At 46.0% G+C, this 144,179-nt stretch overlaps 1 protein-coding gene across 2 annotated transcripts; it reads left to right on the forward strand.

Moving 5' to 3' along the window:
* Positions 1–7,962: 7,962 nt before the first annotated feature.
* PTX4 (pentraxin 4) lies at positions 7,963–110,448 on the forward strand. 2 transcript variants are annotated; one of them, XR_015300695.1, is made up of 4 exons: positions 7,963–8,518; positions 79,474–80,500; positions 106,012–108,895; positions 108,934–110,448. XR_015300695.1 is itself a non-coding variant. In XM_086941379.1 (3 exons), exons 1-3 carry the CDS (start codon positions 8,381–8,383, stop codon positions 106,650–106,652), a joined length of 1,806 nt encoding a protein of 601 aa, XP_086797505.1. In that variant the 5' UTR covers positions 7,963–8,380; the 3' UTR covers positions 106,653–110,448. The 2 variants fall into 2 exon arrangements, 1 of the variants encoding a protein (XP_086797505.1); XM_086941379.1 differs by having other exon boundaries at positions 106,012–110,448.
* The last annotated feature ends 33,731 nt before the right edge of the window (positions 110,449–144,179 follow it).

The following is a 144,179-nucleotide window of genomic DNA, read 5'->3' on the forward strand; positions in this document are numbered from 1 at the left end:
CCTCCAGTCGGGAAGCCTCGCGGTGGGGGCAGGCACCGGCAATGTGCCTCGCGCCCCCTCCGCTCGTGTCTGCAGGCCGCTCCTCTCGCTGCAGGGCTCCCTCCGCTCACGGGAGCCCTGCCGACCAGCCGCCATCACTCGTCCTTCTTCTCTCCCCCGGGCAGCTTCTCTCCTCACGGGCTGCGGGGGCGGGACTTCCGGCCGGCCGCGCTGGGATTGGCCGGCCGGCCATCCACTTCCGGGTCGCTGCGGGCAGCGCAGCGGCCCTTCTCCTTTAGGCAGGCAGGCGGGGAGGCATTTTAAAATATCGGTAATACCGGCGTGGGCAGCCGAAGTTAGATAACAAGTAAGAATAAGCGAGGTGGGCACTCGCCAGGCTGGCAAAGCGCTCCTCAGCGCTAGAATCAAAAATAAAGCGCTCAAAAGCGCTATGGGCAATAAAGCGCTCCCAAAGCGCTAGAACAAAAAGTACAAAGGGTCCTTCCAGAAATGCAGCTCCACCATGCTGCACAAAGGTCCAGAGAGTCCCAGGGGGCAAAGCAAAGTCCCCCCCATCAGCCCAGCAAGGCAGAGGGGTCCCCCAGGAGTCCAGGAAAGTCCATCAGGTGCCCAGGGCTGGGCAGAGCCAGGGATTCCCCTGAGCTCAAGCAGCAGCAGCCCCTGGCAGATTCAAGTTGAAAACAAGAACATTTTGGAAGGGGATACAACCCCTTCTTATACAGTGCAAAACCTTTGAAGTTCTTTGAAGTCCTTTGAAGCAGGCAGTGTGAGAACCAGCTGGACTGGTTTAGAGGGAAGTCCCCTTCAGTATCAGGGACAGAGGTGTCAGTCGCCCAGCGGGAGGTGGAGCCAGCTTTGTAGTTACACAGGAACAGCCCTTCACTATCAGGTGCCATCTCCTCCCACTTCCCTGGCAGCAGATGCTGCCTTTCATCCATGGGCTGACTCAGACAACCTCCTGGGCTCTCCAGCCCCTGTCATCCTCAAACCAGACAGTCAATCCACAAGCAGGCCCATGCACTCTGGGCCAGGCTCACCAGCCAATCACACGCTAGCACAAACGTGCACAAATATGCCAACTTCCAAAAGTAGGACTTCTAGACTAGACACAGCCATGCTGCATACATCATTTTGCAGCATTCATTCTCACGAGTTCTCTCATACCAAACTCGCCCTTGCACTCCCCACGCATCAGGAACTACCATGGGCATACAGATTCCCCATTCATTCCTATGGGAGGGCAGGTCACTCACCATTCATTCACAGAGAGCTCAAGCACTTTACACTGTACCACAGTGAAAAAGTGCGCAGAGGCCTAAAATCACCAATCCCAGGTTCCATAAATAGGCTAGGAAAACGCAAAAAGTCTAGGGGTGAACCTGCCTAATGGGCCGGGTCCAACAACATCTAATCAAGTATACACAACGACATCATTAATTCATAAAAAAAGTGGCGGACAATAGTAGTCCTCTTCTCGACGCGCGTTTCGGCGTTTTCACAAGAACGCCTTCTTCAGGAGCCACATGTACAATCTGGAACATGCAGGGGAAGGATTGTCCTCTGTGGAGATAACTGCGAATGCTTGAGTTCTTCTGATAGAAATCTATCGACGGCTCAGAGTACTAATAATCTGTTTAACGACGAGTGCGATTTATTCTCTTGTGGGCACCGTCATGTATTGTCCAGGTGCTGATGTGTTTTAACCCGGTAGTTAATGGTCCACGTATTTTATTACTGCTTTTTGAAATGTAGCGCTCGTTATTCCTGATGTTTAAGCTGCGCAAGATTAAAAAGGTAGAATGCTCCTAAGCCGAATTCGATGGAACTGATCAATTTCGAGCGGCGAAGGGGTCACGGATGTATCTCTATACCGATTAGAGCATCCGCGGTAACATCAACCTGCGGGCGTCCCGACCGATGTGTCAGATGGCGTCCCGCAGCCGTTGGAAAGGATAGTCGATCCTTTCCAACGGCTGCGGGACGCCATCTGACACATCGGTCGGGACGCCCGCAGGTTGATGTTACCGCGGATGCTCTAATCGGTATAGAGATACATCCGTGACCCCTTCGCCGCTCGAAATTGATCAGTTCCATCGAATTCGGCTTAGGAGCATTCTACCTTTTTAATCTTGCGCAGCTTAAACATCAGGAATAACGAGCGCTACTTTTCAAAAAGCAGTAATAAAATACGTGGACCATTAACTACCGGGTTAAAACACATCAGCACCTGGATAATACATGACGGTGCCCACAAGAGAATAAATCGCACTCGTCGTTAAACAGATTATTAGTACTCTGAGCCGTCGATAGATTTCTATCAGAAGAACTCAAGCATTCGCAGTTATCTCCACAGAGGACAATCCTTCCCCTGCATGTTCCAGATTGTACATGTGGCTCCTGAAGAAGGCGTTCTTGTGAAAACGCCGAAACGCGCATCGAGAAGAGGACTACTATTGTCCGCCACTTTTTTTATGAATTAATGATGTCGTTGTGTATACTTGATTAGATGTTGTATTTTCTTTCATTTTATGTTATGAATGTTAATGTTTTTAACTTGAGTATATATACATAATAAATATAACATTTTGTTAACTTTTTTAAAAAAAAAATTTTGTGTGCTTCATAATTACCGTTGTCTCCCTAGCGATATTATATTTGAATGAAAAGTATATTTTTTTCACACTGTATCATTAGTCAATACTAAAGGTTTTGGGTCAAATAAACAAAGCGGAAATGCGGGCACAGCATCGCAAGTGGGCGCCAAAGTAGGGACATCGGGGGGACCTCCCAGTAAACCAACAAAGGATGTTCCTTCTAAACCCAAACCAGCCCCAGCCAATTTAGTGCCAACTACGCAACATCCGACCTATACTGGGAAGAAAGCTTTGAATGCTGTCTCAAATTCTACTACCTCTTCTACCCCGCAGCCTCAGCAGGCTACTAGCATAAGCAAATCTCCCAAACAAGGAGGCAAGGATGAACAAAGTACTAGGAAACACACTACACCAGTCTCCATACCTACTACAAACAAAGAGGCAACGCCCAAACCAACTCGCTTTAGGACACTCAATCTACCACCGGAAGCATCACCCTTTGTGGTGGTATTGATGGGTGTACCACCGCTGAAGGAAGGGAGAAGAGAATCCTTTGTTGAGCTTAGAAATAAATGTGCTCAATGGCTACAGATACACCGACCTCTACCCCCACATATGACTGGTGAAATACTAGCAGTCAGAAGAGGAGAGTGGATAGGTAGGAACATCAAAACAATAGCAGGGGATGTTATAACTATTAATTTCAAGAACCCAGTAGTAGCGAATTATATCTGTAGTGCACACAACAATGGAGGCAGCACCAAAATCCACCCACTCCCCCTCTCCTTCTTCTATCCATTGGCTCCTAGACAACATATTCCGAGGCTAGATTTACCTATCAATAGAGCATACTCACAAGTTCCACACCACAGTTTCCACCAATGGCAATCACCCTGGCAGGGCCCTCCTGTAGCTGACCCCTTCTTATCCCAGTTTGCACACTGGAATAGGTTCTGTGCCCTTGAAGATGTAGACTGACTCACTCCTGAAGCAACCAACACTCCATCCTTGGACCGGAAAAGGGGGGAGGCGACATCCACGATAGATAGTACACAGACTAAGTGCTCTAATCCTATAACTTTCATAGCTCCCAGTAATACCCAGCCAATTTCCCATAATCACAAAAATAACGGACTAAGACCTCTATCTAATATTAATATCAAAAATAATTATAACTTTGATAAGAACCCTATAAAAATCCTTAGCTGGAACCTTGCAGGGATTCATAGGAAACTGGGTCTGCCAGAATGGAATGACTTGGTCGATGCGCACAAAATTTGCCTGTTTCAGGAGACTTGGAGCGTCAAACCACTCCATAGGGTAGGTTTTGTAACTTACTTTATACCCGCAGAGAAAGCAATACGGGGGAGGGGTAGACCGTCGGGGGGTCTCCTTATCTGGGTAAGCACTTCTCTCAACTGCTGCATATCTCCCAAGCAGGTCAATAGCCCAGATATACTTGGAATCACATTGAGAAACCCCAGTAGGGGCTTAACCTTTATCCTGTATAATGTTTATGCCAGAGGCACCAAAAATGGGGCCCCATCACTAGTAATACCTAACCTAGAGGCACAACTTAGAGACCATGCTGAAGGTGACCATACCCTAGTAGCGGGCGATTTTAATTGTACCTATGAGCCTCTCCCTATGGTCGATATTCCAGACCTAGATGAGGATGACAGCAAATGGGGTATTCCACCACTAACCATCCCTCCGATAAAAAGATGGTCTAGAAATGCTATTCAGCTAAATGCAATGACCTTAGAGTTTGGCCTAAGAGCTACCAATTGCTGCACTTTGTCAGATCGCCTGGGTGCTCCCACATTCAACCGAGTTAACCAAACCTCTAGGATTGACTATATCCTATTGGATCTAAAACTGTGGGGACTGCTGCAAGACATGATAGTTATACCTACAGTCGAAAGCGACCATAACTCACTATCCCTAACTCCAACTAATCCCTGGTCAACCAAAACAACGGTGGCCCCATCCAAATGTGCACATAGCACAACGGTTTCCTCCTGCGGTAGACGCCTAAAGTGGTGCAAAATCTCTGCTGACGCATTTAAACTCTCTACTATAAAAGATTTACTAAAGGCCTCACAAATAGAACTAGACACCACCAACTCGGATTTGTTAGCTGAAAAAGCCACACCCATTTTTGAGGCGGACGTAAAATCCATTGGGGAGGTATTTTTGGTAAAAGGCTCCGCAGGGAGGAACCTGCCCAACCACAAACCTAGGGGAAAGCACGACTGGTACACGTCTTCATATAGGCGGGCAAAGTCTCTTTTAATAGAGGCTATTAAAAGTAAATCTCAACCCCTGATCCAGACGGCTAGAAAAGATCATAAGAGAATATTGACACTTGCAAAAAGAGAATGGGAAGAAGAGTATTGGTGTGTACTTAAAGAGGCCAGCTCTAAAAAAGATCCAAAATGTTTCTGGGACACAATCAGAGCCAGAAATAGACCAGACAGCTATCTTATAACCTGTAGCATCCCGAGCCAGGCATGGGTTAGCCACTTTTCAAAATTATACACTCGTCCAGCTGACCCCACTGTCACTCTTGTCCCTCACGCTGCTGAATGGAAGGAATGGGCTCCAAGTAGGTGCCAACTGGAAGGGGAGCCTCAATCGGAAAAACTCGAATTCACTTTAAAAGAAGTCGAGTATGCCATAAGCACCATCATTCCCCAAAAAGCTGCTGGCCCGGATGGGATTCCTGGGGATCTTTTGAGATCAGACATCCCGAGGTGGGGCAAACTTATACGCTGCTTACTTAATGCTATTTGCAGGGGAGCTCCGATTCCTTCATCCTGGAGGGGGGCGGAGGTTGTTCCCATTTATAAAAAAGGTGCCAGGGAAGACCCGTCTAACTACAGACCTATCAGCCTACTTGATATTACCCAAAAAGTAGTTGGTAAGGTTCTACTGATTAGAATCTTAGACTGGATAGACGAAAACAAAATCCTTTCAGACTACAAGGCAGGATTCAGAGTGGGAACAGGCACAATTGAGCAAGCCTTCAGGTTGATGATGGTGTATTGGAAGGTTGTGGTCATAGGCAAGGGCAGCCTTTACCTCGCGTTTATCGATCTAAAGACTGCCTTTGACCTAGTACCGAGGGAAACTCTATGGAGAGTCCTTGATGACATGGGGATGCCATCCAATATTCTCTCATTACTCGTTAGGCTACACGAGAAAAGCTTTGCCCAGATAAGGTGGGGACCAGAAGGCGAAAAAACCAGCAGTATCCCGGTTGAGAGAGGGGTCCGCCAGGGATGTGTTCTAGCTCCCACCCTTTTTTCCCTTTACATCAATGGGGTGGTCGACCACCTTCCGAAACATCCCTCAGACAAACCATTCCTGGCTGGAGAGCGCATACCGACCCTCCTCTTTGCGGATGATACGCTGTTAATATCTAAAACTCCAATAGGATTACAAAGATTACTAAACAACTTCCAATCCTTCTGTTCCAAGCGAGGCCAGGTAATCAACACTGATAAGACTAAATACCTTGTGTTGAACCCACCATCGAAAACAGTACACCCGCCTACCCTGAATGCCGAACCTCTGGGGAGGGTAGAAGTTTTCGACTACTTGGGCATTCGTTTGTCACACAAAATGCATTGGGGCCCACACCTCGACAAGATGTTGCTGAACCACAAGAGAATAACGGGAGCCCTGCTGAAAGAACAACGATCTTGTGTCATTAGACCGATAGCTGCGGTCCTCGAAATCTACGCAGCTAAAGGGGTGAGCTCTGCTCTCTACGGGGCGGAGCTATGGGGTTCTTCTATCACCAATGAATTGCCAAAGTCTGAGAGGAAATTCTGCAGGGCGATTATGTCACTCCCGCAAGGCACTCCCATGGTCCCACTAATGTTGGATCTAGGCTCTCGCCCCATTGACGACCTAGCAAAATTACGTCCACTTTTGTTATGGGCACGCCTCTGGAGAGTCCAGGAACTTGGTAAATATGCGGAGGGCCTCGCAGAAATCATGTCTCTACCAGGGTGGCACAAAATGAAATGGCTGAGAGACATGAAGACTGCTATTTAATTTGGGCCTGAAGGAAGCCTGGACAGATAGATCCTCTCCCCCAAAAGCAACCCTCAAAACTCTTTACTGGAATTGGGTTACAGCACAAAGGAACTCCAATGAAACCCTGGGCAGACTTACCGCGGACTTTTTGAAATTTAAGGACCTACCGAAACGGGAACTGTATTTGGACATTATCGAAAAACCTTTTGATAGGGCCCTTTATTTTAAATTTAGAGCTGGAACTCTCCCCTTGCATGCCTTTTCATCACGGTGGAAATCACCTGCGCAAACCACTGAATTTTGCCCAGTATGTACAAATAGACCAGAGACAGTGGCGCACTTCATGTTTGAGTGTGGAGAGTATGCCCTGCCTAGGAAGAAATGGCTCAAACACTTGTGTCGCTAGTTGGGCACTAGACGTCATGTGGAGGCCTTACGTATACTGATGTCTGATACCCGCACCTTGTATGCTTGTGTTCTAGCCAAGTTTTTAGCATGGGCCTGGTCCATCAGAGCCAAAAGGCTTAAATCAACTGTTTAATTCTTTTTTAAATAATTTATGGAAAGCCCTTTTTAAGTGAATGACAATATTTTTTAAAGTATCTGGACACAAACTTTTTTGCACATTTGTTCTTTCGTGTTGTTTTTATTGTAAAGCTTTTATGATGAATTTTATCGAAATAAAGCCTTTTTGACTTTTTGACTTGACTTGAAATTGAAATTGAATTGATCTTCCCTTTGTGGTTTTTTGCACACTTAATTCTATTTTTTTAACACCCCTCTTCAGCCAGGCTAGCTTGAATCCAGTGGCAAAGTGAGCAAGTAGACATCACAAGCTCAAATCTTCAACCCACCAGAGCCACTGTTTATTAACTGGTCAAGGGCATTGCTAGTGCAGAACTCAAGGGGGTGGTGGCGGAATTGGTGATTGATATTGCAGCTGTTGGCCTAGCACAGGCGGAACGATTCAGAATCATAACACTTTTCAGACCGCACGAGCTGTGTGGTGACCAAAGCGCCATCCTAAGAGCAGGTAGTGGTCCAGCCGCACGCCCCCAGTCTGCTGTCCCAGGGAGAGGGAGGAGGCCGCCGCTGTGCGCTGGAGGCCAGCTCCGTCTGACTGACCCACCCCGGGGGCGCCTGGACAGCTCCGCTGTCAAGTTCCCATGGCTATAATTGGCGGCGGGTGAAGGAATGCGTCGGAAGCCTGCAAATCTCATCTATTTAGGGGAGAGGGTGTGCCTCCTGTTACTGAGGGGGGAGGTACCGGGGCTTCTCGTCTTAAGAAAGAGGGGTGGCAATCAATCAGAAGTGAGGTGGCAGAGACGGGAGAGTTTACAGAGCGGAGACGGGGGGCGACAGAGCGAGCAAAGACAGACAGAGGGGGCAGCAGTGAGCTGGGGGGGTCCAGAGAAGCAGCTAGGGGCACCTGCTGAACGGAGAGGGGCAATTAATCAGACAGAGCGAGGCAGGGCGTCTGGCGAGAGGGGGGACGTCATGCTCTGAGCTGACAGACACGAAGAGACCGACCACAGGGCAGTTCAGCTGAACTGGCAAAGAGCTCCAATAGAGAGGCCAGGAAAGGTTAGGGACAGTCAAGAGTGACAGAGAGGCATTGCAGGACCGGACACGGGGAGGTAGGTGGAGGAATGTGACAGCCCCCCCACACTGCAGACGCGCACAGAGCTGTCCACAGACCGTCCAGGCCGCCTCAGTCCCACCTGTGGAGCCCGCTAAAGATGAGACCCGGCAGGAATGGAGCGGGGGCGGCGGCCCTGGCCCTGCTGGCCATGGCCGTGCAGAGCAGCCTCCAGCAGGACGCCGGCCCGAAGCAGGGGAAACCTTTCTTCGAGAGGTTCAGGAGACTGGAGGAGCAGGTAAGGCCACAGGGCTGTGTGAGGAGAGTGTCCCGTTGTGCGCATGCCTTGGCGGTGCAATGCAGTAGTAAGTGTCATGGGAACTAAAATAGGCCAGTGGCCCCCGGCTGTGCTGTAGTGGGCCCCGCAGACGCACGGGCCACGGGCCCAGGTGCACCAACGATGGTTATGATCCCGGCAGCACGACTGACTGGACCTAAATATTCCAAAGCACGTGGTTTCGAAATGGCGGCGCAGTTAAACGGGACTTCTTGTTTAATGGGTGCAGCGGAGTGTTGCTTTGGCTATTTTTCAATTGACAAGATATATTGTTCTGTTAGTGGCGGCTGGGTGGCGGTAAAACCAATCGGTGGTGCTCCACGCCTTTTATTATTCTAGATTGTAGTTCAGGCCAGTGGCTCTCAGGTAGATGGAACTGCTTTGGGAGTCATTTGTGCCACAAGTCCTAAGGTGCAAGGGCCGTTTTTTTCGCACGGGTTGGTTACTGTAGGAATGCGCGGGAGTTGGAGTGAAGGTTCATTTTAGATTGGTGCCCCAGTGAAGGTGAATTTATGAGGTTACACCTCCTCTTTTATAAAAATGCCCCACTGCAACGAGTGCCAATCACCTGCACACTGGCATGAGCTGAACACACTGAACTATTGCCAGTTTAAGCTCTTTTTACACCCAGAGACCCGAAAGCATGATCGGAAGTGACTGTGTCCCTTTGAATACAGTGATTTATAAAATCTCTCGGGGTGCCCCCGGCGAAACGGCGCTGGTGCAGTAAACTACATTGCAGCCATTAAGAACGGGCTATCACTGCTGTGTCTAATGGTACTTAGTTTGTTAAGTGCGGATGGATGAAAAGCCAAAGGTGAGTCTGCTTTTCCAGGACTGACAGGGTGAACCTGCAGTCGGTGCAGGAGACACCTTAACCCTCTGAGCTAACTTACTGGAACGCGAGACTTGCTCTAGTTCCCACCTGGAATGCATTGTTCCAAACTGATAAATAAGGCCGCTGCCGACTGTTGTACTGGGATTCCAGCAGTTGCTGTCAGTCCGAACAGAGGTGCACTGTGAGAGCTCTGTGCATGTCTCAGTACTGGGATGTGCATGCACTGTGAGAGTTCTGTGCATGTCTCAGTACTGGGTTGTGCATGCACTGTGAGCAGGGTCGGATTGGGATTGAAAATCGGCCCGGGCACACACAAAAAAAATCGGCCCACATTTGCATAATGCCATTCCTCAAATCACTGCTTCTGCGTAATTGCATTAAAAAGAAGGAGGGGGGGGGGGGGCTTAAAAAAATGCACGCATTAGTTTATACTAATGAAACACACCTGAAAACAAGTGAGGCTACTTCTACTGAGGCCCCCTGCCCCGCTCAGTATGTGCATACATTAATGGGCCGGCTAGCGAGACAAAGGGAGTGATACCTCTGCCTGTTGCTAAACCGGAGGTGGGGGACCGGCGGTGTTGGTGGGGGGAAGTGGTAATGAGCGCCCTTCTGCCTGGAGAGAGGCCACGCAGCCACCCACTGGGCCGATGGCTGTATTCCAAAAATAGAGACACTGCCCAAATCGGCCCCAGACTGCTCAAAAAAGCGGCACACAGCAGGAACTCAGACAAGTGCCCGCGTTACCAATCCGAGGCTGACTGTGAGAGTTCTGTGCATGTCCCAGTACTGGGTTGAGCGCGCATTGTATGAGTTCTGTGCATGTCCCAGTACTGGGATGAGCGCGCATTGTATGAGTTCTGTGCATGTCTTAGTACTTGGATGAGCGTGCATTGTAGGAGTTCTGTGTATGTCTCAGTACTGGGACGTGCATGCACTGTGAGAGTTCTGTGCATGTCTCAGTACTGGGATGCTTGTGCACTGTGAGAGTTCTGTGCATGTCTCAGTACAGGGATGCTCGTGCACTGTGAGAGTTCTGTGCATGTCTCAGTACTGGGATGCTCGTGCACTGTGAGAGTTCTGTGCATGTCTCAGTACTGGGATGCTCGTGCACTGTGAGAGTTCTGTGCATGTCTCAGTGCTGGGATGCTCGTGCATTGTATGAGTTATGTGCATGTCTCAGTACAAGGGTGAGCATGCACTGTGAGAGCTCTGTGCGTCTCAGTACTGGGATGTGTGTGCATTATTTGAGTTCTGTGCTGGTCTCAGTACTGGGATGGGCGTGCCCTGTGACAGATCTGTGCATGTCTCAGTACTGGGATGAGTTCGCCTTGTTACAGTACTCTCAGTTTGTCTCAGTATTTCGATGTGCGTGACCTGTTGGAGTTCTGTGGATGTCTCAAAACTAGGATAAGCCTGCTTTGTATGAGTTCTCTGGATGTCTTAGTATTGGAATGCGCGTGCATAGTACATTTTCTGCACAAGTCTCAGTACTGGATGCGTATTCATTGTCAGGGTTCTGTGGAAGTCTCAGTACTGGGATGCGCGTCTGTGGATGTCTCAGTACCGGGATGTGACTGCATTGTTAGGGTTCTGTGGATGTCTCAGTACTTGGATGCGTATATTCATTGTTAACGTTCTGTGGATGTCTCAGTACTTGGATGCGTATATTCATTGTTAACGTTCTGTGGATGTCTCAGTACTTCGACCCTAGGGTGCACAGCAGGTCAGAGTGTAAGCACACTGTGCTTGCTCTCGGGTGCCCTAGTACTGGAATACACATAGATATTGTGAGCAAGGAGTAGTGTGCTACGTAGTCCAAAGCTTCTCAGCACGTCATAGGGGTTAGGAAGCGCTATACAACTGCAATTACAACACAACGCAAGGCTTTGTACAACTCTTCAGGTGCTGAAGCTAATGGAAGTGAGTGCCCGATGCAACCCAGAGAGCTCCTTTGCCATAGGTTGGACCGCACTCTGCTCCGTGCTGTGCCCGCTCGATGCAGGGTGAGGGGTGGGTTGGCATTGTATCTGCTGGGCAGGCCTTCCTGCAAGAGGCGGCTGCTCGTGAGGAGATGAGCACTGCGGCTGCCATTGATGACTGGGGTGACCTCACACCCAAGGCAGCAGGGCCACCCTCGAGTGTGATAAAATAAGGGCCTCAGTATATTTATATTCACAGCTTGCTTGAAGAGGGCATCCCTCCCTGCCTGGTATTTATTTCAAATGTAAATAGACTGGACTCGATTCATACTGTGCCCTGCCTAGTATTAGTTTCAAGCGTAAATAGACTCGGCTTCATTTATATTCTGCCTCTGGCAATCAAGCCTACATCCAGGGACTAAAATGTGTGCTGGTGCCCATAAGGGCTAAACTGTAACTCCAATATTCTAAAGTCACACATTGTCACCCAGAACCTAGAAATCAGGCTTGTTTTCAAGTGTGGTGGTTGATGGCTGAGCTTCTGTGATTCGCAGAAGACTGAATGTGTAATAACAGATGAGCAGCAAGTGTTGGAGACGCGTGTATAACTCATCTGTATGGGCAAGGGTATACAGCGTGGACACAAAGCAGACAGCGTTGTAGTAGAGCACGTGCCTGCCATGTTAGGAAGACTGGACTGCCACAGGTGACAGGCACGAGGAGGTAACCATGAGTCCATACTATTCTCTCTTATGAAAAAGAGAGTATATTTGTTATTGAGCGAGCCTTGAAAGAGTTAAATGGATGGGAGTACGCGATGAAATATGATCGGGGTGTATCTAACCTTTGTCTAGCTGAATTGTTATAATACTTATAGTTGTTTTAATAAAGGTGTTTTGAAGAGGAGTAATAAATAATGACAGAGTGTAAAGTACCAATTATTAAGTGTGTTTACTAATTTAAGGGGTGGGGAGGGCTTCTCTGTACCACCCACAGAGGAGAGACTCCCCCTCAGTTTTCCCTCGATTTCCAGCGGTCTTTTCTAAATGATCATAATCCAGTTCGAGGGGATAAAGAAGCACCTGCCAGGGTTCCTCTTCTCTGAAAAGGCTTCAAATGTCCTTTTGATGCTCAGGAAATCTACCGGATGCGACTCCAATAATTTGGAGGTAACTCAACAAGGGTGAAAGGAGGGATGAAAAAGAACCCTCCTAAATATGGGTTCCGAGTGACATCATAGACAACTCGAGCTGTATATCTGATGCCGCACAGAACCCCTCAGTGAAAAACATCCCCATTATTCACAGTTGTTGTCTAGACTTGTATATGTCATTGGTAGAATTGGCATGGTTTTGTATGGTGGAGTTGGAACATATTGTGTATTTGTGAAGCGCCGGTTGACCCTTTGAGGTACTCTGGCATCGAAGAACAGGTGTTTACTGTTCCCGACCTCAAGGTTCTCCTTTTATCAATCTGGGAACATGACAAGCTTTGTGCGCCTGTGACCAGGAGGTCGAACACAGATACCTGGAGTGCAGCCATTATTCCACAGAACCGACAGACCTGGATAAGTAACCCAATGTCCAAAGCATTATATGTTTAAACTGAATGCAGAGGACCCTCGTGTAAGTAGAATGCAGCAGACCTTCATAGCAGATGGTCTGCTCATATGCATACGCCGCTTTCCCTCTGGCTCAAGCCTGTTCACGAGGAGGCTGGCACAGTAAACTTTGATAACTTATTCAGAGAGCGCAAATCCTGTTAATACATTCAAGGAGTGTACAAATATGGGCTCTATGCGGATTCGAGCAATTATTAGGGCATTGCCTAAGCTCCTGCCCAGAACTAACATACTTGGCAGCTGTGCTTTTTGTTTCCCCACTGGATGAAGCTTAGTTTCCTTCTCATTTCTGATGAATATTTGTTTCCCTAGAACCTGGCCAAATGTAGTTTGCAGATTTCCTCTCTGCCTTGCAATTCGATCACCTCAATCACGCCTCCGTCTTTGTCCTCGGCGATCCCTCACTCCCTCCTAATTCTCCCCCTCCGTTACATTTTTTTAAAACCAGTCTTACTTTCTCTTATTTTTCTTCCACCTTCTATATTTTTCCTTTCCTTGTCCTTTGTTTCTGTCCGTTCTTCCTCTACTCATTCTTCTCACTGCTACTTTTCTCTAGCAATAATCTTCCTGTCTGCATTCCCTCTTTATTCTCTTTCACTTCGGCCTTTAATTTCTCCCTTCACTCTTTTATTCCTTTCTGTGCTCTTCCTCTCATTTCTCTCTTCTTCCACGCATTCCTTCTTTTCTTCCCTCGTGTCTTTCTCTAATGCATGTTGTCTTTTTTCCTTCCTCTGTCCCCCCACGAATTCCTCCCCAGTGCCTGCCTCTTTCTCTCTGATCCCTCATCTCAGCTCCCCTCCTCTCTCTTCCACTTACCACTACCCTTCATCGTGTCTCCTTTCACTCTTCCTCACATCCTTCCTTTTCTCCTATTATTTCCTCACTCATTCTCAGTGTATCACTCTTTAATGGCAGCTTATTCTATTATTCCTATCTAGTCAGTTTCTCACGTCTTGAACCGAGACATCCACTTCGTCACCCACTCTTTCTCCGTTGTTGCTAAAGTTCTTCCTCTATATATTTAATGATTTTACTTTAGATCGCATTTTACATTCGCAGTAGTTTATCAGCAGAAAGAAGATTTGGGGTAATTTAATTATTCTCGGGAAGATTCTGATTGGTTTTTGACTTAAATATTTAGTGGAACCTCAAAGACTATTTTTTTTAAAGTAAAGAATCCCTAAAGCACGTGGGAAATTCCTCTGCAAATATAATGTTTTAATTTTAGATCATATTTCACATTCTCAGTAGTTTATCAGTTGAAAGAAATCTGGGTAATTTAATTATTGCCATCTGGTCTTCTAATTGAGTAAGCAACTAGCTGAAGAAATTACATTTTCATGCCAGCTTAAATAGGAAAATTCAGATTTATATTAGCGAGAATTAAACCCTTCAGAAGAGCTGCTAGACTCCAATCTGGTGGCCACGGTGCAAACAGGAACTACTGGTCTTCCTTTCCCTGCTTAATTTTAGCCGGTGGTTTCCAGTGCTTGGCACAGCAGTTAATTGTTGACACCAGCGCTTGTGACAGTCTGCCACAAGGGGGCGCTGGCCCAGATGACCACAACAACAGACAATTATTAAAAAACACTATTACCTGCCTCCCAGGCCCTTTTTTTTTTACAGCTTTAGAGGCCCAGAAAAGTCTGAATTGTCACACTTGTAGGAGCGTGATGGTTATTAATTTTGTTGTTACTATCACTGGCTGCATGGCAGGGGCAATGTGTGGTGCAAGCTGCAGTGGTCTCCTGACGAGAGCCCTGGCACTTATTTATTTACAAATTAAGCATTGGATTTGAGGCCATTAGCCACTGATGAACCGCGTTCTGTGCAGGTAACAGCGGTGGGGCAATGGGGCCGGGTAAGGGGGGATTTCGAGGGACGATGCAGAGGGAAAATAAAATAAATAATTCATTTTTCCTCAGCACCATCCCTCAAATTCCCCCATACCTGTCATAATCAATTTACCGAGATCAGGCCCTTTGCAGGCATACCTGTACCCTGATGCTTACGTAGGTAGGTGCTTGGTCACTCTCTCTCTGATTTTCTGTTCCACGCCAAATGAGGTCACGACTGACGGCGGCAGTCACAGTGACAATCAGTGAGAGAGGGACCAAGCACATACTCACATAAGCATGAGGGTACAGGTATGCCTGCAAAGGGCCTGATCTCGGTAAATTGATTATGACAATCTGCTGGGGGATTTTTTAACACATTGCCAGTTAAAGAAAATTAGTGTCTACTGATGGTCTTGCGCTGATTTCCACTTATGTCTTCTGCAGGAACACTAACAAAATAAGATTATCGGTGCAGGGTGGAGTGACAGACCCACGCCCTGAAGAAATTGCCGTGAGTCACCCGTGGGCAATGAAACATGTTGGCTTTTATATGAGCAGACACACAGTACTGAATAAAGGTCCATTAGCCAGTGGGGTCTAGCTCGGTTTTAAATTAGGAAAGATGCATCAAAGAATTTGGTGTACTAAGTCCTTTCTCTGGGTCTAGACCTGCGGTACACCAGACTTGTCTTGATGTACAGGCAGGCTTTGACATTCTAGCACCTTTGTCCAGTTTTCTTTTTCTTCTTTTGTGCACTATCACAATTTCTGTTTGGTGTGGTGGACGCTGATGATGAGAACCTAGGTAGCAGGCGAGTACCATCCTGCTGGCCTCCATGGTGTTACTCCCGTGAGGCTCCACCATCCCTTTTCACACATTTTTTCTCCTTCTTTCCTCTTCACTCACTTGAAGAAGTTCATCATAGGAGGGGAGGGTTGAGAGGAGGGAGGGTGACAGTGGGGAACACAGGGCAACTTTTTAAACCAGTTTTTATTCTTTGAAAGTGGTGACCCAGATCTACTAGGCACAGACGGCATTTTGGTAGTCGCTGCCCCAACAAATATTTTCATGGTTGGCAAAGATTTTGAGGATTAGGCTCACCGTGTGAACAGGTCCCAGTTTGTACAAGAGCCAAGTAATTCTCCTTCAGCACGTGTGACTGAGAAGGCACAGACTTCTCAGGGTGGTGGTGTGAGGATGCCCAAGCTCAGAGCTTAACAACCACACGAAAGCGCAATAAATGAATGAATGTCCAAACCAGTGCTTATCTTTCATGAAAAAAGTACTTTATTGCATGATAGAATGTCATACTACACATTTGTACAATCAAAATATAATCAGGGCCACTAGAATCATGCAGCAGGAGAGGGCCAAATTATGCTGCAGGTTTGACTAAATTATGCGGCAAGAAAAGGCAAATCATGCAGCATAACGCGGCAGATTGTGTAATAGTACTGCTTCATTATTAAGACATTTTTAAACTTGGTAACACTGTCTGGGCATTGGTTCCACCTCATTAGTACCAGTTTAATGCCCAAATATAGCAATAATCAACAAAGGTGACCAGCCCAGTTTTGCAAAGTACCTTCCAGCACACTACAACACTTTTCACTCAATTTTTAGTAACTTTTGAACCCGTTTGACCTGGAAACAATTTTTTTGTTAAAATCTGCAGCAGATTATGCGTCATAGGATAGATTATGTGGGAATTGCGTCAAATCTATAATTATGAGAAAATTGCTGCACAAGCGCATAATTCCAGTGGCCCTGAATATAATTATGTGTCCATGGCCGTTGTCAGGCAGTGCTGTGTCTCTATCTGCTATCTCCACCAGTCCCCCAATGACCTAGGTGGTCCGCCCGCTCAGGGTAATAGATATTAATATGATTAGAGCTCAGCTGCCGTTTTCACTACTTGCCAGAATTGTACTGAGCCTTTTAATCGCTCAATCTTGCATTTCTTACCACATGCTGTGGATAAGTCCTTGGGGCAGCAGCACAGCTTTTTTTTCAGCACACTCGCCACTTCCTCTCTGAGAGACCAGCACCAGCTAGCAGCAGTGGCGTAATGAAGCGTGAGACCCCCCTGCAGAGTACATGCAAGGGTACCCTCATGCTGCTCGCCTTATCCTTTCCCTTCCCAAATCCTCTCACATTACTCCTGTTCTTAAATCCCTTCACTGGCTCCCTATCCGCTTCAGATCTCTCTTCAAATTAGCCTGCTTTGCCTTTCGAGCTCAATACCGCTCTGCCCCTGTTTATATCTCCTCCCTAATCTCATCTCATGCCCCCAGCCGTACCCTTCGCTCTTCTTCTCTCTCTCTTTTGCACATCCCCCGTTTCCGCAAATCCAGAACTGGTGGCACTCGTCTCTCTGTTTTGGCCCCCAATTCTGGAACAGTCTTCCACTTCACATTCGTTCCATCCCCATCTACACCCATTTCCGAAAGGCCCTCAAAACCTTCCTTTTCACCCAGGCTTTTCCTTCTTAGGTTCCCCTGATCCCCTCTGTGAGCCCTGACCAGGTCCCCAGCGCCAGGAAGCCACTTGGCCGCAGTGCGCTTTATTAAATACCTTTTTCATTTAATTTCATTTAATTTCATGCTCCGGACCAAGTCCAAAGCTCTCAGGCCAGGGGCCTGCCAGTGCCAGAAGGGGCCCCCAGAGCCCCTCCCACAATGTGCAGGTTATGAGGGGCTTTTGTTGCACCACTGGCTAGCAGAACTACAGATGTGTTTTGGAATTACTTCTGGCTCCTTGCAGTTTTCAGACCTGGTGCGTTGCCGACAGTTGAGACCCTGCACGGGCTGACAACTGAAGTCCTACACAGGCTGATTCTAATGGTTTTGCTGCGGTCTTTGGTGACAACATGACCATGAACAGGCTGATAAACTGTTGATGGTGCAGCCACACACAGGCCGATATGCTGATGACGATGCATCCATGCATAGGCCTATATGCTGGTGATGAAGCGACTACGCACAGGTCAATACTCAGATAATGCTGTAGCCATACATAGCCCAATACTACGGTGAAGATGGGACATTGAACAGGCCAATATTCACATGATAAATTGGCCACATACAGCCGGTTCACTTGACTCACGATCACAGTCTCAACAGGCCTTGGCAATCACAGTCTCAATCTTTATGTTTCCCGCCACTGTAGAGAGACTACAGACCCAAGGACAACCAGGTCCACAGATTGCTCACCTCAGTGTAATTCTTCTATGTGCCATTCAGACACTAGGGACATACCACACCTCACTCCTACTCCTTCTAAACAGTCATGCAGGGTTGGTAGGCTCTTTCTCTCCCTCAATAAGGAATCAACCTTCTTGGTGCTTCAGGGCAGGTGTACAACTCTTCCAGCAAGAGGTCAAACTCAGGTGATGTCCCCTCACCTCTGGGATGCTGGCAGTCAGGCCGGCACCAAGGGACTGTTTTACTAAAGTTCCCGGTATTGCAGAAGGTGCTGCAGAAGCTTGTGCATCCCCTTCTGTAATACTGATATCGCTGGTGCACATAAAGCACCAGCGATATTATCTGAGGGCATTCCCTCATTTGCATGGGAGCATGACCCTATGCAAATGAGGGAATCCCTTTGCCTCTGCACCCTCGCTGTATTACAGACAGAGGCACAGAGGCAAAGAAGCTGTCAGGAGGTGCACTGACAGTGCTGATGGCAGCCCTCTGGTGGGGGTGGGGGGGGTGGGGAGGGTCCTATGAACCCCCAGACATCCCCTTGCAGGCTGGTGCAATCACTCACTGCACCCGCCTGCAAGGGAATCTCTAATCCCCCCCTAAAAGTGCAGGCAGGTTGCCACCTGCACAGTGAAAGACAGACCAGCTTCAAAGCGGCCGCTCCGCCCCGTGAGTTCGCGGCTGCCCTGGGGGCAGTGCATTCAGGCTAATATGGTGCATTTTCTTTGTTTGTGGTGGCCACTCCTTTTAAACCTCTGTCTTGTCTTCATTTAGTTGTAAACTGTTGCGAGTCATCCAGGCTGCGACCTTCTTCATAAAGTCAATAAACCTGATTTTAGCTGTCTCCGGATCTTGACCAAAGGAGATAATTAATTGGATGTCATCTGCATGAGATATTTTATCAAAGCCACAGGAACTAACAATCTGATCAAGAGGGGCCTTATGGGTATTAAAGAAGGTAGGGCTTAAAGAGGATCCTAGAGGGACCCCTTTATTCATGGTTCGAGATTTGAAAGGGTATTGTGAGATCGCTTGGGTTCTATCTCCTAGAAAATCTTTAAACCAGTATAAGGCCTTTCCATATGTACCTATCTCATAAAGTCTCTGATGAAAGGTGGAGTGGGAGACAGTATTGAATGCGGCTGACAGATCGAGTAGTACCAGCATAGCCAGAGTGCCAGCATCAAACAACAGTCGGTGACAGGGACAATAGTTCACTGTCTATCAATCACAGCACGTCTTGTATGCCCCTCTAGGTCACAGGACAAGTCCAGGACCTCAGTCTTATAAAGGGGCAGGCCAAGACATCTGTGCACACACTAGATTAGTGTGACGCTAGGTACAAATTCAAAAGTCAGGATACCAGATACACAAAGCCTGGTACTCAGGGTATGGGAACACAACTGCACACCATGCAGTGGACATTCCCATCCCAACAAGAGCCAAAGCCAGAATTTTCAGCCAGTCACAGTATAATCAACGGTAAATGCGCACATTCATGTTTTATACAGTGCTTTATACCACATCTGCTATTTCTCAATATTGTAACCAATATATGCTATTTTTACCCACTTTCTGGACCTGAGATGCATGGACAGATGCGCCCCCTTACCAGAAAATAACACTGTGCCCTTTAGATCACTGCATTTTGCAGCAGAGAGCATTAAATGCGCTGAGCTACCCTGTCATCTTGAAGAAATAACCAGAAAAACCCACACAAAGATGGTAAGAAGGAAACTTGTGTGTCTTAGTTAAAGAAATGTACTGCCAGACACAATGGCGTTTGAACATAAGTAGCATGAAGACAGACTGTTTCAAAGATAAGCAAGAAGTGAAACACTGTAGTCATGAAACCTCTAACTCCCTTGGATTAACCCTGAGAGATATAAAACTTAGTAGATTTTTTTATGCCAATGACTTGGTCCATTCACCAGATCTGTCAGAAAGGTTTGTGGGGCTTGGGTCTAAAACCTCATCCAAGGCGCATTATTGGCATTCTTACGTTTATGCCACATGGCATGTGCTATTGCTTCTAATTGTAAAAAGTATGTAGGAAAAAGAAAAAAACAGCAGTTCCATAATGGTATCACTTGGCATTGCAAGTTCTGAATTGCAATTGTATGCAAAACTAGTCCAACTCCAATAAATCCAACTTGTCAATAGTTCAATAGTAACATGCATCGTAAGCACCTTCTTAGTGGGGATCATACATGATCAGTTGCTTAGTGACCTCAGGCACTCCTCCTCCCAGTCCAAGGTGAACGTGAGTGGTTATGACCTAAGATATTCTTACATCCAACTATGAGGTTGTTTGTAGGAAAGAATTGTAGTTTTTTGTCCATATATTTATGGTCATTTTACCATTGGCTTCACACTGTCATAGTCTTTTCCTTGATATAGAATAAGAGCTTGATTTGATACTGGATTGTGAGTATTTACATGATTGACTTACTTTTGGAGCATTGACTTATTGGACATATTCTTATACTGTTGTTCTAAACTGCATGTCTTTCAATTTGGTTTCTTATAATGAGTTTGTACACCGGTACTTGTTAAACGATTATGCACTTTCCGTATCTGGCTACTAGCTTTAGTCTTATGACACCATTCATGATGGTTTCTCATGGTTCACCCATGGTGCTGTTAGTTGGTTGTTGTTAGGTTATGTTATGTTAGGTTAGGTTAGGTTAGGTTAGATTATGTGCAGACTTGTAAAGTACAACATCAACCAGGAGGGTATTATGGCACTGAGCAAGTGCCAATCTAGGCATACCTAGAGCCTAGTGCGACTACTCGAAAAGCCAGATCTTCAGTTTCTTTTGGAATTCAAGAAGTGAGGAGGAGGCAGATCATTCCACACTTTAGGAGCAATGTAAGAGAAGGCTCGACAGTCAGATCTCGTTTCCGTACGTGTGAGATTTGTGCATGTCCGGGTGAGCTGAGGTGTCTGGAAGGTTTATGAAAGCAGATGTAATTGTTGAGGTAATGAATGCATGGTTAGTGTTGGCAGGCAGTTTGTTAGTGATTGATTAACATTGTGTAACCACTGGTGTCTTACTTCTGTCTATGTATCTTTTTTGAGTTATTTTTTGTGTCACATATGCTAGCACTTTGTATATATTTTTTACATTAGGTCTTATTAAGGGTTTGCAAGTGTTGTTCATCTCAACACTCTGTACGGAAGGGTGTTTAGACAAAATATTGAGTTGTAAATATGGAGAGAATCAAATATCGGGAAAAAACATATTGGGACACACAAATATTGTGATGCAAAAATATCGTTGCAAGAATGTTTTTTTTAGGTAAGTAATAACGTTGTTAAGAATATTGTTGTTTTTAATATAATTTTCAATAATATATTTGTAAAACATATTACTTTTTAATTATGTTAATGTGTTTTAATTCATACAATGATTTTGAGTTACTATTGTTTGTGTCATTGTTATGATTTGTTACAAAGATATTTAGAAATTGTAAGTGATTTAGTACTTTTGGTGTTATTGTTAATAGAAATTTATAGTGTCCTAGAGGTTTGTTGGGTTAGTAGGGGCATAGGGTGGGAAGTTAACTAAGCAAAAACTAATGGTTAATTAACTAATAATGTGTAACTAATTATGTGATTGGTATTAATTATGCAAATTATGTAAAACTGGTTTATTTTAGTTATATTTTGGTTGTGGGTTGCTAGGTTATTAGGGGTATATGTTGGGGAATTAATTGTGTAATAATTAATAATAATTAATGATCATTTTATGAATAATTATTTGAATGTTAAATATGTAAATCATGTCATAATTATATGGCTTTGTTATGTTTTAGCTGTGGGCTGCTGGGTTTGTAGGGGTATAGAGTGGGAATTTAATGAAATAATAATTAAGTAACAATTATTGATTACTTGTTGATTATTCAATTGATTATCAATTACCTGAATTGTGCTATACCTATTTATTTGAGTTACATTTTAGTTGCAGGATGCTGTGTTTGTAGGGGTAAAGGGTAGGAAGTTGTTGGACAGGCCACATGAAGGGCTCGCTCCCTCCCCGCACGACCAGGCCCGAGCCCGGCTCCTCAAGTGTTACACGCCACTACTCCCCGTTTTCCGTCCCCTCTGGGACCCCTGCCTCTGAACATCTCGACCTCATGGGCCCGATGCCCTACCGGCCCACTCGCCCGACCTGGGCGCCATCTTGGACACAGCACCACGAGGCCGCGTGGCCTCCGATCGACCCTAACCCTGGGCCTGGCCAGGCCCGACATCCCGGCACCACCATCCACCCAGGAGGTGAGCGGACTACTTGGCAGGTCAATGGGAGAAAGAGGTGTCGATGGCTCTCCCCCGCCAGGTGCCGATCGCCCCCAACCTCCCCGGGCGCTGGCTCCACCCCCCTGCTGGGTGTCTGGACTCCCTCATCCCGGACCTCCCGACCTCCAAGTGCGAGGGTCCGGACATCAAAGGGCGCCAGACCTATAACTGGGGCAGCTCCAGGGCAGGAAGGCAGTTGTATCCTGGAGTCGAGAGACGCAGAGAAGAACTCATCCTTGACGGACTACTGGCGCTGCCGTAGCCCTGCCTTGCGAACTATCGTCCTACCTGCTGGCGCTGCCGCAACCTTCTGAAACCTTCATCGTCGTCGGGACCTGCTGGCGTGGCCGCGGACCGTTTGTAATCACCACCTTCATCGGGACCTGCTGGCTTCGCCGCGGACCGTCGCTACCTTCAACCATCTCGGGACCTGCTGGCTCCGCCGCGGCCCGATCATCTAGAACGCCGAGCTCGAGGATTGAGAGCTATTTCATCTATCCGATTGGTAACAAGACTGTCCCACTACCCCTTTCCCAATCCAGAGACCAGAACCGAGGGGACCCCGGAGTCCAGACCTCCTTGTACCATTTTACCGTACTTAAAGAATTGCTTATAAAGTCTCGTTGAACCTTATCCTTGTGTGGTGTACGTCTGTGGGGGGGAAGTTACTTGTCTGTACGATCGCTGGAGACGGCTCTCCCCGGAGACCTCTCCCCCTATCCTCGGCCGACCCTCCCGGTCCGTCTAACATTGGTGGCCAGCGGCGCGATCCGAATCACCGCATAATCGTACAGAGAGTAGCTCACCCCACGACGAAATCACAATGACAACCAAAGAAAGCGGATCCACCGAGAAATTCCAGATGGAGAAATTGGAAGAATACAGCCATCGTGAGTTGAAACAATTCTGCATTGAACTAGGTATCGCTACCACCGGTCTAAGTACTAAAGACGATTTCAAGCACGCCCTTGAGTCCTGGGCAGAAACCGGGGCCGTCAGACCCCCGGACCAAAATGTCGCAGCAGCAGAAAAAGACACCACGGCTCCCGAGGAGCGAAGACCGGGTCTCTCGCAAGACGAGATCCAAGAACGAGAAAGAACCCGACTACATGAACTAGAAATGGCCCGGCTCAAAATGGATGGTGAACTCAAGTTAGCCGAACAGAAACTGAACCTAGAACATCTGCGGCTCCGAGAAGAACGGGAAGAGAAACAGAGACAAAGAGAGCTCGAGGAAAAGAGACTGGCATATGAACATGAGCGCAAATTAGCTGAGATAGACTTACGCAAACAGAACAAAGAATTAGGGGTGCCCGAGCAACCTCGCACCCCAGGGGCAACAGAGAAAAAGGTACACATCCCCAAGGATGTCGTTCGAGAATATTTCCGAGAGGACGACATCCAGCAATGGTTCAAGGCCTACGAGATCGCTATGACTTCCCACCGGATCGATCGAAGCGACTGGGGAGCCGGTCTATGGGGGAGGTTCCTCAATGAGGGCCGCGATGCCCTGCTACAGCTCCCAGACCATCTGATGACCTCCTATGACCACATGAAAGCTGCCCTCCTCACCCGCTATGGGCTCACACCCGAAATGTACCGCCAGAGGTTCCGAGACTGCACCCGAATCCCGGGTACGACTTGGGTGGAATACGTGAACTATTTCAGCCGGGCCTTCGAGGGTTGGATCAAAGGAAGCAACGTCACAACTTACGAACAACTCTTCAATCTCATGGTATGGGAGCATCTATCAAACAACTGCTTCATCGAGCTCAGGCAACACCTCCTCGACAGCAAATTGACTGATCCACGGCAGCTCGCCGCCGAGGCTGACCGGTGGGAAATCACCCGAGTGGGCCGAAATGGGTCCTATGAACAGATCCGGAACCACCACGGTCAGCACCGTCCCCGAGGAGGAGGAGGGGGCCAAGGACGAGGAAAGGACAACGCTCCGGCCGCCCCCGCTACCAGCACCCCACCCCCGGCCAACCGGGGCAACACCCCGGCGCGGCCGGGATACAGAGCCAATGTCACGTGTCATCGATGCCAGCGAGTCGGCCACTACGCCAACGACCCAAATTGTCCACAGAGCCAGACTCCGAGACCCCGCCAGATGGCTGCCGCCGCCCTGGGGGAAGAACAAATCTCCGAGGAACATGAAGAATATGAGCAAGAGCACCAAGAATGGGAGCCAGCCGCCATGGCTCTAGCATGCTTAGGGGGAAGAGACATGGTCCCGCGGGTCCCCCTACCCGCCAACACCCGGAAGTACAGTCAATGGGTGAGCATTAATGGACGCCGGGCCGAAGCCCTACGTGACACCGGGGCCAGTGTAACAGCCGTCCGCTGTCACCTGGTAACCCCAGAACAGATCCTGCCGAACATTCTCTGCCCTGTCCGTTCAGCCGACAATTCGGAGAGTCTATGTCGGATGGCTTGCGTCCCCTTCGAGTGGGGAGGAGTCTCCGGCATGTTGAAAGTGACGGTCCGAGATGACGCCCCCGTAGACTGCCTCCTGGGGAATGACCTTGAAAGCTCCCCGTGGGCCGCCGTAGAAAGGAGAGAGCACCTGGGGATGTTGGGCATCCCGGACTGGGCGTGCGTCACCACCCGGTCCATGGCCGCCCGTGCCATCCCCCGACCCGAAGAACCTGAATGGCCGGCACCTCCTCCCCCGGTCGCTCCAGTAGAAGACACCGACCGTGCCGTCCCCCCAGAATAAACTCCCGAGGGGCCCGTTCAGCCTCAGGACCTTTCCGGCCTGGATCAGTGGCATCAAGAGGGGGGGCCCACCCAGGAACAGTTTCGCCAAGAACAGAAGACCTGTCCCTCCCTCGAGGGACTCCGCCAACAAGCCCTCGCTCAGAGCGCAGGGGATACGTCCGGAACACATTGGGTCTATTGGGACAATGACCTGTTGTACAGCGAACAGAGAATCGCGTAGTTAGGGGCCAGTCGAGTGGTAGTGGTGCCCCTCCGCTTTAGAGACTTCTTGCTAAACCTGGCCCACGATGTCCCCCTGGCTGGCCACCTGGGTCAGGATAAAACCTACAGTCGCCTGGTGACCCACTTTTTCTGGCCTAAGATGAGGAACGATGTACTCCAGCACTGCCGATCTTGCCCCACGTGCCAAGCCAGTGGGAAGAGCGGCCGCAAGTTGAAAGCCCCCCTGCAACCATTTCCAGTGGTCACCACCCCGTTCGAGAGGGTGGGGATAGACATTGTGGGGCCCCTCGACCCCCGTACAGCACAAGGACATCGGTTCATCCTGGTACTGGTGGACCACGCCACCCGCTACCCTGAGGCTGTTCCCCTGCGAACTGTGACAGCCCCGGTAGTCGGCCGGGCCCTGATGGGGATCTTCTCCCGTGTGGGCTTCCCCCGAGAAGTCGTCAGTGACCGGGGCACAAACTTATTTCAAAATACATGAAGTCCCTCTGGCAACAGTGTGGGGTCACCTACCGATTCACGACCCCCTATCACCCTCAAGGAAACGGACTCGTTGAGCGGTTCAACCGCACGCTCAAAGGGATGATTGGGGGGTTGGAAGAGCCCCTCCGTCGCCAGTGGGATGTGCTACTACCGTGCCTTCTCTTTGCCTACCGAGAAGTCCCCCAGAAGTCCCTCGGCTTCAGCCCGTTTGAACTCTTGTATGGACACCCGGTACGAGGGCCGCTCAGCCTAGTCAAAGAAGGCTGGGAAATGCCCCCTCTAAAGAACCCTCCAGATGTTTTCAAGTACCTCCTAACCCTCCGCAACCAGACCCGACGATTCAGAGAGATGGCAAAAGCAAACTTGGAGGCCAGTCAGGAGGACATGAAAAGGTGGTACGACCAGATTGCCTCCTCCATCGAATTTGAACCCGGCCAACAAGTATGGGTAATGTCCCCCACCGAACCATGCGCCCTGCAAGACAAATGGACGGGGCCCTTCAAAGTAATCGAACGCAAGGGCCCTGTCACCTATCTCATCGATATGGAATCTTCACGGAACCCTCTCCGGGTTCTCCACGCTAATAGACTGAAACCCCATTTTGTGCGTTCAGAACTCAGCCTCCTGATGGCAACAGACAATGGAGCCGAGGAGGACTCCGAACCCCTCCCTGACCTCCTACGGACTCGGGAGAAAGACGGCTCCGTGGACGGGGTCCGACTCTCGGAGACCCTCACACTGGAACAGCGCCAAGGATGCCGAGATCTCCTGCTGCAGTTCGCCAGCCTGTTCTCCCTCACCCCAGGGGTCACCCCCTGGTGCGTACACGACGTGGACACTGGGGACAGTCCCCCTATCCGCCACCGGGCCTACCGCGTACCAGATCGGGTACGGGCCTGCATCCAAGAGGAGGTGGCCAAGATGCTCACGCTCGGGGTCATCGAGCCCTCCGACAGACCCTGGGCCAGCCCAGTAGTACTGGTCCCCAAAGCGGCCGCCCCCGGCGCCACACCGGAACTCCGGTTCTGCGTCGACTACCGGGGCTTGAATGCGGTCACCAGAACAGACGCACATCCCATTCCCCGGGCAGATGAACTAATCGACCGCATGGGAGCTGCCCGCTACCTCAGTATCTTCGACCTGACGGCGGGCTACTGGCAGATCGGCCTCACACCCCGGGCCCAAGAACGATCTGCATTTTCCACTCCTGATGGCCACTATCACTTCAAGGTCATGCCATTCGGCATGAAGAATGCCCCAGCAACGTTTCAGCGGCTAGTTAATCAGGTCCTGGCGGGGCTTGAAGGATTCAGCGCCGCCTACCTGGACGATATCGCTGTATACAGCCACCACTGGTCCGACCACCTCCACCACCTCCGAGAGGTGCTACAGGCCCTTCAACGAGCTGGCCTCACGATCAAGGCCAGCAAATGCCAAATTGGCCAGGGGTCCGTGACCTATCTCGGACACCAGGTGGGAAGCGGTCTGGTGGCCCCTCTGCAACTCAAGATCGCTGCCATCCAGTCTTGGCAGCCCCCCATCACCCAGACCGAGGTACGTGCCTTTTTGGGACTCACAGGCTACTACCGGCGGTTCGTGAGAGACTATGGCAGTATTGTGGGGCCCCTCACGGAACTCACATCCAAAAACCAACCAAAGAAGGTCAACTGGACCCCAGACTGTCAAGCGGCCTTCGAGAAGCTGAAGGCCGCCATGTGCTCCGCCCCTGTGCTCCAGGCCCCCGACTACAGTCGGGAATTTATCGTCCAGACGGATGCCTCCGACCATGGCATTGGGGCAGTCCTTTCCCAGTTGAACCCCGAAGGACTTGACCAGCCAGTGGCTTTCATCAGCAGGCGACTCCTGGCCCGAGAACAACGCTGGAGCACCATCGAGAGGGAGGCCTTCGCCGTGGTATGGGCCCTCAAAAAGCTCCGGCCCTATCTCTTCGGCACCCACTTCCGGGTACAGACCGACCATCGACCCCTGCAGTGGCTAATGCAGATGCGGGGGGAAAACCCGAAACTACTACGTTGGTCCATCTCCCTGCAGGGGATGGACTTCACTGTGGAACATCGACCTGGGCAAGACCACGCCAACGCCGATGGCCTGTCACGCTTTTTCCGCCTCGACGAGGAGAGTCCCCAAGAGGATGGGTGACTCTCCCCGCCTTCAGCTGGGGGGGACGCATGTTGGACAGGCCACATGAAGGGCTCGCTCCCTCCCCGCACGACCAGGCCCGAGCCCGGCTCCTCAAGTGTTACACGCCACTACTCCCCGTTTTCCGTCCCCTCTGGGAACCCTGCCTCTGAACATCTCGACCTCATGGGCCCGATCCCCTACCGGCCCACTCGCCCGACCTGGGCGCCATCTTGGACACAGCACCACGAGGCCGCGTGGCCTCCGATCGACCCTAACCCTGGGCCTGGCCAGGCCCCGACATCCCGGCACCACCATCCACCCAGGAGGTGAGCGGACTACTTGGCAGGTCAATGGGAGAAAGAGGTGTCGATGGCTCTCCCCCGCCAGGTGCCGATCGCCCCCAACCTCCCCGGGCGCTGGCTCCACCCCCCTGCTGGGTGTCTGGACTTCCTCATCCCGGACCTCCCGACCTCCAAGTGCGAGGGTCCGGACATCAAAGGGCGCCAGACCTATAACTGGGGCAGCTCCAGGGCAGGAAGGCAGTTGTATCCTGGAGTCGAGAGACGCAGAGAAGAACTCATCCTTGACGGACTACTGGCGCTGCCGTAGCCCTGCCTAGCGAACTATCGTCCTACCTGCTGGCGCTGCCGCAACCTTCTGAAACCTTCATCGTCGTCGGGACCTGCTGGCGTGGCCGCGGACCGTTTGTAATCACTACCTTCATCGGGACCTGCTGGCTTCGCCGCGGACCGTCGCTACCTTCAACCATCTCGGACCTGCTGGCTCCGCCGCGGCCCGATCATCTAGAACGCCGAGCTCGAGGATTGAGAGCTATTTCATCTATCCGATTGGTAACAAGACTGTCCCGCTACCCCTTTCCCAATCCAGAGACCAGAACCGAGGGGACCCCGGAGTCCAGACCTCCTTGTACCATTTTACCGTACTTAAAGAATTGCTTATAAAGTCTCGTTGAACCTTATCCTTGTGTGGTGTACGTCTGTGGGGGGGAAGTTACTTGTCTGTACGATCGCTGGAGACGGCTCTCCCCGGAGACCTCTCCCCCTATCCTCGGCCGACCCTCCCGGTCCGTCTAACAGAAGTTAATTAACTAATAATTAACATTTAAATATTGTTAGACGGACCGGGAGGGTCGGCCGAGGTACGGGGAGAGGTCTCCAGGGAGAGCCGTCTCCAACGACTGTACAGATGAATAACTTCCCCCCCACAGACGGACACCACACAAGACTGAAGGTTAACGAGACTTTATATGCAATTCTTAGGTTACGATGATATGGTACAAGGAGGTCTGGACGCAGGGGTCCCCTCTAGCTTAGTCTTTGGTTGAGGAAAAGGGTAGCGGGACAGTCTTTAGTTACCGGTGAGTCCAAAAATAGCTCTCAATCCTTGAGCTCGGCGTTCTTGATGATCGGGCCGTGGAGGAGCCAAGCAGGTCCCGAGATGGTCGGATGAAAGATGACGGTCCGCGGCGGAGCCTGCAGGTCCCGATGAAGATGACGGTTACAACGGTCCGCGGCCACGCCAGCAGATCCGGACGACGATGAAGGGTGAAGGTTACGACGGCTGTGGCAGCGCCAACAGGCAGGATGATGGTGCACAGGACAGAGCTACGGCAGCGCCAGTAGTCTGTTCAGGATGAGTTCCTCTTTACGTCTCTCGACTCCAAGATACAACTGCCTTCCTGCTCTGGAGCTGCCCCAGTTATAGGGCTGGCGTGCTTTGATGTCCGGACCCTCGCACTTGGAGGTCGGGGGTCCGGGATGCGGGATTCCAGACACCCAGCAGGGGGGTGGAGCCAGCGCTCGGGGAGGCGATGGGCGAGCGGCACTTGGCGGGGGGAGCCATCGACACCTCTTTCTCCCATTGACTTGCCAAGTAGCCCGCTCACCTCCTGGGTGGATGGTGGTGCCGAGATGTCTGAGGCCGGGCCAGGCCCAGGGTCGGGGTTGATCGGAGGCCAGGCGACCTCGTGGTGAAGTGTCCAAGATGGCGGTTCAGGTTGGCCGCGTGGGCCGGCAGGGGATCGGGCCCACGAGGTTAGCTTGCCTCGCAGGCAGGGGCCCTGAGAGGGCAGCAGGTGTACAATGATGATGCGTGGTACTGTCGTGGCGGCTCTCGGGCCTGGTTGGGCTGGGGGAGAGCGGCCCTTCATGTGGCCTGTCCAACATGCGTCCCCCCCAGCTGAAGGCGGGGAGAGTTACCCATCTTCCTGGGGACTCTCGTCGTCGAGGCGGAAAAACCGGGACAGGCCGTCTGCGTTGGCGTGGTCTGGTCCTGGCCGGTGTTCGACTGTGAAGTCCATACCTTGCAGGGAGATGGACCAGCGCAGCAATTTTGGGTTTTCCCCCCGCATATGCATCAGCCACTGCAGGGGTCGGTGGTCGGTCTGCACCCGGAAGTGGGTGCCAAAAAGGTAGGGCCGGAGCTTTTTGAGGGCCCATACCACTGCGAATGCTTCTCTCTCTATGGTGCTCCAGCGTTGCTCCCGGGGTAGGAGCCTCCGGCTGATGAAGGCCACGGGTTGATCAAGGCCTTCGGTGTTTACTTGGGACAGGACCGCCCCAATGCCCTGGTCGGAGGCGTCCGTCTGGACGAGGAACTCCCGGCTGTAGTCGGGGGCCTGGAGCACAGGAGCGAAACACATGGCGGCCTTCAATTGTTCGAATGCCGTTTGACACTCTGGGGTCCAGTTCACTTTCTTTGGTTGAGTCTTTGACGTGAGTTCCGTGAGAGGCCCCACTATGGTTCCATAGTCTTTTACAAACCTTCGGTAATAGCCTGTGAGGCCCAGGAATGCTCGTACCTCGGTTTGGGTGATAGGGGGCTGCCAGTCCTGGATGGCAGCAATTTTTAGCTGTAGAGGGGCCACTAGGCCGCTTCCCACCTGGTGCCCGAGGTAGGTCACAGACCCTTGTCCAATTTGACATTTGCTGGCCTTGATCGTGAGGCCAGCTCGTTGAAGGGCTTGCAGCACTGCTCGGAGGTGGTGGAGGTGGTCGGTCCAGTGGTGGCTGTACACAGCGATGTCGTCTAGGTAGGCGGCGCTGAACCCTTCGAGCCCCGCCAGGACTTTATTGACGAGCCGTTGGAAAGTCGCTGGTGCATTTTTCATGCCGAAAGGCATGACCGTAAAATGATAGTGGCCATCGGGGGTGGAGAAGGCAGAACGTTCCTGTGCTCGGGGTGTGAGGCCGATCTGCCAATAACCTGCTGTCAGGTCGAAGATGCTGAGGTAGCGGGCAGCTCCCATTCGGTCGACCAGTTCATCTGCCCGGGGGATGGGATGTGCGTCCGTCCGGGTGACCTCATTCAGGCCCCGGTAGTCGACACAGAACCGGAGTTCTGGGGTGGTTCCGGGGGCGGCTGCTTTGGGGACCAGCACGACCGGGCTGGCCCATGGACTGTCTGAGGGCTCGATGACCCCGAGCGTGAGCATCTTGGCCACTTCCGCCTGGATGCAGGCCCGTACCCGATCAGGTACGCGGTAGGCCCGGTGGCGGATAGGAGGGCTATCTCCGGTGTCCACATCGTGCACACACCAGGACGTGACACCTGGGGTGAGGGAGAACAGGCTGGCGAACTGTGACAGGAGGGCTTGGCACTCTTGGCGTTGTTCTCTGGTGAGGGTCTCCGAGAGGCGGACCCCATCTACGGAGCCGTCTTGCTCCTGGGTCCGCAGGAGGTCAGGGAGAGGCTCGGAGTCGTCTTCAGCCCCGTTGTCTGTGGCCATCAGTAGGCTGAGTTCGGTTCGTGCAAAGTGAGGTTTCAGCCTGTTGGTGTGGAGGACCCGGAGTGGGTTCCGGGAGGACCCCATATCGATCAGATAGGTGGCAGGGCCCTTGCGCTCGATCACCTTGAAGGGCCCCGTCCATTTGTCTTGGAGAGCGCAAGGTTCTGTGGGGGACATTACCCATACTTGTTGCCCCGGCTCGAATTCAATGGATGAGGCGTTCTGGTCATACAATTTTTTCATATCCTCTTGACTGGCCTCTAGGTTGACTTTTGCTAGGTCTCTGAACCGCTGTGACTGGTTGCGGAGGGTGAGGAGGTACCGGAAGACGTCTGGAGGGTTCTTGGCCGGAGGCATCTCCCAGCCTTCTTTGATCAGGCTGAGCGGCCCCCGCACTGGGTGCCCGTATAGCAGTTCAAATGGGCTGAAGCCTAGTGATTTTTGTGGGACCTCTCGGTAGGCGAAGAGGAGGCACGGCAGCAGTACATCCCACTGGCGACGGAGGGGCTCTTCCAATCCCCCGATCATCCCTTTTAGTGTGCGGTTGAACCGCTCAACCAGTCCGTTCCCTTGGGGGTGATAGGGGGTCGTGAATCGGTAGGTGACCCCACACTGTTGCCAGAGTGATTTCATGTATTTAGAAATAAAGTTCGTGCCTCTGTCGCTGACGACTTCTCGGGGGAACCCCACACGGGAGAAGATCCCCATCAGGGCCCGGCCGACCACTGGGGCTGTCACGGTTCGGAGAGGTATAGCCTCAGGGTAGTGGGTGGCGTGGTCCACCAGCACCAGAATAAAGCGATGGCCTTGTTTTGTACGTGGGTCTAGGGGTCCCACAATGTCTATTCCGACCCTCTCAAATGGGGTCGTGACTACTGGAAAGGGTTGCAAGGGGGCCTTTAGTTTGCGGCCGCTCTTCCCACTGGCTTGGCACGTGGGGCAAGATCGGCAATGCTGGTGCACATCGTTTCTCATTTTGGGCCAGAAGAAGTGGGTCACTAGGCGGCTGTAAGTTTTATCTTGTCCGAGGTGCCCTGCCAGGGGGACATCGTGGGCCAAGTTTAACAGGAAGTCTCTGAAACGGAGGGGTACCGCTAGTACTCTGTTGGCCCCCAGCTCGGCGATTCTTTGCTCGCTGTACAGTAGATCATTGTCCCAGTAGACCCAATGAGTTCCGGAAGTATCCCCTGCGCCTTGGGCGAGCGCTTGTTGGCGGAGTCCCTCTAGGGAGGGACAGGTCTTCTGCTCCCGGCGAAATTGTTCTTGGGTGGGTCCCCCCTCTTGGGCCCACTGGTCAAGGTTAGCGATGTCGGAAGGTTGAGCAGGTTCGAGGGGGGTGTCAGGGTCGGTGGTCTCGGCTGGGGCGACCGGAGGCGGCGGCGCCGGCCATTCTGGTTCTTCTGGGTGAGGGTTGGCCCGGGCGGCCATGGACCGGGTGGTGACGCACGCCCAGTCCGGGACGCCTAACATCCCCAAGTGTTCTTTTCGCTCCACGGCTGCCCACGGGGAGCTCTCCAGGTCATTTCCGAGTAGGCAGTCCACGGGGGAGTCGTCTCGGACCGTCACCTTCAGCATGCCGGAGACCCCCCCCCACTCAAAGGGGACGCAGGCCATCCGACACAGACTTTCCGAGTTGTCGGCTGATCGCACAGGGCAGAGGGTGTTCGGTAGATATTGTTCTGGGGTCACCAGGTGACAGCGGACGGCTGTCACACTGGCCCCGGTGTCTCGAAGGGCTTCGGCCCGTTGTCCATTGATGCTTACCCATTGGCTGTACTTCTGGGTGTTAGCGGGTAGGGGGACCCGCGGGACCATGTCTCTTCCCCCTAAGCACGCGAGAGTCATGGCGGCTGGCTCCCACTCTTGATACTCTTGCTGGTCTGTTTCTTGTTCCTCGGGGATCTGTTCTTCCCCTAGTGCCGCGGCGGCCATTTGGCGGGGTTTTGGACTCTGATACTGCGGGCAGCTCGGGTCATTTGCATAGTGGCCGACTCGCTGGCATCGGTGACATGTGACATTGGCTCTGTACCCCGGTCGCGCCGGGGTGCTGCCCCGGTTGGCCGGGGGGGTGGTGCTGGCAGCGGGGGCGGCCGGAGTGTTGTCTCTCCCTCGTCCTTGGCCCCCTCCCCCTCCTCTCGGTCGGTGGTGTCCATTGTTGTTCCTGTTTTGCTCGTAGGACCCATTCCGGCCCACTCTGGTTATCTCCCACCGGTCAGCTTCGGCTGCGAGCTGCCGGGGATCGGTCAACTTGCTGTCGAGGAGGTGTTGGCGTAGTTCGATGAAGCAATTGTTGGACAGATGCTCCCATACCATCAGATTGAACAGCTGCTCGTATGTCGTGACGTTGTTTCCTTTGATCCAGCCTTCGAAAGCTCTGCTAAAGTACGTTACATAGTCCACCCAAGTTGTACCCGGGATGCGTGTGCAGTCTCGGAACCTCTGGCGGTACATCTCGGGCGTGAGACCATAGCGGGTGAGGAGGGCCGCTTTCATATGGTCGTAGGAGGTCATCTGGTGGTCTGGGAGCTGTAACAGGGTATCGCGGCCCTCATTGAGGAATCTGCCCCATAGGCCGGCACCCCAGTCGGTTCTATCGATCCGGTGCGCAGTCATAGCGATTTCATAGGCCTTAAACCATTGTTGGATGTCGTCCTCTCGGAAATATTCTCGGACCACATCCTTGGGGATGTGTACTTTTTTCTCCGCGGTCCCCGGGGTGTGTGGTCTCTCGGGCACCCCTAACTCTTTATTCTGTTTGCGCAGGTTGATCTCGGCTATGTTCCGTTCGTGCTCGTACGCCAGTTTCTTTTCCTCGAGCTCCCTTTGTCTCTGTTTCTCTTCTCTTTCTTCTCGGAGACGTAGGTGCTCTAAGTTGATTTTTTGTTCGGCCAACTTGAGTTCTATTTCCATCTTGAGTCGGGCCATTTCTAGCTCGTGTAGTCGGATTTTTTCTCTTTCTTGGATCTCGTCTTGCGGGAGACCGGTTCTTTGCCCTTCAGGGGCTGTGGTGGTTTGCTCAGGGGCTTCGGTATCCCCGGTCTCTGCCCAAGATTGTAGGGCATGTTTAAAATCGTCCTTGGTGCTTAGTCCGGTGGTAGCGATACCTAGTTCGATGCAGAACTGCTTTAGTTCACGGTGGCTGTAGTCCTCTAGTTTTTCCATTTGGAACTTCTCGGTTGATCCGCTTTCTTTAGTTGTCATTATGGTTCGTTGTGGGGTGAGCTATTTTCTGTACGTTATGCGGTGATTCGAATCGCGCCGCTGGCCACCAATGTTAGACGGACCGGGAGGGTCGGCCGAGGTACGGGGAGAGGTCTCCAGGGAGAGCCGTCTCCAACGACTGTACAGATGAATAACTTCCCCCCCACAGACGGACACCACACAAGACTGAAGGTTAACGAGACTTTATATGCAATTCTTAGGTTACGATGATATGGTACAAGGAGGTCTGGACGCAGGGGTCCCCTCTAGCTTAGTCTTTGGTTGAGGAAAAGGGTAGCGGGACAGTCTTTAGTTACCGGTGAGTCCAAAAATAGCTCTCAATCCTTGAGCTCGGCGTTCTTGATGATCGGGCCGTGGAGGAGCCAAGCAGGTCCCGAGATGGTCGGATGAAAGATGACGGTCCGCGGCGGAGCCTGCAGGTCCCGATGAAGATGACGGTTACAACGGTCCGCGGCCACGCCAGCAGATCCGGACGACGATGAAGGGTGAAGGTTACGACGGCTGTGGCAGCGCCAACAGGCAGGATGATGGTGCACAGGACAGAGCTACGGCAGCGCCAGTAGTCTGTTCAGGATGAGTTCCTCTTTACGTCTCTCGACTCCAAGATACAACTGCCTTCCTGCTCTGGAGCTGCCCCAGTTATAGGGCTGGCGTGCTTTGATGTCCGGACCCTCGCACTTGGAGGTCGGGGGTCCGGGATGCGGGATTCCAGACACCCAGCAGGGGGGTGGAGCCAGCGCTCGGGGAGGCGATGGGCGAGCGGCACTTGGCGGGGGGAGCCATCGACACCTCTTTCTCCCATTGACTTGCCAAGTAGCCCGCTCACCTCCTGGGTGGATGGTGGTGCCGAGATGTCTGAGGCCGGGCCAGGCCCAGGGTCGGGGTTGATCGGAGGCCAGGCGACCTCGTGGTGAAGTGTCCAAGATGGCGGTTCAGGTTGGCCGCGTGGGCCGGCAGGGGATCGGGCCCACGAGGTTAGCTTGCCTCGCAGGCAGGGGCCCTGAGAGGGCAGCAGGTGTACAATGATGATGCGTGGTACTGTCGTGGCGGCTCTCGGGCCTGGTTGGGCTGGGGGAGAGCGGCCCTTCATGTGGCCTGTCCAACAAATATTTAATTGTTACATAACCTTTTAATAGAGTATTGGTTTTGTAAACTGTGCTACACTTATTTGAGTTACATTTTAGTTGTGAGATAATGGGTTGGTCGAGGTCTAGGGTGAGACGTTAATTAAGTTATCATTAAAAATGTAGTATTACATGTTAATTAATTATTTAATTTATTTTAAATATTTAAGCTATGGAATTGTTTTTAAAATAATAATTTTTAGGGCTCGGGCCTACGTCACACTGCATAGCCCAAGAGTCCTTTTGATAGCGTCTCCGAAAATCTACCTAACAAATTCCTGGCTGCTCGTGATTTTTCGTCTTTGTTTTTGGTAGCTGCATTTCGATTGGCCTTCTTGTGTGTGTGTTTTCAGAAGTAAGCACGCAATAGGCCATAGGCGGTAGAGTAGCTCCGCCTAGTGCATATTCCGTGCGGACACACGCACCAGAAAGCCATATTTCTTCAATTATCGAGGCTTGACGGCCGCGATAATTCAAAAGATATGTTAGCAGTGGCGTGCGGGCGCGCACCACTGCTCGTTTCAGAAGGACTGGTTTCTGCTTCCTTTCATGTGTCAGTGCGACGGCCGCGGTATCGTCTATGCTCTGCTTGTTTAAACAACAGTCCGACCCTGAAAGTTTTCCAAATATGTGTCTCCGGTCATTATTTCATTCCTTCTAGACCCATCCATGCTGTATATATGTTACTAAACGTTGTGAGGCACATCGACAGTGCACTCAGCGCTACGGCGTCCAAAGAGCACGCACGGAATCTGTTTATCGGGCACGTTTCTATCAGACTGCAGCTCAAAGCACATTTCCTGACGAGGAATCCATTCTACTGCAATTCTATGACCATTTCCTTTGCGTCCTTTAAAAACGCCTTCCCAGTCCTCCCCTTTGAAAACAAATACAGCTGTGAGAGAGGAAATGGCCGCATAGATATGGAAAGCACGCGCACAGTGCATTTTCTCATCTAAATGCTTAAACATCTTGTGCTGTTCTTCGCAACAATTGAGCTGAAGATCGATGCCCTGGCGGATAATGCAGCGAGGAACTGCGTTTGAAAAATACCAGTTCCTCTTCAGTCGCCTCTCTGCATGTGCCAGGATACGGGCGAGAAAAGTGCCAACCCAGTGAGTTAATGTTCAACCCGCTACAGTCATAGGTGTATGGGACGGGGAAAGAGATGGATCGCGCCGACATTCCCTGCACTCCAGACTATTTAGCCATGCATGTAGTTTCTTGTAAGTTTCCTTGTCTAATTAGCTGCAGAGCTGCTCCGTCTTCATCCCGTGATGCCTCGCCATCATAGGGAAGAGGAGGCCCGGCCTGTCGCCGACCATGATGGAGCAGCACTTGATTGTGCTACAAGATGTCCCGTGGACTCATTCCAGACTGTTTTGAGTAATCATCAACTTTGGGCCGCATACACATCTCATGCTGCCTGTCGCTCTACACTCGAGGAGGGACCGCAAGCAATTTGAGTGCCGACCTGAAGGGCCTACGCGTCTGTTACAGTAGGAAGCTGCCAGATGACTTTGTGAGTGCAGAGTGTGTGTGAGTGCAGAGTGTGTGTGAGTGCAGAGTGTGAGTGCAGAGTGTGAGTGCAGAGTGTGAGTGCAGAGTGTGAGTGCAGAGTGTGAGAGAGTGCTGAGTGTGAGAGAGTGCAGAGTGTGAGAGAGTGCAGTGTGAGAGAGTGCAGAGTGTGAGTGCAGAGTGTGAGTGCAGAGTGTGAGAGAGTGCTGAGTGTGAGAGAGTGCAGAGTGTGAGAGAGTGCAGTGTGAGAGAGTGCAGAGTGTGAGTGAGTGCAGAGTGTGAGTGAGTGCAGAGTGTGAGTGAGTGCAGAGTGTGAGTGAGTGCAAAGTGTGAGTGAGTGTGAGAGTGCAGAGTGTGAGAGTGCAGAATGTGAGAGTGCAGAGTCAGAGTGCAGATTCAGAGTGCAGAGTGCAGATTCAGAGTGCAGTTTCAGAGTGCAGATTCAGAGTGCAGTTTCAGAGTGCAGTTTCAGAGTGCAGTTTCAGAGTACAGATTCAGAGTGCAGTTTCAGAGTGCAGATTAAGAGTGCAGATTAAGAGTGCAGATTCAGAGTGCAGATTCAGAGTGCAGATTCAGAGTGCAGATTCAGTGTGCAGATTCAGTGTGCAGAATCAGAGTGCAGAATCAGAGTGCAGATTCAGAGTGCAGTTTCAGAGTGCAGATTCAGAGTGCAGATTCAGAGTGCAGTTTCAGAGTGCAGTTTCAGAGTGCAGATTCAGAGTGCAGATTCAGAGTGCAGAGTGCAGATTCAGAGTGCAGAGTGCAGATTCAGAGTGCAGATTCAGAGTGCATATTCAGAGTGCAGATTCAGAGTGTAGATTCAGAGTGCAGATTCAGTGTGCAGATTCAGTGTGCAGAATCAGAGTGCAGAATCAGAGTGCAGATTCAGAGTGCAGTTTCAGAGTGCAGATTCAGAGTGCAGAGTGCAGATTCAGAGTGCAGTTTCAGAGTGCAGATTCAGAGTGCAGATTCAGAGTGCAGAGTTATGTTATGTTATGTTATGTTATAGAGCTTTTATATAGCGTGCAGCTACTCACAGGGAGTGTCCCGACGCTTTCCACCCTCAACTCATATTGAAATAACACAACACAGCTAAAAACAAGCAACAGAACGGAACAGAAAAGACGATGGGCAGTAAAAACAGACTAAGAGTTAAAAAGCCAGGTCTTCAGGCCCCTCCTAAACTGGAGTAAATTAACAGTACTCCGCAGAGAAAATGGAAGCTGATTCCAAAGCTGGGGGGCTCTGCAGCCAAAAGACCGCCCTCCCGCACGGGCCTTCCTCACCCGTGGAACCACTGCTCTGCAAAGAGCTTCCGAACGGAGGGAACGAGCTGGACGATAAAAAGTCAGTCTCCTCTGCAGATATCCCGCTCCAGAACCATGCAGAGCTTTGTGCATCAGGGTCAAAGATTTGAACTGGATCCTCTTCCTAATGGGGAGCCAATGGAGCGACTGGAGCAACCCAGACGCTCGAGCTCGTCTCCCTAGACCAAAGATCGCCCGGGCAGCAGAGTTCTGCACCACCTGAAGGCGCTGGACCAGATAATCGGGTGCAGATTCAGAGTGCAGAGTGTAGATTCAGAGTGCAGAGTGCAGATTCAGAATTCAGATTGCAGAATCAGAGTGCAGATTCAGAATTCAGAGTGCAGATTCAGAGTGCAGATTCAGAGTGCAGAGTGCAGATTCAGAGTGCAGAGTGCAGATTCAGAGTGCAGAGTGTAGATTCAGAGTGCAGATTCAGCGTGCAGATTCAGATTGCAGAGTGAAGATTCAGAGTGCAGAGTGCAGCTTCAGAGTGCAGAGTGCAGTATCAGAGTGCAGATTCAGAGTGCAGATTCAGAGTGCAGATTCAGAGAGCAGATTCAGAGTGCAGAGTGCAGATTCAGAGTGCAGAGTGCAGATTCAGAGTGCAGATTCAGAGTGCAGATTCAGAGTGCAGAGTGCAGTTTCAGAGTGCAGATTCGGAGTGCAGATTCAGAGTGCAGAGTGCAGATTAAGAGTGCAGAGTGCAGATTCAGAATTCAGATTGCAGATTCAGAGTGCAGATTCAGAATTCAGAGTGCAGATTCAGAGTGCAGAGTGCAGATTCAGAGTGCAAAGTGCAGATTCAGAGTGCAGAGTGTAGATTCAGAGTGCAGATTCAGCGTGCAGATTCAGATTGCAGAGTGAAGATTCAGAGTGCAGAGTGCAGATTCAGAGTGCAGAGTGCAGATTCAGAGTGCAGATTCAGAGTGTAGATTCAGAGTGCAGATGCAGAGTGCAGATTCAGAGTGCAGAGTGCAGATTCAGAGTGCAGATTCAGAGTGCAGTATCAGAGTGCAGATTCAGAGTGCAGATTCAGAGAGCAGTTTCAGAGTGCAGAGTGCAGATTCAGAGTGCAGAGTGCAGATTCAGAGTGCAGAGTGCAGATTCAGAATTCAGATTCAGAGTGCAGATTCAGAATTCAGAGAGCAGATTCAGAGTGCAGATTCAGAGTGCAGAGTGCAGATTCAGAGTGCAGAGTGCAGATTCAGAGTGCAGAGTGCAGAGTGCAGATTCAGAGTGCAGAGTGCAGATTCAGAGTGCAGATTCAGCGTGCAGATTCAGAGTGCAGAGTGAAGATTCAGAGTGCAGATTGCAGATTCAGAGTGCAGAGTGCAGAATCAGAGTGCAGATGCAGAGTGCAGATTCAGAGTGCAGAATCAGAGTGCAGAATCAGAGTGCAGAATCAGAGTGCAGATTCAGAGTGCAGATTCAGAGTGCAGATTCAGAGTGCAGAGTGCAGATTCAGAGTGCAGATTCAGAGTGCAGATTCATAGTGGAGAATCAGAGTGCAGTTTTAGAGTGCAGTTTCAGAGTGCAGTTTCAGAGTGAAGATTCAGAGTGCAGATTCAGAGTGCAGAGTGCAGATTCAGAGTGCAGAGTGCAGATTCAGAGTGCAGATTCAGAGTGCAGATTCAGAGTGCAGATTCAGAGTGCAGATTCAGAATGCAGAGTGCAGATTCAGAGTGCAGAGTGCAGATTCAGAGTACAGATTCAGAGTGCAGAGTGCAGATTCAGAGTGCAGATTCAGAGTGCAGTTTCAGAGTGCAGTTTCAGAGTGCAGATTCGGAGTGCAGATTCAGAGTGCAGAGTGAAGATTCAGAGTGCAGAGTGCAGATTCAGAATTCAGAGTGCAGATTCAGAATTCAGAGTGCAGATTCAGAGTGCAGAGTGCAGATTCAGAGTGCAGATTCAGAGTGCAGATTTAGAGTGCAGAGTGCAGATTCAGAGTGCAGATTCAGAGTGCAGAGTGCAGATTCAGAATTCAGAGTGCAGATTCAGAGTGCAGAGTGCAGATTCAGAGGGCAGATTCAGAGTGCAGATTCAGAGTGCAGAGTGCAGATTCCGAGTGCAGAGTGCAGATTCAGAGTGCAGAGTGCAGATTCAGAGTGTAGATTCATAGTGCAGATTCAGTGTGCAGAGTGCATATTCAGAGTGCAGAGTGCAGATTCAGAGGGCAGATTCAGAGTGCAGATTCAGAGTGCAGAGTGCAGATTCCGAGAGCAGAGTGCAGATTCAGAGTGCAGAGTGCAGATTCAGTGTGCAGAGTCAGAGTGCAGATTCAGAGTGCAGATTCAGAGTGCAGAGTGCAGATTCAGTGTGCAGAGTCAGAGTGCAGATTCAGAGTGCAGATTCAGAGTGCAGAGTGCAGATTCAGAGTGCAGATTCAGAGTGCAGAGTGCAGATTCAGAGTGCAGTTTCAGAGTGCAAATTCAGAGTGCAAAGTGTAGATTCATAGTGCAGATTCAGTGTGCAGAGTGCATATTCAGAGTGCAGAGTGCAGATTCAGAGTGCAGATTCAGAGTGCAGATTCAGAGTGCAGAGTGCAGATTCAGAGTGCAGATTCAGAGTGCAGATTCAGAGTGCAGAGTCAGAGTGCAGAGTGCAGATTGAGAGTGCAGAGTGCAGATTCAGAGTGCAGAGTGCAGTTTCAGAGTGCAGTTTCAGAGTGCAGATTCGGAGTGCAGATTCGGAGTGCAGATTCAGAGTTCAGATTCAGAGTGCAGAGTGCAGATTCAGAGTGCAGAGTGCAGATTCAGAATTCAGAGTGCAGATTCAGAGTGCAGAGTGCAGATTCAGAGTGCAGATTCAGAGTGCAGAGTGCAGATTCAGAGTGCAGAGTGCCGATTCAGAGTGCAGATTCAGTGTGCAGATTCAAAGTGCAGATTCAGAGTGCAGAGTGCATATTCAGAGTGCAGATTCAGAGTGCAAATTCAGAGTGCAAAGTGTAGATTCATAGTGCAGATTCAGTGTGCAGAGTGCAGATTTAGAGTGCAGAGTGCAGATTCAGAGTGCAGAGTGCAGATTCATAGTGCAGATTCAGAGTGCAGATTCATGGTGCAGATTCATGGTGCAGATTCAGAGTGCAGAATCAGAGTGCAGAATCAGAGTGCAGTTTCAGAGTGCAGATTCAGAGTGCAGTTTCAGAGTGCAGTTTCAGAGTGCAGTTTCAGAGTACAGATTCAGAGTGCAGTTTCAGAGTGCAGATTAAGAGTGCAGATTCAGAGTGCAGATTCAGAGTGCAGATTCAGAGTGCAGATTCAGTGTGCAGAGTGCAGATTCAGAGTGCAGTTTCAGAGTGCAGATTCAGAGTGCAGTTTCAGAGTGCAGTTTCAGAGTGCAGTTTCAGAGTACAGATTCAGAGTGCAGTTTCAGAGTGCAGATTCAGAGTGCAGATTCAGAGTGCAGATTCAGAGTGCAGATTCAGTGTGCAGATTCAGTGTGCAGAATCAGAGTGCAGAATCAGAGTGCAGATTCAGAGTGCAGTTTCAGAGTGCAGATTCAGAGTGCAGATTCAGAGTGCAGTTTCAGAGTGCAGTTTCAGAGTGCAGATTCAGAGTGCAGATTCAGAGTGCAGAGTGCAGATTCAGAGTGCAGAGTGCAGATTCAGAGTGCAGATTCAGAGTGCAGATTCAGAGTGCAGATTCAGAGTGTAGATTCAGAGTGCAGATTCAGTGTGCAGATTCAGTGTGCAGAATCAGAGTGCAGAATCAGAGTGCAGATTCAGAGTGCAGTTTCAGAGTGCAGATTCAGAGTGCAGAGTGCAGATTCAGAGTGCAGTTTCAGAGTGCAGATTCAGAGTGCAGATTCAGAGTGCAGAGTGCAGATTCAGAGTGCAGAGTGTAGATTCAGAGTGCAGAGTGCAGATTCAGAATTCAGATTGCAGATTCAGAGTGCAGATTCAGAATTCAGAGTGCAGATTCAGAGTGCAGATTCAGAGTGCAGATTCAGAGTGCAGAGTGCAGATTCAGAGTGCAGAGTGCAGATTCAGAGTGCAGAGTGTAGATTCAGAGTGCAGATTCAGCGTGCAGATTCAGATTGCAGAGTGAAGATTCAGAGTGCAGAGTGCAGCTTCAGAGTGCAGAGTGCAGTATCAGAGTGCAGATTCAGAGTGCAGATTCAGAGTGCAGATTCAGAGAGCAGATTCAGAGTGCAGAGTGCAGATTCAGAGTGCAGAGTGCAGATTCAGAGTGCAGAGTGCAGATTCAGAGTGCAGATTCAGAGTGCAGATTCAGAGTGCAGAGTGCAGTTTCAGAGTGCAGATTCGGAGTGCAGATTCAGAGTGCAGATTCAGAGTGCAGAGTGCAGATTAAGAGTGCAGAGTGCAGATTCAGAATTCAGATTGCAGATTCAGAGTGCAGATTCAGAATTCAGAGTGCAGATTCAGAGTGCAGAGTGCAGATTCAGAGTGCAAAGTGCAGATTCAGAGTGCAGAGTGTAGATTCAGAGTGCAGATTCAGCGTGCAGATTCAGATTGCAGAGTGAAGATTCAGAGTGCAGAGTGCAGATTCAGAGTGCAGAGTGCAGATTCAGAGTGCAGATTCAGAGTGTAGATTCAGAGTGCAGATGCAGAGTGCAGATTCAGAGTGCAGAGTGCAGATTCAGAGTGCAGATTCAGAGTGCAGTATCAGAGTGCAGATTCAGAGTGCAGATTCAGAGAGCAGTTTCAGAGTGCAGAGTGCAGATTCAGAGTGCAGAGTGCAGATTCAGAATTCAGATTCAGAGTGCAGATTCAGAATTCAGAGAGCAGATTCAGAGTGCAGATTCAGAGTGCAGAGTGCAGATTCAGAGTGCAGAGTGCAGATTCAGAGTGCAGAGTGCAGAGTGCAGATTCAGAGTGCAGAGTGCAGATTCAGAGTGCAGATTCAGCGTGCAGATTCAGAGTGCAGAGTGAAGATTCAGAGTGCAGATTGCAGATTCAGAGTGCAGAGTGCAGAATCAGAGTGCAGATGCAGAGTGCAGATTCAGAGTGCAGAATCAGAGTGCAGAATCAGAGTGCAGTTTTAGAGTGCAGTTTCAGAGTGCAGTTTCAGAGTGAAGATTCAGAGTGCAGATTCAGAGTGCAGAGTGCAGATTCAGAGTGCAGAGTGCAGATTCAGAGTGCAGATTCAGAGTGCAGATTCAGAGTGCAGATTCAGAATGCAGAGTGCAGATTCAGAGTGCAGAGTGCAGATTCAGAGTACAGATTCAGAGTGCAGAGTGCAGATTCAGAGTGCAGGTTCAGAGTGCAGTTTCAGAGTGCAGTTTCAGAGTGCAGATTCGGAGTGCAGATTCAGAGTGCAGAGTGAAGATTCAGAGTGCAGAGTGCAGATTCAGAATTCAGAGTGCAGATTCAGAATTCAGAGTGCAGATTCAGAGTGCAGATTCAGAGTGCAGATTCAGAGTGCAGATTCAGAGTGCAGATTTAGAGTGCAGAGTGCAGATTCAGAGTGCAGATTCAGAGTGCAGATTCAGAGTGCAGAGTGCAGATTCAGAATTCAGAGTGCAGATTCAGAGTGCAGAGTGCAGATTCAGAGGGCAGATTCAGAGTGCAGATTCAGAGTGCAGAGTGCAGATTCCGAGTGCAGAGTGCAGATTCAGAGTGCAGAGTGCAGAGTGCAGATTCAGAGTGTAGATTCATAGTGCAGATTCAGTGTGCAGAGTGCATATTCAGAGTGCAGAGTGCAGATTCAGAGGGCAGATTCAGAGTGCAGATTCAGAGTGCAGAGTGCAGATTCCGAGTGCAGAGTGCAGATTCAGAGTGCAGAGTGCAGATTCAGAGTGCAGAGTGCAGATTCAGTGTGCAGAGTCAGAGTGCAGATTCAGAGTGCAGATTCAGAGTGCAGAGTGCAGATTCAGAGTGCAGATTCAGAGTGCAGAGTGCAGATTCAGAGTGCAGTTTCAGAGTGCAAATTCAGAGTGCAAAGTGTAGATTCATAGTGCAGATTCAGTGTGCAGAGTGCATATTCAGAGTGCAGAGTGCATATTCAGAGTGCAGAGTGCAGATTCAGAGTGCAGATTCAGAGTGCAGAGTGCAGATTCAGAGTGCAGATTCAGAGTGCAGAGTCAGAGTGCAGAGTGCAGATTCAGAGTGCAGAGTGCAGATTCAGAGTGCAGAGTGCAGTTTCAGAGTGCAGTTTCAGAGTGCAGATTCGGAGTGCAGACTCGGAGTGCAGATTCAGAGTTCAGATTCAGAGTGCAGAGTGCAGATTCAGAGTGCAGAGTGCAGATTCAGAATTCAGAGTGCAGATTCAGAGTGCAGATTCAGAGTGCAGAGTGCAGATTCAGAGTGCAGATTCAGAGTGCAGAGTGCAGATTCAGAGTGCAGAGTGCCGATTCAGAGTGCAGATTCAGTGTGCAGATTCAAAGTGCAGATTCAGAGTGCAGAGTGCATATTCAGAGTGCAGATTCAGAGTGCAAATTCAGAGTGCAAAGTGTAGATTCATAGTGCAGATTCAGTGTGCAGAGTGCAGATTTAGAGTGCAGAGTGCAGATTCAGAGTGCAGAGTGCAGATTCATAGTGCAGATTCAGAGTGCAGATTCATGGTGCAGATTCATGGTGCAGATTCAGAGTGCAGAATCAGAGTGCAGAATCAGAGTGCAGAATCAGAGTGCAGATTCAGAGTGCAGATTCAGAGTGCAGATTCAGAGTGCAGAGTGCAGATTCAGAGTGCAGATTCAGAGTGCAGATTCATAGTGCAGAATCAGAGTGCAGTTTCAGAGTGCAGTTTCAGAGTGAAGATTCAGAGTGCAGATTCAGAGTGCAGATTCAGAGTTCAGAGTGCAGATTCAGAGTGCAGAGTGCAGATTCAGAGTGCAGATTCAGAGTGCAGATTCAGAGTGCAGATTCAGAGTGCAGATTCAGAGTGCAAATTCAGAGTGCAAAGTGTAGATTCATAGTGCAGATTCAGTGTGCAGAGTGCATATTCAGAGTGCAGAGTGCATATTCAGAGTGCAGAGTGCAGATTCAGAGTGCAGATTCAGAGTGCAGAGTGCAGATTCAGAGTGCAGATTCAGAGTGCAGAGTCAGAGTGCAGAGTGCAGATTCAGAGTGCAGAGTGCAGATTCAGAGTGCAGAGTGCAGTTTCAGAGTGCAGTTTCAGAGTGCAGATTCGGAGTGCAGACTCGGAGTGCAGATTCAGAGTTCAGATTCAGAGTGCAGAGTGCAGATTCAGAGTGCAGAGTGCAGATTCAGAATTCAGAGTGCAGATTCAGAGTGCAGATTCAGAGTGCAGAGTGCAGATTCAGAGTGCAGATTCAGAGTGCAGAGTGCAGATTCAGAGTGCAGAGTGCAGATTCAGAGTGCAGATTCAGTGTGCAGATTCAAAGTGCAGATTCAGAGTGCAGAGTGCATATTCAGAGTGCAGATTCAGAGTGCAAATTCAGAGTGCAAAGTGTAGATTCATAGTGCAGATTCAGTGTGCAGAGTGCAGATTTAGAGTGCAGAGTGCAGATTCAGAGTGCAGAGTGCAGATTCATAGTGCAGATTCAGAGTGCAGATTCATGGTGCAGATTCATGGTGCAGATTCAGAGTGCAGAATCAGAGTGCAGAATCAGAGTGCAGATTCAGAGTGCAGATTCAGAGTGCAGATTCAGAGTGCAGAGTGCAGATTCAGAGTGCAGATTCAGAGTGCAGATTCATAGTGCAGAATCAGAGTGCAGTTTCAGAGTGCAGTTTCAGAGTGAAGATTCAGAGTGCAGATTCAGAGTGCAGATTCAGAGTTCAGAGTGCAGATTCAGAGTGCAGAGTGAAGATTCAGAGTGCAGATTCAGAGTGCAGATTCAGAGTGCAGATTCAGAGTGCAAATTCAGAGTGCAAAGTGTAGATTCATAGTGCAGATTCAGTGTGCAGAGTGCATATTCAGAGTGCAGAGTGCATATTCAGAGTGCAGAGTGCAGATTCAGAGTGCAGATTCAGAGTGCAGAGTGCAGATTCAGAGTGCAGATTCAGAGTGCAGATTCAGAGTGCAGAGAGCAGATTCAGAGTGCAGAGTGCAGATTCAGAGTGCAGAGTGCAGATTCAGAGTGCAGAGTGCAGATTCAGAGTGCAGATTCAGAGTGCAGATTCAGAGTGCAGAGTGCAGTTTCAGAGTGCAGTTTCAGAGTGCACATTCGGAGTGCAGATTCAGAGTGCAGATTCAGAGTGCAGAGTGCAGATTCAGAGTGCAGAGTGCAGATTCTGAATTCAGAGTGCAGATTCAGAGTGCAGATTCAGAATTCAGAGTGCAGATTCAGAGTGCAGATTCGGAGTGCAGATTCAGAGTGCAGAGTGCAGATTCAGAGTGCAGATTCAGAGTGCAGAGTGCAGATTCAGAGTGCAGAGTGCCGATTCAGAGTGCAGATTCAGTGTGCAGATTCAAAGTGCAGATTCAGAGTGCAGAGTGCATATTCAGAGTGCAGATTCAGAGTGCAGATTCAGAGTGCAAATTCAGAGTGCAAAGTGTAGATTCATAGTGCAGATTCAGTGTGCAGAGTGCAGATTTAGAGTGCAGAGTGCAGATTCAGAGTGCAGAGTGCAGATTCATAGTGCAGATTCAGAGTGCAGATTCATGGTGCAGATTCAGAGTGCGGAGTGCAGATTGTGAGTGCAGAGTGCAGAGTGAGAATGAGTGCAGAGTGAGAGTGAGTGCAGAGTGAGAGTGAGTGCAGCAGAGTGAGAGTGAGTGCTGCAGAGTGTGAGTGAGTGCTGCAGAGTGTGAGTGAGTGCTGCAGAGTGTGAGTGAGTGCAGAGTGAGTGCAGAGTGTGAGTGAGTGCAGAGTGAGTGTAGAGTGAGAGTGAGTGCAGAGTGAGAGTGAGTGCAGAGAGAGAGTGCAGAGTGAGTGTGAGTGCAGAGTGAATGCAGAATGAGAGTGAGTGCAGAGTGTGAGTGAGTGCAGAATGAGTGCAGAATAAGTACAGAGTGAGAGTGAGTGCAGAATAACTGCAGAGTGAGTGCAGACAGAGTGCAGAATGACTGCAGAGTGAGAGTGAGTGCGCAGGATAAGACCACACACATAAGACCACACACATAAGACCACACACATAAAACCACACACATAAGACCACACACATAAGACCACACACATAAAACCACACACATAAGACCACACACATAAGACCACACACATAAGACCACACACACACACACCACTCTCACCACCACACACGCAACCACACACACAACCCCCCCACACACACACCACCAGCCGCCACTGCACACTTTCACCGGGCACAAACACCACCAGCCATCAGTGCACGCTTCCACCGGGCACAAACACCATCAGCTGTCAGTGCAGGCTTGCACCAGGCACACAACACCAGACATCAGTGCACGCTTTCACCAGGCACACACCTCCAGCCGTCTGTGCACGCTTTTACCAGGCACACACACCACCAGCCATCAGTGCAAGCTTCCACCAAGCACACACACCACCAGCCATCAGTGCACAATTTCTACAGGCACACACACCACCACCAGCCATCAGTGCACACATCATTTGTTAACGCATCCACAATTAACTATTGTAGCAATCGCAGTATGGTGCACTTTACTTTTAAACATATTCATCTAAAGCGCAGCATGCCACTATTGCTACAATTCCAATCCAACCCACATAATTTTACTACACACCACATGCATACACTCCATAACACATGGCTAAAAGACATTGCCATTTACAATGCTATTAGCTCTAACTCAAATAAATCCGAGACCTATTGCATTTCTAATGCTTGTTATGTGTTTCCTGCTAGGTTTTTAGGGGTACAGTGTTGGAAGTGAATTTATAATTGAATAACAATTAATAATTGAGCATGAATTCTTTTAGTAGTAGTACTAAATATCGAAACACATTGTTTTTTAGTTTTTTATAGATATATATATTAATTCATATTTTTTAAGAGTTTAATATTTTACTATATTCATGGAATTATGCATATATGATGTGTTTGTAGCGAATCATTTTTCCTACTCTAGCTTAGATTGCAGTAGGGATAATCAGGGTCGGGTTTAGTGTTGGCGGCACCCCGTGCGACAATGTTTTTTGGTGCCCCCCTATATGACCTCCTCCTCGGATTCCCTCACTCACCCAATCAATCAATCAATCAATCAGGATAATTGTATAGCACGCTACTCACCCAGAGGGTCTCAAGGCGCTTGGGGGAGGGAGGGTCTGCTACTACTCGAACAGCCAGGTCTTGAGTTGCTTCCTGAAGGATAGGTGGTCTTGGGTCAGGCGGAGGTGGATGGGGAGGGAGTTCCAAGTCTTGGCTGCCAGGTAGGAGAAGGATCTTCCTCCCATGGTGGATCTTCGGATGCGTGGCACGGCGGCGAGTCAGAAAAGGGGGTGGTGATGGACAGAGTATCTGAATTAAACAGAACACTCATACCCAGTCAACAGATCAGGGCTTGATCCATCACCGTTTTTTAGCTCACTGCACCATCCCAGCTCAGAATCTGGCTACATGCAAATTAGTCTGTCCCTGGCCCAGTGCATCATGGGAACAGGGCAGACCAAAACTACCAAGCCAATTCTTATACTGGGAAGGAAACAAGCTTCCGGGGACCGGTTTCTGGCATTACAGCCGTCTTCGGCCCGGCTTGCTTGAATCCTGATGGTGCAATGAGTAAGGGACTCACATCTGAGTATACCCTTCCACGCTTATGGTGGACAAAACAATTCAGAAAAGGGGGTGGTGATAGACGGCGGCGAGGGTGTGGCTGGTCGATCGAAGTTGACGGTTGGGAGTGTAGAAGGTCAGGCGGTTGTTGAGGTACCTGGGGCCCAGGTCGTGGAGGGCCTTGTGTGCATGGGTGAGGAGTCGGAACGTGATTCTCTTGCTGACGGGAAGCCAGTGAAGGTCTCTCAGATGTCCGGAGATGTGGCTGTGTCGGGGGATGTCCAAGATGAGTCGTGCCGAGGCGTTCTGGATGCGTTGGAGTCTTTTCTGGAGTTTGGCTGTGGTTCCGGCATAGAGGGTGTTTCCGTAGTCCAGTCGGCTGGTGACGAGTGCCTGTGTGACCGTCTTCCTGGTTTCGGTGGGGATCCATCGGAAGATCTTTCGGAGCATGCGTAGGATGTTGAAGCATGATGATGAGACGGCGTTGACTTGTCTGGTCATCGAGAGGGAGGAGTCCAGGATGAAGCCCAGGTTGCGTGCGTGGTCCGTTGGTTTGGGTGCGCTGCCCAGGGCAGGGGGCCACCAGGAGTCGTCCCAGGCGGAGGGTGATGATCCAAGGATGAGGACTTCCGTCTTGTCTGAGTTCAGTTTCAGGCGGCTGTTCCTCATCCACTCTGCTACGTCTTTCATCCCTTCGTGTAGGTTGGTTCTGGCGGTGGTTGGGTCGTTGGTGAGGGAGAGGATCAGCTGGGTGTCGTCGGCGTAGGAGATGATGTTGAGGTTGTGTTGGAGTGCGATGGCTGCGAGGGGGCTCATGTAGACGTTGAAGAGGGTGGGGCTGAGTGATGATCCTTGTGGTACGCCGCAGATGACTTTGGTGGCCTTGGATCTGTACGGGGGAGGCGGACTCTCTGGGTTCTTCCGGTGAGGAACGAGATGATCCACTCCAGTGCCTTCTCTTGGATTCCGATGTTGCTGAGGCGCTGCACTAGGGTGCGGTGGCAGACAGTATCGAATGCTGTGGAGAGGTCCAGGAGGATGAGGGGCGCTGTTTCCCCGTTGTCGAGCAGGGCTCGGATGTCATCAGTGGGTGCGATGAGGGAGGTGTCGGTGCTGTGGTTGGCACGGAAGCCGGACTGCGAGTGGTCGAGGGATCCGTTCGTCTCGAGGAAGGCGGCAAGCTGTCTGTTGACAGTCTTCTCAATGACTTTGGCAGGAAAGGGGAGGAGCAAGATGGGGCGGTAGTTCTTGAGGTCGGCGGGGTACGCTGACGGTTTCTTCAGGAGGGCGCTGAGTTCGGCATGCTTCCAGCTCTCCGGGAAGGTGGCGGTGCTGAAGGAGCAGTTGATGATGTCCCGGAGTTGGGGTGCAATGACGGAGTCGTCCTTGTTTAAGACGTGGTGGGGGCATGGGTCGGTTGGTGATCTGGAGTGGATGGTGTTCATCGTGTGGATGGTGTCTTCGGTGCTGACCGGGGTCCAGTCGCGGAGGGTGGTCGTGGGGGGTGTCGGTTCGGTGGTTGGGTGCGTGGTCTATGCGCCAAAGCTGATGTGTATGTCGGCGATCTTGCTGTGGAAGAACGAGGCGAGTGAGTCGCAGAGGTCTTGCGAGGGAGTGATGTCATTGTTCCCGGCGCTGGGGTTGGAGAGCTCAGGCAAAAGAGCCCCTCATCTCTCCACGGACCTCTCTCAAATACATTTTATTTGTTTTTAAGCGCTGGTAAAGGCTGGCTTTACTGTTCCACTCAGCTATCTACATACAATGCAGATGTGTTCTTTGCAGCAGGTATATTGACCCTCTATGATACTTTATGACAAAACTGCCACTAGACAAAACTCCAGTCTCTCTCTAAACTCTAGCAGGAAAATTAATCACAAGTTATCATGACATTTTCATTGCTGCCTGAAAGCTGGACGGACAAGGAACTCTGGAGCAGGTGCTTTTAAATCTTATGTTATTGCTAAAAACAGCTCCCCTTCCCCCTTGAGGTCAGTGCCCCCCCTTCCAGGTCAGGGCCCAGTGCGACCACACTAGTCGCAATGCCCAAAAGCCAACCCTGGCAATAATATAATTAACGTCTTCGCAGTTCAACACTTTCGCTCCTGTTGCCCTGACTGGATTGGGATTAGTACATGTTATCTCTCTAAAATTCAACACATTCCCTACAGTTTATTTGTTTGGAGTGGGAATAGTAAATTTAACCTCTCCAAAGACCACACTTTCCATACTGTTGTGTAAACTGGAATGGGAATAGTAAATTTCATCCCTTTGAATCTAATGCTGTCTCTTCAGTCGCTTAGACTGGAGTGGGAATAGTACACTCCACCCCTCTGAAGTGCAACGCTTTCTGTACTGTTGTACTGACTGGAGCAGGAATAGTAAGTCTAACTCCTCCAAAGCCCTACACTTTCCCTATTATTGTGGTGACGGGAGTAGGAATAGTAATTTTAACCCCTATGAGGTCTAACATTTCCCCTGCTGTTGCATAAACTAAAGTGAGAACAGTAGATGTAATTTTCTTGGACTCCAATAGTTTTCTTAATATTGGTTGAATAAATTTTATAGCATTAATTGTTTATTTTTTTATTTAGATTATTTGTTTTGTTTTTTAAATCCATGTTACCACGTGACCATAAAGCAGAATCATATAAGTCCCAAGATGTATCAGTATTGCCATCATAACATTTCTGTGCAGTAGTGCACAAAGATTTAAAAGCACCTGTGTCTTGCTATTTCAACCCTCTGAACATGTGATCAAGGCATGACTGCCGAAATGCGTCAGGAAGAACAACGAACATGTAGCCTTTTTATTACATAGTAAATGCTGTGGTGTAACCAGGAATTGGCCTCAGCACCTTCCTTTTCATATTTGCTTAACGGAATGCTCTGTTCCGGTACGCTGAGGCCACCCTGTAGGGTTGGGAGCCCCAGTCGATGGAGGTTACTGTGCTGTATATGTATGTATATATATGTATATATATATATATATATGAAAGTAATTCGCCAATCGACTCGAGGCAGCCGCCCCAGCCCAGTCCCAAATGACGAAGGAGCAGACCCATAAGTTAGTGCTTAGTCAAGGTGCTTTATTTCATCCAGCAAGCCAGCCGCCATTACGCGTTTCGCTTTCCACAAAGCTTGATCACATGGATATATATATACACACACTAACCAAATTCCCAAACCGTCCATGCTCCGACTGGAAGAAAGGGTATGCACTCCACTTTTCGTGCAAAATCTCTAATTATTCTAAACCCACTCCAGCTTGTTCTGACGCGTTTCGGTCACTGCCGTGAACTTGATCACATGAGAAATCGTCTGCATAGCAAAGTTTAAAAACCATCTCACATCCTGTCACATGGTTACAACTTGCAGTTAACAAATAAGAAAGGGAGTTAGAGGATTATTAGCTAGGCTCGCCCTCCAAAAAATATGTTAAACAAAAAGCTTCCTGTTTCCAGATACCTAAGAGCCTCGCTAGAAGAACAGCCAGCACACACTGGGGTTGACTGTGAGAAATATGTTTGATGTGTATAAAAAAGGAAAAGTTGTTCCTTTTTTAGGTGTCCCCTCACTCACCGGGGTTGCCCCACGGTGACATGCTTCATCATTGGGGCCATCCCAGTCCTCTACGGGCTGGGGCGTGCTACGACTTGCGAAATTACGTAGGAGCACTTTTAAGGACTATGTGTGGTGCATGTGTATTTGTGGGGAGTGGACTATGTGATGTGGGTTTAAAAATACCTGCCCAGTAGGTTTTCAATAAACTTTATTCTGACCTCTAGGTGGTAACGTTAAAAACGGGGTGGGGAGATAGGCTGCCCTAAACTTAATGTGTCCAGATGTACCTATCAACTCCTAAGTCGACATGTTTCGTGCATACCCCAAGCACTTCTTCGGGACTACACAGGGACCAGCCCTGTGTTCGCCACTCCTTAGCTCTTTCAATGAGATATTATAGAAAAAGACTTTTAACTGCAGCAAACTCTACTAAGTGCATGCAATAATACCTACGTATTTTGTTCCAAAAAACACGTGGTTCCTGAAAGATAAAAAACAACTTGAAAGGTCACGGGGGGATTTAACCCCATATATTATCACACACAGTTTGTAGGCAGAAAATGTGATGGTTTTCTGTGATCTGAAAGCGGACTTGTTGACCGTGGTTGTTTTCATGCACAAAAACGTGATTCATTTCGTGCATTTTAAACGTGATTAAAAAACACACCTCGCTCAGTGACACACCCAAGCATTCTTCTATCATACACACTCATACATACTTTTTAAGAGACCTAACTGGGCCCCATGGAGTCGGAGGGGTATCGGTATCCTAGCAACTCTAGGGGGAGAAACAAACAAAGTTGGTAAATCACCCAACAATGCGCGCTGGTTTGCGATGTTACAATGACCCATAAGAGGTCCTTGGTGCCCCGTTTTTGCTTACTTGTGCTCTGGTTACCTCCTGCATTCAGGCACCTACTTGCGTCCCTCCGGTCCGGATGTTATCGGACTGAGGGATTCAGTGTTGTTTTTAAGGAGATACCTTTCGCGGTTTGTTAGCGCTGGCGTGGGAACGCCCTTACGCGGACTAGAGCGTGTTGTTCCATGCTATCTCGCGTATTCGTAGCGGCCATCTTAGGTGTACCTATTTCGTTCTCCGTTAGGAGAATGTACTTACTTGGAACTATACGGGCTTAATTACACCTCTAAAATAATTTTGGGTGTTGTATGAGGAATTTAGCGTATTATCAAGGTACAAGCTGACTTGGTCATTTTTAAGTGCATAAACTCGAAAAAAATATTTTAACGCACCAGGCTCACCAGTTATGCCCTATGGGTTACTTGTAATCTCACACAATCTTGAAATGATTTGTAAAGAAAGGCACCAAATGCCATGGTTCCCAAATCATAATTCATGCAACAGTTCAGATCGTTGCTAGAATTTGCATATGTGATACTCTTACATCATGGATCAGTTCTCGTGCAGCATGCGTTTACCATTTAGGTAAACTGTCCCCCGGGGATATCGTCATTTAGTCCCACAATGTGCGAGCGGAGTCTGAACACCCAACGTTGTTCTTTTTCCAGTAGTTTCTTTTCCATGTCAGCATGAGGCTGCTGAGTTTCCAGAACTACCCAACGCATATCATTGGGTGTGTGTGCCTTTTCCAGGAAATGTGTTGTCATTTTGGTATTTGAATGTTTGCACCTGAAGTTACTGCGATGTTCAACCATTCTTGTGTTTACCTTTCTGGTTGTCATTCCTATGTAGTGCAAATTGCACACACATGTGATCATGTATACGACCCCTGATGTATTACAGTTTGAGAAGTTTTTCAAATCCCATATGAGGCCTGTGTTACATGTCACCTGTTTGGTAGTTTCAGTAAGGTGACATACACTACAATTGGAACACGGATGGTGTCCAACTGGCAAAGGGTGTAAACGTCGGATAGGGCCTTCCATATTCCTCGGACGTGTATGTACCACTAGGTCCTTTAGATTTTTCCCTTTCCGATGACTGAACATAGGTTGGGTAATGTTCAAACCTCCACTATTCAGTGTTTTCCAATGTTTTTTTACAATTTTTGTTACCTGCTGCGAAGCTACCGTGTAGGTAGTGATACAGATTGGTCTTCTTTCAGAGGTATCTGTTAGTGGTTCCTTAGGTTTTGACTCCAGTAGTGCATCCCTGTTATTATTGGATGCTCTTTTCTTTGCTTTTTGGACAATCCTTTTGGGATACTGTCTCTGATGTAGTTTGTCGCACAGTTCTTTGGCCTGCACTTCATAGTCACGTTTCTCAGAACAATTCCTCCTTAGTCGTAGAAACTGCCCAAATGGCAGATTTTCCCGAAGTTGACGTGGGTGGAAGCTCTCAAAACTTAGTAGGCAATTTCTTGAAGTTGGTTTAAAATGTGTTGTGGTTGTTAATATCCCTCTTTCAGCCTTGATGTTTAGATCCAGAAAGACTAGTTGTTCACGACTCATTGTTGAGGTGAACTTTAGAAAAGGGTCCTGTAGATTCAACCAAACTAGGAAATCATTTGCCTCCTCCTCATTCCCATTCCAGATGAGGATGACGTCATCAATGTAACGTCTCCACATCTGGATCTTGGTAGAGTAGGGGTTGTCTGTACTCAAGATTTTCTTTGTCTCTAGCCAGTGTACATACAGTCCCGCCACGCTCGGCGCGAAAGTGCTTCCCATGCTGGTTCCATGGGTTTGTTTATATATGGTTTGCTGGAAGAGGAAGAAATTCTCGGTTAATGCGAGGCGACAACATTCTAGCACTACATGCCTCGGTGTTTTGTAATCCCACTGGTTTTCAAAGAGGATGTCCTCCAGAATTTGTAGTGTCTCTCTGTGTGGCAGACTTGTATAAAGGCTCTCTACGTCGAGACCGATTAGTATCTGTGTGGAGGGGTCAAAAGTAAGGTCCTTTATGAGGCACAGCACTGACTTCGTTTCCTGTAGGTATGTCTCCGTTTTTTGTACTAGTGGTCTCAAGAATGCGTCTGCAAACTTGGACAGGGGCTCTAGTATTGATCCTATACCTGAGACGATTGGTCTCCCGGGTGGTTTTTCCAGTCTATTGTGGATCTTGGGGAACATATAAAAATACGGAATCCTTGGGTGTTTATTATCCAGAAAGTCTGCTTCTTTTCTAGTTAACCAATCATTCACCAGACATTCTTCCATCATCCCTGCGATCTCAATTCTCAGGCGTTCTGTTGGGTCTGCCCTCAGAACCTCATAATTCCTTTGGTCAGATAGTATTCTCAGACATTCATTTTCATAATCTGTTGAATTCTGTATCACAATAGCCCCGCCCTTGTCGGCTGGCTTTATTGTAATAGTTGTGTCATTAGCTAGGTCATAGATGGCTTCCTTTTCAGCTCTACTGGTGTTATGAAATGTTTTCAGTGACCCAGTGTCCAAGTCCATTACATCCTTCAGGATTGCTTTTTCAAATGCCAGTAATTCTACTGGTAAGCTATTGGTAGGGGGGGTGAAAGATGATTTTTTCTTTAGTCCTGTGTCACTCACAGTTGCCACTAGTTGTGGTTTATCTTTAAAATAAACCTGTAATTTAATGCTGCGGACAAATTCCTTCAATTCACAGTACAGCTTGAATTTGTCCAAAGTAGTAGTAGGGAAAAATCCTAAGCCTTTTTCCAACACTCTATTTTGAACCGGTGTCAATACTTTGTCAGAGAGGTTTACCACTAGGCTTAGATGCTGCTGGTTGATGGTGTTGTTACCGGTCCCTGGCTCATTGTGTGCGTTCTGCTGGTTTCCAGAGGTTGGGCCCATTGTACTTGCTGTCCTCTGGTTATGCCTCGGCCTGGTCTTTTGCCCCTCCCTAAAAAAGGCTGTTGTGGCATCCCTGGCATCTGGGTGTTGTCCCAAAATGGGAAAGGTTGTTGTGGGTATGGTTGTTGGAAGGAGGATGTCCGTAGAAGAACTGTGGTGGAGGACCTTGGTAGGGTTGCCAAGAGTTTCCTCTGTTCACTCTCCTCCCTGCTCTGCCTCGTCTATTTCGTGGTTGGTTACGGTTGTAACTGGTGTCTGAAGAGTCAGATCCTGTGTCCGAACCCCCGCTGTCACTGTTGTACCCTGGGTTCCTACCAGAAAGTACATACTCAGCTTTAATGTATGGGTATACCTTTTCAGGAGAGAAAGTTTTCTTATCTTTATAAAAATTTAGCATATTTCGTATCCTTCAATGATATCCTCAAATTCAGTCATTGACTTGTTCAGTTTGTCCAATCTTTTCTTGAGTTCAGCTGGTGATTGATAGGACTTTATTTTAACTTCCAAATCCTGAATCTGCACCTTCAGTGCCTCAGCTCTGCGTGCAGCGGTTTTTACAATAAGGACTAGCCAGTCCCTGGTGCAGTGCCAGCTGATCAATGACCAGTCTTTTTTAAAAATGAGATCATCTTGGAAGATAAATGGTTCATTGTTCACTATCAGGCCACGTGGTGCTGCGTTAGCCCTATGATACTCACTCATCATTATCCCATGAATTATGGTTTTCATTAGGTTGCGCTTGAGTTCTGTTACTTTATCCCAGCTCTGTTGGGACTCACTAGTGTCTTTGTAGGTAGTGCTGGAATGTGGGAGCATGGAGGCTTTTATCCTATCTGCCTCATCTTCCGTGAAGGAGAGCCCTGTGATCTCGGCCATTCTGATCTTTCTTCAGTATGTACTCGTGTTTAGACTAGAAAGTGGGTGTGTGTCACTATGTAGATGTCTTGATAGACTCCCGCAGCTGCGCGCTGCAACGTGTCAACAAATAAGAAAGGGAGTTAGAGGATTATTAGCTAGGCTCGCCCTCCAAAAAATATGTTAAACAAAAAGGTTCCTGTTTCCAGATACCTAAGAGCCTCGCTAGAAGAACAGCCAGCACACACTGGGGTTGACTGTGAGAAATATGTTTGATGTGTATAAAAAAGGAAAAGTGTTCCTTTTTTAGGTGTCCCCTCACTCACCGGGGTTGCCCCACGGTGACATGCTTCATCATTGGGGCCATCCCAGTCCTCTACGGGCTGGGGCGTGCTACGACTTGTGAAATTACGTAGGAGCACTTTTAAGGACTATGTGTGGTGCATGTGTATTTGTGGGGAGTGGACTATGTGATGTGGGTTTAAAAATACCTGCCCAGTAGGTTTTCAATAAACTTTATTCTGACCTCTAGGTGGTAACATTAAAAACGGGGTGGGGAGATAGGCTGCCCTAAACTTAATGTGTCCAGATGTACCTATCAACTCCTAAGTCGACATGTTTCGTGCATACCCCAAGCACTTCTTCGGGACTACACAGGGACCAGCCCTGTGTTCGCCACTCCTTAGCTCTTTCAATGAGATATTATAGAAAAAGACTTTTAACTGCAGCAAACTCTACTAAGTGCATGCAATAATACCTACGTATTTTGTTCCAAAAAACACGTGGTTCCTGAAAGATAAAAAACAACTTGAAAGGTCACGGGGGGATTTAACCCCATATATTATTATTATCACACACAGTTTGTAGGCAGAAAATGTGATGGTTTTCTGTGATCTGAAAGCGGACTTGTTGACCGTGGTTGTTTTCATGCACAAAAACGTGATTCATTTCGTGCATTTTAAACGTGATTAAAAAACACACCTCGCTCAGTGACACACCCAAGCATTCTTCTATCATACACACTCATACATACATTTTAAGAGACCTAACTGGGCCCCATGGAGTCGGAGGGGTATCGGTATCCTAGCAACTCTAGGGGGAGAAACAAACAAAGTTGGTAAATCACCCAACAATGCGCGCTGGTTTACGATGTTACAATGACCCATAAGAGGTCCTTGGTGCCCCGTTTTTGCTTACTTGTGCTCTGGTTACCTCCTGCATTCAGGCACCTACTTGCGTCCCTCCGGTCCGGATGTTATCGGACTGAGGGATTCAGTGTTGTTTTTAAGGAGATACCTTTCGCGGTTTGTTAGCGCTGGCGTGGGAACGCCCTTACGCGGACTAGAGCGTGTTGTTCCATTCTATCTCGCGTATTCGTAGCGGCCATCTTAGGTGTACCGATTTCGTTCTCCGTTAGGAGAATGTACTTACTTGGAACTATACGGGCTTAATTACACCTCTAAAATAATTTTGGGTGTTGTATGAGGAATTTAGCGTATTATCAAGGTACAAGCTGACTTGGTCATTTTTAAGTGCATAAACTCGAAAAAAATATTTTAACGCACCAGGCTCACCAGTTATGCCCTATGGGTTACTTGTAATCTCACACAATCTTGAAATGATTTGTAAAGAAAGGCACCAAATGCCATGGTTCCCAAATCATAATTCATGCAACAGTTCAGATTGTTGCTAGAATTTGCATATGTGATACTCTTACATCATGGATCAGTTCTCGTGCAGCATGTGTTTACCATTTAGGTAAACTGTCCCCAGGGGATATCGTCATTTAGTCCCACAATGTGCGAGCGGAGTCTGAACACCCAACGTTGTTCTTTTTCCAGTAGTTTCTTTTCCATGTCAGCATGAGGCTGCTGAGTTTCCAGAACTACCCAACGCATATCATTGGGTGTGTGTGCCTTTTCCAGGAAATGTGTTGTCATTTTGGTATTTGAATGTTTGCACCTGAAGTTACTGCGATGTTCAACCATTCTTGTGTTTACCTTTCTGGTTGTCATTCCTATGTAGTGCAAATTGCACACACATGTGATCATGTATACGACCCCTGATGTATTACAGTTTGAGAAGTTTTTCAAATCCCATACGAGGCCTGTGTTACATGTCACCTGTTTGGTAGTTTCAGTAAGGTGACATACACTACAATTGGAACACGGATGGTGTCCAACTGGCAAAGGGTGTAAACGTCGGATAGGGCCTTCCATATTCCTCGGACGTGTATGTACCACTAGGTCCTTTAGATTTTTCCCTTTCCGATGACTGAACATAGGTTGGGTAATGTTCAAACCTCCACTATTCAGTGTTTTCCAATGTTTTTTTACAATTTTTGTTACCTGCTGCGAGGCTACCGTGTAGGTAGTGATACAGATTGGTCTTCTTTCAGAGGTATCTGTTAGTGGTTCCTTAGGTTTTGACTCCAGTAGTGCATCCCTGTTATTATTGGATGCTCTTTTCTTTGCTTTTTGGACAATCATTTTGGGATTCTGTCTCTGATGTAGTTTGTCGCACAGTTCTTTGGCCTGCACTTCATAGTCACGTTTCTCAGAACAATTCCTCCTTAGTCGTAGAAACTGCCCAAATGGCAGATTTTCCCGAAGTTGACGTGGGTGGAAGCTCTCAAAACTTAGTAGGCAATTTCTTGAAGTTGGTTTAAAATGTGTTGTGGTTGTTAATATCCCTCTTTCAGCCTTGATGTTTAGATCCAGAAAGACTAGTTGTTCACGACTCATTGTTGAGGTGAACTTTAGAAAAGGGTCCTGTAGATTCAACCAAACTAGGAAATCATTTGCCTCCTCCTCATTCCCATTCCAGATGAGGATGACGTCATCAATGTAACGTCTCCACATCTGGATCTTGGTAGAGTAGGGGTTGTCTGTACTCAAGATTTTCTTTGTCTCTAGCCAGTGTACATACAGTCCTGCCACGCTCGGCGCGAAAGTGCTTCCCATGCTGGTTCCATGGGTTTGTTTATATATGGTTTGCTGGAAGAGGAAGAAATTCTCGGTTAATGCGAGGCGACAACATTCTAGCACTACATGCCTCGGTGTTTTGTAATCCCACTGGTTTTCAAATAGGATGTCCTCCAGAATTTGTAGTGTCTCTCTGTGTGGCAGACTTGTATAAAGGCTCTCTACGTCGAGACCGATTAGTATCTGTGTGGAGGGGTCAAAAGTAAGGTCCTTTATGAGGCACAGCACTGACTTCGTGTCCTGTAGGTATGTCTCCGTTTTTTGTACTAGTGGTCTCAAGAATGCGTCTGCAAACTTGGACAGGGGCTCTAGTATTGATCCTATACCTGAGACGATTGGTCTCCCGGGTGGTTTTTCCAGTCTTTTGTGGATCTTGGGGATCGTAGAAAAATACGGAATCCTTGGGTGTTTATTATCCAGAAAGTCTGCTTCTTTTTTAGTTAACCAATCATTCACCAGACATTCTTCCATCATCCCTGCGATCTCAATTCTCAGGCGTTCTGTTGGGTCTGCCCTCAGAACCTCATAATTCCTTTGGTCAAAGAACAACGTTGGGTGTTCAGACTCCGCTCGCACATTGTGGGACTAAATGACGATATCCCCTGGGGACAGTTTACCTAAATGGTAAACGCATGCTGCACGAGAACTGATCCATGATGTAAGAGTATCACATATGCAAATCAAATTCTAGCAACGATCTCAACTGTTGCATGAATTATGATTTGGGAACCATGGCATTTGGTGCCTTTCTTTACAAATCATTTCAAGATTGTGTGAGATTACAAGTAACCCATAGGGCATAACTGGTGAGCCTGGTGCGTTAAAATATTTTTTTCGAGTTTATGCACTTAAAAATGACCAAGTCAGCTTGTACCTTGATAATACGCTAAATTCCTCATACAACACCCAAAATTATTTTAGAGGTGTAATTAAGCCCGTATAGTTCCAAGTAAGTACATTCTCCTAACGGAGAACGAAATAGGTACACCTAAGATGGCCGCTACGAATACGCGAGATAGCATGGAACAACACGCTCTAGTCCGCGTAAGGGCGTTCCCACGCCAGCGCTAACAAACCGCGAAAGGTATCTCCTTAAAAACAACACTGAATCCCTCAGTCCGATAACATCCGGACCGGAGGGACGCAAGTAGGTGCCTGAATGCAGGAGGTAACCAGAGCACAAGTAAGCAAAAACGGGGCACCAAGGACCTCTTATGGGTCATTGTAACATCGCAAACCAGCGCGCATTGTTGGGTGATTTACCAACTTTGTTTGTTTCTCCCCCTAGAGTTGCTAGGATACCGATACCCCTCCGACTCCATGGGGCCCAGTTAGGTCTCTTAAAAAGTATGTATGAGTGTGTATGATAGAAGAATGCTTGGGTGTGTCACTGAGCGAGGTGTGTTTTTTAATCACGTTTAAAATGCACGAAATGAATCACGTTTTTGTGCATGAAAACAACCACGGTCAACAAGTCCGCTTTCAGATCACAGAAAACCATCACATTTTCTGCCTACAAACTGTGTGTGATAATATATGGGGTTAAATCCCCCCGTGACCTTTCAAGTTGTTTTTTATCTTTCAGGAACCACGTGTTTTTTGGAACAAAATACGTAGGTATTATTGCATGCACTTAGTAGAGTTTGCTGCAGTTAAAAGTCTTTTTCTATAATATCTCATTGAAAGAGCTAAGGAGTGGCGAACACAGGGCTGGTCCCTGTGTAGTCCCGAAGAAGTGCTTGGGGTATGCACGAAACATGTCGACTTAGGAGTTGATAGGTACATCTGGACACATTAAGTTTAGGGCAGCCTATCTCCCCACCCCGTTTTTAATGTTACCACCTAGAGGTCAGAATAAAGTTTATTGAAAACCTACTGGGCAGGTATTTTTAAACCCACATCACATAGTCCACTCCCCACAAATACACATGCACCACACATAGTCCTTAAAAGTGCTCCTACGTAATTTCGCAAGTCGTAGCACGCCCCAGCCCGTAGAGGACTCGGATGGCCCCAATGATGAAGCATGTCACCGTGGGGCAACCCCGGTGAGTGAGGGGACACCTAAAAAAAGGAACAACTTTTCCTTTTTTATACACATCAAACATATTTCTCACAGTCAACCCCAGTGTGTGCTGGCTGTTCTTCTAGCGAGGCTCTTAGGTATCTGGAAACCGGAACCTTTTTGTTTTACAACTTGCAGTTGACATGCACAACAGACTATGCATATATATTTTTAACTAATTTCCACAAGTGTTTCACGTGTAGAATTACGGGATAATAATGTTACTCATCAGAAATAATAGCGGAGAAGAGCATTTTAAATATAACAGTTGTGTCTTGAAAGCTATTATCACATGTCAAGCATGTATTTCAATATTGGAAAGAAACCGCACAGATTCCCTGCCTATTCGGTTAACACCAATCGTGTGTAAAAGTGCAAAAAGTGCTATGGAAAAGCATTTGATATTCAATGCACCAACCAAGAATCACATCATGACCTATATAAATATAAATAAATATATAAATAAATGGATACATCACTGTATATACAAAAGGAAAATGGAATCAGGCTTCCAAAATGTGCAAACCCATGAGTTCCTCTTATAAATATTTTCTATATCCAAAACCAAGGGAATTTCTGACTGTTAACAGCTTAATGCTTATATAACCACGTCATCCCTTGGTAACACTATATAAACCGTTATCTAGGTCCATATATCTAATGACTCTTGCACCCCTTGAAGTATCTTTCTGCATTATTGCTCTAATGCGACTATATACCCCTCTTCTATCTGCATATAGTTACATTCAACATATTGAAATCCCATGTATAAAGTGCTAATGTGCAAAGTCACCCTAAAGTGCTCAGTGCATAAAAGTATTATACTCAAGTGGTAATGTGCCCATGTAAACATAATGGATAAAAACGTACACTTATTTCAGGCAGTTCTGCCATTGGTTTGCAAACAAACTTAATTGGTCAAACAGAACTCATAATATAAAAAAATAACAAAAAAAGAATATATCTAAAAATATATAGTTTCAGTGCTAATATGGTACAATCATGTTCCTAACAGGGTACAGTGCATATAATTAAACATATTCAGCAAGAATTGGATATGGTATACAAGGGGGCAATCATGGATATGATGGAAAGGAGGTGAGGTGTAGGAAACCTTCCCTGTTATGCACAGATGCATAAATATTTGATACATCCATAAATACACATAATAAATGTAATAAATACACATAATAAAAGCACAAGTTGGAAATAAAGGAATTATCATTTCAAGATTGTAAAAGGATATTAATTGACAGTAAAAGCATGTCTTTTAAATAAATAAAACGTTTAAAATTTATCATTAATAAAATCCCATTACAAAATCCTAAAGGAGTTAAAATTCCCTTAAAAAGTGCTATAACTGTGTAATTTACTCAGTGTAAATATGGCTATAAGAAATTGTACATCTCATCACTGTTATTCAATCCATTTGGCACCTTGGAGTAAAGTTCTATGATCATACGAGACTCCAACCTTCTTAGTTGCATCTCTCTATTGCCTCCACAGCATAATGGAGGTATTGAGCCTATAACAAAATAGGTGAGGCATTCTAGGTTGTTCTGATGCACGCGTTTATGGTGTCTGGCCACAGGGTACTTTTGGTCAGAATTTACTATTGCCCTCAGGTGTTGCAGGATCCTGACATGCACCTGTAACTTTGTGCTGCGCACATATTGTTGGCCACAGGTACATGTCAGTGCATATACCGCATGGTCTGTGCGGCAATTGTAATTGTCCTTTAGTGCAATAGGTTCAGTGATGAAGGGGGTACTGTACTCTGTGGGATTAATGCCAAATTTACACGCTCTACATGTCCTACACTTAAAGAAGCCATGTTTTGGTTTCAGCCAAGATGTACTAGTGAGAATTTCAGGACTGTTCTTTACTAGTCATTCTCATACAGGGTGCCCTCCTAAAGGTAAGAGTGGGTTTGTGGGTGAGTTTTTCTGCCATTATCATGTCTGTTAGAAGAATTGGGCAATTGTTATTTATCATATTCCTGATTTTGTTCTCTTGTCTGCTATTTGTGGTGATAAGTCTGATTGCAGTGTCTTCTTTTTCATTTGTTCCAATATTGATGGTAAATACCTGTACTGAATCAACATTGGGTTGTGTAGGAGTCACTGCCTTTTCTGTTCTGTACGTGGTCATTTTATCTATGGATTGGGTTATTTTTTTGGTTATAACCTCGCTGTTTAAATCTTGCTATAGTTTCTTTTTGACACTTGGCCATTTCTTCTTCTGTACTGCAAATTCTTCTCAGTCTTAGTAATTCCCCATAGGGTATACTCTGAATAAGATGTCTGAGATGGAAACTTTTAGCATGTAATGTGGAGTTTCCTGCTGTTGTCTTACGATGTAATGTTGTTTCTAGTTTATGATCTGCTACAAACACTGTCACATCTAAGAAATCCACCATATTGGCATTGACATTGGCAGTAAATTCAAGATTTAAATCATTACTTTTAATCATTTTTACAAACTGTTCGGCACTCTCAATGTCACCCTGCCAAATCACAAAGACATTGTCTATAAAACCCATCCATTGTACTACATGCTTATCCATATGATCAGAGTGTGTCCTCACGAGGACCTGCTCCTCCCGTCAACCTACATGAAGACATGCATAGCTGGGAGAGAAGCAGGCCCCCATTGCCACACCTCAATCTGTCTGAAAAGATCGTTGTTAAAAGAAAAAAGTTTTTGGACAGACACCAAGTGATGAGACTTAATAATATCTGATTATGCTTGAGCAGGCTAATAGGTGGCATGTTCAGGAAATGCTTCACCGCCTTCAAACCCACTGTATGTTCAATGCTCGTATAGAGTGATGTGATATCCATCGTTATGAGTACGTTATCCTCTTTCCATTCTATGTCATGAAACTTCTTCATGAAATCTCCGGTGTCTTTGATGTAAGAGGGCAATGATTTCATGAAGTCCTGCAAAAAAAAGTCCACATAGTGAGATATATTCTCTGATACACCATTGCGGGCTGAGATTATGGGCCTACTGGGCAATGGAAGAGTTTTTTTGTGTATTTTTAGTAACAAATACAAAATAGGGAGTACAGGATGTTCTTGGTGCAAGGCGTTTATTTCTTCCTTTGTAATGAGTTCCTCTCTCTTCCATTGCCATTAGTCTTTTTTCAATTTCTCCTTTGCTATGGTATAGTGTTTGTTAGATGCCCTTTCATAACAAGAGTCATCATTTAGCTGCCTATAGGCTTCCACCTAGTACTGTTCCTTAGGCCAGATAACGATATTACCTCCTTTAACAGATTTATTTATAATGATTTCCTTATTGTCTTTTAGCTTCTTCATTATTGTATTGTACTGTATTTGGTAGTACTGACATTTCTTCACTTGTTTATTTCGATTGGTGTGCATGTTTTTTCAACTCATTGATGACACAATCGTGAAAAATGTCTAAGGCATCATGCGGCATAAGCGGACAAAATATAGATTTTGGTTTAAAAGGACTCTGTGCTGTTTTATTGATGTCAATCCCATAGACTTGCAGTCTTTTCTGTGTTGTACTCCTCTCTTCCTGGAATGTTGTTTCCTCTCCCTATGCTGCCAAGACATGTATTGTTAACACAGATTGGCATCTGATCCTTGTAATAGGACATCTTGTGATTCAACATTGTCATGGCCCTCGGCTCTTTGTTGTTTAAAACCTTCCTTAACACCTTAGCTGCGTGTAAACATTTCTCCCCAGTGCTGCGCTGTCCATTAGAACTAGTGCTGAATGGACGTTCAATGGTCGTGCGCAGCACTGGGGAGGGAGCGCTGCTGACGACCATTGGCCGTCAGCAGCACTTAAGGGGTTAATGGTAAAAAAAAAAATTTTTTTAACAAACTTAAAAATATAAATTCTGGTTTGTCCATAATTAAACCCATTGAAAGGACAAAATGATAATCCCAAAGTTAAGATACAATTTTCCTCTTTTGTCAGTGTGACATTAGACAAATTAATTAGTGTTGTTATTTTCTTTCATAATTTCCTCCATCGTTGCCTCTGTTTTTTCGATTTTCCTGCATTTGCTCCTCTCCCTTCGCCTTTTGTTTCTCCTTTTTCTGGTAATATTAGAGGATTCCATGGACTTCTTCAGCTAATGTAAGTCTCACTTTGTTGTTGCTTTCACTCATTCTCTTTCCTTCATCCTCTGAATACGCATCAGTTGTTAATGAGTTTACATCTGAATTTGAGGTTGCTTCACTTATTGTATTGTTAGCAACTTTCTGAGAAGTGACTCCCACTTGGGCCGTTTTGGTGAAGCCCTGTCTCTTCGCGTTATCAAACTTCTGAGCAAATTTGAATATTTGCCCTGTCTCATAGTCTATGCGATCGCGGTTGAATTTAAATTCCTTTTTTTTATTTTGATGTTGTCTTCATGTTTTCACTGCCGTCCCCGTATTTCACTTCTTGCTTTGGTTACATGCTCCTGGTTTTCACATTTGTCCAAATCATTGTTTAATTTATCAATCTCTTTCGAGAGTTCCTCTCTGTCAATCTGCGCATATTTTAATAAAATATGTACATGTCTCATGGAAGCTTCCAAATTCCTTTCCCCCCATTCCGTCAACATCCTGGGGTTTGGGTTCTCGGAACTGGGGGCTAGCATTATTCTTAGTCCTCGAGGCACTCTCCTTGCCTCAGCGTATTTTGCAGGGACTTTTGCTCCCACCACTTAGTTATTTCTATAAACCTAGTTTTCCGGCGTGCGGGGGGTTACTGCGGTTGTCTTCTTCTCAGAGTCCACGGATTTGTGCAGGCTGAAAAACCGCTAGACAACAAACAGGGACGTGGTCCGTATTGCGAAAGCAGCCTGCCTTTGATCGGGGGCGTAACACAGGCCCCTGCAGCAACGGTGCGGGGGGGCCGAAGCTCCAGGGGGCCCCCTCGGCACTGCACTCTGTCCGGAGAGCTCCTAATTGAGCCCTGAGGGGGCCTCTCTACATACCTTGCAGGGAGGCCCCCTTAATTTTCGTTACGCCAGTGCCTTTGATAACTAATCCAATAACCAAATTCCCAAACAGTCCATGCTCCGATGGGAAGAAAGGGTACGGACTCCAATTTTCGTGCAAAACTTCTATTTATTCAAAAAACGCTCCAGCTTGTTCTGGCGCTTTTCAGTCACTACCCTGACCTTGATCACATGAGAAAGCGTCCTCATAGCAAAGTTTAAAAAACATCTCACATACTGTCACATGGTTACAACTTGCAGTTGACATGAACAACAGACTATGCACATATATTTTTAGCTAATTTCATCGAGTGTTTCACGTGTAGAAATACAGGATAACAATGTTGCTCATCAGAAATAATAGTGGAGAAGAGCATTTTACATATAACAGTGGTTTCTTAAAAGCTAATATTAAATTTCAAGCGCGTATTTCAATATTGGAAAGAAACCAGACAGATTCTCTGCCTATTCAGTTAACACCAATGGTGTGTAAAAGTGCAAAAAGTTCTATGGAAAGGCATTTGATATTCAATGCACCAACCAAGAACCACATCATGACCTATATAAATAAATAGATACATCAATGTATATACAAAAGGAACATGGCATCAGGCTTCCAATATGTGCAAAACCATATGTTCCTCTTATAAATATTTTCTATATCCTAAACCAAGGGAATTTCTGACCGCTAACAGCATAATGCTTATACGTCATCCCTTGGTAACAGTATATAAACCATTATCTAGGTCCATATATCTAATGACTCTTGCACTCTTGACATATATATGTTGACATTTGTCAAAGCAATTAATTAAAAGGCAATGGCCATGAATAATGAACAATTAATGTGATGTAGAGCACTGAAGTATTTTCACTATTTCAGTTGGAAACCACGTGCGAGTACTTAACTAAGGGTAGCATTCACAACCAGTTGATAAAGGCTGCACTGACAGTCGAAACGTGTCCTGAAGCCAAGCTGCTGCTTTTAATATTTTTTGTATGCATCAACATAAAGCTGCTTTTTTAAAACTACCCAATACGTTATCGATGTTATTGAATGACTTGAATGAAAACTGTTATTGAATGAAAACTGTGGAATGAAATACATTGGCAGTACAATCTGCATGTTAAAAAACGCATCTTGGAGCATATCTGAGCGGCGAAAAATTGAGATATGATGTATGCCACTGCCAAACACATGGCACAATGCCAGAATGGAAAATGGAAGGCAAAGAGCTTTTACGGTATCCTCGCAATAACACAAGATGAGCGAGGGGGGTGAACAACCTTTACAACGAAACTTTTACAACGCACTGCCATTACAACGCAACCATTACAAAGCAAACCATTACAACGCATTGCGCTTGGGGGGCGCTCTAGGATAGGGAATAAGTCTAATTTACTATCAAACACCTTCCCTGGTGTCCACGGGGATTGGAGTTGGAATAGTAAATTAAACTTTTCACTATCCAGCACCCCAAAGCACTATGGTTTGCGATGTAAAAACTGTGTTGTAAAGGCATGCGTGGTAAAAGTATGCGTTGTAACGTCATACATCCGCGAGGGGTGGACAGAATGAAGAAGCTACGCCAAATGTCAACACACATTATTTTTAAATTGAGAACAAAGACCGCAAAGGGGACTAACAATGATGAAGAACTTTATATACATTCGGAATAAAATGTTTGAATAGAAAATCAGATTTTGAGAGCACGGAAGCTTTGAACATTAAAACGAATAAGAACTATTTGTCTGCAAATTGCAAAATGGGTACTATACCCCAAGACACTAAATAAATATTTGCTTGTAGGTTAAAAGGGTACTAAACCTTTACTAAGTTATTGAGATAATGTCACTAACTAAATGACAAAAAGCAGGAAAGTAAAGATGTACAATGAGGAAATGTTAATAAAATCATAGTGTTGCATGATACTCGATCAGGAAACAAATGCGCAAAACCTCACAATGTTAAGTTCATAACGATATGAAAAAGCATTTTTTGTAAATAATGCGAATAAAGTTTTCATCATTTGAATTACACTACAAATCCCATAATGCCACATTAAGGCCAGATGGGTATTTAAGTGTAATAAAGAAAGGACTCACTAACCGAGAACAAAGCTGGTGTAAGCTGAAACATGTTGGTTGAGAGTTGCGAATAAAATCTCTTAAAACTCTGCTTTGGAGTGCTGCGTCTTTCCAAAATAAATGGAATTCAATGCCAGGATCGGGGCCCCTATGAGGTGCACCCGCTGTTGAGCGCACTGAACTTTTTAGGATCCCTTTGTGGCTGATATATATATACCGTGCTCACTTTCCGTCTTTAGCTCCCTTGCATTCGCGATTGTGTGCTTTGTTGCGGGGTGGCGGACACCATGCTGATCTCCAAGATCCCAGCTCTCGGTACACACAAATTGCACCAGCACTCTCTGGAACGTAAGTTGCCCAAATTTTATTGGGATAACAAATACATGACTAGACGCATTTCGGCTGCCACCTTTGTCAATATAAATATTTATTTGGAAAACTATTGGCGTATTTTCTCTGACGTCGAATGAGGAGAGCACACTGGTATCCATTACAAAGTGCTTTATTGCAGACCCTTCAACCCCCCCCCCCAACAGACGCGTTTCACCTTGCGGTGAAAAAAATTATATATATACATATATATATATATATATATCCTTCGTAAGTCTGTGTTTTTTAACTGGCCTTATACTTCACAGTAAACAATTCAGGCTGTACGCGTCACAATCTAGTTGCATTTCATATCCATTTTATTTCATTATATGTTTAAAGAAAGTGCATCTCACAGCATCACATAGCCTACACATTTTGGCCATAGCCTTCAACTGGGCCATAGAGTTGTGTGTACAGAGTGTCTGTTTTAAAGGAGAACCCAACAATTACCAACACCACATTAAAATCAGTATTCTAACTGACAGGAATGTGTCCTTTAAGTAGGATTTTCTACAGCAGAGTTTTAAACAAGGTAAATATCAGATTTGTAGGTAAATAATGTATTACTCTGGTCATTTCATCTATGTATGTAAGGTGAGTAAAGTATTCCTATATGTCACACATAAATTACACACCATAGTTTGTAAAATACTCTAATTTCAATGTTTGACATTGTTGTATTGTATCATTTACACTGCTGTTTTTAGGTTGAGTACCAACCTTATCTCATAAATTCATAAATCATTCAGAGTTGCATTTTTTGACTTCCAGTTTTCATTTTTAGTCTACCCCGCTTTTATCCTAACCATTGAAATGTGAGATGAGGACTACATCTTTACACTCGTTTACACAAAGTATCTTAACTCATTCATTTGAAATTTTAATTTTTTTGTCCAAAATCAAACCAAATCTATGTGTAACATCAAGTGCAGTGTGTTCATTGTGTAAGATTCTTGCTTTGTCTTCTCAAACTAACATTGATTTTTAAAGATCTTTATATTACTAAGCTAAGGTGCCAAAGTATTTCTTCTTATAAATAATATTTGTTTGTAAACATTACACTCCCTGTGCACTATGTGAACAATGACTGGTTTGTAAACATTTCATGGTGTGCATGATGTGTAAAGAATGACTGGTTTGTAAACATTTCTTTGACTGCAGAAACGTCTTACTGTCAATTCAACCCTTAACCGATCGTTCTATGTCTCAAAAAATGCCTCTCCTTCTCTCTGAAGCTCAAATTTAAAGCTTGCCTTCCATATATTTCTATTGAGATTTCAAGATCTTAATGTCTCTTAAGCTAAAGTGCAAAGATGTTTTACTTGTAAACAATACTAATTTTGTAAACATTCCACTTCTTGTGCACTAGGTAAACAGTGACTAGTTTGTAAACATTTCATTTGTTCTACAATTTCGGCTTATTACTTTAACTTCCACCCTAGCCAATCCTCTTATACAGCGGAAACACATCCCCATCTCTCTGAATCTATTCTATTTTGAAGGAACCTCTATTTTTTTAATTTGTGCTAATAGTGCTGACCAATAGATATTAAGGGCCTTATTACAATGCGGTTCGGACTGCAACCGACAGCTTGTCAGTTGTGGTCCTAACCACATCTACTGCTGCCGTCCGACCAATGCATTAGGTTGCGTACAGTCAGTTAAAACATTGTGTAAAAAATATTTAATAATCACTTAAAACAAGAGGTCTTCCTCCGAAAAATTTTGTAAGCACAAGTAAGAGGGGAATTAAAATCTCAATTTGTTTAGAATGCATGAAAGATAATCAATAAAGCAAATCATAGAAACTATAACAAGCCAATCATAAACATATTCTCCTACATCTCCTGATTAACACAGTTTAGTTTTTTCATGGATGACCTGTTAATTACGATTTTACAGGTATTATAAATGGACAAATAGTTCTGCATCTGCATTTAAGCCCCATTGAGTTTCTGTTCCAATACTTATAATCCATCTAGATTCCTCTCTCCTGAAGACCAGTTCTCGATTTCCTCCTCTTGAATTTAAAGGAATTTGTTGGATACCATGGAAACACAGTTTGCTTGCAACTCTGTTGTGTTCTTCCCAGATATGGTTTGCTATCACATATGTAAAATCTTAATTCTTTATTTCTCGTATATATTGTAGTATCTGAAGCTTCAGTTTATTCATTGTGCTACTGATCTACTTTTTCCACAGACACATTCAAATGCATATACCACGTGTGTGCTTTCACAATGTATGTGCTCCTTTATCCCTTCTGTTCGTCCATCCAAGAGAGCACACATAGTTCTATTGTCCCCCCATTTGCATACTTTACACTTTTTGCACTTCTAAAAACCTGGTTTATTGGGGGTAACCAATTTACAGAGCTTTTCTGATTTGTCATAAAACTTTGTACTAAAATGTCGCCCTGTGATTACCTTACTCTATGTTATACTGAGATGGTTCAGAAAGGGTGTTTTAAGATCTTCAATCTGTTCCAAGATCTTCCAGTTTCCTTTAATGAATAATTTCCCTTCTGTATCTGTGTTGGTAAAATCCATAATATATTTATTTTCAAATTCTCAATTGAGGCTTTTCTTTCTTTGGGTGTTACAAGATCTTGTCTATCTTTTTTTCGAGCTCTTATCAATGCAGCTTTTAAAACTGTATTGGGATAACCATGTCTCCTGAACCTTTGTGGCATCTCTTTTACTTGTTCCTCAAAGTCTGTATCTTCTGAGCAATTTATCCTTCCCTTTAAGAACTGTTCATAAGGCACACTCCATTTCAAAGCATCTGACTGTGCACTATTTGCAAAGAGAACACTATTTCCGCTTGTTGGCTTTCTAAAAACTATTGTGTAGATTTTGTCATTTTCAATATACAGATCAATTTCAGATTAATTCTGCTGGTGCTCATCTCATTGTTGTTCAATAATCCTAAAATTTCTTCCAATTCATCTTGTTTTTCCTCCCAAATTAAACACAGGTCATCAATGAATCGCAACCATAACACCACTTTTTTTGATTTCTTCACATTTTTACACATCCAAATTGTCTCAGCTTCCAAAAACCCATGGTTAGGTTTGCATAAGTTGGGGCATAAGAAGTACCCGTGTCTGTTCCTTGTTCTCGGATATAAAATTTTCCATCAAATATAAAAATATTATTTTTAAGACAGAATTTTATAATGTCTAAAAGCATTTCCGAGTGTTCCATCAGGCTTAGTGATCTGGATCTCAAATAATGCTGGCTTGCTTGTAGACCACCTTGATGTTTCATGGATGTGTACAGTGATACGACATCTACTGTTGCCATAATGTAAATGTAATCTTTGTTTCCAATGAAATTTATTCTATTTAAAAAGTCCATTAAATCTCTTATATAGGAGAGTAGGATTGAGACATATGGAAATAGGAATATATCGACAAATCTTGAAGCATTTTCTAATAAGGAGACAATATGGCGCCTGGAGAGTTATTGGTATTCTTATGCACTTATGGTAAAAAGTATATAGTTGGTAATGCTGGATGATTTTTCTTTAGATAGTAGTATTCCTAGTCATCTAAAGGCTCATACCAGTTTTTAACAGTTTTTCATGAAACAGCAACATCACTAAATTTGTTGGATCTTTTATCAATTTCTCATAGTGGTCTCTATTATTTAGTTATCTCTTCACTTCTTGTACATATTTGATTTTATACATAACAACAATATTACCTCCTTTAGCAGAAGCTTTTATCATTATATCTGAATCTCCTTGTAGTTCAGTTAAAGCAGGCCTGTCTGTTTTGTCATATTGCCTCTAAAATCGGTCTTGTATACTTTTACAGCTATCTTTCTGAGGTCCTCAGATACTATCTCTTGAAAGAGTTCCATTCTGTTGCCTGGCGGTAACTAGAGACAAAATTTTGATTAGTCTTACAGCCACTTAAAGCAGATTTATCTGTGTCAATATTCATCACCAAACACATTTCTTGATCCATGAGTGGCCGAATTCCTATTACATCTTCTTCCATATTCACTTACCTCTCCTAATCCATAAGTGTTCTCAAACTTGGTATGTATTGGCCTGTTAAAATTGGCAAGACTTGGGGTTTGTCTATTGTCATTTTCTAATGTTTTCTTGTTTCAAAGTATTTCTTAAGTTTTAGTTTACTGCAAATCTTATAGAGGTCAATTCTAGGCGCTGCCAGATCGATTTTTGCAATTGGACAAAAGATTCCTTTGTTTAGAAGTCTTTTATATTTTTATTCTAATATTTTGCTGGAGAGATTGATCACCAAGTCATCATCCAGCGCTGTTTCTTTTTCAACTTTTCTTTTCTCTTCTGCCACGTTTTCCTCTTCTTAATCCTTCTTGGTCCTTTTGGTTAGTTTGATTCAATGTTCCCCTGCCCCTCCCCCTCGTTGTCATCTAAAGGAGGCGCAGTTCCCCGGAAAAATCCAATATCAAAAGCTGATATATGAATAGGAGCTCTCCACACTCGACAATGGTTCTACTTTATCCCTCATTTGACCCAACCTCTGTCTATTATGGAGTGAATCATATTGCCTGGCAAAAGTATACACTCTTGCCACCTTTTTGCCTCTATTGAATTTTTTTAATTTTATCATTTGTACCTCTTTTTCATTTGTCCAATTTTTACTCTAATTCCTCAAATGCCTTCTTACCTTCTGTTTCCCATATTTTTCTAGGACTTTTTCTAGATCCTTTATTCTGTCAGAGGCTATCGACAATTTGTGTTCTGCATGTACAGCTAATGTGTCCATTAGATTTATGGACCACTCAGTGGTGTCTGTTTGTCAGTTTGTCAACAAATCTGGATCAATATCATTTAAGGTGGGTAATACAAATGTTTGGAGTCCTCTTGGATGCTTTGACACTTTATATATCTCTTCAGTGTCGTGCTCTTCCATCATTTGTTTATTTGTAACTCTCACATTTTTTCCAGTTCTTTTATCAAATTTTTGGGATCTCCCTCTGAATCCAGTCATGACCCCAAAAGCTCCATCTTATTTTCACTACTCATGTTATCGTAGGCAAATATTTATTTTGCTATCTGCTCACATTTAGTAAATCTATTTGCTATTGTGTAACTCCTCAGAGAGAAGGGGACAAATACTCTTATAGATTGAATTCTTTCAGCACCTTTGAAATCTTTTTGTTGCTTTTTGTTTTCCTGTTTGATTCCCATTCCTTAAAATTAATTTGGGTCAAATTCCTGTTTAACTTATGCTGAAGGTGCACTCGTATTTTAAATCAATTACACATTCCTTGACTGGATTGTGTTATATATATATATATATATATATATATATATATATATATATATATATATATATATATATATATATATATTTTCTCCAATCCTGACAATCAGTTTCTAGAAATCAGGCGCTGACTCCGTGGGGTCTCGTTTCAGAAACAAGATTTTATTTTCTTAGTGCTTGGATTGACGCGTTTCGACGGTCACAGCCGCCTTGCTCACAACACAGAGCAACATTTCGTCATTGCTTTTAACATGTCAACGTTTCATTGGATCTCAGAGTGGTTTCCCCGTAGTCATGACTACCAGTTTAAAACTCACTGGAATTTTACCGCGTTTTCTATGTGGTACAACTATTGTTAATTTGTATCAACACTCTTAATGTTTACTACACATTTTTTCTTTTCACATTGAATAAAAGACAATTGTTGTCATTGTCGATTATCACAAATTAAAGTAAAACAAATTAGAGCATTTCACATTTTTATAAATTTTGAAAGCGTTTACATATACATTTGGTTATTGCAATGTGTTAAAGATAAAACAGATAAATCCGCATTTTAGATACCACCTCTTTAAGAGTTATACCTATGTCATATAGGGTCTAGTGCCCAATTGATAATCGTGAACCTTTGACATTATGCGGTTCATTCTGTAAGACCACATTTGATTATTTTTATTTTTAAATTGAGCCCAAGTGGGCAAAGGTAACACATTGCAAAGAAATTTCTCAAACCAATTATTTTCTACGCTACATATTTCATTAATTACACTCTATAATTTGTTAACAATAAGACGTTATTGTATTTATATGTATATATATATGTATATTGTGTGTTTATGTAAGTATATCTTTATATATATTATTAACGATTAGTTGGATCTATTTAATGTATTTGATATTACATTTATATATTAAAATATTTAAAATTCACTACTTTAAACTCTATATTTAACAAATCAACACTTTCGTCTACTTTTTGGTGATATTATTGTGAACAATATTTTCCACCCAATGTTTTTGCACTTAGCATTATAAGTATAGACTCACAATATTTTGTTAAATGATAGTTTTGACACAATATGTTTATCAACAATATTGTTTACGATGATATTGTGTCAGTGATCCTTCCTGAAGAGGGTTTTATGACAATAAGAGACTGAAACGTCGATGTCCTGACCGCCACAACTTCTTCCTAATGAATTTAAAGTCGAAATTGGACCACAGAATAATGTGTTTGTCACATGGTTTATAAAGAACTGTTGAGTGGTTGCCCTCGCTGTCTATAGTCACTATGGTGTATTGTTGGAGGTATGGGCGGAAATGAAAACTAGGATGCCGGATTGGGGGGGTGAATTGTAAGATTTATTGAAAGTACAACACAGAGAAGATATGCTGGAGTATGATGTCAGGAGTAGGTCAAGTAGTCGAGATGGTGTTGTACTGGTTCGCCTTGTCCGGGTGTGTCTTCTTTCTTCCTTAAGTCCTGGTAGCGAGACCGCCGTCCCGGAAGACTCAGGCTCAAAAAGAAAGGAAAGAGGGCTGCATAAGGGTTTTAACATGCTTTGCCGTCACCACACCGAAGTGCCTAATGGACTAGTAGAATAGAGCAGAAGGAAGTAGTTTTAGTGGAAAAGAGGGCACTTCCTTAATATAGACAACTTAGTCTTTAGGAAAAAAAAATAGTAGTGGCTATAGGTTTCTCCTCCTACATTGCGGTTATCAAGGAGAGAAACAGTTCAGCGTTGGGATAGCGTTTGTGAGGGGGGGAAATTTGGGGATTGGTGCTTAGGGATTTAGGACGTGCAGGGCATACAACACGACACAGTGCCCGGATACTAGAAGTACCCGTGGTTCCCTTCCTCCCGCGGACACTCACCGCATCTGCCGCAACTCTCCTGAGTTGCGGCGGCCTTTCAGCAACCTCCGGGGGGCGTCCACCAGTCTTCGGACCAGCACTCCGCGTCCTCCCTGTCGGCGTCTTCTTCCGTCGTCGTCTCTTGGAGCTTCTTCTCAGCGCAAGAATCCTTCTCCTCCACCTCCGCGGCGTCTTCCGGGTCCATGCTCCCCGTCTTCCTTGGTGTCCACTCCCATAAAGGGGCTAGTCCCGCCTCTTCCGATGAGTTGTCGCTCTCGGATTGGATCCTGTTGCCTTGCTTCTCCTCAGCTTCCTGTAGAGAGGAGGGAGGGCCTATCGTTAACTCTTCAAGTCCCTTGTTTTCCTGCGGAGGAATTACAGTCAAAAGCAGTGAGTGCTCGTTCTCCGCCAGCTCCTCTTCACATCTATATCTCAATTTTTGCTAATAGTTGAGCAGCTGGGCTGTGCTTATATTTGACCCGATAAATGGCTAAATATCAACTAACAAAGGATTATTTGTTTAAATAAATATTTGTTGGCTCCATGTCTGTTTGTTGAGAGTACACTGCATATACATTTTATTTTTCATATTATAAATGTTCATTTTTGAATAGTGTTTGGATACATTTGATACCAATTGAAAATTAAAGAACTTTTTTTCATATTATAAAGATCATGTTTTCCAGTACAGAGACCACTTATTTCATTTGTGTTTGAAAGCGTGTTATTAAACATGTAGCAAGTAATGGATTGCTATTCCATCAAATGCATATTTCTAGTATGTACTTTTATTTTGGAAATGTGTCATGAATACGTCATGATAAGCCAGATCATGCAAAAACAACATTCAGTGATTATTTAGTGATTGTTTAATTTAGAAATTATTCCAGGAATACCATTAATCTTATGACTTTACCCTCATAATTCTCTAATCTTATCTATATGAATCACTTGCTTTTATACTTCTTTATTTTAGTTTTAAGCTCTTAAGCACAGACAGGACACGTTCCAGGTTAGCTGTAGTCTCCATTTTAGTTTGTTTGTCGAGTTTGTTTACTATTGGCCCGGATACTGCATGTCATTATCTTTCACAGAACTCGTGACAGTTCACTAAAAACAGTTACTTTTCAGAAACATCTACGGTGACATAAGTCTGATACAAGTTCCCTGTTATCTCTTTCTCAAGGTCAGACAGTGAACACTTAAAGAAAACATGAGCTAAAGAGGAGGCAAATGATTAGTGACTTTTTACATAATTGATGTACTTTTGTATGCCTCATCACTGACCAGTCTGTCTCTGGCCTATATACTGCATATCTTTGTCTTTTTAGGGACGGGTGAAGGTGTCAAATCACCCAGACAATGGCATTGATAAAAAAAGTGTCTTGTTATCTATATTTCAAGGTCATAGCACTTTTTTATTTTTTTATACTTTCAGCCATGCTGCACAACTGCTCAACCTTTGTGCAACATGGCTAAAAACATTGACAAAGGTAATAGCTCACATAGGGAAGATCTATCGGCTTTGCCAATAATTGTTTCAGCAGACCACAGTGACGAAGCGAAATGTGTACATGTGCTACCTATACAAGGAGAGTGCTTACCTAGATCCTACTAGCATCAATGGCATATAACCTGTTTGGTGAACTGAATGCTTTACGACGGGGAAGATGAGAGGCTTCAATCATGACACCAAGTGCAGAGAACTAGGAAAGTACAGTCCAAAATGCCATCTCTCCAAGGCTGATTGCAGTGGCTTACCAAAGTACATTCTCCCAATTCAAAAATTCGCTACCATAGGGGTTCTGAGCTGCCTGTAGATTGGCAATCAATCAAATCATGGAATTAGAATTGAATTACCCATGGGTGTCCAGGGCTTTAGGCTGCAGAGACTGCAATTAAAGTTGGTGTGTCTTTAAAGCCTTACTGAACAGGGAAGATCCTGACAACTTCTCTGGCACACAGGTTGGAAGTTCCATAAGGTACTTCCCTCCTGTTCCAGCCCTCTGCTTTTTATGGGTTTCCAGTTATCCTTTAGGACTAGGTTGCAAGGTTCATGCTGGGCATAAACACAGTAAGTTGCAGAGATGAGATGGGTGTGGAGCTTGGGGCACGTATTGAAATATGTAATGGTGTTATGAGGTCCAATGAGGACGCAGAGGTAAGAGCACATGGGAAGACAGAAAGTGAATGGTAAATGTATGAAAAAATATGTGGATGCTTCATGGTATCAATGTCTTGTGTTGGTGCAACAAACACTATTTGGGTGCAAACTGGTTTGGACATTATTTTTTACACATTAATGAAACAGTGGTGCTCCATCAATTCTAACAGCCATATATTTTTGTCCTCTCAGGTACGCCGCTTTCAGGAGGTGACCCTTAATCGACTACAGGGCATTGCCGAAAACTATAACATCTCATATAACATCGATGCCCAGTTCCAGCACCTAACTGAACAGCACCGAACCATGACCAGCAACCTCGACTCCACCCGCACATCGTTGCAGGGCGACATGGGTACCTTAAAGGTCTGGATGAAGAAACTGCAGCGCAAGAACAAGAAGCTGGAGCTGAAGGTCTCATCCCTGGAGAAGGCAATGGGTGAAAGGACCAAACAAAGCTCTCGTGAGAGAAAAGAGCAGACTCTCATCCTGACCAACCTGACGCAGGAACTTGGCATACACAGGCAGGACCTTGCCTCCTTGACTAGCGGACAGAGAGAGTTAGAAGATCAACTTAAGGGAGTCCGAGAAGACTTCCAGGGTGAAGGAGCGAGAATAACTAGCCTTGAGGACCGCCTCAAACAGGCCGTCCAGAACGAGATCTTGGCTCCGAGTTCCCTCTCGGCGGCAGAACTCGCGAATGAGACACCGCAGGGCAAGCAGACGACAATCGTAGACCCAGATCTCCAGGACAATCCAGAACCGCCGCTTAGCACCTTAAAACTCCAGACAAAGCACAGGCAGAAGCAGCGGCTGCAGCAGAAATACAAGCACCTGGTCCCTCCTCAGGCCGCCAAGCTACTGAGCCAACTTCGACAGGACAAAGGGGCTGAGCAGCGAGAGCTGCCAATGGGGGCAGAGGCACAGGCCTCAGGCCAGCAAGGAAAGAGTCTGCAAGAGCCAGGAGACAGGAGAGAACCGTTAGAGTTTCTCGCGCCGGGAGAGCCTCACGTGCCTGCACTAGAGCCACGTGCCCTCAGACAAGCAGAAAAAAGCCTGCAGGAAACGCCAAATGCGCCAGATGTCCTAGGAGAGCCACCGTCGGTCAGGCGGCTAGAGAAGAGCGCTCCAGAGCAAGCTGTCCCAGCGGCGCTGACAGCCACCAGGAGACCAGCTGCCCCCGAAGAGCAGGAGCCGCCCCCCAGGGCGCAAGGCACAAGTATGTCTGGAGTGTTAACGAAGATCTATGTTCATTATTAACCTCGGCTATTAGGGGTGGGCGTCAGATATTTCGGGCCCTGCTGTGTGCGCGAGGTCCTTTGAAGGGAGAGGACAGCTGAGCATTCTTAATGCTGCTGCAGCGTCTTGAGCCTTTCTTTGCTGGGTGTATCTGTGTTTAGCTTTAGAAAAGCCTTCATGAGCGCCCTATTTACTTAAAATGTGCATTCCAAGTTGGTGTGTTTCCCAGCTATACCTTAAAGAGCTATCTTCTAATCACCGCCTTCCAATCAGAGCCTCCCTTCCAGATCATGACATCTATCTCTCCTCCCTCCTCTTCTCAGTGTCTAGTGTTTCATGCCTACTAGCAGGTTTTAGCCAATGATGTCATCTCTCTGTACAGAGTTCACATCTGGTACTTATGTTTTGCCAGTCAGTGTAACAAGTATAAGGCCCTTCCTCCTCTCTTTTTTTTTAATCATAACTTCCCCCAAACACGGTTCCCTTCTCCAGAAGTCCTCCACAGCTTTCTTTGGCTGTAGGCACTGATACCCTACTGCTACGTCACTCTATTCCATGGACATGTCTGTGAAACTCCCTTTTTCCACGCACCACACACTTGAAAACAATTCCAATTCAATTCCTCCACCACCATCCATCCTCCACACACCCTTCCGTACCAGTCAAAGTACCCATTTTCAGGCGTGCAAAGACCATTCAGCTACGAGGGCTTTAGTCCCCCCCCCCCCCACCCCTCACTGCCCCCCTCCCCGCCAGGTGCCAACGGTGGAGCTGACTGAGCTGGGGCTGCTGTTCTCGAAGTCTGCAACACCTAAAATATTCTACTGGACTTGTCAGACGATAGTTAATGCTAAATGAAGGCCTGTTTTTATTCTCTCCTTTCTGAGCTTTGCACCAGGCTCTCTCCGTCCGCTCTTTTCACCTACAATAGGACCATAAGCATCTTGGACTCTACATGTACAAAGAAGAAATCGAAAAGAATGAAAGCGCGTAAGCGCTTTTATCACTTCCTCTCCTCAGTCACAAACATGTAGCAGGGACACTCAAACAAAAGACAAGGTCTCATTAGACTTTAATTGAAAGAGGGAGACAGCATTCAAAACCGAAAAATGTTGGGAATGATTTTTCACTTCAAAGTCAAAGTTGTAAAAATATACAAAATGTTTTATGTTGTTTTGCTATTGCATTTATATGTGTAGCAGAGCAAAATGCATTAAACAAAGAAGCCTGTCTGAAAAATGAAAAGCAAGACATGGACCAAGACACCAAAGTCTTATTTCACTACACTCTCATATCGTATATGCATACATAATTCACATGGACGCCTGTACTGAACACAAACCTTATTTCTCTAAAGTAGCAATGAACACCGGAGGACCCACAACTTCAACCACCATGTGTTTTTATCCTGTGGGCAGGCACATGTCATAACACATGACTATTACAGAGAGAGGACAGGGCTCTTAAGTTGAGTTACCGGGTTTATATTGCATTATAGTAGGATACTCTTAGACTACAGATGTTAGGCCTGTCTCCATTGGTTCTCTTTTCTACTACTGGCACTAGATAAATCTGCCTGTGATCATTATTTCTTGGAGTGGCAGGGACTGTTGGGGATGCAGGACTAATTGGTTGGGTCTCTCAAGAAAACATTAGGTTGCTTTTAGTATAGTTCACATGCAAACTGAATCACCTCTAGCCTTTAAACAAAACCACCAGTTCGTTGCCTTGATGCACACAGTTTGAGTGTCAAAGTCATGATGTTTTGAGGTGGAATTTACCCCACTCTATCCCCTATAGGTTCTTCCATTGCTTTATGTATCACATATAAATACAGCCATATAAACATAAATATCACATATAAATAAAGCCATATTAAATGCCACTGTGGGGCATTTTCAACACATAAATATTACTGGTATTAAATGCATTTATTGTCATGTACAAAAATATAACCACGGGTCACAGAGGCACATTTCAGGAGATCTCCAAATCCAATGCAAAAAATCTCCAGCCCAACAAAATGAAGTAAAGGTAATTAGGCACCTATAAACTAATTCTAGTTGAACGTGTCTCAGGAGGGTAGGGCCACCATAGTCCTCACTGTGGCTCATTCAAGGCTGTACCAGAGAACTTTACAACAAAGTGATAAGAAACAGAAAAACATAACTAAAGCATGCTAGGCGTCCTCTCTCATGCCGCTAAGTGTGCCCTTTCCTTTGGCTTAACAAAGTAACTCCCCACACCTAGGGCCAGGGCTTTAAGTGGGCCGGGTCTCACTGGTGCTGAGCACCAGCAGTTTTTTAAACGGGGTCTCAAAACAGGTCGAGAAACTGGCTTTGTTTTGTGCCCTGGCACAGGAGGTCCATTTTTCCCCAGGCTGCAGTGACTTCAGGCTCACTACAAAAAAATACATCCATGACAAAATTTAAAAACCAGAATACAAACTAAAAAAGATACAAAACGTTATTCTATATAAACACATATAAAACAATCCTCAACTGCGTGATCACTCGATTTCTATTTACAGCAGCTTCCTGTAATTAGTAACGGCCAGCAGAAATCGTAACATTACTACACATGTGTATACATTCGGTAACTTTTGCATATAGGTAAAAGCTGGGCGACATTGTGTAAAACCCAGCTGTAAAAACAATGGTAGGACGTATTTCTTTCTCAACACTGGATAATGTTTGCAAAAAAACACTGTGCATGGTGTTTTGTAGTGAGATCTCATCACATGATGAATTCTCCAGGTCAGGTGACCAGTTGTTACCAGTAGGTAAACTAATTAGACGGTAGAAGATATCCAACGAAAGCGGGTCAACTCTAACCTGTGGCATGGGTTACACACGTTGGCTAGATATAGTAGCATGTAGTCGCTAGTCAGAATCATTTGATTCCCCAATACAACACAGAGGGTTTCCAAAGTTCGGTAGATAATCTTGTTTCCTCCAATAAAGAAATGCATTTCAATTTCAGGGCTTTTCTTTGGACACTGACCAGACTCTCGAGAAAATTGAAGTATTCAGGATGGCCGTGGTCTATCAGGAGGTTGTGGACAAATTTAAGGCAAGGGATGTTAAAGACATGTGAAGCTTTTAAACAGTCAGCAATAATAGCTCTGTTAACCCCTTGTGTGCTGCCGTTGGCTGACGGGAGCACTACCTCGCTAGTGCTGCTGTCGGCCAACGGCCGACGCGGCCCCGCCCATTTTGCAGAAGTGCCGCACTGCCGCGAAGTGGCGTCCGCTGCAAAGGGGTTAAGAATAGTATGTTCAGATGACCAAATTTTATGCCAGAGAAGAACAGTCTGGATCCTGATTAAATCTGCTATGTAAGGGGCTCCTAGCTCGGAGTGGCAAACAAAGGTTGGACTACTTTTCGGGAGAGTCCTAAAAAATGCATTTTCTTCAAGCTGGATTGTATCAGTCTTACCATGCCTCCAGAGCTCAGCCCCATACATAGCAGTGGATCTGCATTTGACCTTATAATAGTTCCTTCGGGTGTTCAATGGCAAGCTGTCTAGCAAAGTTTAGTAGAGCCATTTTCGTTTTGACAAAATGGAAACGCCTTGATTTAATTGCCCCTTGCCAGTTCCCAGATTGACTAAATACAACACCCAGATATTAGAATAATGCTGTGAACTCAGTTTTGGAAACCTCAATAAGAGTGTCACGACAGCAGGTGGCCTTCTTCCCAATCTTCATGCTCACTACTCACTAGTGGAGAAGTTACGGCATGACGTAATTCCAGGTGAGGGTTGTAAGGAAAGGGAAATCCTTTAAAGAGAGTCATTTTCTCTCTGGATTTCCCTTCTCTTTTTGAAACTCAGGAGCAGCAACATTGTTGTGGTGTCACCAGTGCTTTAAGTGGAAGCTTTTTCAATATTATCTACAAGCCATAGTCGCTGCTTATTTATCTTATGCAACTAACAACCATTGACAAAGCCAATAGTCCTGACTTGTTGTAGGTATGATGTTACTTGTTGTATCATATATCTGGATGCAATGGCAAAAACAGCAAAATACAAGTCAGACGGCACACTATGCTAAGCACAGATTTTTAGCTTACGTGCTTCAAGCCACTCCCTTAATTACATTGGCCATGCCCCTTTGAGAGACCCCCCCCCCCGTTTTTTCATCCCACTTAAAGCCCTGCCTAGGGCACATTCAAGTCATTGAATGACTCTCAACTAACTTGAACCCGGACAAACAATAATCAGCTGTAGTGAGACATAGTTCCTGACCCTAAGCTCTTTTGAAATGCCTTTGTCTTTGTTAACTTATGAAAAGATAACCCTCTTGCCCCTATGGTCCAGCATTAGGCAATGAAGCCGCCTGCTGCTGTAAACCCTCCTGACGCCATGTCTCATACAGCCTCTAGTAGGACCTCTTCCTGGTGAGTGTGGTGGGATGAAAATCCTTGGAAATAAACACAAAATGATCTTCCACCCGCAGAACAGTTTTCTTCAGGACTGCCTCACACGAAATCGTATTCCTCCAATTATTAGATTCCACTACTACTAACACAACTCCTCTACCCATCTCTGATTTTCTTGGCTTGGGGAAAAGTTTATTTGCCTTCCAGATCACTAAATGAATCTCAGTAGGTGACAGGTACTGCAAATTTAATGTTAATGGTAATGGTAGCTGCCCAGAGCAAGAGAGAGAAAACCACAAAACGGGGAAATAAGGAGGAAGAGAAACACAGAACAATTATGAATAAGAAGTAAAGCAAGGATAACAAGCATTGAAAATGCAACAAGTCTCGCCTTTGGTTAAGTTAAAGTCATTTGCTTTGCTAATGGTATTGTATAGCAAAGCAAATGGCTTTAACTTAATAAAAGGCAAGACCTATTGCATTTTTAATACTTGTTAACAACAGATTCTAATACTCACTATACACAAAGTACAAACAAGTATTGGCAAAACCAACAGGTGTAACCTTATTAACTTATAGGTGTTCCCAATGTTTTTTTTGCAGGTGTGTCTGGATAAAAAAGTGACATAACTGCATCATTCACTGCGTGCGAGCATGAGTGATGACATAGGCGCACACATGTGTGAGGACGTGTATATTTACAGTAGAACACATGCACAGTAGAAGGCAAGATGGCATCTGAGTGAAACAACGGCTCTATCCTCTCGCTGTCGGACCACCAGCCTGTCTGCCTGCCGTCCGACGTTGAGAGACGTATGCGGACGGATTCAGCACTGGCGCTAGAACCCTGGAGGCAGATCGCCGCAATCGGAGTCAAGGTTGGAAGACAGGAGCTGGCTGTGCTCAGTGGACTGTTTTGGGCCGCCTGTTGCTTTTCGCTGCGTCGGTTGATTTTTGATAGTTGCAGGTTCAGCCGAGCTCGATTTTGCTTTCATCTACACCGCTAAGATTTAAAGGAAGCCCAGCAGGAGAGATAACTGTGTGAGGTGGCAAAAGCAAACAATGGGCTGGGCCCCCGACTGCCTCTGCTTCGGCATGGACTTCCATCCAGACCTTCCCTCGGCGCGAGACTATTGTGGAAAGCAAGGCTGGAGAGAAGAAAGGTGATCTGGGGTAGAACGAACATTATGGGCAGCGGGAGAAAAAAACAGGAGAAAGAGTGCAACGTGGACTCAAGATGGGGAAAAATACACAAAGGCAAGAAAGCGCAGCAATCTCATAAAGCGCTTAAAAGCAGAAAAAGATTAGCTGCATGGGAGCGTAGAAGCCAGCCAGTCAAGAGATTGTTACAGCACAAACACAGAAGTGGATGCCTGTTTGTGCCCCGGTGAAACTGCAGGACAGCTAATCACAACAAAAACACAGAAGTGGATGCCTGCTTGTGCCCCGGTGAAACTGCAGGACAACTAATCACAACAAAAACACAGAAGTGGATGCCTGCTTGTGCCCCGGGGGCACTGACAGCAAAAATAAAAGCAAAGCACACACGAAGTGGCATTTTTGTTTCTATAGCAACAACATGGCGTGGGACTGTCCACAGTCCCTACGGACACGCAATGCTGTCTGCTATGGACAAATGGCAAGAGCAGCCATGTTTGTCCATGCAGACGCATGCATGAAAGCCCTCGGCAAATTGATTCCAAAAGGTACTCGCAATACCGAGGGCAGCGCTTGTGCTGCTTTCGGCAGGTGAGACCTAAAAAACAAAGCTGAAGTATTGACATAAAAAGGGAAGGAGTGTGTGGTGGTAGATGAAAGAGACATGAGGTGGAATCTAGAGTGCATAGCCTTGGTGGTATGCACCTCTGACATTCGATAGCATTTGAGCAAAACTTTGAGCGCTGGCACTTATTGTTTAACAAATAAGGCACTGCCTAGATCACACCCGAAAAAGCTGTTCATTCTCTGATCACAATTATAGGGTCACTCTGTTGGAACATCTGACCGCACCCTTATTTTAGAGTTAACAGTTTGACAAGTATGGCCTTGTCCACAAATGCACCCCATACCCGCCTCCTTCAGAAAGCAACTCTCTTTTACAAACCCTCCTCCACAGGTATCTTTTCTACATGCGCCTTCCTTATTATCTTCCTTACAGCGTTCACACACCCATGTTGACACAATTCTCCCGTGACTCCTCAGTTACACTAATTTTTTTTGCAAACACGCCTTTTTTATGTCACGTATTTGTTCTGTATAAGTCGCTTTCTATATAGCCTTTTTAGGTTTCGCTGGTGAGCGGAGCCGATTAGGCTCCGCCTCCAGAGAAATCTAATGAGTATAGTAAGCACTATGGAAGACGCCCCCCCGTCCGATTGGCTAGCTCCATAAACGGAGCCTAGCCATTGGACGAGGGGCCTGTCCGTCAATGCCGGACCAGACACGGGGGCGTTCCCGAGATTCTTTGGCTTTTGCCGACGTCATGCGACGCCGGGAACGCCCCCGTGTCTGGTCCGGCATTGCCGGCACCCGCCTTCCTGCTCCGGCCGTCTTCTGCTTCTCTCCTCCCCCTTTCCCGCCCCCTCCCGCTTGTTTCCCGATGCCCGCCTTCCTGCTCCGGCCGTGCTGAACGGTAGAGGGGTGAGTGAGTGTGCTGAAGAGCAGGCAGGGAGTGAATGTTCAAGTTAAGTGGCCGCCCCCCCCCCACCCCCCCTCTCCGTGTCTCCGGCCCCGTTCCCGCCCGCTCCCGCTGCCTCTCACGCTGAAGTAGTTTGACAACAGTCAACCATCTGTGCCAGAAAAAGCCCACAGAGTAGGGAATGATGTGTCCTATACAAACGCAGGATAATAAAATGAATCACGGAATGAGGGTACTGAGAAACCGGCACCGCCGGCCGTAACAGGAGCCGTGGCAGAGCATGGGGATAGGGCGAAAGAGGGGCAGAAACCACAGCGTAAAGGGAAACTCGGAATGGAATGGGACAGATGTGTTGTGTCCTTAACATTATTAGCAAAAGTATTGCTCGATGCCTCAACTGTGACGATGTTGTTGTAAGTTCCCGCCCTCCTCCCGCTCTCCGTGTCTCCGGCCCCGTTCCCGTTCCCGCCCCCCTCCCGTGGCTCTTGTATAGTCATTATGTGAAAATCAAGAAACCGTAAGAAAGAAATGCAATCACGGGACCACTGGGGATCCCGGCCCTCAAGTGAATCATGTAGCAGCAGTCTTGCATGGCCAATGGGTTGAACGAAAATATCACTGCTCGGGCCCTGGTGATAGTTTTGAAATCTGTGTCGAACAGGGGTGAATCATGATAATACCAATGCCCTAATATCAGCCTCATCAAAGTGGTAATCTGTGCCGAGCACTGACTGTGCAGTGGTGGAGGGAATACCGATGCTGTGATGTCATCACCCTGGTAAAGCGTTAATCTGCTCCGAGTTCAGCTGTGGTGTTGCTACTCTGTCTGCATTAACCGGTCTGATCACATAGCGACAGTCAGCAAAGCAGCACGCCTTTCATTGGACCGCCCTGTCGACCAATGGAAACGCAGACTCCTTTCAGCGGGAAAGCAGTGAGGGAAAGACATAGGGGGAGAAGGGTGGCTCGAAAATAGCAGGAAAGAGACATTGCCACAAAATATGCTCCCTAACAGAGCAGGGACGTAGAGAACCAATGCTTTGAGACGCAGAGAAGCAGAGACACAGAGAGGGAAACCAACAGAGAGGGAGAGCCCAATGGCAAGGCGGGCACGAGGATAGGGAGCCAGCAGAAGAGACATTTTAGGAATGAGGGAACTGGGAAACCGGCACCGCCGGCCGTAACAGGACTCAGAGCCGTGGCAGAGCATGGGGATAGGGCGAAAGAGGGGCAGAAACCGCAGCGTTTTTGTCATTGTACATGTTCCTGTAAAGGGGGGGGGGAGGAGGGCTTTCTACCTACAGAGGCACAGACCCTGTAAAATAGCGATCTGCTGTAAAAACGTCTCTGATGCTAATTCCTCCGTTTTATGCGCACCGATAATAGCATTTTTTGTTGCTTGTCATTATATCACCCGATGCGGTAGAAAAAGAGAAAGTAAAGTGGTTTCTTGCCGCTATTATTCCCCACGCGAGGTACTAGGATTTCACGTAAAGGTATCGGGCCTGTTTGTTAACACAGCACGTGCGCAAAATACACCCCAATACCCCCCCCCCCCCCAAACACCTTTTCAGATCCACGCGCCATCTCGGTGGTAAAGGTCAGGTTTTACATTCTCCCCGGGGTGTTTGCGTTGTCTGCTGTGAAAATTCGCGTTTTATTATAATTTATAAATTAAAATATTGGCTTTATCGGTAGCATAACAGGACAGCTCCATTTGCTGCCTTCAATCCACTGGAATGACAAAACCTAGCGCTCGTGCAAAAATGAGCACGCCTGATATTAGGCGCTATATTTAAAGAAAAAAAGGCTCAGGCTTTTAAAGCCGGCAGAGAGTAAACCCATTCCAATCATTAAAATAGCTCCCCCTCCCCCCCCACAAAAAAATAGTAGTTAGTGCTACTGTGTAAATAAACGCGAACAGCAGCAATTTGGTGGGTTCAAACCAAACTCGAGAGAGAGCGAGCGTGAAGGCCTTCCACTGCACGTTGAAATGCCAACTTCGGCTCCTACCAGAGACGGGAGGGAGAAGGTGGCAAGCGGTGAGACAGTCTTTTAAAGAGGCACCGCTTTAACTGCATGTCTCCAGGTACACTTTGAACCCTCGTGAGAACCCTGCAGCCTGCGTATACTTTGAAAGGAGGGCTCTTTAACTTGTATACATTCCCACGTAACCCCGACAGGGCAAGATCTCCTGAGGTGGATCTTTCCAGCGGCGAAAGTCTACGCTCGACAGCTCAGAGGGTAGAGCGCGCGCCTACTTACAAGCCCTCCCGGGGTAATCTGAGGGTCGCAGCCATCTTGAAATGATAAATGGGATTATATTTAACCCAAAAAATGAGAACCAATTACCAGTGTTCCTTAAGGGTTGGGAACGAGAGACCCAGAGCTTCTCCTGGTAACTAAAGTCAGCACCACAAAGTGACGTCACAGTCAAGGAGATAGCTCAGTTGGTGAATGCATCTGCTGTAGAAAACTGTTAGGACTTCATGAGTACCATGGAAATGGGAACAAAGTAACAACTGTTATTCACAGGAACGCAAGACCAAGCGTAGACAAAAAAACGTTTATTATTATGAATTAGTATCCAGAAAAGCAGCAGTAGCGTTGTAAGCTGCAGTTGAAAAGCAAAGATCTCCGATTGTTATAAAAGTATTACAGTTTGCAGCTTCTGCTCGAAATATGAGCAACATCCGATCATTAAAGTGCTTCTACCCTGCCGTGGCGCCGAACGGAATGCCGACTTGAGCTGTGGACCCAGAACAGTTCCAATCTCGGCGTTCCTACCTAAAGGGAATTATCTTTGCCAAAAACCTCCCGTCTGACTTCTCCCCTGTTCTCTTCGCTGCCAAAAGGCAATCAATGTGTGTGTCCAAACACCACATGAGGGAGCGGAGGGGGTAGGAGGGGGGTGTTGGGTGCTGGCGGGCGCGTGGCGTTTTATAGCACATTGTACATGTTCCTGTAAAGGGGGGGAGGGGGGCTTTCTACCTACAGAGGCACAGACCCTGTAAAATAGCGATCTGCTGTAAAAACGTCTCTGATGCTAATTCCTCCGTTTTATGCGCACCAATAATAGCATTTTTTGTTGCTTGTCATTATATCACCCGATGCGGTAGAAAAAGAGAAAGTAAAGTGGTTTCTTGCCGCTATTATTCCCCACGCGAGGTACTAGGATTTCACGTAAAGGTATCGGGCCTGTTTGTTAACACAGCACGTGCGCAAAATACACCCCAATACCCCCCCCCCCCCCCCCCCCCCCCCCCAAACACCTTTTCAGATCCACGCGCCATCTCGGTGGTAAAGGTCAGGTTTTACATTCTCCCCGGGGTGTTTGCGTTGTCTGCTGTGAAAATTCGCGTTTTATTATAATTTATAAATTAAAATATTGGCTTTATCGGTAGCATAACAGGACAGCTCCATTTGCTGCCTTCAATCCACTGGAATGACAAAACCTAGCGCTCATGCAAAAATGAGCACGCCTGATATTAGGCGCTATATTTAAAGAAAAAAAGGCTCAGGCTTTTAAAGCCGGCAGAGAGTAAACCCATTCCAATCATTAAAATAGCTCCCCCCCCCCCCCCACAAAAAAATAGTAGTTAGTGCTACTGTGTAAATAAACGCGAACAGCAGCAATTTGGTGGGTTCGAACCAAACTCGAGAGAGAGAGAGCGTGAAGGCCTTCCACTGCACGTTGAAATGCCAACTTCGGCTCCTACCAGAGACGGGAGGGAGAAGAGGGCAAGTGGTGAGACAGTCTTTTAAAGAGGCACCGCTTTAACTGCATGTCTCCAGGTACACTTTGAACCCTCGTGAGAACCCTGCAGCCTGCGCATACTTTGAAAGGAGGGCTCTTTAACTTGTATACATTCCCACGTAACCCCGACAGCTGGTCTGCTCTACATTCCACTGGCAGCATGGGAGGGAAGAGCCTGGAAGTGGCTCTTATGGACACGGCTTTCCCTGGGCTTGCACCCCCACCCTCCGTCACATGTGTGTGAACCTTGCCTCTGCATAACAAGCTGCTATTGCTGCACATATATAGGGCGTATGGACCCCGTGCAATATTATCTCTCAGGTGTGCCTTCCCCGTAGCCGATGTCCCACCTAAACTGTTTTCCATCCCATGCACAACATCACGGAGTGGTGCCTCTCTTACCACCTCCCACACAGGCGGATTCCAGGTCAGTGGCGTAATGCAGGCCCCCTGTAGTCCCTGCAGTGCAGAGAGGCCTTCAACCGTTGAGGGGGGCCCTAATCCTTCAGAGGGTCACCATTCAGCCCAAAGAAAATGAATATATGTGAGACATGGGAGATGCAGGGCCTCCCATCACATTTTGCAGGAGAGGCCCCATCTTTTTACCCTTACACCACTGTTCCAGGTCAATGCATGCGCAGCTCTTCAAATCAAATGTTCTTTTGCATCTTTGGATTTCTGAGGTTACTTTTATAACAGGATCAACAGGATCACAAGTCCCAGGATGCAATTAAAAGAACTGGGCTGGATGAACTACTCACGCATGGAATTAAGAAACTTACATTCGGCCCCTCAGAACAGATGTGCAACACATTTATCAACTCGACTTCGCTAGCCCGCTACAATACAGTGTGCCTCATACATGTTCAAGTTTTCACCAATAGGGTTGAAATTCAGGCTTCCGGACTCAGAGATTTCAAGTTTCCCAGGCCCATGCATAAGTAGATCATTCAGTCTAGGGTTTCTCTTTGCCATCGGGAACCACAGTCCTTGATAGCTCTTTGTAAAATTGGCACTACAAGTCCCAGAATGCAAAGAAAAATACTTGGCAGAGTGAGCTATTCAAGCATGGACTTGGCAATCTTGAGAGGTCTGTGTGGCCGAACTGTTTGATTCTGACCAATTTACCCAATTTTACTTTGCATCTGGTCTAAACTCTTCTAAAAGAAATGGCTTTGCTATGTGGGCTAAAACAACTAGACGGTTCCAGAGTAACTACAGAATAATCACACACCACTGCTAAATTTTTAAACCATTGCATCTACCTCCACATAGTGCCGAAAATCTAAGATTCCCTAGTTAGTCAGGGAAGACATAGGCTTCCTTGTATTTTGCGATTCATCTTATTTTTTATGGAAAATGTATGCTGATGAATGCCCAAGTAGTTCACCTCATCCTGATTTTGATTCTAGCAAGAAGACATGTGCCTCAATAGCATCATGTATTAAAAAAAATAACATGAATACAAATACTTGCTTTGGGTCAGCCCTCTTCATCCACTGTCTGTTCAACTGCCATTCACATTTTGATTCCACCCACTGCCGCACAGTGGGTCAGCCCATTTGAGCCACTGGCTCTCTCACACTATGCGTGATGGTGTATTATTATCCCAGTCACATCTGCCTAAAAAAAGTGTGCCTCAGTGCCAGGGCCTGTAGACCAAAATGTTTGACTTGGCAAATGTTGTTTTCTTTACTTTTCTTTTCCATATATTTTTCCATCATTCTGGTATGTTTGAACTATGCTTTTAAGTTACAGTATTTCAAAGCCATTACTATATTTTCTTTGAGCCAATAAGAACTGTATTTTCCTGTGATGTGCACTAAAGCTACAAAGGATTTCTACACCTGTACTAAGAACATCGGCCTCTGTCGCCACTTCCTATTTCACACTTGCACACAGCAGCACTTGTGAGGGTGGCTCAGGCCACTAGGGTGTGTGTGTTTGCGCTCTGTGTGTCCCGGCACCTTGTACCGCGTCCCGTTCGGTTGTTTAGCGGTTGTGCTGAAGCTTTCTTTACATTTGAAGAGCTTTTGTATTTTGTTGGCTCACGATTGTCATTTGTGCTTCATTTAATGTAACGTTTGCTTTTATATTTTGTTCACTTGTAATGTTCCCATGTATCAGTTCTGTTCCTATTGTGAAGCGCTCTGACACCTTCGGGTAAAGTCCGCGCTATATAAAAACGCACAAATAAAAATAAAAAAATAAAACTGATCTTTCCATCCCATGTAGCAGTACTATGTCGATAGGAATCCTTCATGGGGGTGGTGTGTGTGAGGGGGGAGGGCAGGGGCTGGAAGTGCTGCTTGCCAGAGGTTTCAACCTCAGCCGCTGACCTTGAGCCGTGTCTTTTCTTCCTGGGCCTCGGCTACACGGGACCAGTAACATGCAGAGACCCTGGGGCTGCCCCGGAGCAAGCACGGGAGCCCTTTTCATGGACTGGGAAGGAGGGGACGATATATATATACATACGCACACACCCACACACACCCTTATTACTTATAATGTGATTATTATTTACACATCTGTGTACATAGGCTGGCGTCATACCATCATATATGTGCTGGGGTCTGGCCCAAGCGAGCTGCACTGCCTCGCAAAGCGTCAAGATATTGCAATGGGGGAGGGGCAGAAGTTAAGCCCATCAGTGCTGAAGCGGAATCCACAGCTCGAATGATTGACTGGTCAGGTGTGGTTGTCAGTGAGATGATTGGAGGGGGAGGCAGATGTCTAGATATGCAGAGAGAGGACTTTGAATTCTTATTTCGGAAGATGTGGCTCTGCAACCCAGGGGGAAACGCGTGCTTTCTCACTAAAGTCGCCCCCTTTCATCATTTTTCTTACTATGTGAATCCTGTAGCATGGTGAACATGAGGTGTAGGCTTTTAATTGGCCAACAGGGAGTGCAGATAGACGTGGAAAAAGAAACCAATTTAAAACAGGATGCACTTAGCATAGTGCCCTCTCCCAACCTGCCCTCTCCCAGCCTGTCCCCTCCCTGCCCTCTCCCAGCCTGCCCTCTCCCAGCCTGTCCCCTCCCTGTCCCCTCCCTGTCCTCTCCCAGCCTGCCCTCTCCCAGCCTGTCCCCTCCCTGCCCTCTCCCAGCCTGTCCTCTCCCTGCCTGTTGTCGTGTCCCGGCGGCAGCAGGCAGGAGCGTGCACTGCGTCCCCGAAGTAACAGCCCTAAAGCAAGCAAGAAGTACGCCCCCCTCCCACCAATCCCTGTTAGGTAGTGGAAACTGTCCAAACTGGGGTGCAGACAGCCCCTCTCACCTTTCGGCCTGGTACCACTGCACCAGCCGCACTACTTCCCTACTGACCGTTCTCCACTTAAGCCCCGTCTAAATTACAATTCCTGCTTGTGACCCTTTTGCCTGCTTGTACTTGTTTTCATGACCCTGTTGCCTGCTTGTGCCTCCGTGTGCCCCTGTTGCCTGCTTGTGCCTCCGTGTGCCCCTGTTGCCTGCTTGTGCCTCCGTGTGCCCCTGTTGCCTGCTTGTGCCTCAGTTTTCGTGCCCCTGTCGCCTGCTTGTGCCTCAGTTTTCGTGCCCCTGTCGCCTGCTTGTGCCTCAGTTTTCGTGACCCTGTTGCCTGCTTGTGCCTCCGTAAGTGCCCCTGTTGCCTGCTTGTGCCTCCGTGTGCCCCTGTTGCCTGCTTGTGCCTCCGTGTGTCCCTGTTGCCTACTTGTGCCCCTGTTGCCTGCTTGTGCCTCCGTGTGTCCCTGTTGCCTGCTTGTGCCCCTGTTGCCTGCTTGTGCCTCCGTGTGCCCCTGTTGCCTGCTTGTGCCTCCGTGTGCCCCTGTTGCCTGCTTGTGCCCCTGTTGCCTGCTTGTGCTGTGTGGGTGTGTGTGGAAGGCTCTGTGTGGGTGTGTGTGGAGGGCTCTGTGTGGCTGTGTGTGTGGGAAGCTTTGTGTGGCTGTGTGTGTGGGAAGCTTTGTGTGGCTGTGTGTGTGGGAAGCTTTGTGTGGCTGTGTGTGTGGGAGGCTTTGTGTGGCTGTGTGGGGGGCTCTGTGTGGCTGTGTGTGTGGGGCTCTGTGTGGGTGTGTGTGGGGGGGGGCTCTGTGTGTGTTTGTGTGTGTCATTTGCGAGAGATAAAGCTAGTGGCATTGTAAATGACAATGCCATTTATTTATGCTAAAAAAAACATAAATAAAAATAATGTCAAGAGCAATGCCAATAGCTCTAACTTTAACAAAGGCAAAACCATTGCATTGTATAAAGAGTGCATAAGGAGTGCAAAGTGCATAGAGAGTGCATAGGTAATGCAGAGTGCATAGGGAGTGCATAGACAGTGCAAAGTGCAGAGAGAGTACATAGGGAGTGCAGAGTGTATAGAGAGTGCAGAGTGCATAGGAAGTGCAGAGTGCATAAGGAATGCAGAGAGTGCATAGGGAGTGCAGAGTGCATAAGAAGTGCAGAGAGTGCATAGACAGTGCACAGTGCATAGGTAATGCAGAATGCATACAGAGTGCATAGGTAATGCAGAGTGCATAGGTAGTGCAGAGTGCATAGGGAGTGCAGAGTGCATAGGGAGTGCAGAGTGCATAGGGAGTGCAGAGTGCATAGGGAGTGCAGAGTGCATAGGGAGTGCAGAGTGCATAGGGAGTGCACTCTGCACTCTTTAGGCACTCTGCACTCTCTATGCACTCCCTATGCACTCTGCACTCTCTATGCAAAGTGCTGCATAGGGAGTGCATAGGGAGTGCATGATAAGTGCAGAGTGCATAGGGAGTGCAGAGTGCATAGGAAGTGTGGAGTGCATACAAAGTGCACAGGGCATACAGAGTGCTGCATAAAAAGTGCAGAGTGCATAGGGAGTGCATAGGAAGTGGAGCGTGCAGGGTGCATATAGAGTACAGAGTGCATACAGAGTGCTGCATAGGGAGTGCAGAGTGCACAGGGAGTGCATATGAAATGCAGAGTGCATAAAGAGTACTAGGGAGTGCTAGAGAGTGCCAAGTGACTGCAAAAAAAAGGTAATGGCAATGTAAATGACAATGCCATTTACTTATCTGTTTTCGAAACAAAAACATAAATACAAAATTTGGCATATACAATGCCAATAACTCTAACTTTTCCAAAGGCGAAACCATTGCATTGTAAATGCTTGTTTATAATGATGACAAGTAACCCCGCCTCCCGTGCAACATATACCACGTTTCACAATCCCCCCTCTTCTCTTCTAAGTCCCTACTTTATGTTTTCCGTGGCCGCTTCTGCTATATGTCAGCCGTGAGGCCATTATATTAAAAATGACCACTAGATGTCACTAGTGATCCAAAAGTAGTTGCAAGTTTAATAAAGATCGCAATAAATATTGATTTATATTCTATGGGTCGTCTTCACAAAACAAAAAAATTATGTCCATTTGAACACTATATTGCATAGTCGTTGATAGGATACATAACGCATAGGGAAAATGCAGCATAATGTGACACTTGTTTCTTTTTTTCTCCAGGGATAAAACAATGTTCACACTGGAGAAACCTCTTGCCCAACATCCCCTCCAAACGGAGGTGCACGTTTCCAGGGCTTTAATTAGGCCGGGTCCCTCCAGGTCTCAAACCCAGCAGAAATAAAAACGTTCCGTATTACCCATGTTCATGTCCTGAAATTTACAGGCAAAAAACTCAATATATCCGTAAAAACCGTTAAGGTATCCCATATTAACGATGTAGATCCTGTTTACATTTCACGTTTTATTTAATCTTGCATTCCTAAGTGTTTGCTTTTTCCAGGATGTTGTTTTAATGTAGTGTTGTTACTTATGTATCTGCTACTGCTAACAAGCATTGCCAAATCCAATAGGTGTGGCTTGGTTTAAGTGCATGGCTGTTCCTCTGTGATGTGTCTGATGCAATAACAGAAAGCACACATAGAGGCATCAAAATACTGGTCGGTTGGTTCACTATGGGAAGGGCAGGATATTAGTTAACGTGATAAGCAACGCACTTAATTGTATAGGCCACGCCTCTTGGAAAAGATACCTAGCTACGCGTCTTAGGCCACTCCCCATATAAAGTTGCCCCTTTTTAAATCTCACTTAAACCCTGCAAGTGCCCGTTCCTAGCTTGGAACAGGAGTTACTCCAGCCCTTTGCTAGACTATAACTCCAACCGTTTATTGGTGGCAATAGGTCAGACAAGAGCTTGTTAATGGCCGCAAACGTACAAGTTTAAGGGCCTTCAGAAACTTACAAAGCAACCTCACTTTGTTCCACTCAATCCCTTCCTGTGCGCAGGGTTTACTAATGTGTTATTCTTCGCATTTGTGACAGAGAATTACAAAGTAGTAAAACCAATTTACGGCTGTGTAGAATTCTTTCTTTTGCGAATTCCTAATAAGTATAAATGAAGATATTTTGGCCATAAGCCTTCATGTATAGCCCAAAAAGATGTGTGTGCATCTCTTTCCTTTGAGAGAGAGAGTGCTTCAAAAAGCTAAGCATGCAGTTATATTTGTTTTGGTTCAGATCGGTACATATCCTACACCAGTATCAAGGCGCACGTTGAGTCCGAATAGCAAATGCACACTCCATTACTGTCAATAGCCCGGACCTCCTATACAGGGCCGGACAGGCCGCAGCGGGCACCAGGCGTTACCCCGGTGGGCCGGAGGGGTGGGGGCCGGTTTTGCTGCAATGTCGGCCCCCAGTAACATGCATGCGCACAGCAGGCGAGCCCTAAAAACTAAGGGGCTGATTATGACTTAGGAGAAGGCAGAGCAGGGTGGCACGCCACTGCCCTGCACCGCCAAAGTCGACCGCCTGCCAGATTAGGAGTTTTCTCCTGGTCTGGCAGGCAGTCCTTTGGCGCTCCCACAGAGGGGCCTTTGAAAAAGGCACCGTCATGCGTACAGGAAAGTAAGTTCCTGCATGGCATGGACTGTTTAGCCCATGCCGTGCAGGAACTAGACATGCATGCACACAGGTGGTGCATGCATCCCAGTGTACAGGGGCAACAGGGGGCACTGTAAGGTCCCCTTTGTTTCCCCACTGCCAGCCTTTTCATGGCAGGCTCACCGCCAGGAAAAGGCCGAGGAAACTCAGAGTATGCTTGGTGGTGCTGCAGCGGCACCGCCAAGCATATTGCTGCCCCAGACCGCCGCACCATCGCCAAGCATTGCGGTTCCCTGACGTTTGTTGTGATCCCAAAACAGTCTGACCGCCTTACTCTTTAGTACCACAGTCGGACAACTGGTGCAGCGGTACCGACCACCGCCGCACCTCCACCACAGGTCCGGCAGTCCGATGGATTGACGAACTCGCAATCAGGCTATCAATCTTTGTGACAATGGAGCTTTAGGTGACTCCAACAATTAAAGGCTGGTGAGAAAACGTGTTTCTTCTGTAGCTCTCTGCACCCTGCCTCCCTTTGCTTTCAGGCAGATCAGCATTAACCATTCAGGGACAGCTATTTTTGTAAAAGAGCAGTCCATGGAGTGGTAGTGAGGAGGCCAATAGAGTTTCATTCAAGATGCAGAGCCCTAATCCTCCGGACCCCTGGGACCTGAGAGTAAAGACCCAGGCAAGAGGAAAGGAGCTAGATCCATGCATAGTATCAAACATGCGGCCCAGAAGAGGGTAAACTAAGTGGGGGCTCATTAGGTCGAAACCTAACAGACAGCACAGCTGTCTGGTTGCAACAAACATATTCGGGCCTGGAGGAAGCTGACCTAGGTATGCATTCCACCCATTGCTTACCAATGGCGTTGTCTTTTGTCATCCACATTTGCTTACTTTCTATTGGCTGGCGTTATTTGTAGTAGGCTGTCGTGCTTGTGTTTGTTATTCCCAATTAAGCAAAGCATGTTTACCACTTCTCTGGCTGGCTCCTGGCATTCTTGCACGAGTGCTCGCTTTCTGGGAAATCTTTCCTTTTTTTGAGAGGTACTCCACAAGAGTACATGTGTTTCCAGTTTTCTCATTTGAAAGGAAATTCAAGAAGCAGTAAACATGCTGGATATCTTGGAAGAGGTTTCTGGACTCCTGTCTTTCTGCTTGACTTCTATTTCTTTTTTCCGCCATTACCAGTTTATCAATCTTGCATGCCTGTAAGGAACACTGTTCTATCTATGAGCTTGTTTATTTTGGTCAGTGCTCTATACTAACAGAATAACTTAAACAATCCTCTGCCTCATTTTCCTGCCTATGCCGTAGGTGCTGGAGGTAGGAGAGTGGGGTGTGGGGAAGCACCCCCGAAATAACCAGGCCGGAGTTCAGATGTGAATGAGTATTAAACATGCCTTTATATTTTGGTTTTATCTTGTCACATTTTCTGTGCATTCAAAGACAGAGGTCAAATTATAGCTATGTCTTCAGAGGGAAGTTAGTGTTTACTTTTCTTTATCTGACTCCAAAGTGAGAGGATTATGTGAAAATCATGTTGGGGTGAGAACGGCTGCAGGATGTTATGTTTTTTCTGGCACACAGCAAAATTTAAATGCCAGTAAATGAACTGTACAAAAATATAAATCAAAATTACAAAAGCACAGATGAAGCACATTTTAGTAATTCTTGAGTGTGATGGAAACAAATATTTTAATACAATAAAAATACATTAGTGCACTAGGTGATGCAGAATTACACATATTATCGTTTGTGCACAGTATAGTTTTACCAGTAAAACTGTATGTCTATGGAAATGCAATTGTAATTTCAATTGAAACTGTGTTATATGTAATGGCAATGTGCTACCACACCATGGATACTTCCCTTTAAGTCACTCCACTCAGCGACACTCTACACTATGCCACTCTACACCTCTCCACTATACTACCCAGTACTCTACTCTGCACCACTCTACACCACTCCACTCTATGACATTTTGTTCCACTGTGCAACATTCTACCCCAATCTACTCCAGTCTATGCCACTTTACATCTCTCCACTCTTTGAACGTCCACTCTACGACCCTCCACTCTATGCCGCTCAAGTCTATGCCACTCCACTCTACGCCACTCTACTCCACTCCACACCTCTCTATCCCTCTCCACTCTGCGACACTCCACTCTACAACATACAACTTCACAACACTCTACTCCACTTTCTGACACTCCACTCTACTTGTATTTTGTATTTGTACTGGGTATTTGTAAAGCACACAACTCATCCCCAGAGGGATATTCTGGCGCTAGACTATTATTGTTACTGGTTTTGATTGTGGACCAAGAGTGGGTATTGCCATATCTTCAGTTTTTTCTGAAATGTCAGCAAATCTGAGACAGTGCGTAAATCTTGACGGAGCTTGTTCCTATAAGTGGAGGCCAAAAAGTTAAAAGAATGTCCACCCATTTGGGATTTTTAGATTCTTCTGCAAGATATTAGAGTCTTATTGGCTGACATGAGGTTCTGTGTGGGTTTGTGAAAGTTGACTTTGTTCAACAATAACGTAGGTCCATTTCTATAAAATGCTCTGTGCTCATAGCACATTAGCTTAAAAATTACTCGTTTATGGATCGGAAGCCAATGGAGCTGGTCAAGGCAGACCGATGCTGAGCTCATTTTGCTTTTATTACAAATAAGTTTAGCAGCTATATGTCAAATAGTCTGGAGCTGTGTGAACAGGTACTCGACCATGGGTACATACAATGCTTTTCCATTATATATTGTACTCAGGATTAAAGTTTGAATTATGTTCCTTCTCCAAGCTAATTGAATCTATCGGAATCCTTTCCAAAGGGTACAAAACAGTCTAAAACAAATCCTTTGAACCCTGGTTACTTGTTCTTGCAGGAACAGGGCATTGTTAGTGAGAAAGCCAAGATTTTTGACTACTTTCTTAGGTTGAGGTGTGGGGCCTAACATTGTTGGCCACCACGAATCACTCCAGAATTTTTAAGCACCCCCAAACAACAAAATCTCTAATTTATCAGCATTAAGTTTTAGACAGTGGATATGCAGCCACTCAGCTTCCTCAGAAAGGCACTCAACTAGATAATCCTTTCTCTTGTCGTACTTATCATCAATGGAAATAATCAGTTGAATGTCATCAGCATACATAATGATCTCAAATCCTCTATTTTGTGCAATGTTAGCCTGTGGTGCTAGATGAACATTCAGTAATGTGGGGCTCATAAAAGAGCCCTGAGGGACTCCCAAGTGCTAATCTTTGAGGCTAGAGCTGAAAGGTGGAAGCTGTACTGATTGTGATCTATTGCTTAGGAAGAATAGAACCAATGCAGAGTGGTTGAGTGTAGACCTTAGCTAACGGCACAACTAAGGCCTGCTCCTAGATTGTTGAGAACTCCTCCTCCTTCAAAGATTTATTTAGGAGAAGTGTTACCTGAGGTGCTCTCTACTCAATTTTATGCCATTCCACTCTACAATATTCCACGCCACTTTACTCTACTCTAAACCACTCCACTCTACCACACTTCTCCATTCTACACCACTTCACTCTACATCACTCTACTCCACTTTATTGCACTCCACTCTACATTACACAACTCCACTCTACAAAGCTCTACTCCACTCTATGCCACTCCACTCTATGCCTTCTCTACTCGACTTCACACATCAACACTGTACTGCACTCTACACAACTCGACTCTAGGCCACTTTACTCCACTCTGTACCACTTTACGCCACTCAACTCCACATCACTCCACTCGACTCCACTCGATGACACTTTTTCCTGTCGAAGCCACTTGACACCACTCCACTCTACGCAACTCCAAGCCACTCCACTCTAGGCCAGCCCACTCTATGCCACGCCACTTTACTTGACTCCACTCTACGACACTTCATTCCACTCTACATCACTCTACTTTTCAACACTCTACTCCACTCTATGCCACTCCACTCTATGCCATTCTACTCTATGACACTCTACTACACTCTACACCACTCCATTTTATGACACTTCACTCAATGGCACTTTAGTCCACTCTACGCTACTTCACTCTACACTACTTCACACCACTTCAGTACTTTCTACACCACTCCACTCTATGCCACTACACTTAACACCATTCCACTCCACTCTACAACACTACTCTATGCCACAACACTCTTCGATAATCTATGCCACTCCACTTTACTCTACTTTATGCAACTTCACTTTATGACAATGCACTCTACACCACTCCACAACATTATACAACACTCTGTGCCACTCCACTCTATGACACTCTAATCCACTTTACACCACTCCACTCTACAACACTCCACACAACTCCATGTCACTCTAGTCTATCCCACTCCACTCTGTGACACTCTACTCCGCTCCACTCTTCGCCACTCCACTCTAAGATTCACTACTTCATTTCAGTCTAATACGCTTTACGGCACTCTACTCTACGACACACCACTCTACTCCACTATATGGCACTCCACTATATGACAAATTACACCACTTGACGCCTCTCAACTCTGTGCCACTCCATGTCACTCCACGTCAATCCACTCTAGAACACCCCACTCCACTCTTCGCCACTCCACTTTTAGACTCTCTATGTTTATGTTTATGTTTTGTAAAGTACATGGTTACCCGTAGGCTTTCCCGCGCTGGTGAGTACTGTGCTGAGGGTAGGGCCTCTGGTACATAAACGGGGAAACAGCCATGTCTTAAGTTTCTTCCTGAAGTAGAGTTAATTTTCCAGTGCTCTGAGACTGGGTGGAAGATTGTTCCACAACTTCGGTACTACGTGTGAAAACAATCTTCCTCCCCATCTCACTCCTTTTCCCTGGTTATACTGAGGAAATGAAGATGCGAGGATCTCTGGTGTCTAGTTGGAACATAAATTGTTATCAACTCTCTAAGCTTTACTGGCCCTATGAGCAATACATAACAATACGCCACTCCACTCTATGCCACTCCACTCTATGACACTTTACTCCACTATAAGCCATTCAACTCTACGACACTCTGCTACACTCTGCCACTCCACTCTACAATGCTTTACCCTACTCCATTCTACTCCACTCCACTCCACTCCGCTCGACTTCACTCTGTAATTCCAATCTTTGCTACTCCACTGGACTCTATGACTCACTACTCCTTTCCAGTCTCCTACAGTCTACACCACTCCACTCTATTCTACACCACTCCATGCTACGCCACTCCACTCTATGACACTCTACTCCACTCCACTCTATGACACACTACTCCACTCTACGACATTCGACTCTGTGCCCTTCCATGACACTCCACACCACTCTCTTCTACAGTGCTCATTTAAAGTCATTCAGAGCACCAACCATGCTATCCACTCTATGCCACTCCACTGTAATCCAATCCACGGCACTATACTTTACACCACTTCACTCTTTGACACTCTACTCCATGACACTCTACTCCACTCAACGCCACTCGCTTCTACAGTGCTCATTTAAAGTTATGCAGAGCACCAACCATGCTATCGTACAGCATAGCTAAAAAAACATTGCATAGGTGCGACCTATTAGATTTGACATTGCTTGTTTCTTCCCCATTTCAAATGTACAGAGACAGCTTACGCAAAGAGATGCCCCCAGAGGAAGTGGCTATTTATTTGGCTTTTTTTTTTAAAAGTCCCTTACTACCATTAGTGAAGCATGTACTGAGGCCAAGGGTGTAAGTGGCCACTGAACCACAATTGTGGGCGCATTACTACAAAAAAGCGTAGAGGGGGGGTGCTATTGTCCTTTCTAGCATTAGAGTCAGGAAACCCTTGCTGATTTCTTTTGTTAACACAAAGGGGCAGACAGTATCATTAATACTGCAGGTACAGTGTCACCAGGGCCCAGTGATATGAGGATCTCAACTAAACCCCAATCATGTCTGTTTTACTATCTTTCCTTGCATGTATTAGGGTTTTATTCGCACTTGCTATGCCAGTAATGCTTTGGGCTTCGGAGCAATGGCTCAATGGAGGGAAAAACTGAAGTAGAAGAGACACCGTAGTTTGCCCTTAGAGAGATGGCAAGAAGGGGGGATGTGGCAAAATGGAAGCCCTGTTTTTCACAAATGATAGAGGAGAATGTATGCTTTGCAGGTAGGAGCTATCATTAGTAAAGCAGGTGCAGCGGCACTGGGCCCCAGGGGTCTTAGGGGCTCGCTTAATTACAATAATTATGACTCTCACTCCAAAATAGGGGGAATGGGTGCTTCTTTTCAGGGCTGAGGGTACACATGCAGATAAAAAGGGAGAGAATGTGTAGGAGTTAATTTCTTTAGTATTTAAAGGGAGAGTGCCTATTTCAAGATTGGATGGTTGTCAGGCATGGTGGGGAATGTGTGAAGAGGCAGAGATGGTATCCTGCAGCTCAAGGCCTCCTCTATCATTAGTGTAGCAAGTGCAGTTGTGCTGACTCACAAAAACCCAGTTATGGGGAGTAGTATTTTTGGGTCAAATAATGGCTGTGTTTGATTCATTTGTTGCTTTATATATCTTACATTTAATATGGATTAAGAGCTAAAGAAAAAGTACGCTGAAGTGATCTCATGAGCCCTGCCCTGTATGATGCGCCCTTTCCCTCCCACTACCCCAAACTTGCCATAAAGTTTTGGAGGTGGGCCCAATTTCAAAATATGTTGCTTAGGGAGGCTCAGAGCAAAAAGAATTGAAGACCTCTGGTCTAGAGACTGGGATCCAAAGGCCAGTGATTGCCCAGACATGATAGGGATTACCTTAATTCTTCAGCACTTTTGAACATACATACATTGGTCAGTGGCAATATGCGATGTTACATTGCATACCTTTACAACACAAGTCGTTACAACGACTAGCTGTAGGGGAGCTGGATGTTGGAATAGTATAATTTACTATTCCAACTCCAGTCTGTACAACAGTAGGGAAGGTGTTGGATTTTATATCCTCCACCTTGTGTCCCCTACAGCAAGTCGTTGTAACAACTTGCGTTGTAATGGTTTGCTATGTAACAACGCTGTCGTTGTAACAACCCCGTTGTAATGGCATGCATTGTATCGCATGCAATGTAAAGGCTGTCCCCGGCCAGTAGCTATGTTTGTGGTTGTCACAAAGGGCGGTGGAACAACAAAATGGTATGCAGTAAAGGAAGGAGGAGGTAGGGTGCAACACATCTACAACCTCCCCCCCCCAGAGTGCAACTTCAACCTGACACCCCACCAGGTCCCTGCTGATCTACTGGTAATGTAGTGGTGCCTCTACTAACAGTGCACTGGAGACATCAGGTGAACGCCTATTCCAGTATTTCGGGTGAGAGCACCTAGCACCTCCAGCGAAGGCAAACCACTGGCATAGCTAACTGCTACTTGCCCTCACCCCTTTCTCTTACAGTACACGTGTTTTGGGCCATCTGCCTCACGTAGGTACAGTGCATCATTGTCCTTCGGAATCTAAGGGATAGGTTTGAGGAACCTTCCTGCGTGGAGCAGGGAGCCAATGGTGGTTGGTGGAAGAACCTGTGTGTGTGAGGAGGGAGAATCCCTACGCTATTCTGTGGCGCAAGTGTATTACATATGATATGTAAGATGTCCTGCATTCTCACCATCTCACTGCATCTTCTGCTGCCTATAAAGTCTTTGTGACCTGCTGCTGTGATGTCTTTATGTCTTGGTGCATTGTAGTGTCACTGTTAATTTTCGGTTTCTCTTTCGCATGTCACACACAGCAAAAAACAAATGTATAGTCTCTTTATAAAACACAGAGTTTTTATTTGTTTCATCAGCCATTCTTTGTTTATGTAAGTTTGAGATACCGCATATCACTGCAATGTAATAACCTCATTCTCTTTATATTTCCCTCCTAGTTTGCAACATGGACTCCATGTTGGTTTTCCCCAGTCCTTCCCTGGAGAATGTGGCCATTTTCAGCCCTGGTTTCGAAGAGGCGATCCATGAGCTTTCAATCTGTACCTGGGTGAAGACTGGTGCCACCTATCTGGGTACCATGCTGTCCTACGCCACAGAGGAGAATGACAACAAACTAGTGTTGCATGGCCGCAACAGCACAAATCAAGGCACCATCCAGTTTGTCATCGGAGACCCAGCCTTCCGGGAGCTACCCGTGGTAGCACTATTGGACAACCGCTGGCATCACATATGCATCATCTGGTCCTCCATCCAGGGGAAATATTGGTTCTATGTGGACCGCCGGCTGGCAACCACCGGCTCCAGATTCCAGAAGGGCTATGAGATCCCACCAGGAGGATCCCTTGTGCTGGGCCAGGAGCAGGACACCATTGGTGGGGGTTTCGACAGCTCAGAGGCCTTTGTGGGCAGCTTGGCTGGCTTTGCTGTGTGGAACCGAGCTCTTTCTCCTGGAGAGGTCTCTGGGATTGCCACAGGAAAAGGCCAGCCACGAGGCGCTATACTTGCCTTGGGTGATGTTGCGTCTGTCGGTGGACTTGTACAGAGGGTGAACTGCACCTGCCTCGAGCACTGTCTGTAAATCTCATGTTTTTAGTGACCCAGAACTGCAAAGCTTTGTCAAGATCGTGATGTCACACCTACCAGCCTGCCTTAAATTGTGGCAGATTTAGGGGAAGGTTGGACATATTTCCAAGAACGTAGACAACTGCTTCCTATTCGCCCTTTGTGGTTGACGACCGCAGTAGAACCTCTGCCATGAATTTGCTTCTTCATTTGTCTCACAATATTGTTGTGTAAAGTTTCGTTGCTTTTTACCTTCTGTAGGTTCCCTTGACGTGTGGCTGCCCCGTGTCATTCAAGGTCCATGTACTGGAAATAAACGGGCTGTGAGATTTGGAATGTCAAGGAAAACTGTACACAAGGGAGAAAGCTTCCCAGCACGGCTCACACCACAGAAATAGAGTTTGGTTTATGCTCCATCAAATATTATAAAATAAACATGTTCTATCTCAAGCAAAGTCTGTAGGGACTGATACCCACTAAATAAAAGGACTGAGCTTCACTTGAAAGGGGGTTTCTACAGTGATGACAGTGGAGGGCCATAGACCAAGCACAGTTCTTAGTGGACTCAAAAGGCACAAATGCTTCATGGTACTGAGCACAATTTATAAGGAACAACATGGACACTGGTATGTCAGGGCTCCATGTTGAGGTTGCCTCTTTTACAGAATGCCTGTTCCCTGTTGGCAGCAGGATTCTATGCTCAGGGTGCCCATCCTACACAGATGCCTGGTCCCGAGAGCAGGATTCCTTGTCTTGAGTGTGCCTGGTGCCCGGAGATACCGGTTTTCATGTTCTGGGTGCACCTCTTACACAGAGATCCTGGTGTCTGAGGGTAGGAGGATTGCATGTTCTGAGTCGATATCTTACACAGAGTTCTGAATCCCGGGATAGCAGGATTCTGTGTTCTGGGTACATCTCTTGCTAATTATTTCTGGTCCCTGAGGAAAGCAGGATTTATGTTTAGAGCCCACCATTTAGAGTGCATGGTTCCTGTAAGTGCCAGTTTTCATGTTCTGGGTGCACCTCTTACACATTGTTCCTGCTCCCAAGCAGTAGCAGGATTACATGTTCTCAGTACATCTCTTATATAGAATTTACAGCCCCCAGAGGTATCAGGACTCCAGGTTCCCAGCACATCTTCTCTTACAAACAGTTCCTGGTCCCCGTGGGTAGCAGGATTCCACATTTGAGTGTACCTCTTACATAGAATTCCTGGTACCGGAGGGTAGCCGAATTCCATGTTCCGGGTGCACCTTTACAGAGAGCAAGGTTGTTATGTATGGTGCTAGGCATGGGCAAAGTGGGCCCTGGCCCAGGGCTCCAGCCTTTCAGGGGCCCCATGATGGAACCAGCTCTGCCTTGCCTTGATGACCTTGAATAATTCTTCACAGCTTGTTTTAAGTGACGTTTATACTTGGGTGGTGTATTGGAGTCTATTGCAGACATTTGACAGAGAAATTTTTGTTTTTCAACACCATGCGACAGCCATAAAAACAGTGTCTTTTAGATCAACACAGGACCTCACATAGGAGAAAGGGCCGGGGGTCGCAAGGATTATTAGCAATAATATTAGTGAGCCGCTGCTGAATTATGTCATTGCGTGCCATGTCAGTGACCTGACCAAAGAGGACATGAAAGAGCTGAAATTGGATCATATATTCAAAGCTGTCAGGAACAGGACCCCCCAAAATAAGTTTGGCCCAGGGCTCCCAAAATCCTTAAGATGTCCCTGGTATGGCGGGGACTCCATGTTCCTAAGCCACCGCCTATAGAGAGTGCTGCCCCGTAGGTTGAATTGATATCATTTTACGAGTGATCCTCTCACCAAGAGTACCTGGTGCCGGAGACTAGAGGGAGCTCATGTTATGAACGCAAACTTTAAAGGTTCTGCCTGGGTCTTGGGGTATGAGTGGCTGAGTGGACTAAATGCGATTCTCACTGGTGGTGCCAAACACCTGAGTGTAGAGGGACTTTACTGAAGGAGCACCTTGGCCCCCTGGATATCTCGACTCAATGCACTGAGTGGACTCTGGGATATGGGTGCCAGGGAGGAAGCAGATTCTTTACAGGAAGACCCTGGACCATGAGGCTAGAGGGAGTATGCACACTACACTACACTACATTAACGCCTTTTAGGGTTTGTACTAGCCTTTTAAGGAACATATTGATTTTGGCGCCTTGCTGGTGACGAGTGTCTCATGTTCGATTGTGCCAGCACTCATTGGTGGATTTAACAGATTGGTCACCACAGAGCAGGAGGCCCAAAGGCCTCGGTTACAGTCACCACAGAGCAGGAGGCCCAAAGGCCTCGGTTACAGTCACAGTTGAACAATGAAGGAAGGTGGCATTTTAATATGCACCAAATACTTGCCGTAAACAATCCCCCTAAGGGAGCAGGAAGCTCTTGGCCATGTTCCATTGTCTGTGCCATCTGCCCTTGTTTGTTCGCCCATTGAACTGTGCCTTTGCTCAATCCGCCCCTTTGCGCCAGAGGGGAAACTGGCCTATAGTGAAACAGAGCGATTTGCCTATAGGCCGGTGCCTCGATGTTGTTGTCAGTTGCAGCTTTACCTGCTATGGGACTCTTGAGCCCTAGCCATACCAGCTTTTTAGAATTACCAGTGTGTTAGTGTTTTTACAGCGCGTGACCGTCTCTGCCACAGGTCAACATGCTTTACACAGACAGCTACTAAGCTGCATTACATGTAGATGCCTTCTAGGCGGTGTAAACCTTCAGCATTATAGCTCCTCTGAGACAATATATTATCCCTACCCTAGACATTGACGGTTTATGTTTGCTTTCTATCTTTGTTTTATGTTGTGTTGCATTGAAAATTCTATTTTGTACCGTGCATTATTGCTTTATAAATTATATAAATATTCAGATTTTTGTGTTAAACATATATTTCACAGTAACTCCTGTCTTGGGCTGGGTGCCATGTTCACATGGAAGTGCTTGTTATGAGTTAATACCAGATTCCTCTGCAGGTTTGGGGTGTTTGTTTTTGAACAAGAGATCCCCATCTTCTCTTATTTTGCCCTCTCACTACCACTGTCAGTTATAAATGTCTGTCAGGCATGTATACTCATCATCACTGTGCCCCTCTGGGAGGTCAGAAATGATCACTGCTCTCCTTGTGGCGAGTCACATCTTTACCTTAAAAAACTGTTACCCATAGGGCGACCACTTTTACTGCTCAAAGGCCCAATATTAACACTCCAGGGGGATCCAGCATCTCCCCATCCTGTGACTGCACAGCTCATCACGTGTGGACACAACAGCTCAACACTGGGGCTCACTAGAAGCCTGAGAGAACAGGACTCCTCAGCGCTCTCTGATCTACAGGGGTTCCTCACTGGATCCCAGGTTCCACCATGTTGTCAGCCACACTTACTACCTGGCGGTCTACAGTACCTCGTCCCTGGAGGCCGCCAGTTTCTGGAATGCCACCAGGTCAGATTAGTCCCTTCTTATGGTTCTCAACACTGTCCATCTCCCCTTTCCCTGGATCTTACCAGATCATGTTTTTCCTATCCTTGTGGCAAGTAAAGCTCTGTGGCATTTCCTGTGGCCCCACCAGGACTTGTTGGGGCTTGCATCGGGTCCTTCTGCTCACCTCTTGTGGACACAAGCTTTGTTGACCGGCTCATGGCTCCTGTGTGTGGGGCCTTGGATCAGTAGGACTGGCAAAATAAAGGAGAGTGAAGCAGGGTGAGTGAGTCCATGTTTAATCAATTGCTTTTTTGAACATTTTAACATACTCCAGACAATGGTGACACATGTTTCCTCTGCAATAAATCATTCCATGTAAACTGTGTAAACAAAAGACTTGTTTTTTCAGAGTTCAGAGAGACAGTGTGAATGTGAGAGAGATCAGTGTGAGCATCTGTCTGTAACAGCACGCATGTGCACATACAGATACATTCATACATACACACATTTATTCAACATTCAATAAGGACTTACTCTCTGGAGAGGTGACATCGGCTGGTGGGAGCGAGAAGCAGAAGGATTGCTTGTGTTCTGGAGGCTTTGGTTAAATAAGGAACAGAAGTCAGATCCCTCCTTCTCTTCTCATTGGCTGACCTTGTCAAGGGTCAGCCAGTGGAAGGAGGAACTTGCTTATCTCGTCACAGAGTGGAATGGGGTCAGTGAGAGTTGCTCTGTGACAAGCGTCAGTGTTGGACAGCGGTTACCTGGACACTTCAGGGCTTAAATTTGAAGCACCCAGGTTCGAGTCTTTCACTGACACTCCCCCTCATCATGAGGGGGAGGCTAAGAGAAGAATTTGCCAGGCTGAGGAAGTCACACCTTCTGGGTTGTGAAATCTTCAACATGGCAAATTTCAGCTCAGGCAGCAACGTGCCTGCTCATTCAGCGCATGTACAGCGCATGGCTGTCTGACCCAAGCTTGAAAAGTGTCTACCATGCTGGCCTTTGTTTAGCCAGACAGACACTCTCCATGCATTGGAAAAAGGTTGAGGGGCAGGGCCCTGTGCTCTTAACGACACAAAAGAAATGAACATAGTGTGAAGCTTTATCAAATGTGAATTCACTTTCATATTCTACTGCAGTAAGACCACTTAAGTCCCCACTACCTGCCTCTGCTACTCCTTTCACGGGCTCTAATTAACTCTCCTATTGTTATAATTCACACCCTTGGAGTCCCATTTCATTGTTTTATTAACCCCTTGGGCGCAGCCGCGATTCTGCGCCTGTGCGGCACATTCCGATCGCGGGTGTGGTGATGACGGCCGGGAGCCGTCATCAGCACACGAGCACTGAGTGCCATGACGGCTCCCGGCCGTCATCAGCATGGAAGGGGTTAATCCACATTTTATCAAAATGTTCAAGGAACATACATTATACAAACACTTGAGTGTCACATCCTCCATTGATAGCACATCTACGGTCAGTGTTACAATAAAGATGAACCGCACAACTTGTTTTCAATTAAATTAAATAGTATCCTTATTCATAAATGTAACCATTAAATCGAAGTGGAATTTCTGTTCACTTAAATACATCTTCGTATCTTTTATCCTTATTTGGGTGTAAATGGCACGGATTATGGCCGCGGGGCCATAATCCGTGTTTAGCCGCAAACAAAAGCTGCTTCTCTGAATACCTTCCGGAAAGCACATTTGGATTATCCTTTGAGTTCTTGACTTCAATATAGAAGTGGGAGGATATAGAGGAACAACCCACTGCAGACCCGCGTGTCTACCTCTACCCCTCTCAAGAGGCCCATATATCTGGATTTCTCATTTTACGCATATGTAATGCTAATCATCATTATGATTTATGTGCCCAGTCCATGAAGCGTTGCATACTTTGCAGGAGAAGTAATAAAGCACATTAACAGATTTAAGTCTGTGGTAGGAGGACAACGCTGGGTTTGCAATTGTTGATGGCAGCCAGTGAGAGTCATAAGAAATGTGTCTTGCTCAGACTTCTCCATGCTGGAGACTCCGAGGTCTTCAGGGCATGTGGAAGGAAGTTTCAAAGCTTGGGATGCACAACTACAGGCCTGTGCACCCATTATTGAGGGAAGAACAGTTGGAAGGATTTCACTGAATATCACTCACCTAGTCTTTGCACTTGCCTGTAACACCAATGAGGGCTGCACTTCCTGAGAACTAGAGCCATGCAAAACTTTATGGGACACAGGCGCCATCTTGAAATTGATCTGTGAACTCATGGTAAGCCACCGCAGATCATATAGAGGTAAGGAGAACAATGTTCATGGAGAGATGGGTGTCTTGACTTCCAAGCAGCTGCTTTCTGTATTTGCTGGTGTTTCAGGTGGAACAGCCGTGCATGGTGTAGGGGCACTGACACAAAGGTGCGGAACGATAAAAAGGGTAAGTAAGTAAGTATGAGTTTATAATATTTATCACAGAGATTACTGTAGGTGTAACACATTTAAAAACCATTATTCTTAACATTTTACAATTATTAAAAATATATATATAAGTATCTTTGTACTGTGTCATAACGTATTAAGACTAGTTGGCCCCGTTTTTTTTCCAACATACTATGGGTCGGATCCAAGACTTCATTTTTCTACTAATAACAGTGTGGGGTTGCATAGTAAAACAAACATTAATTGCCTCCTTTATTGTTCAAATGTTCTCTTCTTTGAAGGAGGCCCATCAGCAAAACGTCCTTTAAATCAGCAGTTTTGGACTTAGGCAAATAATACGACCAATAAGTTCTACTTTTTAGCAACACAACTGACATTGTCAACTGACACACAACTGACCGCTCTTGCATTGATTCACAGAGTCCATGCTCCCTCAAACTCAAGTAATGCAGTATAAAACAGTCTAAATCTAAAATATTTCCTTTTTAATGTGCCTTATAGGTTCGATTTAATATAGTCTTGTTTTAACCAGAAGTAGGATTTATGGACAAAATAGGGGTGTTTGTATCCTAGCAAGTATAAAAGATCTTTTTCATAGTTAATTCTGTCCATCGTTTTTCTTGACAACTTCTTCTGTGTAATGGGTTACATTGTAGTCAATGTTTCTATTAGTGGTAGTTTCCCTTGATGTCATTATTAATGGGTGTCAAATTTAATTTCGAATATTTGTAAGAGTTAATATTATATTCTTATAAATTCGATATTTTAATGTTGTCGGATTTGCTTTAACAGTCACAAATTTAGTTTATTGTTGCAGCAGTATGTGATGTGAGTAATAATTTTATATTTAATTCCAGGCTAAATGTACAGTATGGGGTAGATATCGGGAGATGTAGTATTTGTTTAACATTTCGCATATATGTTTTGTCCAATTCAACTCTGTTTTTCGGAGTAAATACTGAAGAAGAAATAGGGAAGAGAGTGGGTTATTGTCCATTTTAACAGTTTATTCCACAAACGTTGATAATTGATTTGTCCCCGTTAACCCACCAATGTGTCTTCTAGACTCCCAGTGCCTCAGCCCTCATTGCCCTACCCTGTGTCAGCCTATTTATTTATTTATACAGCGCAACATTCATCAGGATGGATATCACAGCGCTAAGGAGAGCGCAACCAAGGTGGGAGTGAAGTAATGGGGAAGGTCTCCAAGTCCCCTTATTTCATTGTCTCCTTGTTTCACCGTGTATTTACCAATGTCCTCCCTCCGTATCTCTCTCTTCCAACCTTGTTCTATTCTATTGACTCTGTTACTGTGCTCCAGTGATGGCTGGTGGCATTTGAAAGTGGTGAAGCGTAAATGTTCGGGGTGAGTGACCTGTGGCGTGTGCACATAGGGCGCAAGCCGGACCGTCATAAGGGAGGTTTGGGTGATTTTGGGGGTTCAGGGGCTTCTCCCCCAACAACAAGTTTGAAAAAAAGAGTGGGAAATGGTCATGTTCAAGCAAATTTGAGAAAGCAAGAAGGTTAATAAGGCAATTGTGAAAGTGTAGTTATGACATCAATAAAGAGATAATGATGTAGGTAGCTGCTTATTCAGTATAACCACAGAACTTTATAACAGACTTTGAGATAACAATGCTGAGTACCTCACAGATTTTCTTATTTATTGATGTACTTTTAAAAGTGAGACCTACTGAGGTAAAAAAGGTTATTGTGATTTGCTAGACTGCCTTTCTTTAGTAAAAAGACTATTAAGAAGATGAGTATTGTGTGGGTTCAGGGTAAACATCCTCAGCAGGGTATATGAGGGAACTGAGCTGCACTGGCAACCTCACCATTTTTTAGCAAAGTGCTGTTGCAGTACTGGTCTCTGGATTGAAAGTTGATAGTATTAAGAATCAAACTGCTATGGGGTTTCCAACCCCAGGGTCTGATACTAGAGTAGGAGAGGTAGAATGCAAGGAGACATGCAGTGTGACCACAGAGACACGCACGCTGGCAGCACTGGTTTCCATGCACATCACATGTACACACACACCCCGGAAGTGAATCACACCAGGTACGGAGAGGAACAGATTTTACCTGAGGGATTGAGCAAATATCTTTTTCTTTTAATTTTATGTATATAAAAAACTAAACACATTGTGGTAATCACTTAAAATTGACATTTCAACTTAACATGAGATGTTCAAAGAAATAAATATTAATCAGACAAAAATTCAACAATAGCCTGCTGACTGGGGGGGGGGGGGGGGTTAAGATTCTAAACCTGCATTTATTTCTTTTCTTCTCTTAGCCCCAAATTATCAATTAAAAAGAAAATAAGTAAATTAGCAATTTGATGAATTTGTTCACCCTTTTAAAATAATTTCTTAAAATGCACGTTTACATCTTGCACCTTGACAAAATTCATCAGTAAGAGAAAGTCCAAACTCCCTAATGGCTTACATAACATAATGTATCTAGAAAAGGATTCTAAAGAGACACATGCTAAGATTTCACATTGTGACAGCGAAACAGAATATGCAATAGGATGTCACATTCATCCGATGTATTCAACACACCCTTCGTAACACTAGACCCAGCTCCTTTCACCTTCCAAAGCAGGAATATACCAGATCTAAAACTTAAAATTACGTTGAGCAGTTATTAGGCAAATCTATACTACTATTATAAAGAGAGAACACAAACCTTTGAGCCAGGTAAACTCGGGAATCACAGCACCAATCCACACACCCGATACATCGTTGAAATTGTCAGGGTGTGCAGATGGACATAGGCTATAAAAATAAAAATTAAACGTAAATTAAACTAAAAAAAAAAAGTAGTCCCCTGAAAGTAGCGCCGGCCGCGACGTTGCGCTGGCCGTGACGTAGCACCGGCCGCGACGTGCGTGATGACGAGGAGAAGCGGCGGACATGGAGCGGCGGTGAAGTGAGGAGCGCGGGGAGGAGCGGCAGCTCAGGTAAGGCAAAGGCGGGGCGAGGCGGGGCGGGAGGGGGTCGGGACGAGAAGGAGGCGGGGGTTGGCCCTGCTTCCATCTGCTCCGTGTCCGTCCCTGAATAAAACAAAAAACCAGCATTAGCGGTGGCTCAGGTAAGGCAAATGCGGGCTGGGAGGGGGGCGGTACGGGAGGGGGCGGGAGGTTGGCCCTGCTTTCATCTGGTCCGTGGAGCTAATAGGTGTCTTGGCGGCTCAGGAAAGGCACAGGCGAGGCGGGGCGGGAGGGGGTCGGTGCAATGTCGGGGTGGGCGGGGGCCGGGGCGGGCGGGGGCCTGGGTGGGCGGTTGGCCCTGAAGCCTCATTGCCCCCGGACAACGTCGGGGCGGGCTGCTAGTTACAAGATAAAGAGGTAAAAGATGCATTTCCACAAATTAGATTTTAGTGTGTATATGGTTGTGCTCAACGAGATTACCAAGCTTGCAGTGTTCAAACATTAGCATGGCTATTCTTTTAAATTGTGATTTAGAGGTAGATCAAGTTAAAAAGAATCTAACGTAGCCCAAAATGAAAAAAGACAACACGCAAACCATTATATCGACCCTCAATGTGATGGATTGATTTACAAAGTTACCCATGCCTTTGTAGAGTCAATAACAAGCTTTGGCACCACACACGAGATCTACATTTTAATGTGCTCACACATGCACCCAGAGTTAAAACCAGACTTTGTGTTAATGTCTCTCTGCAACTTCCCTCTTTCTGTGCTTCTTCTATGCCTGAACCATATTTTGCATTCCCAAGCATGTGTTGCTCTACGGAACCAGCACCCCAAGCTTAGGTATTAAAAAACAGCAGCACTACAGGCATAAGAAATATCAAAAATATAACTCGAGGTGCAAGTAGCGGCAGACAGAACAGTGAGCAGACTCATGGCATACCTGGGAAAGAGATTTGTGGCTTGGAACAAGAAAATAACTGGAGGTGCTCGCTGTTCCAGAGTGCTGGCAACTTTCATTTGAAAATATTGCACAGTTTCTAAGATGTGCCTTGACCAGGGGCGGCTCCTCCGCTAAGGAGGGGGAACATCGCCCTACTGCTTTAAAGCAGTGAAAAGGAAAAATAAAACGATAATAGCGAAACGTTATAATCATTTTATTTTGAGTATTGCGGTTGACCTGCAGCCAGGTTGTTCGGGCGTGGTGGGGCCGGGCTCCCTTGATGTCAAGGAAGGAGGAGTGGTGGTTGCACCTTAAGTGTGCATGGCAGTTTGGCCGGTTGTCTAGGGCCGGCTAAACCATCATGCGCACTTTGCATGTTCTCCACAGGCTGGTTTGTACGGTCTAGGTGGAGAGCATGCCCAGCCTCCCAGTCCCTATCTGAGTGCCGAACTATGGCACTCAGACCAATCACAATGCTGCTGTAAGGCAATACTGTGATTGGTCAGGAGATTTTGGGAGGCTCTGTGCTTCCTGGTTCCTTCTGGAGGAAAGGCAGCGGCTCGCGATGGCGAGCACCAGCTAAGTTTTCTTTATTTTTTTTCCTAAACCCTCCCCATCTTCCCCAACCCCCTGCCACCGTTCCCTACCAGCTGTCACTGGCCTTAACTGCCCCATAAATAAACGAAGAAGTGCTTGTACTCAGAATCTGATAGCACTTGTTCATTTAAGGCACCCCACCTTAAATCTGCACTGTGCTTCAAATGGGCATGTGCTATCAGGTTGGCAGCATTGAGGGCTCTTATATTAGGAAAAACAATGAACAAGTAATCATGAGATTGGTGTGGACTTTGGGATTATAAATTGCATCCTGATTTTTCTTTCAATAAGGGCTCCTTTTGAGGAACTTCTCATGTGCCCATTTATGAACCTCTAGGGGGCTTTAAATACATTATTGTTGAAGACTAGAAGTCGATGTATCTGTGAATGACAAAAAAGCAAACATTACATTGTCAAACAGAAGTGTACATACACTTTATTAAGAATCTAATGTTTTTAAGGAGATTTAGCATTCAGCCACGCAGAAAACCCTATCCAAGGAAATATAGCTGCGCTCAGTGAAACCTTTCTGAAGCTTCTTCGAGTCACATTTTCACCCAGGGGAAAAAAAGATTTATGCCTCAAACTCTGCATGTCCTAAGGTAAACCTGGACATATACTAGCTCACTGCTCATTTTCTTTTTTCCATTTGCCTCATTCATTTTGACGTGTATCAGTTTCCAAATTTTCATTCACCCCCTTTTTTCATTTGCCTAATTTATTTTGGCCTTGTGTCAATTTCCAAATTTTCTTTCTCTCACTTTTCCTGACACGTTTTTTTTTCTCTCCCATTCACTCAATTTCCTGACTATGCCCTGAATGATATACAGCAACTACCTTCCATATCTTTCTTACTCTCAGTTTTACATTCCTTTTTAATTTAACATGTTCAACAGTGTAGAGAGCCATCCGGGCTCTCCTATACATTGTTTGCCTCACACATTCCTCAGAGCAAGCTCGTCCCGAGGTTGTAAATAAATGACAGGAGACCGCTCGGCAACTTCCCGCCACTGACTGTAGTGGTGTGTCATTTATGAGGGCTGCACTAGGCGTCAGCTGCTCCAGGCCGTGCCACGCTACATTGGTGATGAGGCCGGTGTTGAACCCCACGCCTCGCTGGATTACCTGAAGGGCTAAACGGAAGCAACCTTGCGCCACCCGGTGCTCACGGCGGCTACAACAGTCTATCAGCCACCGACTTCAACACCCGCATTGGAAGCCAGACCACCCCTCTGGCCGCGCGCTGCCTCTGTACCAAGGCAGCACACCGCTGAGAGCAGGGCACAAGTCCTAAAAAAAGAAGTGGGGGGACTCTCCAAGGTAGGCGTGGTCACAGGAAGTGACATCACGACAGGAAGTGACATCACGGCAGGAAGTGACATCACGACATGAAGTGACATCACGACATCCTGAGTGTCCTATAATAGCACGTGTTAAGTCTGGTTATTCCACGTCCCGAAGAAAGGGTGGTACGGGTAACTGGAAGGAAGAGCCTCTGGGTTCTGCAAGTGTGACCATTGTCCACTGGGGTACAGTTATAGGCAGAGGTCATTCCACTGAAATGACACTCCAGTCAGTACCTCTGAAGGTCTGCCTACTTGGGGCGGATTTGCTGAGGCAGACCACTCTCAGTGTCTGCCTTGCCTGGCAGGAAAAATGAACACTGCCCACCACTTGTAGGGGAAAATCTCCCTGTGGGTAGGAGACAATTTTATTTTTCAGAAACAAACCCTTGAATTGTGGGCTTGTTTCTGAAAAACAAAGAAGTTTGCGAAGTGGGCTGTAACAATATGACAGCCCACTCAGCATGCAGTCTTGCCAAAAGCACATCTACTTCACCAATGGATACACTTGTGTTAAAGAGTTCCCCATCGACACAGTAAAGAGTAATACGTTGGGTGGGTTGTCTTCCATAGGGAGCGCTAGTAAAGGTTACAGAATATTCTATGTTCTATTATATGACCTGCATTTTTGGGCAGCATGTTTATCCCTCAGTTACAGATATTGCCAAGATGCCATTATGCTAATTATCCAAATACAACCCACATTGCCATATTATCAGACTGAATAAACTATGCACTTAAAGTAGCTTAAACATGGATGTATTTAGGTGGTAAATGGTACTAATGAGATGAAACATTTGCCCAGTTGCGTTGATTCCCAGGATCAAGAAGGCCAGAAGTGGCGGTAGCCTCTTCTCACTCAATGCCTCCAGACTATGGAATGCCCTCCCACTGCATCTACGGAGCGAACCAAACCATTTGAACTTCCGAAAACAGTTGAAGACCTGGCTGTTCATATAAAAGCTCAGACCCCCTCCCCTTAGCCCCGCGCAGCGCTGGGATGCCTCCGGGTAGCCATGCGCTATACAAGTAACAATACAATACAATACAGTTAGTGTTAGCATGTGCAAAATTTCAAAATAAGAAAGTAACTCTATCATAAAATATGCAGCATTATACTACATAACTTGCCTTTGCTTGCCTCATAATTCCACCCTGCTGCATAATTTGGTCTTCTCCTGACGCATAATTCCAGTGACCCGGACTATGGCAAAAGGCAAAGGTGGGCGAGACACCAAACTACCAGGGACAGCGGAGCCAAGGGTCTGCTCTGGCTCTTAAGAACCCATACACAAGCCAAGCCTTGAAAAAATGTGGTGTGTCAATCATGCAGCACAGATTATGTTAGACTATAGTAAACTATCGAAAGCACCTCATGTTAGTACTTCAGATTATGTGCAAAGTATTTATCAAACAAGACCTGAGAATCGTTCCAGCTCCCCCACCACCTCCCCCCAAAAGACAGTGCTATTAGTGAACTAAAAGGCAAGTCAGGGGTTTTGTACAGTGCAAAGCCTGAAGTCATGTATTTGAAGGTGTATTCTTTGTGATGATAAATAAAAAGGAGGATTGGTTTAAAACTTTTTGCCTATACTTTAAGATGAATGTTTAATGTCGTTTTTACAGTTTTTTGATCAACATCGACTGGAAAGTATTGGAGCTCTTCATTTGAGTATCAATACTGGAACCTGTTTCCAGGGCCGGCTTTAGCACTGGTCGTGCCCAGTTAGCGCCCCCAATGACCACTACCGGCACAAATTCCCTTACAACCACCCTTTAACAGGATTCAAAATGTAACACCATACTTGAGAGTTCTCTGTAATAATAACAATTGTTTTCTACCCAAACAAAGCTTTTTTGCAACAATAAAAAAATGGAAGACTGGGGAAAAAAGTATAACACTCTAATATATAACTTGCAGTTTGCATGCAGAGCTTTGATTACAGTTGCTAGCTCGCTGTTCCATTTTAGGATTTTAACTTAGAAACTGCAAGTAACTAAAGAATACCTCTAACAAAAGCAGTAACCCACTGAGCTACCTTCATAAATACAGGTCTGTGATGTATGGTACACGTCCTTTGCATCAGGCATATTAACCCATATTAACAATGAGTCAAAACTTTCACTAGACAAAACTCTGATCTCACTCCAAGTAGAACATTAATCACCGAAGCTATGTAACATTTTTATTGTGGCTAGGAACGAGGCAGAAGGTGCTTTTTAAACTTTAATATACTTACCCTAGTGCCGGCCTCGCAATCCTCCCCCAGTTCCAATTTCAGCAACACTGGGCGTAATGACACGTCCACACCCTCTCATTGCAGTGTGAAACACATTCACATAGGATTAGTTTCACACTGCCTGCTAAGGGCCTCTTGGAAAACTGTAAGCAGCCCCTTTGTAATTTAATTGCTGTACTGGGCTTCCTGGTGCGCCTCCCGCTTTGAAAAGGGACGTTTTGACGATACCCTTTTGTTATGTATTCTGCTTCTCGAGGGGAGAGCGCACTCCCACAGAGCGTCTGGGCGCTGTAGGAAGCAAGTCTGCATTCAGGCACACACGCGCAGCCTAGAGGCAAACATAATTCATCCGGAATGGTGGACACGGTTTTGATTGAGCAGGGTGGATGGCGTCCACCCTGAAAAACCCTCGAAAATAAGTGGGGGGATGCCGTCCACCCGCGTGGTACCCCGACTCGTGCCCTGGCTGAGAGTGAAGTGGACAACGCCGCAAGCAGCAATGTCTGAGGGAGGCCACGCCCAGCTGCACGTGGCCTGCCAGCCCAGAGAGGCCTGTAACCGCGAAGGCAGGAGAATGCCCACAACCCGTTCCAGGTGAGCGCGCTGAGGCCCAACACAAGTAGCACATCACGTGCCAGCAGTGCCCCCTTCAGACTGGAAGGCCCGGTCATTGAGGTGTATTTAACAAGCCCTGCAGCAGAAAAGGAAAAAAAACTAAGTGGAAAACCACGGTTACAGGACTCAATACATAAAAACCCAATAGGAAAAAATAATACAGGCTGCACATTACTGGGAAACCACAGCCACAGGATACAATATTTAAGAAGAGCCAATAAGAAAAAAATGCTGCACATTACTGGGAAGCAGGCACCACAAAGGACATACCAACACACGTCCAGGCTGAAGCAGGTCTGGCTACCATGAGCTCACCACGACAGACAGGTGCTGCAGGCCCACAGGCAGATGCTGGGGAGCCACAAGTAGGCGCTATAGCGCCACCCCAAGCACACAGCTATGCGGAAGTCTTTCCTCTATCTCCATTCAGCGAGATGGCGGACCCAGCAACAGCGGCCCGTCGATGGAAGGCTTGGATCGGGCGTCTCAACCACTGTTTCACTGGCACGAGGGAGACAGATGGGAAAGTAAAAAGGTCACTGCTCATATACAATGGCGGTGGGGAGATCTACGACCTCTTCAAAACACTCCCGAACCCAGGCAACAATGATGACTATGAGGCCGCGGTCGCCGTGCTCGACCGACACTTCAAACCCAAGCTCAACCCCGATTTTGAGCGATTTAAACTGCAGCAAGCGAAGCTTGTGGTCCATCACCACGTGGAACTCTTGCCCATAATCAGTGGACATGTTTTACGCACGGCTAAGATGATTGGCAAGCACCTGCACCTTTGGTGATCAAAGAGACGAGGTACAAGCACAGGTGATCCAAGGGTGTGGCTCAGTCCTCTTACGGAAGTTGATCCTCCGTCAACCGGGGATATTGCTGGACGAGGTACTCATTCTTGCCAGGTCCCATGAATTGTCCGACGCACAGGCAGACGAAATGGAAGCAGCCTTCAACAGAGGCACCACAGTATCACACACTGGTACACCCAAGTCAAAGAAGAGAAGGTCGAGGTGATCCAACGACGCCCAAGCACCACACCCATGCCCGTAAGAAGACAGCCAACCAGATCATGCAGCAACTGCAGAACTGAACACCCTCCAGCAGGCCCGTGTTTTGCAAAAGGGAAGATTAGCACCTGTTGCGGGAAGCCACACCACTTTTCAAAGGTGTGTAGAAGCAGCAGATTTTGACTGACCTACACTAAATTGCGTGGGGCGACACAACGGCTGTGACAACTGTCGCTAAATGGCCAACAGTCCCAACAGGATGGTCCAACACAAAGGCGCAGTTTTACCACGGAAGACAATGATGATGACGTGTTTGTCATTTCCTTCGAATGCCGGTCATACAAACAGAAGAGACCTCCACCCATGTGCTCTGTCCAAGTGACCGGATCCATCGTCCAAGGACTGATCAACACTGGAGCGTCTGTGAATGTCATGAGCGGCTGTCTCCATGCCCCCCGCTCGCCCCCATGAAGGCCAGAATATACACACATGGAGGGACTCATCCACTCCCCCTCAGAGGAAGGATCGGAGCAGAGGTCACCAGTGACAGGCACATCACAAAACCTAGGTTCCACATCAGCGAAGGAAAAAAAGGGATTTTACTCAGCTGTCACACGGCACAAGAGATGGGCCTGGTCTTTTTTGCGAACCAAGTACACGACTCCCACGCTGAAGCTATCCTTCAAGAATTCCCAAAACTGGTTGAGGGACTAGGAAAACTCAAGGGAAAACAATTCAGACTACATATCGACTCAACTGTCCGCCCGACTGCTTTGAGGCACAGGAGAGTGCCATTGTATCTCCTCCCACAGGTAGAAGCGGAACTGAAGAAGCTGGAAGACCTCAATGTTATCCAGAAAGTATCTGGACCAATCCGGTGGATGTTGCCGCTAGTCATCGCACCAAAGCCCAAACAGCCTGGAGCCATTCGGCTGTGTGGAGATTTGCGCCTCCCAAATTAAGCAGTCAAGAGAGAAGGGCACCTGACCCCCACGATGGATGACATAGTGGCAGACCTCAATGGAGCCATGTGGTTCTCAAAGCTTGATTTGAACAGCTAGATACCATCAGCTAGAACTGGAGCAGGAGAGCTGATACATCACCATGTTCTCCACCCACGTGGACCTCCGGAGATACAAAAGACTGAGTTTCGTAGTGTCCTCAGCCGCAGACGTTTTCTAAAACACCATCAAAGAAGCACAGTCTGGTTTGCAAAGAGTCTTCAACCTTAGTGACAACATTCTGGTGTTCTCCAATACCTTAAAGGACCATCACTCGCACCTCCAAGCCACGGTCCAACGTTTGAAAGATTGCGGCCTAACCCTCCAGAGAGCCAAATGCTCCTTTTACCAGGACTCCACAAATCTTTGGGTACATCTTTTCCAGAGAGGGTCTGAGAGTGGAGCCCAAGAAAGCGACAGCCATCCGGTCGTCCAGTACTCCCACCACACCAACTGAAGTCCGCAGATTTTTGGGTATGGCTACCTACTGTGGCAGGTTCATGCCAAATCTGGCCTCGCTGTCTGAGCCACTGCGAGCCCTCACGCGCAGTGGAAGCACCTGGGAATGGACCACTGCAGCCAACACCACGTTCCATGCCATCAAGACAGCGCTAATGGACAAGAGGGTCATGGCTTACTTTCACCCAGGAAGCCGTACCTAACTGGTAGTGGACACCAGCCCTACTGGCCTCAGAGCAGTCCTTCTTCAAGAAAGCAACCGAGATACATGGGCACCAGTTGCATACACTAGTCGTGCCCTGTCGGACACGGAAACAAGATACGCCCAGATGGAAAGAGAGTACCTTGCCATTAAGTGGGGATGCCAACACTTCCACCTGTATCTCTATGGGCAAGAGTTCCACGTGGTGATGGACCACACGCTGTTAAATCCCCTGTTTGCAGGAACAGTGAGACTGACACCCCCGAGAATAGAAAGATGGGCGGTACAACTGTAAGTCTACAGATTCAAAGTCATATTCTGGAGCGCACTACTCAGTGGATTATCTCTCAAGACACCCAGAAGAGATAGACGTACGATGCATGCCCCCAGATGTAGAACACACCAAGACATTCGTCAGAATGATCACTCAGGAAGCCTGTTCCAAAGCATTGACACTCGAGGAGATGGGCTAGCCATGACCAAAGATGAAACGCTGACAAGAGTCAAGAAAGCCTTGCAGTCCAACGGCTGGGCCTATTTCTTAGATGGGGCACAAACACTCACCGCCGAGGACAGCCACACACAACAACAAATGTGGAGAGTTTGCAGCAAACTGAGCGAAGGTGAGCATGGGGTCATGTTGAGAGGCCACGTCATTGTAGTCCCGAGAGAATTGCAAGATTGAATTGTGGGACTAGCACACGTTGGGCACCAAGGGATGGTGAAGACTGAGGCACGCCTCCAAAACAAAGCATGGTTTCCTGGTATGGATGCCATGGTAGAAGAGTAGATCAGACATTGCCACTCATGTGCCATAACAGTATCAACCCTGCACCTGCGCCAGTCATCACGGAGGAGCCGATTAAAATGCCCTGTTCCAAAACCAGCATCGACTTTGGTAGTTTCCCCGACGGCCGCAGCACCTTAGTACTAATGGTCTCATTCTCTAAATTTCCAATAGTGGAAGTGCTTGCGTCCACAGCATTCACACCAGTACAAAATGTTCTTGACAAGATCTTCACATTTATGGGCCTCCCAAAAGAGATCAGGTCTGACAACAGACCCCCCTTTCAGGGCCGAGAATTTCAAGAATACTTAGAAAAGAAAGCGATTCAATACCGGAAGATCACCCCACAGTGGTCGAAAGCAAATGGCGAGGTCGAGTGGTTCATGCGAATCGCGGTGGAGCTGGGAGAAGACATGGAGAAAGCCTTACACCAATTCTTAGATGCCTATAGACAGACCTCTGACAGCACCACTCACTGTGCACCCTCTCATCTACTCTTCAGGAGAGCACCGCAACATAGCATCCCGACTGATCCTGCCTAGAGGTCTCCAGAAAGAGATGACGTGGCAGTACAAGCCCGGAGGGAAGTGAGAAATCAGAAGGCAAGTCTCGCCAGGGGTGCTAGGATGCCAACGGAGAAAGTGGGAGACAACATTGTAGTCAAAGAGAGGCATCCAAGGTGGAAGTTTCGGACCCCGTATGAGCCCGAGGTTTGTAAAGTCACGTTCAAGGGACAATGGTGTCCACGCACAAGGGTCAGCAAGTGATCACTAGAAATATGGTATGGTTCAAGAAAGCACATGAGCACTGCGCAGACCCAGAAGAGCGCAATGAGCCAGAAGGGACTGGGGGTTATCTCCACGACAGCCCAAGGGAATCTCTAACTCCAGATCGAGACTCTGACAGGCCCTGGGCGAGTGCGGCTGACTGTAGTGTAGTTCTTATATTCCCAATAGGCTCTGCGCATTGGTATAATATACACTATAGATTTGACATAGGACTGAGGTCAGTATGTCTCCATCGAGTATTTTAAACTTAATTGTGAGTGCCAGCTAACTCAGAGGTCACTAGAAACTCTCGAATAAACAAGAAGGGATTTGTTTCCGACAACCGCATAAACATGACAACTTTGTTTACCCAAGAATCAAAACATATCTTCAGTGTTGTGGAAACAATAGAAAACTATTTTACTCAGTCAATCGTGCATGCTTCGTTTCTACAGATTTGCATAGAAAGAGAGAGACAGGCGTTTCAATAAAAAGGGTTTATTGAACAGTCTTCTTTCTCATGCAAGAGAGGTGAACTGATACAATTGTTAGACAGAATGCAAATTAAATGCGTACAGCGTAAACAGTAATATAAAATAATACTGTCATAGCATTGTTTGTTGCTATGACATGTAAAAATACATACATAAATAACACAAGCTAAAATACTCAACTGGTGCTTCTAAAATATGCCTACCCCAGTGTACCTAACCTAGGTCTAGGACGAGGGAAGAAGTAGGTGTTTGTCTTTAGCATAGGTTTAGTTCTACCAAAAATTGCCAAAGGTTTCTCTACGTTCTAATCAGCTCCATAGCTTAGAATGAAAGAGGTTGGTATCTCTTTCACTGACTCGATTTCCCAACACCCAACAAGGGGAACCAGAAACACTAGAGCTGGATTTCTCACCAGAGGATGACAGCTTCTGATCTGTGCGTCAGCTGGGGAGTTGGCTTCCTTCGGCACTTGCTGTAGCGAGCTGTGTCATTCAAGTAGGTAGTTGAACTGCACCGAATCACACTGTGCTTTGCTATAGCAAGTGAAGGTATATTTATACCTTGAAGGTGTTTAGGAATGCCATCTTTGACGTAAGGTCGGGCATATGAACGTCATGAATGAACCCCAAAGGAATAGATGTTCAAGCATAATAACTGAGTTCTTGGAGAAATCAATATTCAAGCAAGGGGAAGTCCCTAACGGCTTACGAGTCTGGTTTTCCAAGAAATCATTGTGACGTAGATAAAGGGATGGAAGTAGCCATGCCTGTATTTGGGCAGCATGGGCTACGCCTAAATAAGGGCTTGATTTCTATGCCTATATATGGACAACGCGAATTGTACCCTTATAAGGGCATTAATCGGGAAATTCATACGGAATCTAAATCGACATAAAATACCCACTCCACTTTCTTATGTAAGACTCTTATTAAATACTAAGTTCTAAATACGTATAAACATATCTAAAAACTATCTACAAGTGTTTTAAAAACCCACCCAAAATACATAAACATGCAATGGTACTGGTTGTACACAAAAGAGCATTGGTGCTGTACGCATTCAAGCAATGTTTCATTCTAAGCATATAGTTTACATTTGAAATGCTAACTTTATGAATCATGAAAATATACATTTATGAAATGGCTCGTTAATACAGAAGAAAAATAGGCCGAAACCATTTCATGTCAGAATTACATAAAACTGTTTGTACGTGGACAAGGTCAAATATTGTCTCTGGAAGTGTTCAAAGAAATCTTGTTTTCAATCAATAGTTCTACTATAAGCAGATTACTTGTGCCAAAAAAAAGAAAAAATGCAAATTTGGAAAAGAAATTATTCATAGAAAAAAAGAGTTCCAAAGATAGTACCTTGTTTTCGAAAAATGAAGGTCAAATTCAAAGTCTCTCCGAACACTGTGTGCCAAAATCAAAAGTCAGTGTTAGGGCTAGGAAAAAACATGAAATCTTCTAAGTCTGTTGACAAAAAAACATCTACCATTGTAGGTGAAAGTTGGATTACCTCGTTAGGAAGATTAACCGCACATAGATGTGAAGCATCGCCGTCAGCATTGGTCGCATTAGCAATGTTCGTAATGGATGGTACCTGCACGCCTGTTTCCTCTCATACCTCAGAAGTTGCATTTTGCTTCTGTGAGATCTCAATGAATGCCGTCTTCAGAATTGGTAGCCGCTGGGGACAACACAGAGCATGGGCCGTTACCGGTTCAAGCAAAGTATCAACATCCGTTGGCATGACTGATGGGAGTGTGAGACATGTGTCTAATACGCATTTTTCTCTGCATAGCAGGGAGCGTAGAACAGGTAAGATGCAATCTTGCCAAATTGGTCTGAATGATAGAAACCATGTGGTATTTAATTCTCGTCGACGAGTTAGTCCCAAAATTTGGACAATGCGCTCACGACACTTTATCTCCAGTAGAGTTGTCTCCATGGAAAAAAGAAATGGCTTTCATTCTGCTTAAAGTATCAATTCGTATAGAAAAGATGTTCAGTGAAGGCCATAAAGGCAACTCCCTGTCTGCCTTAGTTTTAGGAAACAATACTTGCATACAGCAAGTGACCCTGGCTGACACAGTTACTAGATATGGTATGCCTGTCAACATGCCACAGCAGCCGTGATCATTCAACATTAGGTAACGTACATTCGAGAGCTGTCCAAAAATTGGATCAATCCCTGCAGCTGGTGAACCTTGCAGGTGGCAAGATAAATTGTTAGAGGAACCATTGCAGGCCCCATATAAATTTATACCCTGACAAAGGAGAGAACCACTTAGTGCGTTTTCACAGTTTTTCCCGCTAAGAAACACTTCATGCCCCCCACTCCAACATCTATGTGTGTACAGTAATTCCCAGGATGTCTTGATGTATTCTTTACCCAACCTTTCATATGTGCCTGCTGGTATATGTTTTAGGCAATACTGTAAATGGAAAATTGTAACAGGCAGAATGATTGTTCCATGTATTACCCATTCAATAGCTGTTTTTTTTTGCTATTGTAAATGGCAATCTTTCCAGTTTTTCAATGCTCAGCACCACATAGTCTGCTCCCCTTTGTGCCAATTTGATCTGTTTAGCAGTGTGATTGAATTCTGAAAAAAGTGACGTAGTATTGATTAAACACCAAGGCACATAGCCTGAAAGAAGTTTTTGCTACGTCCAGCCTAATATCATGAATATATTCTGGACGACAGAGTCGTTAACCCATTGTCAACCACAAAGAGAGTTTTCTCTAAATTAATACAATCAATTTCTCGTATTCTTTCTGCAGTCTCTGCTTGCGTAATCTTCCATGCTTCATTATAAGCAGCATAGATACCGGCATATATAAAATGTGTATGACGCGGTTTTCTTGGTCCTAGCAAGAATTCCCTAAGATCAGCATCATCCTTAAGTAAAGATAAGTGTTGCTTTACATCCTTAAGTGTAAATCTAAGTAGCCAATCAAGGCAGAGCTCCCCTACACTGTATGTTATTACTAGTCCAAGATGCTGTGTTTGAACATATCTTGGGTCTGGCCTATTGAATGTGAAACCCTGTGTTTTGTTCAGGTATATATTTTGACAGTTGTTTGTGTCTGTGGGCCAGATTACCCATTTATTCCAATCTGGATCTGTTCTGTTGTGATTCAAAATAGTATGTACGTCGACCTCCCATCCTAAGTGTTACTGCTATCAGGTGTAGGTGTAATTATGGACGAATTGTTTATGTCATTGATCTTGGCTAACCCAAGGCAAGACGTCTGTTGGACAGTGTCATTTAAAAACATAATTTGCTCAGGTATGATACAGGCTCTAAACATAGCTTCTGTAACCTGGACCTGCCAATTTTTGTGCCCCAGACAGTTTTCGTCTTAATGTTGTCTTTCCAAAAGTCAAAACCTAGTTTAGACATTTGGGCATAAAAGGCTGCAGAATAAATCTGTTTGGTATTTGTCAACATACTTTTCATGCCTGTTTTGTTTACATTTTTAAAGTAAAATAATTCAGCATTGGATACATTGAATCCTGAAAAGTACGGGAATTTCATAGCAAATGTTTTTGAGCTACCCTTTGGTGGCGTAGGACAATGTTCTCATTGGTTATACATTAATACATTTCTAGGATTTGCAGATTTGTGCAAGAAATGATGACCATAATGATTATAACAATACATTTGTTCATAGTCTGATGAACCTTATAAATATTCATGATTTGTGAATACTGCAGACATTTCTAGGTCTGACATCATATTATTAACAGTCTTGAAGTCCCAACCATCAGAAAAGGTACTAGATGAAAAAAGCCACTTAATGAAATCTTGAATAAGTGTAGAATCTTCAACAGCTCAGATGGGCCAAAAAGGTCATAATCCGTTTTGTCCCATGCTATACCACCAGGTGTAGGAATTGCTGTGATGTTCACTGATGACAAGTCTCTTTGTTCACAGTGGGATGATTTGTGTGGCTTGAGGAGTATGTTGACGTTCTTACTTGCTGTGTCCATTTTGACATACCTTCCATTTATCAGCATTCCCAGAGTTATTACCAGAGTCAACAAAAGTAGAAGAAAAAGTACACCCTACACAATCCAAAGTTCAATCCATGGTGAACCCAGATAAGTCTTTTCCAGGTGATGAAAAAGGTCTGTTGCTTGTTCTTTCAAAGTTCTTTTTACTGGCGTTTCAGGCTCGCTTGGATCCTCAGAAAACGTATCAAAGTTAATTAAATAGCCAGAGGCAGTTCTGTCAATTGTTGGGATTGCATCAGGATTCATTGAAATCGCTGGAACCTCAGGATCACTTGTTACATTTGTGTAGTCAGATGCTACTTCATTGTAGACAGGTATTTCTTGACAAACTGTTATTTGGGTTTCAAGAGGAACAAGTTCCACAGCTTTGTTGCTTAGTCCTTCATTTCGCACTGCAGATTCTTCAAAGGTGAGAGTCTCTCCATTTGAACCTCTTGGATAGTAGCTAGAGCAGGGCGTCTGCTACATTGGTGGAGTCCACTTAACCTACTGCTTATTACTGGCCACATGATGTGGTTTGATCAGGTCGATGGACACAAACCTGTTCTCCTTTTTACCAGCAAGGGGCGGCAGAAATACGTTTCTTGATCCGTGGATTGCTAGGACAGGTACTGGTTGTCTGTAAGAAGGCCGAAATTCCTTCTTGTCCGTGATCTTTTCTCTGACTAGATCACCAAACTTTGGGATCCAGACAGGCCTTGCTGGGACGGTTGGTTTTTCCTCAGTAGTGGTGGTTTATCAGGAGCACGTTGCTTTGTTTCGTTCTTATTTTTTTTAAGTCCTGTAAAACAGCCAAGCGATCTTTGATATCAAAATCTTTTTGGTCCACCACTGATGTCTGACAATCAAGGTCCGCAACCAGCATCCTAGTCCCAAAAAGGACCTCATATGGAGTGATACCCCCTAGAGAACTTCTTGGCAAGTTGTTAAGACTACGTTGGACACTTATTAGATGTTTGACCCACCCGTCACCCGAACCTAATACCCTAGCTGTTATAGATTGCTTTATGCCCTGTTTTTTTTCTCTCCACAACCGAATTTCCCTCAGGATGGAATGGACTAGAATACCACAATGCAACGCCCAATTTGGCCATGGCCTCCTTGTAAGCTCGAGAGCTAAACGCAGGACCCTGGTCAGAATGTAGTGTGCTGACTGCTTATGTGCCGATAAAGACTCGCACATCTTTTATGACAGTTCGAGCGTCAGCCGAGCGTTGAGGTCACATCCAAATGAACCTTGTCTAAATATTTGTGGGACCGCATTTGTCCACAAGGACATCTGCATGTAGAAAGTCTAATGCTGTCTAACAATGGTGTCTGTACTGGGCTGGCTACACTGTAGTCAGGTATCTGGCGGTGTTCTGCGCTGCGATCTCTGCTGCAGTCTATGCAGTCAATGACAAACATATGAGTGTGAGCACTTATTCCAGGCACCAGTACGTCTCTTTTATAGTTAATATTGTTTTAGAGATCCCTTGATGTATCAGACCCTCTCCCAAATGTGCTTCGTATATCAAAGCTACTCTGCGTTTCCTGTTTGGAATTACTCTATCCCCCACTCCAGGTATTCGAGTAAAAGGAATTATATATGAGTGGAAACTTATTAGGTAACACTGCTCCGCTGCCTTTGCATGTAGCACTGGCAGCCAGCATTATTTTGCTATTTTAGTTTTTGAATGAATGATTGCAACTACGGAAGTCGTTTGCACAGCTGCCTTCGCGGCTTCATCAGCCAATAAATTCCCGGCAACGAGAAATCCATCACATTGATGACTCAGCGTGTGTATCACGTGAGTATTTTGTAGTCCTTGTCGTAACTGAACTACTTGTTCCCAAAGCACTTTATGCTTAATTGTGCCACCTTTTGCATCTTTGTAACCGTTTTGAAGCGAGTTTTGCAAGTATTCATTGTAAGATTGAACACAATAATACAAATCGCACATTATGACTGTGGAGAATTCGTGGTCTGTATTCTCAAGTGCCATCTTGAATGCTTGTGGTTCAGCTCACTGAGCTGTACAATCTCCTAGAGATTGCGTTTTGGCGACCATTGGTCTAAATTTGCCATCGCGCCAACGACCTTAATGATTGCACACGCCGCACTATAGGCTTGTTTACCCCCCGTAGCGGGTTGAGCTGATCCATCAGTATCAATTATACATTCATACTGGTCAAGAGGCAGAATTTCAGTAGGTAGAGAACATTCTTGTTCATATTGTAAAAATACTTGTGTTTTCAAATGAGGATCAAAAACGTATTCAACATCAGTTGCAGCAAGAGAATTAACCCATTGTATCCATTGTGGATGTAAAGCTTTAGCATTCGGAATGCTTGCTTTCGTCACTGCCTCTAAGGCAGGTACAGGTGTAACGACCATAATGCGCTTACCCTGTGCGAGAGCTCTTTCTTTTGCTACAGCAGTTTGAACAGCTGTCCGATTTTTTTTTGTAGAAGTGAATTTCATTTCTGCTTGTGTGTACAAGTGTGATTTGTAAGCTATTGGTACTTTTTCACCTTCGTTAAAAGTTAAGTATGTGAATCCGCATTGTCCTGGAATGATCCGGATCACTAAGTTGAGTACATTTACGCCTGTTTGCAAATGTTTAGTTGCTAACATATCTGTTTGCAATGAACGCAAAATTTCAGTGTGTTTTTGTGTCCGATTTACTGTTTTAAAATCAGGTTTAATTAATTCGTAGAGAGGTTTAACCCTTTCTGCGTAGTTTAGAATGTAAGTTCTTCTGAAATTCAGGAAACCTAGAATCGACTGTAAGTTTTTCTGCATTTTTGGAGGTTGGAGCAGTGCACATTTCTCTAGAAAGTTTGATGCCAGGCTTTTGCCTTCACTTGATAATTCCTATCCTAGGAAAAGGACGTTGAGATGGGCAATTCTCGATTTCTTAAAATTGAATTTGTACCCTTCAGAGACAAACCCCAGTATAAGGGTGTTTACCCTGTTCAAGTGCCTAGCCAAGTCATAGTCTATCAGATAGATGTCATTGACATATGATAATGCTTTGTCATCATACGTCTGTAGTAACTCTGTTACTCTTCCTGAGAATAACCCAGGTCTATTCTTGAATTCCTGAGCGAGACGACAGAATGAAGCTGTGTCCCCATAATTGAGAACGTGGTCAAATACCTACTTTCTGGTGCAATGTTTTGACAAAAGAACTTCTTTGAAATATCTAATGTGGCTTTATATTTTTTACACACATTGTTATTCATTAATGCCGTGCTGTGTGCATTCTGCACAGCAAATGTTTTGCAACAAGAATTTAGATGTCTATAATTCAGGACTAGACAATATTTATTGTCTGGTTTGGAGACAGGAAACAAATGATTTTTCATTGCCGGGGTGCATGTTTCAATCACCCCTTGGTATTCAAGTTGATCTAAGATCTCCCTGACAAGTTTTTTAGCTTCTTGCTTAACTGAATACTGCCTTTGTGCAGTTGGTTGATTTTTTAACTGGATTTTATGGTGAGGAGAATCCTCATCCCATCCTACATGATTTTTGTATAATGCAGGAGCTTGGGCTACTGCCCATTTCCTGGCATAAGTATATTTTAAATGAATTGGAATGTGGTTGGAGAAGGCAGGCATAATGATGTCTTCACCATGTGGGCACTCCCTGACAAATTCTGGTGGCCAGTCTTGTTCAGCGAGAAGAATGTCATAACCCTTAGAAAGTCGCTCCCAAAAGAGTGCTCTCACTTTTCTTGGTATGTCTCCCTCCACCCGGAGTATTACTTCATATAACTTATGTGGAGAACTAACCCTGGTATCTGCAGTTTCAACTTGAATGAATTCATTCAATTCCACTGTCTCTAGATGATCCTTCAAGTTCTGACGAGCTATGGCAACTTCTGCTGCGCTGTGCAACATTGTCTGAGCACATTATCCGTTATTGAGTTGTGTCCTCAAGTTCCTCGGCATGTCTGATTTTTAGACCTGCTACCTTCTTTTTGGTGAATTGAGGTTTCTTGTTTTTCTGAACTTGTTGGTCGTCTTTGGACTTCACACGTTCTTCCTTGTGTTCTAACCATCCTCTTCTTTCGGATTTCTGTGATGAAGTCTGAAAGGTATGAGAGGAACGTGTATCAGTATCTTGATATCTATCAGGTTTTCTCAAATTATCCCTGTTCCTGAGGTTATACCTCCTTTCAGAGGGCACTTTTTGAGGAGACCTGCCTCTGAAATGAGAACGCTTCTCTTTAGACCTTTGTTTAGTGTTTTCCCACTTCTTTTTAGAAGGAGTAGGAGTGTTTTTAGTAAAGACCTTTTCAGGACTTTCAGACAGTTGGGGTTTCAATGTATAATTCTATAAAATGTTATATATTACTAAGTAATTTTTCGTCCGACATTGCTTCAATGTCAGGGTCAGGTATGTAGCCGGCTAGAGCTGACAATGTTGCTACCTATCGGACCAAGCCTGGTAATGGGATTTAAATGTTTTAGGGCGCCTTTAAACCAAAGTTCATGCTCCTGGTATGTGAGTGGAATTTCATTATCCTCGAAAGGGAAATATTCCTCTGGTGGATCATCTTCTTTGTAGAAGTGAAACACATGTGTTATTGGATTTGCTTCTGGGAAGACTATCCATGAATAGAATACCTCTGTCTGGTGATATTCATGTGCCTCTATCACAAAAACTATCCTACCACCTCTTGATGTTAGGCAATGTTTTATAGTGATGGCTTTCCTTTAGTTTACAGAATGGATATAGCATCCTCATAGGTTTCTTGGAAACCTGTTATGTTAAAAACTGCTGGATCAGCCGCAGCTCCACCGTTCTCGGTGTTGTTGCCGTTATTCGACATTGATTAATGAAAATTGCTGAGCAAGTTTCAAGGAAACAAAGATAAGGTGCACAGTATTTTGGAACACTGTATCCTTCAACGTTGAACAAACCAAAAAGCTAATACATAGGATTTTCGTCCTACTCAGCTATGGCGGATATGCTCTTTTCACTCACTCCAGATGTATTTTGGAGTATTACGGAAAAAGGGGTCTCTGAGAAAAGCACAAATTAGTTACTTTAGTGTCTTGCATTAAATTAGTGCCTAACCAAACCATTGGGTGCCATGTAGTGTAGTTCCTATATTCCCAATAGGCTCTGTGCATTGGAATAATATACACTATAGATTTTACATAGTAGTGAGGTCAGTATGTCTCCAGCGAGTATACTAAACTTAATTGTGAGTGCCAGCTAACTCAGAGGTCACTAGAAACTTTCTAGAATAAACAAGAAGGGATTCGTTTCTGACAACCACATAAACATGAAAACTTTGTTTCCCCAAGAATCGAAACATATCTTCAGAGTCGTGGAAACAATAGATAACTATTTTACTCAGTTAATTGTGCATGCTTAGTTTCTACAGATTTGCATAGAAATAGAGAGATGGGAGTTTCAATAAAAAGGGTTATTGAACAGTTTTCTTTCTCATGCAAGAGAGGTGAACTGCTACAATCGTTAGACAGAATGTAAAGTATAATGCATACAGCGTAAACAGTAATATAAAATAATACTGTAATAGCATTGCTTGTTGCTATGACATGTAAAAACACATACATAAATAACACAAGCTAAAATACTCAACTGGTGCTTCTAAAATACGCCTACCCCAGTGTACCTAACCTAGGTCTAACACGAGGGAAGAAGTAGGTGTTTGTCTTTAGCATAGATTTAGTTCTGCCAAGAATTGCTAAAGGTTTCTCTACGTTCTAATCAGCTCCATACCTTAGAATGAGAGAGGTTGGTATCTCTTTCACGGACTCAATTTCCCAACACCCCGCAAGGGTAGTCAGAAACACTGGAGCTGGATTTCTCGGCAGAGGATGACAGCTTCTGATCTGCGTGTCAGCTGGAGAGTTGGCTTCCTTCGGCACTTGCTGTAGCGAGCTGCATCGTGCAAGTAGGTAGTCGAACTGCACCGAACCACACCGTGCTTTGCTATAGCAAGTGAAGGTATATTTATACCTTGAAGGTGTTTAGGAATGCCATCTTTGACGTAAAGTTGGGCATATGAACGTCATGAATGAACCCCTAAGGATTAGATGTTCAAGCATAATAACTGTGTTCTTGTCAAAATCAATATTCAAGCAAGGGGAAGTCCCTAACGGCTTAAGAGTCTGGTTTTCCAAGAAATCGTTGTGACGTAGATAAACGGATGGAAGTAGCCATGCCTGTATTTGGGGAGCATGGGCTATACCTAAATAAGGGCTTGATTTACATGTCTATATATGGACAACGCGAATCGTACCCATATAAGGGCATGAATCAGGAAATTCATACGGAAGCTAAATCGACATACAACAATACCAACGCCAAGTATCCAGGCCGAAGCAGAGACTAGTCCCAGCTCCCAGAAAATCACTCCTTCCCTCCGCTCCTATTTCAGAGTTCAGTTGAAAGGGGGAGCAGACGTCTCCCCTTCTGCCCCCCTCACCCTCCATCCTGTATTGTACCCCGAGTCAGGGCCAGAGCCAGTGATACACAGAAGCACTAATACAATGAAGGTCTCGGGCGCAAGTAAGCGGACGTCAGCGATTAAAGAGATGCTTAGCACCGCCAACAGATTCCAAATACTAGCTGAACGCAACAATTTGGAGAATGATCAGGAAGACCCCAGGGCCCCGGACCCAATCCCCCTAACCCACGTTGTAGGTGTTCAGTGCTTAGGGGGGGCAGACTCAGGCACGTATGGAGAAACTACTGTCTATATTAATAATAGAGGTTAGAGAAAAAATTGCAGTGTCTGAAACGAATCAACAAAAAATCCAGGGTGTAAGCAAGGCCATACAAGCGAAGATTAACTCCCTAATGGACAGATTGGGGGTGATGTAAACGTCTCTTATAGAACTCACCAAGAAGGTGGAAGTTATCCAAAGAGAGATTCAGATGTTAAAAACCAGACATAAGGAGCTTCAAGATAAATTATAAACCCTTAAAAACAATGCTCGAAGAAATATCAGGATTTTGAACTTACCAGAAGGACTTGAGGGAGAGAATATCAAAAGATTTATGCTTAGCTTCTTGAAAGAAGTTAAGCCTGATATTGATGAACTCAAAATAGAAGAGGACATTCAAAGAATCCATTGAGATCTGTTTTCCAGAGGATCGGAAGAAAAATGCCAAGGAGAATTATGGTTAATTTGAAAACATACTCTCTTAAAGAGAAGATTCTCTTGGAGGCTCTCAAGGTAGTGAGCTATGTAAAGGGGATTGGTCCTTCCATATAAGGTCGAGCATTTCCCGAGCTAAGCAAAACAGGTGGTGAATGGAAGCTAGGAAAATATATCCAGGAACTTAGGGAATTGGGTGCCACTGCATATATTTGTTTACCCGCTTACCTTAGAGTTATGTGGAACAACAAAATGCATAACTTCAGGGACCCTAAGGAGGTTAACTCCTCTGTCGAACAGATCAAAGCGGAATAGAAATTATGGAAATGTAGTGTGTGTCACCTGACTACACACTCCAAAACCTTGGAACTTGAAACCAATAAAGTGTGGACCCAACGCAGCCAACCCAACTGCAACTCGCGGAATGTGGTATACCTCCTTACCTGTACCTGTGGCCTCCGCTACATAGGCATGACCAACCGCAAAATTCGCACCAGGCTCACAGAGCACAGAAGCACCATTAGGTGCAAGAAAAACATCAGTAAACTCACCAACTATTTCATTACCCACTGCCACACTCCAAATGATCTCACATGGACCATTATCGAGCAACTGCCTGAACTGGCAGTAGACAATGAGAAAAGACTTCTAAGCAAAGAGCAACGCTGGATCTACCGCCTTTCTACTCAAACTAATGGCCTGAACGATGCGATTCCCTGGAACTCAGTGACATGCTGACAACATCACACCACATGAGACGGAACTAACCAAAATCTGTTGCGCACTGGCAACTGCCAGCACCAACATGCCACCAGAACTGTATTCGGAATTCATTGATTTATTTTAATTATTCATTTAATAATTCATTTTATTATGTCAACTCGCGAGTATTGCCAGAGCCAGAGGTCTTAACACATACTCGCATCCATTTAACTAATGATGTTAACTCCCCTCCCGTGAGTTTTGCCAGATTCGGAGGTCTTTACACACTCTCAGGCACACGTTACAGCGCATGCACAATTACAACTGTACAGCGCTGCGCATGCGCAGCCTTTCCACCCGTCAGCGCATGCGCGGACATCACTTTCGTCCGTGCATGCGCCACTTGTCCCCCACAGCGTCTCACCAATGTGCACGCGTCCCCTGCTACCGGCACGCCCGGGGAAGTCTGTTTACCATTACTCGCCTCCGCAGGTGCTGATCATCAACTCATTAGCGGGCATATAAATACGAACAGAGACCCAAAGCTCAGTTCACCGGAGTGCGAAGACAGCACAACAGGTACACGGCAGGCTCTGATCGAAAAGGCTGTGAGTATGACGATCTCCAAGCAACCATTTGGGTGAGCGCTTTTTCTTCCCTACAGGTCTCCTAACCCCAGTGGCCAACCTTATCTCCCAACAGGGTCATCCCCTTGTCGCTTCACTCCTGGAAGCATTGGCTGCTAATTCCCAGTGTAAGAACTGCTACTTATGCCTTATCACACTTTGTACCCTATGTGTGTGATACCCGTGTCTTAGCTACACCACGCCTAATAAGATGCAATTTGTCACCATAACGGTACCACCACTACCGTTACACCTTAGCCGACTATAGCCTACCCACCATGCACTTTAGCTTCGGCAATTCAGTTTTGAATATGACTGTGTGGCGAGATGCCAAATGACTCTTTTCCATACATGTTTTTGTCTATGTCATATATGTCGTTTGTACAGGTAAGCATGAGAAGGGAATCCCCCTCTCACACCTAGAGAAACACCTTAGAGAGTGTAACACATAGTCTGCATTACACTCCCCAACCTTTTTTAACTTGCACCAACACTATTTTTAATAGGTCCTGAGGAAAGACAGATTATCCTAAGGCACTGGCTGAAACATGTCGACCAACATAAGGATGTTAGAGGTAGTAACTCGCCACCTGTAATATCCTCTAGCCTTATATTAACCGCTGACGGCGGCCCAGTTATTAAACTCTAATTTACCCTCGGGTACTGGGACCATCGCCAAGCCGTTTTAACTGTCATTTCACTAACACCCCACACTACACTCTCAGCAAAATACCAGCTCCGCTGTAATCAGGCGTCGAAGCACACCTAGGACACATTAGGTGTCACTGGGTGGGCCGATGATGAAGCATGCCACCAACTAGGTTGGTGGGTGAGGGCTTCATGAACACACCAACCAGGTGCCCCCTGACAAAACTAGTCAGAGTCCATATTTAATAGTCATATAAAGCTAGTCTTCTTTGATAAAACATATAAACCCACGGGGACATGGACTAGCTATCTAGTCCTCTCTCTCTCTCTCTTGATACGTGCAATCTTTTTAGAATACCTGTAGTTAACAGGGAGGGTTGCCCAGGGTTGGGAGGGTGGGTCACTAGCAAAAAGAAAAAAACACAAAGTTATTTTTTTTAAAAATCACTGGGTGGGGTAGCATCTGGGAGAAAAATATAAAAAATAAGTTATCAGAGGATAAAACAGATCAGGAGGGTCAGCCAGGTATACAATCCCACTTATTTCGGGCCTGGGTACCAAAGTTTAACGTGTGGCGGAATCTGGGAAAGTTAGACCCTTAAGGGTTTTAACCTGGAATGTTAACTGCCTTTGGGTCAGTCCCAGAAGGAACAACATTTTAGAGTATCCTAGGCTCTTAGATACCGAGATTATTTTTAAACAAGTGTAGGAAGGTGGCCACCTGACTATGGTTACCCCAGATTTTTTGCCTTGTGTTTAGCTGGTTTTCGACTTCGTTGGCCTGGTTCCCTGCTAATCAGGGCCCCAGGCTATCTGCTCTCTCTGTAAAATGGATTCCATGTACCCTAGGTGCATAACTAGATTGGCTTGGGTCACCTTATCAGCCCCTGTACAGAGCACTATAGGTGCCCAGGGCATAGGTGCATCCAAGGCCTACCAGGGGCTGCAGCATATATTTTGCCACCCCTGGCTGGCTATCTAAAATTGACACAACTGGCTGATCACTCAGCTGGGGCAAGGTGGTGTAATCACCCCTTGCTTAGATATAGTATGCCTATATCTAAACCTATCTGGACGCATATAAACCTGTGAGTCACTCCTATGGAAGGCCTTATCAATCCTGGAGGCAGAGTGCGTGGTTTTATGTGAGATGGAGCTCTGGCATGAGCTGAGCCTGTCTGCAGCTGTCGGGAACAACTCCCTAAGCTGATCCGGGATAATGCCATACCATATACTCTTAAGTGCCTTATAATCCTCGCGGTTATATAGCAACTTTGGTTTGGCTTTATCAAAACATGTTGTGTAAGGTGTCATACGAATTGGAATACTACCCCCTCGCCAGTTCTGGCATCGGTGGTAGCATTCCACCCTTCTAGAGGGAGAAGACATGTTACTTTACTGAAACGCTGTTGATTTAAAATGAGCCTCAGATCCACAAAATGGATGCTTCTGCCACAGACACATGTGGGACCTCCTGCTGCTTACCGAAACTCAGCAGAGGAGGCCTGGACAAAGGCTTTCCTGTCACAGGGAGGTGTCACACCACCCCAGACAGGAGATAGTGGATTGTAGCAGGGAGGTTTCAAAGAAACCAGACACTGCCTGGGGAGCACAAGGCTGCCCCTTGCATAATCCGGCCAAACCGGTTCTGGGGCACACCAGCCCCAGTCCCAGCGCGGCCTGGATCAAAGGAAAGGGGTGTAACCACCGCCTTCCTGGGTCCCACCCATAGGAGGGGACCTAGCAGGATGTCCAGCCCACCAGATTCGAATAAGAGTGGGAGCAGTGCCAATGCAACTCAGATCATCCTGAAGAAACATAAGAAACGAATTCTGGACCCTTCGACATCCTACTCAACGTAGAAGACTGAAGAATCTCCCTTGTGGTCAAGGAGTGACCACCCTGTGCAAACAGGCACCATCCAGCCCTCGACCCTTGCTTTGTTTCAGTTCCCCCCAAAACTCGAGCGACAGAGATCAACGAGATCAAGCTTGCCTGCCTTCTCCCAGCCCGATCCACAGTCCCTGCAGAGCTGAGACCCGTGGAGGCGACCGGAAGCGTGGGGCATGCCATCTTGAAAAGGCCACAAGACGCTGACCGTACAGCCCACAAGTGACCCTTGAAGCTGTACACCGGAGTTTGAGAAGCCCCAACCCTGAGCTACACTTGCACCAAAGCTACCCCCTCCACACTCGACGAGTGCTGCGTGGGGCCCTTCTGATTGTGTTGGCTTGATGCATTGGCCCAGTCACTTGCCAGCTGGCTTGTGGCCCCTGTGCCAATGAAAACTTGAAAACGACTTGCTTTTCTGGTTGCTCCAGATCTGCACCAGCTCCTGTGAAAAGGAGCCCCCACTCTGACCCTCCTGGTCCGAGTGAGAAGCAATCTCCCGGTTCCGCGTGGATTGCTTTTGCCAAGTGCTGTTTGCTGCAATCTTGAAGCCGACGGTGCTGACGGCGAGAGCCTGCGTGGGACAGATTGTGACCTGCTCCTGGACATCGCAGATGCCCCAGAGCCCACGTGACAGCGGAGAGAGGCCTCTCGACAACCATCTGATTGCGCCCGACATTGCCTGGTTCCGTCCTGGTTCCACCCTGGTCACTGCTGAGTGACCCAGACTCTGTCCCCTCTGCTTTCAGATTCATATCAACTTCGATCCACCCTTGGATCACACCGGACACTTCTGCTTCCCATCGCCTACAGCTTCTCCAGCTCCAAGCACCAAGAACCTGCGTGCCAAAACCCGACGCCACTTCGACCCTGTGCACCCACTTCCTGTGGGTGAGGTAACATTGCGACACCGGTGTTCCTACACTGGTACACACCTCTAGGGTATGTGTCTTAAGTTTTGTTCCTCTAGGTTCAGCGGAAGTATCTTTAAACTAACTTAGTGTAACTTTTACGCACCATTGACATTGCATTGGTGCAAGCCGCACTTTACGTGCTGCACCCGAGTCCTGCGGGCTTCTCCCGACTTCAGCATTGTTAGTCCTGACTGCTCCCAGCGATTCTCTAGGCCCTAGGCCTAACCACTGTTCGAATGGTATCTCTTATACCATTTTTTTAGTATATGGTCTGAGTGGCCACCCGCCCTCATCCATAATTGTGCAACTTTGTATGTTATACTGTGCTTTTGATTTAACGCTTGTGCCCCTTTGCTCATAAAGAGTACTGGGGATTAATTTAGAAATAAACACATATATTTTTATAAAATATACTTGTGTGGTGTCCTTTCATTTGGTATTACAGGATTGTATGTGGTAAAACAGCTCGCTTAACACGACCTCTTAAGTTAAGCCTTTAAGGCTGCTTAGTCCATGCTACCCCTAGGATAGCTTGTCTACAAGGTTGACTTACAACCAGACACCATACGGGATTGTTTGGACTGATAAAAGGTGGTTCCAGAATTGGAAACACCACATATCAGGCCAACCTCTCACAACAAGAATCTCACTTCCGAAAAGATGAATGGGAGGACATATTAAAAGGTCAGAAATGGATAGATCATTGTGTGTACTATCCAGTCATGCCCTGTAAAGGGGGTGGTGCTTCTTTTTTAATAAATCAATCCAAGCCATTTTGGTGGAGTGTGTGGTTGATCCGGCAGGAAGATGGGCAATAGCCAAGGCAAAAATATATGGCTCCTGGATAGCATTTGTAGGGTACTAGGGGCCATATTTAGATGACTTTGACCCCCTTCTTAGCTTATATTTTCAGCTTGTAGATCTTAACCTCCCTATTATGTTGGGAGGGGACCTCAATGTAATAATAGACCCCACTCAGGATAGCAACCACAAATGCACCTAACATGAGAAGTCTGTTAAAGCAGCTGAAGGAAGATATTGGGCTTATTGACATTTGGAGGTTTAAGGGTAGCAAAGTGGAGAGCTCAGGGGGAAGGTTCACTTTTCACAATAAGAAATATGTACACTGGTCTTGGTTAGACTTCTTTGTGGTAGATTCATTCATTAGTAAAAACACTACCAAAGTTACACACATACTGGAGCACTTATCTGACCACTCAGCAGTAAGCCTAGAGCTCAGCCTAGTGAACAGGCCCTCACTCCAGAGATGGACTGTTAGTCGAACATTACTTCTAGACCCACAGGTAGTAGAGAGCTGAAAGAAGCTACAAAGATTTATTTCTTTTAAATAAAGTGTCTGCCCCCTTACACATTGTCTGGGACACATATAAGGCCTTTTTAAGGGGCACCTTAATTGACCTAACTCCAGCTTAAAATAAAAAGGGAAGGGAAGACATCAGTAAATTTGAGTCCTCAATACAGACCCTCCTAAAAGAGTCTGGGAATTTCTTTGATGCCCAAACCCTGATGCATATTGAAAACAGCTACAGCAGACAAGACTGGAACTCGCAGATTACCTGGAGGCAATAGTGAGGAGGAAATGGGAGGCCAGCAAACTTTCCCACCATGAATATAGGGAGGGCTGTGGCAAACTGCTGGCATGGAAAACTAAAATTGAGCACACGAGGAACACAATTAAGGTCATTAGAAGCAAAGAAACTGGTAAATTAGTCTCGGACGATTCAGATTGAACACACCTTCACACAATTTTTCCAAAACCTATATATAGAAGATCTGGAGGTAGAGGGAGATCAAATTAAGAAGTTTCTTCAAGAGCTAGAAATCCCGCCCATGCAGGCGGCTACTAAAGACTAATTGAATGCTGTTATCAGCTCTGAAGAAGTCTTTAAGATAATTTGTAATTTATAAAGAGGGAAAGCAGCCGACACAGACACTCTTCCAAATTAAATCTACATGATACTAAATGGAGAATTGAAGCCTATTTTGCCAGAACTTTTTAATTCAGCCTTTGTGAACAGACAGGATTTCCCGCACTCGTGGGATGAGGCCATTATAAATATAATTCTTAAGCAAAATAAAGACCCCAAGGCTTGCGATTCTTACAGACCCATCTCCCTTTTAAATTGTGACCCTAAAATCTTCACACAGATCTTAACTAAGCGGCTCAAAAAAGTGGTTGATGCTCCTGTCCATACAGATCAGAAAGGGTTTGGTAATGGAAGGCAACTATATTAATTGACATATGATTTATTAGGGGCAATAGATCTGCCTGGTAAACACAGCATCCTCTTGATAATATTGACCTTCGATGCTGCCAAATC

This window comes from Lissotriton vulgaris, chromosome 10, assembly GCF_964263255.1.
Source record: "Lissotriton vulgaris chromosome 10, aLisVul1.2, whole genome shotgun sequence".
Taxonomy (NCBI): Eukaryota; Metazoa; Chordata; class Amphibia; order Caudata; family Salamandridae; genus Lissotriton; species Lissotriton vulgaris.

Coding starts and splice junctions, on each gene's coding strand:
- PTX4 (XM_086941379.1), top strand. CDS start 8,381: ATGAGACCCGGCAGGAATGGAGCGGGGGCGGCGGCCCTGGCCCTGCTG. Junction 8,519..79,473: donor TCAGGAGACTGGAGGAGCAG/GTAAGGCCACAG, acceptor TTGTCCTCTCAG/GTACGCCGCTTTCAGGAGGT. Junction 80,501..106,011: donor CCCCAGGGCGCAAGGCACAA/GTATGTCTGGAG, acceptor TTTCCCTCCTAG/TTTGCAACATGGACTCCATG.